Source organism: Indicator indicator, unplaced genomic scaffold, assembly GCF_027791375.1.
Source record: "Indicator indicator isolate 239-I01 unplaced genomic scaffold, UM_Iind_1.1 iindUn_scaffold_107, whole genome shotgun sequence".
Classification (NCBI taxonomy): Eukaryota; Metazoa; Chordata; class Aves; order Piciformes; family Indicatoridae; genus Indicator; species Indicator indicator.
Window position 1 is genome coordinate 1 of NW_026539220.1, and position 127,000 is coordinate 127,000.

At 51.0% G+C, this 127,000-nt stretch overlaps 2 protein-coding genes across 2 annotated transcripts; one reads left to right on the top strand and one right to left on the bottom strand.

Moving 5' to 3' along the window:
• Positions 1 to 14,882: 14,882 nt before the first annotated feature.
• Positions 14,883 to 63,646, top strand: LOC128980317 (rho guanine nucleotide exchange factor 10-like protein; the record flags this gene model as incomplete). The annotated part of the gene is made up of 31 exons (XM_054398780.1): positions 14,883 to 15,020; positions 15,134 to 15,292; positions 24,051 to 24,155; positions 24,415 to 24,583; positions 24,723 to 24,750; positions 25,326 to 25,411; positions 25,539 to 25,622; positions 26,834 to 27,009; positions 28,329 to 28,445; positions 30,063 to 30,171; positions 30,554 to 30,646; positions 31,131 to 31,145; positions 31,611 to 31,717; positions 32,379 to 32,456; positions 39,740 to 39,919; positions 42,990 to 43,106; positions 43,200 to 43,292; positions 44,125 to 44,298; positions 45,420 to 45,565; positions 45,897 to 45,911; positions 47,146 to 47,330; positions 48,274 to 48,389; positions 49,214 to 49,341; positions 49,947 to 50,047; positions 52,928 to 53,046; positions 53,994 to 54,080; positions 54,190 to 54,419; positions 54,519 to 54,673; positions 57,415 to 57,560; positions 60,696 to 60,870; positions 63,591 to 63,646. Coding segments are annotated over 31 exons (3,687 nt in total), but the record flags the coding sequence as incomplete, so codon positions are not given.
• Positions 63,647 to 65,712: 2,066 nt separating this feature from the next.
• On the bottom strand, positions 65,713 to 113,619 carry LOC128980318 (rho guanine nucleotide exchange factor 10-like protein; the record flags this gene model as incomplete). Its single annotated transcript, XM_054398781.1, has 31 exons — positions 65,713 to 65,723; positions 67,179 to 67,353; positions 70,956 to 71,101; positions 73,761 to 73,915; positions 74,015 to 74,244; positions 74,354 to 74,440; positions 75,388 to 75,506; positions 78,386 to 78,486; positions 79,092 to 79,219; positions 80,044 to 80,159; positions 81,103 to 81,287; positions 82,522 to 82,536; positions 82,868 to 83,013; positions 84,135 to 84,308; positions 85,141 to 85,233; positions 85,327 to 85,443; positions 88,514 to 88,693; positions 96,107 to 96,184; positions 96,846 to 96,952; positions 97,418 to 97,432; positions 97,917 to 98,009; positions 98,393 to 98,501; positions 100,119 to 100,235; positions 101,548 to 101,723; positions 102,935 to 103,018; positions 103,146 to 103,231; positions 103,807 to 103,834; positions 103,965 to 104,136; positions 104,396 to 104,500; positions 113,210 to 113,368; positions 113,482 to 113,619. Coding segments are annotated over 31 exons (3,645 nt in total), but the record flags the coding sequence as incomplete, so codon positions are not given.
• Between the last annotated feature and the right edge of the window lie 13,381 nt (positions 113,620 to 127,000).

Below are 127,000 nucleotides of genomic sequence, written 5' to 3' on the forward strand. Positions count from 1 at the left end.
CTAAATTCCCTTTTAAAATCCTTTTTTATTCCTTTTTAATTTCCTTTTTTCCTTATTATTTTTTAATTACTCCCTTTAAAAATGTTCTTTCTTTTTGTCCCCCACAATTTATTGCAAAGAATAAATCTTATTTTTAATTTCCTTTTTTTTTTTTTTTAAGAGCAAACATGCTAGTTGCAAAAATTTCTTTTTTTCTGTTATTATTTAGGTTTGGAATTTTTTTAGCCATGAAAAAAACAAATTCTCTTCTTTGCAAAGTATTTCCCCCCCATTTTTCACTAAAAGTATTTTTTCCAGTCAAAAATAATAATTTTAAAGTATTTTCTCTCAAATAAATACAGTCTTCCTTCATCACAAAGTATTTTTCCTCTTGAATAAATTCCCTTTTTTCCTTCATTGCAAAGTATGAAAAAAAAGACTTTTTTCCTTCATTAAAAATATTTCTTTCCCTCAAAAGAAACTCACATTTTTCCTTTACTGCAATGTTTTTCCCCCTTGAATAAATTCACATTTTGCCTTCATTAAGAGTATTTCCCTCTCAAATAAACTCACATTTTTCCTTCATTAAAACCATTTTCCCCCCTCAAATAAATTCACATTTTCCCACCATTAAATGTATTTTGCCCTCTACAAAGGTTCACAATTTTCCTTTGTTAAAACTATTTTGCCCCTAGAAATAAGTTTTATTCAAAATATTTCCTCCTTTTAAAGGAATTAACATTTTTTTCTTCATTTAAAGTATTTTCCCCTCTAACAAAATCCACTTTCCCCCTTCATTAAAAGCATTTTTTCTCTTCAAATCCTCATTTCCCTTCATTAAAAGCATGTTTCCCTCCAATCCTTATTTTCCCTTCACTAAAAGCATTTTTCCCCTCAAATCCTCACAAATCCTCATTTTCCCTTCACTAAAAGCATTTTTCCCCTCAAATCTCATTTTCCCTTCACTAAAAGCATTTCCCCCCCCTAAAATAAATCCATATTTTTGCTCCACTGAAAGCATTTTTTCCCCCTAGGAATAAATTAACTTCCAAAGTATTCCCCCCCCCCAAATAAATTTCAGACATTCACATTTTCCCTTCATTGCAAACTCTTTCTCCCTCAAATAATTTCACATTTTTTCCTTCTTTGCAAACTATTTTCCCCTCAAGAAATTTCATTTTTCTTTCTTTGCAAATTATTTCTCCCTCAAATAATTCCACATCTTTCCTTCATTGCAAACTATTTCCCCTCAAATAATTTCACGTTTTTCTTTCTTTGCAAACCTTTTCTCCCTCACATAAATTCAGATCTTTCCTTCATTGCAAAACCTTTCTCCCTCAAATAATTTCACGTTTTTCCCTTCATTGCAAACTCTTTCCCCCTTGGTTCCACGTTTTTCCTTCATTAAAGGGATTTTTCCCCCTCGAGATAGATTCACTTTTTTTTCTTTCATTACACAATACTTCACTCCTTCAAATAAATTCACTTTTCCTTTGCTAAAAGTTATTTTCCCCTCAAAAAACATCCTCATTTTTCCTTCATGAAAGTATTTCCTGGGCTGCAGCCAGAGCAGTGTGAGCAGCAGGGCAGGAGAGGGGATTCTGCCCCTGGGCTCTGCTCTGCTCAGACCTCACCTCCAATCCTGCCTCCAGCTCTGGTGTCCCCAGCACAGAAGGACACAGAGCTGTGGAGTGAGGCCAGAGGAGGCCACAAAGATGATCCCAGTGCTGGAGCAGCTCTGCTGTGAGCACAGGCTGAGGGAGCTGGGGGTGTGCAGCCTGCAGAGGAGAAGGCTCTGAGGGGGACCTTAGAGCTGCCTGCTAGGAGAATCATAGAATGGTCCAGGCTGGAAGGGACATGCAAAGCTCATCCAGTCCAACCTCCCCACACTCAGCAGGGACATCCCCAACTGGATCAGGTTGCCCAGGGCCTCCTTGAGCCTCACCTTGGATATCTCCAGGGAAGCAGCCCCAGCCACCTCCCTGGGCAACCTGTTGCAGTGTTCCAAGTACCTGAAGGGATCACAGTCTCACAGCATATCAGAGGTTGGAAGGGACCTCAAGAGATCATCAGGGCCAACCCCCCTGCCAGAGCAGGATCACTTGGGGTAGTGGATCACTTGGGGTAGTGGATCACTTGGGGTAGTGGATCACCTGGGGTAGTGGATCACTTGGGGTAGTGGATCACTAAGGGTTGGATCCTGCAGGAAGGCTGCAGAGGGACTTTCCCTGAGGGTGTCTGGAGACAGGACATATTTACAACTAAACTCCATCCCCTTGGGGTTTAATTGTAAATATAGGGCAAAATAAAAAAAAAAAATCATTCCATTATATCCCAGCAAGGATTTAAGTTGGGAACCCCTCTGGCTCCTTGCTGCATTCCTGCCCACCCTTCCACATTAAATCCTCCTTAAACCACCCTGGTGTGGTTTTATAAGGGATGGAGGAAGAGGAGGGTAGAAACCAGAATTAGCTTTTTATCTCCCAAGATTTTCCTCCAGCAATTGGAGAGGGACTTGCCCTGAGGGTGTCTAGAGACAGGGCAAGGGGGAATGGTTTGAAGCTGAGGGAGAGCAGGGTTAGAGTGGAGCTGAGGAAGAAGTTCTTCAGTGTGAGGCTGGTGAGACTCTGGCACAGGCTGCCCAGGGAGGCTGTGGCTGCCTCCTGCCTGGGGTGTTCAAGGCCAGGCTGGATGAGGCCTTGAGCAGCTGAGTCCGGCTGAGAGGTGTCCCTGCCCATGGCAGGGAGGTTGGAGTAGATGATCTCTGAGCTCCCTTTCAGCTAAGCCATTCTAGGGTTCTCTGCTTCACTGTGAAGTATTTTCCCCTCAGATTTATATTTTTCCCTCATTAAAAGTATTTCCCCTCCCCCAAGAAATAAATTCAGTTTTGTCCTCTCTTAAAACCATTTCCCCCTTTGAATAAATTCTCATTTTTTCTTTCATGAAAAGCCATTTTCCCTTTGAAATAAATCCACATCTTCCCTTCATTCCAAAGCATTTCCCCTCCCTCAAAAAAAATACATTTTTCCTTCAGTGAAATTATTTTTTCCTCTGGAATAATTTTTCCACATTTTTCCTTCCTTGCAAAGTGGTTCAACCCCCCCCCCCCCCCAAAAAAAAAAAAAAAAAGCCAACCAAACAATAACTCCAACCACTTGGCTGTGGCCTTTAGTGCAAAGAGTTTTCTTCCTCTAATAAATAACTGCCCCTGTTTGCTTCATTCCAAAGTGGCTTCACCAGCCCCCCCCAGACCAAACACTTCTGGACTCTTCACTCCAAGCAGGACATTGAGAGGCTGGAGCAGGGCCAGAGAAGGGCAGGGAAGCTGGAGAAGGGTCTGGAGAAGAGGACTGGGGGTGAGGAGCAGCTGAGGGAGCTGGGGGTGTTGAGCCTGGAGAAAAGGAGGTTGAGGGGAGACCTTCTGGCTCCCTACAACTCCCTGAAAGGAGGTTGGAGCCAGGTAGGGGCTGGTCTCTTCTCCAAGGAACAAGCAATGGGGCAAGAAGAAATGGCCTCAGGTGGCCCCAGGGCAGGTTTAGGTTGGACAATAGAAGAAACTTCTTCACTGAAAGGTTTCTCAAACGCTGGCACAAGCTGCCCAAGCAGGTGGTTGAATTCCCATCCCTGGAGGGATTTCAAAGCCACAGAGATGTGGTGCTGAGGGTCATGGTTTGGTGGTGCCCTGAGCAGTGCTGGGTTCAGGGTTGGACTCAATGATCTCAAAGGTCTTTTGCAACCAAAATGATTCCATGAGTCCGTGATTTTCTGTGCTTCTCTTCTTGAGAAGCCAGTTCACACTCCAGGGAGGACAAAAAAAAGATGTTTTGGGGGTTTTGAAAAGGTTTTTTATTTGGTTTTGGGTTTTTTTTGTGGGTTTTTTATTTGGTCCTTTGTTGTTGTTGTTTTTTTTTTTGCTTGTTTGTTTGTTTGTTGCAGATTTTTCTTTGTTGTTGGTTTTGGTTTGTTTTTTTTTTTTTTTTTTTGCTTGTTTGTTGCATATTTTTATTACCAGGAGAAGAACACATAAAAAATACTTTTTTTTTTTTTTTTTTTTTTTTTTTATTTGTAGGAGGTGGAAGAATCCTGAGCTGGCCCCAAACCACCTTTTAAGAGGTTCACTGGGATTGGGATGAGAATATTGCAGTTTGTGCTGCACGTGCAATAGAGGCTGCAGCTGGGGATGCAGTGCCAGGCTGGGCTGCAGTCACCATTTCTGCTGCATTTGTACATCTCCAAAGAGATCTTTCGGTTTCTGATGCATTTGTAGGCTGTGCTGCAACTCCAGTTGCTGATGCATTTGCAGCCTGGGGACCTGAGTGATGCTGCTGGGCCCCATGGAATCCCAGAATTATTTGGGTTGGAGCAGACCTTTAAGCTCATCCAGTCCAGCCAGGCTCTAACTCTGCCAAGGCTGGGGCTAAACCATGGCCCTCAGCACCACATCTGAAACCCCTCCAGGGATGGGCATTAAACCACCTCCCTAGGGAACCTTTCCAGTCATGAAGTTTCTTCTCATGTCCAACCTAAACCTTCACATCTCCCCAGTTTTGAAAGCCCTCCAGGGATGGGGACTCTATCACTGCCCTGGGGCAACCCTCTTCATGAAGAAATTGTTCCTCATGTCCAACCTAAACCTCCCTTTGGGCAACTTGAGGCTGTTTCCTCTTGTCCTATTGCTTGTTCCTTGGGAGATGAGACCAACCTCCACCTGGCTCCAACCTCCTTAAAGGGAGCTGTAGAGAGCCAGAAGGTCTCCCCTCAGCCTCCTCTTCTCCAGGCTCAATACCCCCAGGTCCTTCAGCTGCTCCTCCCCAGCCCTGTTCTCCAAACCCTTCCCCAGATCTCTTCTCCAGACCCTTCCCCAGATCTCTTCTCCAGACCCTTCCCCAGATCTCTTCTCCAGACCCTTCCCCAGATCTCTTCTCCAGACCCTTCCCCAGATCTCTTCTCCAGACCCTTCCCCAGTCCTCTTCTCCAGACCCTTCCCCAGATCTCTTCTCCAGGCCCTTCTCCAGATCTCTTCTCCAGACCCTTCCCCAGATCTCTTCTCCAGACCCTTCCCCAGTCCTCTTCTCCAGACCCTTCCCCAGATCTCTTCTCCAGACCCTTCCCCAGTCCTCTTCTCCAGACCCTTCCCCAGATCTCTTCTCCAGACCCTTCCCCAGATCTTTTCTCCAGACCCTTCTCCAGCTTCCCTGCCCTTCTCTGGACCTGCTCCAGCCTCTCAATGTCCTTCTTGAAGTGAGAAGCCCAAAACTGAACTCAGGATTTGAGATGTGGCCTCATCACTGCCCAGTCCAGGGGGGACAATCCCTGCCCTGCTCCTGCTGGCCACACTTTTGCTGATCCAGGCCAGGCTGCTGGTGATCTTCTTGGCCACCTGGGCACCCCCTGGCTCATCTTCAGCTGCTGTCTACCAACACCCTCAGGTCTTTTCTCTGCTGGGCACTTTCCAGCCACTCTGCCCCCAGCCTGGAGCCTTCCTGGGGTCGTTGTGACCCAAGAGCAGGACCCAGCCCTTGGCCTCGTTGAACCTCATCCCTCTGCCCTCAGCTGATGGTTCCAGCCTGCCCAGATCCCTTTACAGAGCTTCCACCCTTCCAGCACATCATCCTCCTGCCCAGCATGGTGTCATCTGCCAGCCCATTTCCAAAGCCACCCCAAACCCCCACCCCCAAACCCCAACCTGCTGTCATTTACTCCAAAGCCCCTTGGTGATGGTTTCAAAAGGCTAAAAAAAAACCAAACCCCAAACCCAAAAAAGGAATATTTTACTCACTGGATCAGCTGTGAAGCATCTCAGCACCACCACCTTTTGTCCTGATGATCTTTTTTCCTTTTTTTTTTTTTTTTTCCCTAATTCTGCAGAAAATGGTAAATGAAAGCCTCAATTCCAAGAGCAGGATGGAGAGGAACTTGGTTTCCTTAAGGGTTTTCCATGCTACTGACAGCAATGGGATGGAAGGAATCCACTGCCAGCACTGGAGTCCCTCTGCTGCTTCTCCCTCCAAATGTAGGGTTTTTTTTTTTCCTTCCCCCCTCAACCTCCCTCCCCCACCCCCCCCCAAAAAAAAAAGAAAGTCCCAGGCTGGATGGGAAGATTTTTGAGGCAGGTTGTGTCAGGCTGGGGGTTAAACTGGTTTGGCCTGGGATGTGGGAAACTGGTTTTGCCTGTTCCTTCCCAACCACAGTCTGGGATGGGGAGTGACTCACCTTGGGTAACCTTGGACTTGGCTTTGCTTTCCCCAGTCCTGGGGTTTGCATCCCTGGTGAGTGGGTTTTGGGGTATTCCAAGGGATGGGAATGTTTGGAGTATCCCTGGGGATGGGGATATCTGGGGTGTCTCTGGAGGTAGGGATATTTGGAGTATCCCTGGAGATGGGGATGTTTGGGGGGGGGTGTCCCTAGGGATGAGGATATTGAGGGTGTCCCTGGAGATAGGGATGTTTGGAGTATCCCTGAGGATGGGGATATTTGGGGTGTTTCTGGAGACAGGGATATTTAGGGGGGGTCCCTGGGAATGGGGATGTTTGGAGTATCCCTGAGGATGGGAATGTTTGGGGTGTCTCTGGAGACAGGGATATTTGAGGGGGGTCCCTGGGAATGGGGATGTTTGGGGTGTCTCTGGAGTCAGGGATATTTGGTGTATCCCTGGGGATGGGGATATTTGGAGTATCCCTGGGGATGCGGATGTGTGGAGTATCCCTGGGGATGGAGTTCTCTCTTCCCAGTGAGGGTGCTGAGACATTGGAACAGGCTGCCCGGGGATGTGATTGAGATCTGGAGACACTGAAGGTCAAACTTGATGTGGCCCTGGGCAGCCTGCTCTAGTTGGAGGTGGCCCTGCTGGCTGCAGGGGGGGGTTGGACAAGATGACCTTTGAGGGTTCCCTCCCAGCCTGCTGCATTCTCTGATTGCTGCTCTGGGGAGAGGGTGGCTTTGGGGGCAACATGGGCATGGGAACTGGTGGGATTTGCATCCTCTGCCTGCAGCCAGGGAGCTAAAGAACTGCCGGGGCATGCAGCAAGGGACAGGCTGCAGCCAACATGGGTCCCTTTCCAGGCTGCTTTGGCAGCCTGCCTGCACCACTGGAGCTTTTAAGTAAGTTGATGGTAACTCTGGGAGGTTATTTAGGGCCCAGGAGGAAGCACAGGTTGAATTTTCATGTAATCATAGAATGGTCTGGGTTGGAAGGGACTTCCACAGCTCATCCAGTCCAACCTCCTCTGCAGCCAGCAGAGACACAGAATCACAGAATCAGAGTCATAGAATCATAGAGTCATAGAATCATAGAGTCATAGAGTCATGGAATCATAGAATCATAGAATGATAGAATCATAGAATCATAGAATCATAGAGTCATAGAGTTATAGAATCATAGAATCATAGAATCAGAATCATAGAGTCATAGAATCATAGAGTCATAGAATCATAGAATCATAGAGTCATAGAATCATAGAGTCATAGAATCATAGAATCATAAATCATAGAATCATAGAGTCATAGAGTCATAGAATCATAGAATCATAGAGTCATAGAATCATAGAATCATAGAATCATAGAATCATAGAATCATAGAATCATAGAATCATAGAGTCATAGAGTATAGAATCATAGAATCATAGAATCATAGAATCATAGAGTCATAGAATCATAGAGTCATAGAATCATAGAGTCATAGAATCATAGAATCATAGAATCATAGAGTCATAGAATCATAGAATCATAGAATCATAGAATCATAGAATCATAGAATCATAGAATCATAGAGTCATAGAGTCATAGAATCATAGAATCATAGAATCATAGAATCATAGAGTCATAGAATCATAGAATCATAGAGTCATAGAATCATAGAATCATAGAATCATAGAATCATAGAGTCATAGAGTCATAGAATCATAGAATCATAGAATCATAGAGTCATAGAATCATAGAGTCATAGAATCATAGAATCATAGAGTCATAGAATCATAGAATCATAGAATCATAGAGTCATAGAATCATAGAATCATAGAATCATAGAATCATAGAGTCATAGAGTCATAGAATCATAGAGTCATAGAATCATAGAATCATAGAGTCATAGAATCATAGAGTCATAGAATCATAGAGTCATAGAGTCATAGAATCATAGAATCATAGAGTCATAGAATCATAGAGTCATAGAATCATAGAGTCATAGAGTCATAGAATCATAGAATCATAGAATCATAGAATCATAGAGTCATAGAGTCATAGAATCATAGAATCATAGAATCATAGAATCATAGAGTCATAGAATCATAGAGTCATAGAATCATAGAATCATAGAATCATAGAATCATAGAATCATAGAGTCATAGAATCATAGAGTCATAGAGTCATAGAATCATAGAATCATAGAGTCATAGAATCATAGAATCATAGAATCATAGAATCATAGAGTCATAGAATCATAGAATCATAGAGTCATAGAATCATAGAATCATAGAGTCATAGAATCATAGAGTCATAGAATCATAGAATCATAGAGTCATAGAATCATAGAATCATAGAATCATAGAATCATAGAATCATAGAATCATAGAATCATAGAGTCATAGAATCATAGAGTCATAGAATCATAGAATCATAGAATCATAGAATCATAGAATCATAGAGTCATAGAATCATAGAGTCATAGAATCATAGAATCATAGAGTCATAGAATCATAGAATCATAGAATCATAGAGTCATAGAATCATAGAGTCATAGAATCATAGAATCATAGAGTCATAGAATCATAGAGTCATAGAGTCATAGAATCATAGAATCATAGAGTCATAGAATCATAGAGTCATAGAATCATAGAGTCATAGAATCATAGAATCATAGAATCATAGAGTCATAGAATCATAGAATCATAGAGTCATAGATCATAGAGTCATAGAATCATAGAGTCATAGAATCATAGAGTCATAGAATCATAGAGTCATAGAGTCATAGAGTCATAGAATCATAGAATCATAGAGTCATAGAGTCATAGAGTCATAGAATCATAGAGTCATAGAGTCATAGAATCATAGAGTCATAGAATCATAGAGTCATAGAATCATAGAATCATAGAATCATAGATCATAGAATCATAGAGTCATAGAATCATAGAATCATAGAGTCATAGAATCATAGAATCATAGAGTCATAGAATCATAGAGTCATAGAATCATAGAATCATAGAATCATAGAGTCATAGAGTCATAGAATCATAGAATCATAGAATCATAGAGTCATAGAGTCATAGAGTCATAGAATCATAGAATCATAGAATCAGTCAGTGTTGGAAGGGACCACAAGGATCAGCCAGTTCCAACCCCCCTGCCATGGGCAGGGACACCTCACACTAGAGCAGGCTGCCCAGAGCCCTGTTGAGCCTCACCTTGAACATCTCCACAACAGAGCTCAGAGGGTTGGCATCAGTGGTACAGAGTCACCTTGGAGGCCTGTGGCCAGTGGTGTCCCCCAGGGATCAGTACTGGGTCCAGTTTTGTTCAGTATCTTTATCAATGACCTGGCTGAGGGCATTGAGAGGACCCTCAGCAAGTTCCTGAGGATACAAAACTGGTGGGGGTTGGCTGGCACCCCTCAGGCTGTGCAGCATCCAACGTGACGTGGACAGGCTGAGAGCTGGCTGCAGGCAAACCTCAGGAAGTTTAATAAGGACAAGTGCAGGGTCCTGCATCTGGGGAGGAATAACAACAGGCACCAGGACAGGTTAGAGGCTGCCCTGCTGGAAAGCAGCTCCACAGAGAAAGACCTTGGAGTGCTGGTGGGCAGCAAGTTCTGCATGGGACAGCAATGTGCCCTTGTGGCCAAGAGAGCCAATGGGATCCTGGGGAGCAGCAAGAAAGGTGTGCAGCAGGGCTGGGGAAGTTCTTCTACCTCTCTACTCTGCCCTGCTGAGACCACAGCTGCAATCCTGTGTCCAGTTCTGGGCTCCCCAGTTCAGGAGAGACAGAGACCTGCTGGAGAGAGTCCAAGGGAGAGCCAGGAGGATGATTTGGGGACTTGAGCATCTCCCCTGTGAAGAGAGACTGAGAGCCCTGGGGGTGTTTACTGTGGAGAAGAGAAGGCTGAGAGGGATCTGATCAATGTCTATCAATAGCTGAGGGGTGGGGGGCAAGGGGAGGGGGCCAGGCTCTTTTGGGTGGTTCACAGAGATAAGCCAAGGAACAATTGGTTCAAACTTGAACAGAGAAGATTTCACCTCAACATGAGGAGAAACTTCTTGATAGTGAGGGTGACAGAGCCCTGGAGCAGGCTGGCCAGGGGGGTTGTGGAGTCTCCTTCTCTGGAGCCTTTCCAACCCCACCTGGATGCATTCCTGTGCAGACTACCCTCAGTGATCCTGCTCTGGCAGGGGGCTTGGACCTGATGATCTCTGGAGGTCCCTTCCAACCTCTGATATCCTGTGAGACTGTGATCTCCAGGGATGGAGCCTCAACCACCTCCCTGGGCAACCTGTTGCAGTGTTCCACCACCCTCACAGCAAAGAACTTGCTCCTAACAGCCAATCTAAGTCTGCTCTTCTCTAGTTTGAAGCCATTGCCCCTGGTCTTAGCACCAGAGGAATTTAAGGTCTGGCTTGTCTCTGCCCAGTGCAGGCAGAAAGGGTTTTAGGAGGGTTTGCTTCTAAGAACTCTCTTTTGCTGCATGGCTGGGGGATGTGGAGGAAGCAAGTTAATAAAACAAAAGATGGATGGATGCCCTGCAGGCTTGCATGCAGGTTTGTGCACCTCCACATGAGCTGCAGAGCTGAGTCCATGCCTTGCAAGCTGGAATGCTCTCTTTTGGGTGGCTTCATGCCACCTCTGGGGAGCTTTCGGTTGGAAGACAAGCAAGCAAACCCAGCCCAGCTGCTCTCCTGCCCTCTTACACCATGCCCCATGAGGTCTGGCATCTTCATGTGGGGGTTCTAGCCATGCCAGGATGCCACAGGCAGCAGCTTGGGAGGAGATCTGCTGGAGAGCAGCCCTGTGGAGAGGGACCTGGGAGTGCTGGTGGACAAGAAGTTCTGCATGGGGCAGCAACGTGCCCTGGTGGCCAAGAAGGCCAATGGGACCCTGGGGGGCATTCAGAGGAGTGTGGCCAGCAGAGCCAGGGAGGTTCTCCTCCCCCTCTACTCTGCCCTGCTGAGACCTCACCTGGAATATTGCAGCCAGTTTTGTGCTCCCCAGTTTAGGAGGGACAGGGATCTGCTGGAGAGAGTCCAAGGGAGGGCTCCAAGGATGCTGAAGGGACTGGAGCACTGCCTGGGGAGGAGAGGCTGAGAGCCCTGGGGGTGCTTAGTCTGGAGAGTCTCAGAAGGCTGAGAGGGGATTTAATCAATGTTTATAAATATCTGAGGTCTGGGGGTCAGGAGGGAGGGGACTCTGCTCACTTGCTCCCTGTGGTAGGACAAGGAACTATAGAGGTAAGCTGCAGCAGAGGAGGTTCCACCTCAACATGAGGAGGAACTTCTTTACTCTAAGGGTGACAGAGCACTGGAGCAGGCTGCCCAGAGGGGTTGTGGAGTCTCCTTCTCTGGAGGCTTTCCAGCCCCATCTGGATGTGTTCCTGTGTGACCTGTGCTGGATTCTATGGTCCTGCTCTGGCAGGGGGGTTGGACTCGATGATCTCTTTGGGTCCCTTCCAACCCCTGACATCCTGTGTGTGAAACTGTGTGTGAACTTTTTGTGCCTTCCTGGAAGGTCTTTCCAAAAGAAGCCCTCAGGAGATGTTGGGACACATCTTGGAGATCTCCCAAAGCCTTCCCCGGGAGGATACCAGTAGAGGGCATCCCCAGACCAGCTGCCTCAACCCAGCTACAGGCAATCTCTATAAATATCTTGGTATTTCTTTTTCTCTCCCATGGAATGGTTCTATTTAAATCACCACCCTCCCTCCATGCCCATCACGCCTGCCCTGTGCCACCTACCAGCCCTCAGCACCCTTCAGCAGATACTCAAAACGCCAAATATGTAAAATTCCTTGAAAAAGTCCACCCAGACAAACCAGTTCACTGAGTTGTATTTGGCAAAGCTTGCTGGGGAGGGTGTCAGCCTGCACAGGGAGGGGTTTGGATTTTTTCAGCTAGGGCTGAGATTTGCATTCTAAACCCAGTGCAGGATGAGGCCACCTGGGCCCCATCAGCCTCAGCTGCTTATTTAAAGGCTGAGCATGGTGCTGAGCTCTTTCCTTGCCTCATTATCCTGTGGGTCCTTCCTTGGGGGTGTTCCAGGGCTGGATCCACTGGATTCCTTCCAGTGGCATTAAATCACTGGGGCCACAGGTGGGTGATCCCTACCCTGCACTGATCCATCTCCAGCCTTTGGTGGGTGAATAAAACTATGCTGGTTTTTTTTTTTTTTTTTTTTTTTTTTCAGGGGGAGGGAGAGGAGGGAGTGAATGGATGCAAACAGAAGGTGCATGGAATTCCCTGCAAGCAGGGAGCTGGCAAAGCATCCTGAACCCTTGCAGGTGTTTGCAGTCCTGCTGCAGTAATGCACCTTGCGAAGGGGGTAGGGAGGGTTGGGGAAGGCTTTTGCTTGCATCAGCCAGGCCCCCCTCTTGCCTTGCAGTGGAGATGATCAGCAGGCTGAGAGTGTATTTTTAATCTACTCCTTATTTTTAATTCCTTTATTTTGGGGTTGTTATTTCACCTCCCAGCACCCCAGGGTGACCCAACCCTACTGACGCCGGCACCCAGCCCTGGCTGAGTCAGTGCCGCCGGCTCGCTGGGCACCACGCTGATGCCAACCTTCCTGGAGCAAATCTCTCATTGTTTCTCTTCTTATTGAGTGCAGGGTGAGTTTTTTGAAGGGGGCTGGAAGCACCGTATGGGTGCTAGGGAGGTGAATGCATTGGGGGTGCATCACTGCATCCTTGCAAAGCAGGGGGGGGTTTGCAAACAGCTGCTGGGTGCACCCTGCAGGTGCGTTGCTGCTGGGGTGGTGCAAAGAGAAATGCAAGTGGCCTGCAAAAGGGGTGAGTGGGGGGATTTGGGTGATCTTTGCACTCCACTTTCTTTGCAGGGCTAATTTTTTTTTTTTGGGAGGGCGGGGGGAGCGTGTAATATCCCCCTCACTGTTTGGAGAGGGCTTCCAATCCTTGTTGTGAAGTTTCTGGGGACGGGGAGACGAAAAGTTGATTTGCTATTGAAATGTGACCTGAAAAACCAAGCCCCAAAATAACTGTGATCTCCATGATGAGATGCTGCAAAAGCATCATCATGGAAATGAAAATCTCTTTTAGTCCTAACTCAGGATCTGTTCAGGATCTTCCTCTTCCAAATATTGGGATAGTTGGGATAGTGTCCTCTCCTTCATGATGCTCAGGTCCTGTTGCCTCCTGCACCCTCTTGGCAGGGCTCAGCACCTCCATGGGCAGCAATACCTGGCATCACCCAGAGGAAAAGGAGCTGATATTTTTTTTTTGGCTGCCTCTGAGTCATTTGAAGGGCACTGGGATGTATTTTTTCTTTTGCTGGGCTTGTTCAGCTGGTTTGGAGCTGCAATAAACCCAGCAGCTGTTAAGTGTGTTTGCAGAGGGCTGTTTTGCAGCAGGGCAGGGCTGGGCTGGACTAGGGTGTGCCAGCAGGTAACACTCTGACAGCAGCTGAAAACTCCTTTTCCCACCAAGAAAACCTTTTCCAGCAAGAAAAAAAACCTTCTCAGTAAGAAAACCTCTTTCACCTCGGTTTTTTTTTTCCTCTCCAGCAAGAAAAAGTTTTTCCCAGTAAGAAAACCTCTTTTTTTTTACCATCAAGAAAAGGTCCTTTCCAGCAAGAAAAAGTCCTTCCCAATAAGAAAACCTTTTTTTTTTCATCAAGGAAAAAGTAATTCCCAGTAAGAAAACCTCTTTTTTTACCATCAAGAAGAGGTCCTTCTCAGCAAGGAAAAAGTCCTTCCTGATAAGAAAACCTTTTTCCAGCAAGGAAAAAATAATTCTCAGTAAGAAAACTTCCTTTTTTTCCAGCAAGAAAAAGTCCTTTCCAATAAGAGAACCTTTTTTTTTTTTTTCATCAAGGAAAAGTCCTTCACAGTAAGAAAACCTTTTTCCAGCAAGGAAAAAGTAATTCCCAGCGAGGTGTTTCCTAGCAAGAAAAGGTCCTTCCTAATAAGAAAACTTTTTTTTTTTTCAGCAAGTAAAAATCCTTCACAGTAAGAAAACATTTTTTTTTCAGCAAGGAAAAAGTAATTCCCAGGAAGAAAACCTTTTTCCTTCCCAGCAAGAAAAGATCCTTTCCAGGAAGAAAAATCACATCCCAAAGCTCGGATGCAATAGGTAAGAGAGATGTGGGATTTTGCACTTAAAGACATGCAGAAGGTCCTTGTGCTGCTCTAACTTATCCTTTTCTTTTTCAGTTGTAAAGTGTAATTTGGGTTTATTTTTTTTAGGGAAGTTCCTCATGAATGGGGATGTGGAGGTGTGGTTTTGGGGCTTGCTAGCCTTGAAAGCAGCGGTTTGGAGGGCAAAAAGCCCGGAGGGGAGAGGAAAAAATAAACGACTTCTTTGGATGGAAAAAATTGGAAGCTCCCTGGGTTGGTTTCTGTGCAGGCAGCGAGAGGGTTAATGAATCGCTCTGGCATGTGAAGGGTTAATAGGGAAGGAAAAGGGGGCCGGGGGGGGCAAATCCTGCTAGGGAGGCGGGGGGTGTGGGGTGGTTATTTATTAGGATTGGGAAGGCCAGGGGTGTAAATCAAAGCTGCGTGGGAAGAAGAGAAGGAGGAGGAGAAGGAGGAGCAGGAGCGGGGAGGGAGATGCTGCCCCAAATCCCAGCATCCCTCTCTGCAGCCGCTGGACCGCGGCTCCCGCTCGGCCGCCAGCCCTGGGCTGAGCGGCTGTGGGATGGGTGGGTAGAGGCCAGTTGGGTGCCCCCTTCCTCCTTCCCAACCCTGGGCAGCACCCCGTTGTGGTCAGTGGGAATTCGTTCCAATTGGGCTGTGGGGAGTTGGGTTCGTTCCCGATCATCGCCACCCCCGCCCGGGGGCCTTGCTCGGCCGATGCGGACACAAAGCCGGAGGAGACGCGGCCTGCCCAGGTCAGCCAGATCCTGCCTTCCCTTCCCCGAAATTCCCTGAATCCCTATAAATCCAGCTGGAGAAAAACAGTGGAAGAGGGTTTTTGGGTTTTTGTGGGGTTTTTTTTTGGTAGGTTTATGGTATGCTGGAGCAAAGGCGGGGGCGGAGGAGGAGGAGGAGGAGGTCACCCTTCGCCTCCCCGCTGCCTGCACAGCGCTTTGCGGCTTTTGTTAGCTGCCTGCGCCCAGCTATTAAAAACATCAAGAAAAGAGAATTAATTCGGAATAGTTCGGTTTAAAAAAAAAAAAAAAAAGGGCAAGTTTGAGGAGGGCAGAGCCAGAAATCGTTGCCCACCCTCATTCCTTTGCTGCTTCACCCCTGCTTTCTTGACAAACTCAAGAGGTGGTTGCAAACCTTTCGCTGGTTTTTTTTTTTTTTTTTTTTGTTTTTCCACCTGCTGGAAACGGAGAATTTTGGGAGGGGAGGGAGAAGGAGGGGAAAATCCAAACAAGTTCCTCCAGGAGAAATTGACAGCAAAGAAATGCGAATTGCCCTCCTTCTGTAAGTGATTTATTTGGTCGCCTCGGGGTGCGGGGCTGCCTTGCACGCTGCCAAGAGGCTTGAAGGGGCTGCGATGTTCTCCCCCTCCTTAATTCTTTCCCATTAATTACTTGTTTCCAATAGTAATTGATTATTAGCGTCAGTTTATTATTTCCTTAGTCGTAGGCTGGTAAGGCAAATTTGTTGTTAGCAGCAGTTTGTTATTTCTTGAGCAATAGTCTATTAAGACCAATTTATTATTAGCATCAGTTATTTATTTAGCAATAGTCTATTAAGACCAATTTATTATTAGCATCAGTTTGTTATTTCTTGAGCAATAATCTATTATGAAGACCAATTATTAGCATCAGGTCGTTATTTATTTAGCAATAGTCTATTAAGACCAATTTCTTACTAAGCTTTAGGACTGGTTTAATACCAAATCCACTTTATTCTTTATTTTTAGTGGTAGTTTGTTACCAAGACCATTAATTATTTATTTTTCTCCTCATAGTCTCTTATTAAGGCCAGTTCATTACTTAATTTTTCAGTAATAATCCCTTAATAACACCAATTTCTTATTGTGCTTCAATATCAAACCCACTTCAATGACAGCTGCTTATTAGCACCAATTGTTAATTTATTTCTTAATACTAAGGGCCAGTTTATTATTAATCTGTTAGAATACTTAAATATCAAACCCACTTTCTTAGTTATTTTTAATGGTGGTGGTGTATTATTCAGACCACTTTTTAAATTTATTTTTTTAGTAATAGTCTCTTAGGACCAGCTTAATCTTAATTTTTTTTTTTAGAGCTCTTAAATATCAAACCCATTTTCTTATTTGCTTTTAATGATTAAGACCATTTTCTTATTTGCTTTTAATGATTAAGACCATTTTCTTATTTGCTTTTAATGATTGTTTAAGACCAGTTTATTATTACTATTGTTGTTGTTTTCATTATTATTATAGTAAGACCAGCTTATTTATTTGTGCTAATACTTCATTATCAAACCCACTTTTTTAGTTGCTTTTGATGATAATTTTTTATATAAATAATTTAGCATTATTTATAATGATAGCTTATTATTTATTATTATTAGCCTCTTAAGACCAGCTTATTTATTTGTGCTGAGACTTGAATATCAAACACCCCTTTATTACTTTTAATAACAGCTTATCACCCCCAATTTTTAATTCATTTTAGGTACTAATTTAGTATTAAACCCCCTTGATTAAACCCAGATTATTTATTTTAGGTTCCTAGTTTAGCACTAAAACCTCTATTACTTTTTTTTGTTTGTTTTTAGTAATAGCCTATTATTAAACCCAGATTCTTAATTATTTGTTGACAATAATTTAGTCTCAAGCCCACTTTATTTTTCAACATAACTTTATTATTAAGCCCAGTTTATTAATTTTTAATAACAGTTTAGTGTTAGACCCACTTGATGATTTTTTTTATATCCAGTTTATTATTAAAAGCAGTTTATTATTTATTTTTTTCATAATAATTGAGCATTAGACCCACTTGATAATTTATTTTGCAAACTGTTTTTTACTCTTAAACCCTTTTGATTATTTACTTCTAATACTCATTTAGTATTAGGCCTACTTAATGAATGAATTTTTAATACCTTTATTATGAAGCCAACTTTAGTCGTTGTTTTTCAGAGTGATTTATTAAAGGTATTTAATTTGCTTTTAACACTAATTAAATATGTTTCATTTTAACCACAATGAAATCTATTTATTTAAAACAATAATGAAATCTATTTATTTAAAACAATAATGAAATCTATTTATTTAAAACAATAATGAAATATATTTATTTTTCATTACAGTCAAATCTACTTATTTTTAATAATAATTTATTAAATATATTTAATCTCTTTTTCATGCTACTTTATTCCCCCTACCTTTATTATGTAATTTTCTCCCATTTTAAGTGGGTTTTAGCCTGGTCCTTAATTATAAAGAGCAAATTTTTTTGCCCTGAAACAGCAGCAGAAAAAGTGAAATGCTATCATTTTGGGGTGAAGACCTCAATAATTTAGAGAGTTCCCAAACAAATGGTTGCAAAACAGGGAGAGAAATTAAGAATGAGTTCAAATCCATCACTTTCACCTCCCAGGAGCTGATTTTTGGGGTAGTTTGTTCAGCTAGAACAAAAACCACTTGCCAAAGGTGGGAGAAGTTTGACTTTGGAGTTTGCAATACAGCAATTTTGAATTTGGAGGTAGAAATGTTACTAAGGGCAAAAAAAAAAAACAAGGTTGAGCCAGCAGTGCCCAGGTGGGCAAGAAGGCAACCAGCAGCCTGGCTTGGATCAGCAGTGGTGTGGCCAGCAGGAGCAGGGCAGGGATTGTCCTGCTGGACTTGGTCACTGCTGAGGCCACACCTTGAGTCCTGGGTTCAGTTTTGGGCTCCTCACTCCAAGAAGGACATCAAGAGGCTGGAGCAGGGCCAGAGAAGGGCAGGGAAGCTGGGGAAGGGTCTGGAGAAGAAGGCTGGTGGTGAGGAGCAGCTGAGGCAGCTGGGGGTGTTGAGCCTGGAGGAAAGGAGGCTGAGGGGAGACCTTCAGGCTCTCTCCCAACTCCCTGAAAGGAGGCTGGAGTCAGATGGAGGTTGGTCTCTTCTCCCCAGCATCAGGAGATAGGATGACAGGAAATGGCCTCAAGTTGTCCCAGGGGAGGTTTAGGTTAGACCTTAGAAGACAATTCTTCATTGAAAGGGCTCTCAAAGACTGGAAGAGGCTGCCCGAGGAGCTAGGGTTGAATCCCCATCCCTGGAGGTGTTCAGAAGCCTTGCAGGTGTGGTTTTGAGGGCCACGGTTTAGCCCCAGGTGGGGGTTGGTCTCTTCTCCCAGGTAACAAGTGATGGGACAAGGGGAAATGGCTTTAAATTGCTCCAGGGGAGGTTAAAAGTTGGACATGAGAACAATTTCTTCCTGCAAGGACTCAGCATTCCTGGAGGCATTCAAGAAATGTGTGGCCATGGCACTTGGGGACATGGTGGTGTTGGGTTGGTTGTTGGACTGGATGGTCTTAGAGGACTTTTTCCATCCCAAATAATTCTATGATTCTGTGATCTTTTGGGGAGGGAGGGCAAGGTGATGGTGGAGGATCATCCAGGTGGTGAAATCAGCCTTGGAGCTGTGGTTGGGCTGTGGCACACTGGCTGGAGGAACTAATCAATTCTAGAATCCTAGAATGGCTCAGGTTGGAAGGGGACCTCAGAGATCATTTAGTCCAACCTCCCCTCCATGGGCAGGGACACTTCGCACCAGCCCAGGTTCCTCAAGTCCTCACCCACTCTGACCTTGAACACCTCCAGGGAGGATCCATCCACAACCTCCCTGGGCAGCCTATTCGATAGTCTCACCACCCTTGTCCCGAGAACTGGGGAGAGGCAAGAAGAGCTGGGATGGAATGGGGGCTGCCCCCAAAAGCAAGGGCAGCAAAGCATGGAGGGGGGGGGGGGCTTGGAGTGGTGCCATACCTTTAGTCCTGGGTTCAGTTTTGTGCCTCTCACTCCAAGAAGGACATTGAGAAGCTGGATCAGGTCCAGAGAACGGCAACCAAGCTGGGGAAGGGTCTGGAGAAGAGGTCTGGTGAGGAGCAGCTGAGGGACCTGGGGGTGTTGAGCCTGGAGGAAAGGAGGCTGAGGGGAAACCTTCTGGCTCTCTACCTGGGATAACCCAGGCTGGGGCTGTGTCACCTCAGTCCTCCAACCCCACCCCACTAGCCTGGAGAGAGGTCCAGAGGGAGGTTTGGTAGCAGGCATAGAATCACAGAATGGTTTAGATTGGAAAGGACCTTCAAGAGCATCCAGTTCCAACCACCCTGCCATGGGCAGGGACACCTCCCTCCAGCCCAGGGTGCTCAAGGCTTCATCCAACCTGGCACTGAACACCCCCAGGGAGGGGACATCCACAGCCTCCCTGGGCAGCCTGAGCCAGAGTCTCACCACCCTCATGCTGAAGAACTTCTCCCTCAGCTCCACTCTAACCCTGCTCTCCCTCAGCTTCAAACCATTCCCCCTTGCCCTGTCTCTAGACACCCTCAGGGCAAGTTCCTCTCCAACTGTTGGAGGAACTTGGGAGACAAAAAGCTAATCCTGGTTTCTACCTTCCTCTTCCTCCATCCCTTGTAAACCACCTTGGGGTTATTTATATAGGGAGGGCTTAACCTGGAAGGGTTGGGGGGTGGAAAATGCAGCAAGGAGCCAGAGGGGTTCCCAACCTAAATCCTTGCTGGGGTAGAATGGAATGATTTTTTTATTATTATTGTTATCTTTCTTTTGCCCTATATTTACAATTAAACCCCAAGGGGATGGGGTGGGGAGCAGTCTCTGAGTGGAGGGGGGTGGTGGAGGGGGTGGTTGGCAGCCAGCCCTGCCAGCTGGGACCTGTCACTCCAGCCTGGGAGCTAAAAATAGCCAAAAGAAGCCCAAATGGGTGTCCGAGCCTGCAGATGCTGCTGCTCTTCTGCCTTTATTTAGAGCCTGCTCAGTTTATTTTTTTTTCCCCCCCCTTCCCATCCAGGTCAGGAGGGGAAGATGAAGCTGAACCCTCACCCTGGGATGCTGCTTCTAGCTGGGAATCCTGTTGGATTTAAATCAAAATTTTTTTTTTTTTTGTTCCCATGGGTAATAGCATATTCCACATCCCTTTTTCTGCCATCCCAGTCTTGTTTGGGAGCATTTCCCTGTAGGGCAGCTTTTTCCCCTTCATCCCATGGGATGTGTTTTGCTACTGGGATGCTCCTACCTCTGCCAGCAGCTTTGCTTTGGGGGAAAAAAAAAACATACAAAATAAGCATTTTTTCTTTTCATTTAGCAAGGTTTGGGGAATCCCATGGATTTAAATCCATTTTTTTCCTCATGGATAATAAATATCATATCCCTACATCCTGCTTGGATTATCCTGCATTGCTACATCCTACTTGGATTATCCCACATCCATTTTTTTTTGCCATCCCAGTTTGCTTTGGGGGCATTTTCCTGTAGGGCAGCTTGTCCCCATCAGCCTTTTCCCCTTGATCCCATGGGATGTGTTTTGCTCCTGCTATGCTCTTACCCCTGCCAGCAGCATTGCTTTGGGGGAAAAAAAAATACAGAACCATTTTAATTGAGCAAGGTTTGGGGAATTGTATGGATTTAAATCCATTTTTTTCCTCATGGATAATAAATTTCATATCCCTACATCCTCCTTGGATTATCCTGCATTGCTACATCCTCCTTGGATTATCCTGCATTGTCACATCCTTCTTGGATTATCCCACATCCATTTTTTTTGCCATCCCAGTTTGCTTTGGGGACATTTCCCTTCAGGGCAGCTTGTCCCCATGAGCCTTTCCCCTTGATCCCATGGGATGTGTTTTGCTACTGGGATGCTCTTACTCCCCTGCCAGCAGCTTTGCTTTGGGGGGAAAAAAAAAAAACAAAACAAAACACAAAAATTAACCGTTTTGCTTTGAATTTAGTAAAGTTTGGGGTTGTTAGGTTTGTAATTCTCAGTGCCAGGTGTGTTCCTGACAGGGCAAGTGACCAACCCTGGGACAAATTGGGCTGATGAGGAGCTTATGCCAGCTGTCAAAATGGGAAGTGACCTTCTCCTGCCCTGCTCTGGGAGATAAAATCAGGGACCAGGCACTTCATCCTCCTCCTGCTTCCCTCTCCCACTCCAGAACCCATCAGCTTCCTGGAAGAGCAAAACAAACCAGAGAGCAAATTGCTTTCTGGATCAAACCATCAGCATCTCTTTGCTGGTTTTATTTTCCCTCCCTCCCACCTTGTTTTGATTTTCTTCTGTGAGTTGTTTTTTTTTTTTTTGTTTGTTTTTTTGAGCCATCACTGCAAAAAGATAGGATTTAATTTTATTTCCCTGTGCTCCCAAGCTCTGCATCAGGTTGGATTTACCAGGATTCTATTTATTGTGGTGGATTTATGGTGTGGTTGGCATCACATCCGTAAGGGAACAAACTTGGAGCTTGCAAAAAAAAAAAAAAAAAAAAAAAAAAAGGGGGAGAGAAGGGAATTGCCTGCCCTAATGGGAAGCAGATTGGGTGATACATGAGAACAGCTTTGGCTGTCAACCCCTTTCTGCTTCCAGGGCCAGGAAAAGAGTTCAAGGAGGAGGAAAAATAAGTCTCTGTGGATCCTCCTCCCAAATCAATCCCTATTAATGAGTTGTGGAGTCAGCTGGCTTTGTAACTTGCAAAAGTGGCTGGAAAAAGGATACTTGCTGCAGCAGCACAGGTCAAGGAGAGGAAGAAGAGGTTGATTCTTCTGGTTTTAGGGCTGGGGAAAGGTTGAGTGGAGTTTGGCTTGTGGGGGGGGTTTGGCAGTGGGATGGAGTTGGGGTCGCTGAGAGCTTTGCAGCCCAGTGGGGTTGCAGCACCTTGTGCCTGTGGTGTGGTTGCAGAGGGTCTGTTGCTTGTGTTCCAGGGGGGAAAGGCAACTTTGGGAGGTGAGCCCAGACTTCAGCTCCCTCCTGCTGTGCTCTGGACCTGTGTACATAGAACTGTATGGAAATGTGGTGCTGGAGCTGTGGAGAATGGAGGCAGCTCCAGTTGCAGGCTGGTCACAAGTGGTGTTCCCCAGGGCTCAGTGCTGGGGCCAGTCTTGGTTAATGCCTTTATCAGTCATCTGGATGAGGGGATCAAGGTACCCTCAGGCAGTCTGCCAGATGACACCAAGCTGGGAGGGACTCTTGATCTGCTGGAGGCTCTACAGAGGGACCTGGCCAGGCTGGATCCGTGGGCTGACGTCAGTGGAAGGAGGTTCAACAAGGGCAAGGTCCTGCACTTGGGTCACAACAACCCCATGAACACTTCAGGCTGGGGGATGAGTGGCTGGAAACTGCCTGGTGGAAAAGGCCCTGGGGGTGCTGGTCAACAGCTGGCTGAAGATGAGCCACCAGCAGCCTGGCCTGGATCAGCAATGGTGTGGCCAGAAGGAGCAGAGCAGGGATTGTGCCCTGTACTGGGCATTGGTGAGGTCACAGCATGAGTGCTGGGTTCAGTTTTGGACTCCTCATTCCAAGAAGGACATTGAGAGGCTGGAGCAGGTCCAGAGAAGGTCAAGGAAGCTGGGGAAGGGTCTGGAGAAGAGGGCTGGTGAGGAGCAGCTGAGGGACCCAGGGTTGTTGAGCCTGGATGCAAGGAGGCTGAGGGGAGACCTGGCTCTCTCCACCTCCCTGAAAGGAGGTTGGAGCCAGGTAGGGGTTGGTCCCTTCTCCCAAGGGGCAATTGATAGGATGAGTTGCCCCAAGGGAGGTTTAGGGTGCACATGAGAAGAAACTTTTTCACAGGAATGGTCTCTTCTCCTAAGAAAGAAGTTATGGGACAAGAGGAATTGCCTTCAAGTTGCCCCAGGGGAGGTTCAGGTTGAATATTAGGAACAATTTCCTTCCCTTTGAGAGTGATCAGGCACTGGAACAGGCTGCCCAGGGCAGTGGTGGAGTCCCCATCCTTGGAGGTGTTGAAGGAACGTGTGGCCATGGCACTTAGGGCCATGGTTTGGTGGTGACCTGGCAGGGTTGGGTTGATGGTTGGACTCCCTGATCTTGGAGGTCTCTTCCAACCTTGAGGATTCCATGAAACCTGTGCAGGGCTGCAGCCCCAAAGGGTTTTGGTACCAAAAGAGTAAAGGGGTCTTTTTTTTTTTTTTTTTGGGTGAAGGGATTATCCTGGGGCTGTGCATCCCCTAAACCCCCTGTCCCAGGAGAAATGGTGACTGGAGGTGGAGGTCCCAGCTCTCTGGAGCAGAGCATCCATCCTGCACCAGCTTCTGCTTCCAGCAGGCCCAAACCTGTCACTTTCAGCCCTGTTCTGCTCTTTGCAGCCTCTCAGGTGCTGTTTCTCTCTGCTGTATTGTCCCTGAGGAATGGGAATCCCTTGCTCTGTCCTTCCTCTTCCTCCTGATGACCTTTCAGGGTGCCCTGCTGGGGCATCTCTGGTTACCAGAGCGGATGAGCCATCGATCGCGAGGAGGACGCTTGGCGCTTCCCAACCCTCAGAGACCTTCAGGATGGATGCTTGGGGCTAGCTTTGCCTTGCACAGGATAAAATCCCAGTGCAGGAGCTGGCTTTGCCCTGCACAGGATAAAATCCCAGTGCAGGAGCTGGCTTTGCCCTGCACAGGATAAAATCCCAGTGCAGGAGCTGGCTTTGCCCTGCACAGGATAAAATCCCAGTGCAGGAGCTGGCTTTGCCCTGCACAGGATAAAATCCCAGTGCAGGAGCTGGCTTTGCCCTGCACAGGATAAAATCCCAGTGCAGCAGCTGGCTTTGCCCTGCACAGGATAAAAATCCCAGTGCAGGAGCTGGACTTGCTCTGCAAATTGGGACCTGGCAGCAGCTTTTCTGCTTCCTTGCAAGGTTTTGCAGCAGCTGGAGCTGGATCTATCACTCCTGGGCTCCCTACCACGTTTTCTCCTCTCCCAGGGGTGGATCTGAGGGGGGCTGATCTCCCCTCTCAACCCATTTCTCCTTCTTTCTCACAGGAAAGCCTCAGAGAAGGGCCCAGGTGGAGCATCTGGACCCCCTGCACCATGGCATCATCCGAGCTGCCCCCGCACCCTGCAGTAGGTACTGTCAGCCCGTCGGGGGTGGGGGGTAGATCATCTGGGGGGGGGGAATGGGCACACCCAGCCTTGAGCAGGATGTGGGGAGCACCCTACAAGCCCCCATCAGAGCTTCCAGGGGTCATGGAATCAGAAAGGGTTGTTGTATTTGTGTGGGTTTGGGGGGTGTGAAGGTTCTTCTGTCGCCCTCCACCGCCACCGTCTCCCCTGGGGTACAGCAGCACTTCGAGGAGGCCACCAAGTGCCAGACTTCCTCCTTGCAGGTGACCATCTTGTCCCAGAGCCCCCCAGCCCCCTGCCCCACGGGGTGGAGGATCTTGGTCAAGCCTTTGACTTTGAGGACAGTGAGGAAGAAGAGGAGGAGGAGGAGGAAGACTCAACGGCTGAGCTGGGCGGTGAAGCTGTCCTCCGGGCACCTCCTCGCAGGCGACGTGCTGCCAGCTCTGGCACTGGTGAGGAGCATGGGTTGGGGGGGCTCCAGTGTCCCCCATGTCCCCGCTGTGTCACTTTTGGGTGCCCAGGGTGGCCCTGCTGCAAGCCTGGGTGCCAACCCTGTTTCTCTTTGCTTTTTTTTTTTTTTTTCCTCCATAGATGGATTGGTGCCAGAGAGCCAGGAAGGGTACGTGGGGTTTGGGGGTGGATTTTGGGGGAGTTTTGAGTCCTTTGAAGCACAGCTTTGGGGTTTGTCCCCCACTGTTGGACATGTCACAGCCCGATGGCATGCCTCAGTCTCCCCAGTGTCTCCCCACAAAAGGGGCTGCAGGCAGGAGGGCTCTGGAATTTTGGGGTGCATGTCACAGCCCTGGGGGGTGGTCTTTGAGTACCATTAAGGGGTTTGAGATTAACTCTTGCAGCTCCCAAATGAGGAGATGAGGGAGAACCTCCTTTGTTTGGTGTTCAGAGGGGGCTGGTGGTTTCCCAAGCTGTGGAATTTGGGGGGAAAGATGCAAATCTGGGTGCAAGGGAGGGGTGGACCTCCTGGTGGACCCCTAAACCCCAGGAGCCTCCCATCTATGAAGATGTGGCCATGTGATGGTGGGGTGGGGACATGAATTTAAGCTTCATTCTGGGCTTATGAGCCTCTGCAATAGGAGTTGGGGGTGATGGGGAGGGGGGGGTTGGATGAGAGGCTTGGGTACACCTGATCCCAGGGGATTCACACTCTGGGGTGCTCCGTGACCCCATTCCTTGCAGGTTGCCAGCGGGGATGAGCAATGGAGAGGCTGGTGGAGACCCCCCCATCAATGCCCAGACCTGGAAGAGGAAAAGCATCAGCCAAGGTGGGTTAAAAATGCTGATAAACCAACCCTGCCATGGCTTGGAGGGTTTTCTCCAGCCTGGTTTGACCCTTAGGTGCTGACCTGAGTCCTTGGGGGCTTTGGTTTTTTTTTTTTTGTCCCCCCCAAGATGAACGCTTCCAGTTCCCACCAGTGGAGGATGATGTGATCTATGATGATGTCCCCTGTGAGACCCTTGATGCTGACCAGGATGGTAGGGACAAACCTTTCTCCCCACCCTGGCTCCTTGCTGGCCATGAGTTCCTTTTCCACCTGGGCAAACTGAGGCATGCTTTGGGAAGCAGTGAATCCTACAAGGGGATGTGGGCACGGATAATCCTGGGATAACCACTGGGGTTTGGGAGGGGTGAAGGCAGAGGTGTCCCCAGAGAGGCTGCAAGACCTTCTTGTGTTCCCCAGGGCTCAGTACTGGGACCAGTTCTGTTCATCAATGGTCTGAATGAGGGCATTGAGACACCCTCAGTCAATTTACACGTGACACCAAGTTGGGAGGGATCTTGATCTGAAGGAGAGTTGGAGGCTCTGCAGAGGGACCTGGCCAGGCTGGCTCCATGGGCTGAGGTTCAACAAGGCCAAGGGCTGGGTCTTGCACTTGGGTCACAACAACCCCAGCTGGAATACAGTGGCTGGGAATAGAGTGGCTGGAAAGTGCCCAGCAGAAAAGGACCTGGGGGTGCTGGTTGACAACAGCTGAAGATGAGCCAGGGAGTGCCAGGAGTGGCCAAGAAGGTCACCAGCCTCCTGGCCTGGTTGAGAAATAGCATGGCCAACAGAACCAGGGCAGGGATTGTCACCCTGCACTGGGCACTGCTGAGGCCACACCTTGAGTCCTGGGTTCAGTTCTGGGCTCCTCACTCCAAGAAGGACATTGAGAGGCTGGAGCAGGGCCAGAGAAGGGCAGGGAAGCTGGGGAAGGGTCTGGAGAACAGGGCTGGGGAGGAACACCTGAGGGAGCTGGGGGTGTTGAGCCTGGATGCAAGGAGGCTGAGGGGAGACCTTCTGGCTCTCTACAGCTCCCTGAAAGGAGGTTGGAGCCAGGTGGGGGTTGGTCTCCTCTCCCAAGGAAGAAGCAAAAGGACAAAGAGGAAACAGCCTCCAGTTGCCCTATGGGAGGTTTAGGTTAGACATGAGGAACAAACTCTTTGTGAAGAGGGTTGTCAAGGCCTGGCCCAGGCTGCCCAGGGCAGTGCTGCAGTCCCCATGCCTGGAGGGGTTTCAAAGCTGTGGAGCTGTGGTGCTGAGGGCCATGGTGGTGCCCTGGCAGCGCTGGCTTCAGCGTCGAACTCGATCACCTTAAAGCTCTTTCCCAACCAAACCGATTCTGCGCTTCTCAAACTGTGAGCACGTGGAGCATCTCTCAGGGCTCCTTCCTGGAGGTTTGAAGGAGCTGCTTTGCTTTTCCAGGCCTGGGGACCGAGCACAGCCTGATCTATGAGGAGGTGCAGCGCGGCGAGGGGCCGCGGCTGGCCGAGGACTTGGGCTGGAGCTCCAGCGAGTTCGAGAGCTACAGCGAGGACTCTGGCGAGGAGAGCAAGCCTGAGGCTGAGCCCACCAAGCACCGAGCATCCTTCCAGCCCAAGGTAGCACTCACAGTCCAGTTTTGAATTATTTTTATTATTGTCATTTTCCTTTTTTTTTTCTTTTCCCCCCCCCTCCTTTTTATTCCTTTTCTTTCCGCCCCTTCTGGGTTTTATTGCATGAAACTCCCACAGATGGTGATGAAGAAGATGCTGCAGTTCCTGGGGTCAACCTGAAATTTTAGGGGTTTCATTTAAAATGTGTTTTTTTTTTTTTTTCCTTCTTTTCCTATTTTTATTTGGTTTTTATTTAGGTTTTTATTTATTTGTTTATTTATTTATTAAAAATATTTGTTTTTTTTTTAATTTGTTTTTTATTTATTGATTTTTAAAAAATATTTATTTGTTTTTTGTTATTTTTTTAAATTTATTTGGTTTTTTAAATTTATTTGGTTTTTTTATTTATTTTTATTTATTTGGGTTTTTTGTTATTTTTTTTGTTTTTGTTTTTTTATTTGTGTTTTTTTATTTGTGTTTTGTTTTGTTTTTGTATTTTAATTTTTTTAATTTATTTGGGTTTTTAAAGTTATTTGGGGTTTTCATTTATTTGGGTTTTTTTATTTAATTTTTAAAATTTATTTGTGGTTTTTTTATTTCTTGGAGTGTTTTATTTCTCGGGGTTTTTATTTCTTGGGGGTTTTGTTTTTATTTTTTTATTTCTTTGGGGTTTCTTTTATTTCTTTGGGTTTTTTTTTGTGGGTTTTTTTGTTTGTTTGGCGTTTTTTTCTTTGGCTGTTTTTGTAATTTCTTTGGATTTTTTAAAAATTTCTTTTATTTCTTTGGCTTTTTTTGTAAATTTCTTTGGCTTTTTTTGTTTTTTTTTGTATTTTTTTTTTGTTTTTTTTGGTTTTTTTTTTTGTAAATTTCTTTGGCTTTTTTTTTTTGTTTTTTTGTTTTTTTTTTTGTTTTTTTTGGTTTTTTTTTTTGTAAATTTCTTTGGCTTTTTTGTTTTTGTAATTTCTTTGGTTTTTTGTTTTTGTAAATTTCTTTGGCTTTTTTATGGTGGTTTTTTGTAAATTTCTTTGGCTTTTTTATTTCTTTTTTTTTATGTTTTTATTTTCAATTATATTTTTGGTATTATCCCCCTTTCCTTTTGCATTCCTGCACTGCTGGAGCTTGGCTGTTGCCTTCCCCTCCGCTTGCTCCTTTCTCCCTGCTGGAGCTCGAAGTGGACTTTAGGGACGATGCTGCTTTGTACCGTGCTGCTCTGGGATGATTTCTCCTCCTCTTGTGTTTTTTTGGCTGCCTACCCGGATCTCTTCTCTGCCTTCTCTCGCCTCCTCTGCCTTCTCCTCCTCCTGCCTGGTTTGCTTTGGGCTCAGCTTTCTCCAGACCTGAATAGACTAAAGGAGAGATACGCCAGGACTAAGAGGGACATCCTGGCTTTAAGAGTTGGGGGGAGAGACATGCAGGAGCTGAAGCAGAAGTACGATTGGAAGGTACCGTCCCCCTCCTCCATCCCTTTGTCCCTTCATCCCCCTAAATTTTCCATGATGGTTGGAGGCTGGGGGGTTGGAATTCATCCAGGCTGACTTCATCCCACTTTTATCCCCCAGAAGAGATCGAAAAGTGGACTTAAGCACCACGAAGCTGCCTCTGGTGTCCATCTGTCTTGCAGCTCCCGTTTGCTTGCCCAAACCTTTTGCTTGTTGGGTGTTTTGTTTTCTTTTAAGGGGCGTTTGGATGAAGCCAAGGTTGCCCACGGGGGATAGATGGACCTGAGAAGGTTTTTTTGCCCCTGATACAGGGTGTGGAAATCAGGTGGGGAGGGAGATTCTTGGGAGGTATAGAAACAGCACAAAGCCTTTCCCAGCCTCAAACCCTCCAGGTTGGCCTATTCCTGGCCAGTTTGGGCTTGGGAAGGTGGACCCCAGTGTCAGCTTGGGCTATAAAAATGCTGTGATGTGAGGTGTGAAAGGCCACCACAGCCCCCTTTGCTCCCTCACACACAAACCCCCAGCTGTGAGGAGGGGATGGATGGATGTGCTTGTGCCTCCCTTCCTTCCTCCTTGCTTCTGCTGCTGCATGCTGCTGCTTTGCCTGTGCCTGCTTGCCTGTGGCTGTGTCCCTGTGGAGCCAGGAGAGATGCTGGAGCATCCTTCTTCCTCAGCCGTATGCCTCCTCTTCCTCCCCATTGGGCTGTGCAGGAAAGAAGGGGATGGTTCCTGCAGGAGATATCTCCAAGGGGGTGATACCTCTGCATCTGGAGCCAAAAGGAGGAATGATGCTCAGAGGGTCTCCCACAGGGTGGTACCACTCTAGCTGGACTCCAGATGGGGAGTGATGATTGGAGGGGACTATGCTCAGGGAAGATGTCCTCAAGAGCTGATGTATCCAGAACTAAAATGGGGAATGGTGTTTGAAGATGTCCCCAAGGGGTAGAAGAACTCTCTCTGAACCCAAAATGGGGAACAGTGCTTGGAGGGAACAGTGATCAGAGGAGATGTCCCCTAGGGTATGGCTACTACTGTATCTGGAGCCAGAAAGAGGGACAGTGCTTAGAGGAGATGTCCCCAGGGGGATGGTACCACTCCATCTGGAACCAAAATGGGGAATGTTTTTTGGAGGAGATGTTCTCAAGGGACCACTCTACCTGGATCCCAAATGGGAGATGATGCTCAGAGGAGACGTCCTCAAAGGGATGGCATTGCTGTATCTAGACCTAAAATGGGTGATGATGCTTGGAGGAGGTGTCCCCAAAGGGATGGTGCCTCTGCATCTGGATCTGAAATGGGGAATGATGCTCAGAGGGGATGTCCTCGTGGGGATGGTACCACTCTATCTGGATCCCCAAATGGGGAATGATGCTTAGAAGGGACAGTGCTCAGAGGAGATGGCCTCAAGGGGATGGCACTGGTGTATTCAGACTTAAAATGGGTGATGATGCTTGGAAGAGGTGTCCCCAAGGGGATGGTGCTCTGCATCTGGATCTGAATTGGTGGATGATGCTCAGAGGGGGATGCCCTCCTGGGGCGAACGAGATTGCTGTATCCAGACCCAAAATGGGGTCCTAGTGCTGCCTTGAGCCTCCTGGTCCCTCTCATCCCCTTGTCCAGATGACCCAACTGATGAAAGCAGCCAAAAGTGGCACCAAGGATGGTTTGGAGAAGACCAGGATCGCTGTGATGAGGAAAGTGACCTTCCTGCACCGGAAAGAGGCACCAGGTCAGTGAGGAAATCCTCTCCCTTTGCTTCTGAGAGCCAAAAAAAGGCCTTTTTTGAGGGTATTAAGGGAAAAACCAAATAATTCCATGTGAATCCTCATGGCTTTCAGCTTTTCCTTTGCTGATTTATGTTCTGTGGTTTAAGCTTTTGCTCGATTTATTTCTTCCACTCTTTGCATCCATGCGCAAGCTTGGTCGGTTCGGCTCGCTCCTTGCTCCAACCACCCATGGCCATTTGGGACCAGTGGACCCCCGCCATGCCCAGCACCCATGGGTGCCCCCCACTTGGACACAGAGCAGGATCTACCCTAAAATACTGATTTTTTTTTCTTTTTTTTTTGTGGGGGGGAGGTGTTTTTCTTAACCCTCCTGCTGTTGTGTAGGGGATGGGGAGCGGAGGAGGAGGGCGGCGGAGGTGGAAAAGCAACCTCCTGGCCGCCGGAGCTCGAGGGTCTCCCTGGAGCATCACAGGGGAGGTAGGATCCCAATAGGTGGCCTTGGACCTTGGGCCAAGGCTTCCTGGGGGATCCAATGTGTGTGTTCCAGCCTTGCTGCATGTACCCAGCGTGGCTTAACTTCCCTGAGGTGTTTTTTTTTTTTTTTTTGTTTGTTTGTTTGGGGGGGTGGTGGAGATTTGTCCCTGAGGTGTGGGAGGGAATCCCATCAGCCAGGCTGCTGCAGGAGCATCCCATCCCCTGGGCATGAAGATGAGGAGGAGGTCTTGGAGCTGGCAGCCAAGGGTGACGAATCCTCCCTGCCCAAAATTAGGGAAGGAAAAAGGTCACCCAGCCGCCAGCAGCCCTCCCCTGCAGCCTCAGCCAGCCCTCCCCCTGGGCAGCTATTAATAGGTGGTGGGGATGGGGCTGGGGTGGCCGTAGCAGGGCCTTGAGGCCATGTGGAAGAAGAGGCTGTCCAGCCATCAGGATGCCATCTTGGCTCGCTCCTACTCCTCCTCCTCAGCTGCTTCAGCCTCGGGTAAGGGGTCACCAGGCTGCCCAACCGATGCTTGCCTCTTGCCTTCTCCATTTTCTTCTTCCTGCTGCTTTTGGCTCCTTTTTTTCTCTCTCCCCCTCCCCCCCCCTCCATTTTCCCCTGCTCTTACCCACTCTTGGAGCAAGGAGGAAAGGGATTTTTACCCCACCCCCAGCCAAGGTGGGTTTTGTGTTCAGGGAGGCTTTTTATCTCCTCCCTGCAGGGAGCCTGCGGGGTCACTGCTGGCAGCCTGACTCATGCTGGTGTCCGGTGACAGTGGCTGGAGCCTGGGGAGGGACACACAATGCTGGGAGGACACTGGGATCCATCACTGCTCACAGCTCCAAACCTAAACCCATCCCCAGCCAAGCTGCTGATGGAGCCATGAGGGCTTCTTTAGACCCCCTCAAAAAACTCTAACATTGGGGTTTTTTGGCATTTGGTTGTGGCTTTTCTTCCCCCCTACAGGGGACTCGGAGGAGGAGGACACAGGTTTCCTGGAGGTCACAGTCTCTGACATGAAGCATCCCCCACCAGAGCTGGGCCCCATGCCTGAAGGGCTGAGCCCACAGCAGGTTGGCGTGGGGTGGGTTGTTGGGGGGCTTGGGGGTGGGGTTTTGGGTGGGTTGGGCACAGCTTCCCCTTTTGTGGTTGAGCAACCGGGGAAAGGGCGAGTCAGCAGAAAGCAATGCTGCTGTGTCAGCACTTCTGCAGGGTACTGAGCCCATGTTGCAACCCCCCCTCCCAGATTGTGTTATCTTGGGGACACACACACACCACAGTGACCTTCTTGTGGCCTTCCAGTATCTTAAGGGGGGGCTACAAGAAAGCTGGGGAGGGACTTTTTAGGGTATCAGGGAGTAATAGGACTGGGGGGAATGGGAAAAAAATAGAAATGGGTAGATTCAGATTGGATGTTAGGAGGTTTTTCACCTTGAGGGTGGTGAGAGACTGGCACAGGTTGCCCAGGGAGGTGGTGGAAGCCTCATCCCTGGAGGTTTTTGCAGCCAGGCTGGATGTGGCTGTGAGCAACCTGCTGTGGTGTGAGGTGTCCCTGCCCATGGCAGGGGGGTTGGGACTGGCTGAGCCTTGAGCTCCCTTCCAACCCTAACAATTCAATGGTTCTGTGGGTTGGGTTGAGGAGGGAGCTTCTTTACAGTGAGGGTGCTGGAGCCCTGGCAACAAATTCAATGGTTCCATGATGCTCTGACCCTGACTGTACCTTTGCCACTGCAGGTGGTCCGGCGCCACATCCTGGGCTCCATCGTGCAGAGCGAGCGGAGCTATGTGGACTCCTTGAAACGCATCCTGCAGGTGGGGGGAACCCCCCTTTTATTTGGGGGGGGTGTTTGGGAGGGGATGTGATGGTTTTAAAGACTGCCTTTTTAATTTTTCTTCACAAAGATTGAGCAGAGAAGGCGAAGGAATGTAAATAAGTCACTCTTGGGTGTAAGAAAAGCAAAATAATGATGATTCTAAACGCTTCCATTGGAGAGGGAGAAATGTTTAAGAATCTCTACTCAAAACAAGGTTGGGGAGTTTGGGCAGCCTGGTTCTCAGCTTGCTTGCTGGGCTTCTGTCTGTCTGCTGCTTCTTTTCTGGCTGAAGATAACACACTGACCTTGACAAGCTAAGCCTAACAGCCTCTCTGCTTCTTGACTCTCTGCCTTCTGCCAGGGGGGTCTGGGGGGATGCCTCCTGGTTTCAGGGGGGAAGCAAAGGGGGCTTGGTTGTGCTTTTCTGTTGGTTGTGCATATTTGTGAATGGTGTCTGTTTGGCTACAAGAAAGCTGGGGAGGGACTTTTTAGGATATCACATAGTGATAGGATTAAGGGGAATGGAATAAAGCTGGAAGTGGGGAGATTCAGGCTGGATGTGAGGAAGAAGTTCTTCCCCATGAGAGTGGTGAGAGCCTGGAATGGGTTGTGCAGGGAGGTGGTTGAGGCTCCATCCCTGGAGGTGTTTGCAGCCAGGCTGGATGAGGCTCTGGCCAGCCTGATCCAGTGTGAGGTGTCCCTGCCCATGGCAGGGGGGTTGGAACTGGCTGAGCCTTGAGGTCCCTTCCAACCCTGACTGATTCTAGGATTCTATATTCATTGCATTTCATCATAGATTGTAGATTTGCTTTCATTTGCTTCCAGACTGAGCTAGCCTGCTTATTGTTGGTGTGGGAGGGGGATTTCAGCCCTCACACTACTGCAATTCATTATTTTTGGTGCTAAAAACCACCTTTAAAACTATCACAGGGGGGTGTAGGGATGTGTAAAAGCTACACAGGGTGTAGGGAGGTGTAGGGATGTGTAAAACCTTCACAGGGTCTAGGGAGGTGTAGGAATGTGTAAAAGCTACACAGGGTGTAGGGAGGTGTTGGGATGTGTAAAACCTTCACAGGGTCTAGGGAGGTGTAGGGATGTGTAAAACCTTCACAGGGTGTAGGGGAGGTGTAGGGATGTGTAAAACCTGCACAGGGTGTAGGTGGTGTGTAGGGATGTGTAAAACCTACACAGGGTGTAGGGGGGGTGTAGGGATGTGTAAAACCTACACAGGGTGTAGGGAGGTGTAGGGATGTGTAAAACCTACACAGGGTGTAGGGAGGTGTAGGGATGTGTAAAACCTACACAGGGTGTAGGGGGGGTGTAGGGATGTGTAAAACCTACACAGGGTGTAGGGGGTGTGTAGGGATGTGTAAAACCTACACAGGCTGTAGGGAGGTGTAGGGATGTGTAAAACCTACACAGGCTGTAGGGGAGGTGTAGGGATGTGTAAAACCTACACAGGGTGTAGGGGAGGTGTAGGGATGTGTAAAAGCTACAAAGGGTGTAGGGGAGGTGTAGGGATGTGTAAAACCTGCACAGGGTGTAGGGATGTGTAAAACCTGCACAGGGTGTAGGGATGTGTAAAACCTGCACAGGGTGTAGGGGAGGTGTAGGGATGTGTAAAACCTGCACAGGGTGAGGGGGGTGTAGGGATGTGTAAAACCTACACAGGGTGGAGGGGGGTGTAGGGATGTGTAAAACCTACACAGGGTGGAGGGAGGTGTAGGGATGTGTAAAACCTACACAGGGTGGAGGGGAGGTGTAGGGATGTGTAAAACCTACACAGGGTGGAGGGGAGGTGTAGGGATGTGTAAAACCTACACAGGGTGGAGGGGAGGTGTAGGGATGTGTAAAACCTACACAGGGTGGAGGGAGGTGTAGGGATGTGTAAAACCTACACAGGGTGGAGGGAGGTGTAGGGATGTGTAAAACCTACACAGGGTGGAGGGAGGTGTAGGGATGTGTAAAACCTACACAGGGTGGAGGGAGGTGTAGGGATGTGTAAAACCTACACAGGGTGGAGGGAGGTGTAGGGATGTGTAAAACCTACACAGGGTGGAGGGGAGGTGTAGGGATGTGTAAAACCTACACAGGGTGGAGGGAGGTGTAGGGATGTGTAAAACCTACACAGGGTGGAGGGGAGGTGTAGGGATGTGTAAAACCTACACAGGGTGGAGGGGAGGTGTAGGGATGTGTAAAACCTACACAGGGTGGAGGGGAGGTGTAGGGATGTGTAAAACCTACACAGGGTGGAGGGGAGGTGTAGGGATGTGTAAAACCTACACAGGGTGGAGGGGAGGTGTAGGGATGTGTAAAACCTACACAGGGTGGAGGGGAGGTGTAGGGATGTGTAAAACCTACACAGGGTGGAGGGGAGGTGTAGGGATGTGTAAAACCTGCACAGGGTGGAGGGGAGGTGTAGGGATGTGTAAAACCTACACAGGGTGGAGGGGAGGTGTAGGGATGTGTAAAACCTACACAGGGTGGAGGGGAGGTGTAGGGATGTGTAAAACCTACACAGGGTGGAGGGGAGGTGTAGGGATGTGTAAAACCTACACAGGGTGGAGGGGAGGTGTAGGGATGTGTAAAACCTACACAGGGTGGAGGGGAGGTGTAGGGATGTGTAAAACCTGCACAGGGTGGAGGGGAGGTGTAGGGATGTGTAAAACCTACACAGGGTGGAGGGGAGGTGTAGGGATGTGTAAAACCTACACAGGGTGGAGGGGAGGTGTAGGGATGTGTAAAACCTACACAGGGTGGAGGGGAGGTGTAGGGATGTGTAAAACCTGCACAGGGTGAGGGGAGGTGTAGGGATGTGTAAAACCTACACAGGGTGGAGGGGAGGTGTAGGGATGTGTAAAACCTGCACAGGGTGAGGGAGGTGTAGGGATGTGTAAAACCTCACAGGGTGAGGGAGGTGTAGGGATGTGTAAAACCTGCACAGGGTGAGGGAGGTGTAGGGATGTGTAAAACCTGCACAGGTGGAGGGGAGGTGTAGGGATGTGTAAAACCTGCACAGGGTGGAGGGGAGGTGTAGGGATGTGTAAAACCTGCACAGGGTGGAGGGGAGGTGTAGGGATGTGTAAAACCTGCACAGGGTGGAGGGGAGGTGTAGGGATGTGTAAAACCTGCACAGGGTGGAGGGGAGGTGTAGGGATGTGTAAAACCTGCACAGGGTGGAGGGAGGTGTAGGGATGTGTAAAACCTGCACAGGGTGGAGGGGAGGTGTAGGGATGTGTAAAACCTGCACAGGGTGGAGGGGAGGTGTAGGGATGTGTAAAACCTGCACAGGGTGGAGGGGAGGTGTAGGGATGTGTAAAACCTGCACAGGGTGGAGGGGGGCGTAGGGATGTGTAAAACCTGCACAGGGTGGAGGGGAGGCGTAGGGATGTGTAAAACCTGCACAGGGTGTAGGGGAGGCGTAGGGATGTGTAAAACCTGCACAGGTGTAGGGGGGCGTAGGGATGTGTAAAACCTGCACAGGGTGGAGGGGAGGCGTAGGGATGTGTAAAACCTGCACAGGGTGTAGGGGAGGCGTAGGGATGTGTAAAACCTGCACAGGGTGGAGGGGGGCGTAGGGATGTGTAAAACCTGCACAGGGTGGAGGGGGGCGTAGGGATGTGTAAAACCTGCACAGGGTGTAGGGGAGGCGTAGGGATGTGTAAAACCTGCACAGGGTGGAGGGTAGGATGTGTAAACCTGCACAGGTGAGGGGGCGTAGGGATGTGTAAAACCTGCACAGGGTGTAGGGGGCGTAGGGATGTGTAAAACCTGCACAGGTGTAGGGGGCGTAGGGATGTGTAAAACCTGCACAGGTGTAGGGGGTGTAGGATGTGTAAAACCTGCACAGGGTGTAGGGGAGGCGTAGGGATGTGTAAAACCTGCACAGGGTGGTAGGGGAGGCGTAGGGATGTGTAAAACCTGCACAGGGTGTAGGGGGGCGTAGGGATGTGTAAAACCTGCACAGGGTGTAGGGGAGGCGTAGGGATGTGTAAAACCTGCACAGGGTGTAGGGAGGTGTAGGGATGTGTAAAACCTCACAGGTGAGGGGAGTGTAGGATGTGTAAAACCTGCACAGGGTGTAGGGGAGGCGTAGGGATGTGTAAAACCTGCACAGGGTGTAGGGGAGGCGTAGGGATGTGTAAAACCTGCACAGGTGTAGGGAGGTGTAGGATGTGTAAAACCTGCACAGGGTGTAGGGGAGGCGTAGGGATGTGTAAAACCTGCACAGGGTGTAGGGAGGCGTAGGGATGTGTAAAACCTGCACAGGTGTAGGGGGGTGTAGGGATGTGTAAAACCTGCACAGGGTGTAGGGGGCGTAGGGATGTGTAAAACCTGCACAGGGTGTAGGGGGCGTAGGGATGTGTAAAACCTGCACAGGGTGTAGGGGGGTGTAGGGATGTGTAAAACCTGCACAGGGTGTAGGGGAGGCGTAGGGATGTGTAAAACCTGCACAGGGTGTAGGGGGGCGTAGGGATGTGTAAAACCTGCACAGGGTGTAGGGGGTGTAGGGATGTGTAAAACCTGCACAGGGTGTAGGGGAGGCGTAGGGATGTGTAAAACCTGCACAGGGTGTAGGGGGGCGTAGGGATGTGTAAAACCTGCACAGGGTGTAGGGAGGCGTAGGGATGTGTAAAACCTGCACAGGTGTAGGGGGGTGTAGGGATGTGTAAAACCTGCACAGGGTGTAGGGGAGGCGTAGGGATGTGTAAAACCTGCACAGGGTGTAGGGGAGGTGTAGGGATGTGTAAAACCTGCACAGGGTGTAGGGGGGTGTAGGGATGTGTAAAACCTGCACAGGGTGTAGGGAGGCGTAGGGATGTGTAAAACCTGCACAGGGTGTAGGGGGGTGTAGGGATGTGTAAAACCTGCACAGGTGTAGGGGGTGTAGGGATGTGTAAAACCTGCACAGGGTGTAGGGGGGCGTAGGGATGTGTAAAACCTGCACAGGGTGTAGGGGAGGCGTAGGGATGTGTAAAACCTGCACAGGTGTAGGGGGGTGTAGGGATGTGTAAAACCTGCACAGGGTGTAGGGGAGGCGTAGGGATGTGTAAAACCTGCACAGGGTGTAGGGGGGCGTAGGGATGTGTAAAACCTGCACAGGGTGGAGGGGGGCGTAGGGATGTGTAAAACCTGCACAGGGTGTAGGGGGGTGTAGGGATGTGTAAAACCTGCACAGGGTGTAGGGGGCGTAGGGATGTGTAAAACCTGCACAGGGTGTAGGGGGGTAGGGATGTGTAAAACCTGCACAGGGTGTAGGGGGGTGTAGGGATGTGTAAAACCTGCACAGGGTGTAGGGGGCGTAGGGATGTGTAAAACCTGCACAGGGTGTAGGGGGGCGTAGGGATGTGTAAAACCTGCACAGGGTGTAGGGGGGCGTAGGGATGTGTAAAACCTGCACAGGGTGTAGGGGGGCTGTAGGGATGTGTAAAACCTGCACAGGGTGAGGGGGGTAGGGATGTGTAAAACTGCACAGGTGAGGGGGGCGTAGGGATGTGTAAAACCTGCACAGGGTGAGGGGAGGCGTAGGGATGTGTAAAACCTGCACAGGGTGTAGGGGGGCGTAGGGATGTGTAAAACCTGCACAGGGTGTAGGGGAGGCGTAGGGATGTGTAAAACCTGCACAGGGTGTAGGGGGGCGTAGGGATGTGTAAAACCTGCACAGGGTGTAGGGGAGGCGTAGGGATGTGTAAAACCTGCACAGGGTGGAGGGGGGTGTAGGGATGTGTAAAACTGCACAGGTGAGGGGGGTGTAGGGATGTGTAAAACCTGCACAGGGTGTAGGGGAGGCGTAGGGATGTGTAAAACCTGCACAGGGTGTAGGGGAGGCGTAGGGATGTGTAAAACTGCACAGGGTGAGGGGTAGGATGTGTAAAACCTGCACAGGGTGTAGGGGAGGCGTAGGGATGTGTAAAACCTGCACAGGGTGTAGGGGGGCGTAGGGATGTGTAAAACCTGCACAGGGTGTAGGGGAGGCGTAGGGATGTGTAAAACCTGCACAGGGTGTAGGGGGCGTAGGATGTGTAAAACCTGCACAGGGTGAGGGGGGCGTAGGGATGTGTAAAACCTGCACAGGGTGTAGGGGGGCGTAGGGATGTGTAAAACCTGCACAGGGTGTAGGGGGGCGTAGGGATGTGTAAAACCTGCACAGGGTGGAGGGGGGCGTAGGGATGTGTAAAACCTGCACAGGGTGTAGGGGGGGCGTAGGGATGTGTAAAACCTGCACAGGGTGTAGGGGGGCGTAGGGATGTGTAAAACCTGCACAGGGTGTAGGGGGGCGTAGGGATGTGTAAAACCTGCACAGGGTGTAGGGGGGGCGTAGGGATGTGTAAAACCTGCACAGGGTGTAGGGGGGGCGTAGGGATGTGTAAAACCTGCACAGGGTGTAGGGGGGGCGTAGGGATGTGTTAAACCTGCACAGGGTGTAGGGGGGCGTAGGGATGTGTAAAACCTGCACAGGGTGTAGGGAGGTGTAAAACCTGCACGGGTAGGGAGTGTAAACCTGCACAGGGTGAGGTGTAAACCTGCACAGGGTGTAGGGAGGTGTAAAACCTGCACAGGGTGTAGGGGGCGTAGGGATGTGTAAAACCTGCACAGGGTGTAGGGAGGCGTAGGGATGTGTAAAACCTGCACAGGGTGTAGGGGGGGTAGGGATGTGTTAAACCTGCACAGGGTGTAGGGAGGTGTAAACCTGCACAGGGGTAGGGAGGTGTAAACCTGCACAGGGTGTAGGGAGGCGTAGGGATGTGTAAAACCTGCACAGGGTGGAGGGGGCGTAGGGATGTGTAAAACCTGCACAGGGTGTAGGGGGGCGTAGGGATGTGTAAAACCTGCACAGGGTGGAGGGGGGGGCGTAGGGATGTGTAAAACCTGCACAGGGTGGAGGGGGTGTAGGGATGTGTAAAAGCTGCACAGGGTGGAGGGGGGGCGTAGGGATGTGTAAAAGCTGCACAGGGTGTAGGGGGGGGTAGGGATGTGTAAAAGCTGCACAGGGTGGAGGGGGGCTGTAGGGATGTGTAAAACCTGCACAGGGTGGAGGGGGGGCGTAGGGATGTGTAAAACCTGCACAGGGTGTAGGGGGGTAGGGAGTGTAAAACCTGCACAGGTGTAGCCGGTGTAGGGATGTGTAAAACCTGCACAGGGTGGAGGCGGGGTAGGGATGTGTAAAACCTGCACAGGGTGAGCGGGTAGGGATGTGTAAAACCTGCACAGGGTGGAGGGGGCGTAGGGATGAAGCAGGGACTGGGGAGGAGGGGAGGAGGCTGATGGCATCTCCCGCAGGATTACAGGAACCCCTTGATGGAGATGGAGCCGAAGGTGCTGAGTGCCCGGAAGTGCCAGGTGGTGTTCTTCCGGCTGAAGGAGATCCTGCAGTGCCACTCCATGTTCCAGATCGCCCTGGCCTCCCGCGTGGCCGAGTGGGACTCCACCGAGAAGATCGGAGACCTCTTCGTGGCCTCGGTGAGGAAGGCGAAAGGGTCAAGGCCAGAGGTCGTGGTCTGACCCCAAGCTGTCAATCCATGTGGGCTTGGGCTGGAGGGGAAGGGATGGTTGAGGTGGGTTGAGGCTCCTTCCCTGGGGGTTAGATTCAAGGTGAGGCTTCTTGGTGGGTTGAAAATTCTACCCTCAATGTGAAATCAATGAATCAATAAGGGTTGGGAAAGACCTCAAGGATCATCAGGTCCAACCTGTCACCCAAGACCTCATGGCTACTAAGCCATGGCACCAAGTGCCACGTCCAATCCCCCCTTAATTGAGGCTCCTTCCCTGGGGCTTATATTCAAGGTGAGGCTTTGTGGTGGGTTGAAAATTCTGCCCCCAAGGTGAAATCACAGAATTAGTCAATAAGGGTTGGAAAAGACCTCAAGGATCATCAAGTCCAACCTGTCCCCCAAGACCTCATGACTACTAAGCCATGGCACCAAGTGCCACGTCCAATCCCCTCTTGAACACCTCCAGGGATGGTGACTCCACCACCTCCCGGGCAGCACATTCCAATGGCCAACCACTGTCTCTGTGAAGAACTTTCTCCTCACCTCCAGCCTAAACCTCCCCTGGTACAGCTTGAGACTGTGTCCTCTTGTTCTGGTGCTGGCTGCCTGGGAGAAGAGCCCAACCCCCACCTGGCTACAACCTCCCTTCAGGTAGTTGTAGACAGCAATGAGGTCACCCCTGAGCCTCCTCTTCTCCAGGCTAGAGCCAGAGCAGCTCAGGTGGAAGCAAATGGAAGCTGAAGTTCCAAGCAAAACTGCAACCTACCATGGAATGCAATGAATAGGGCCCAGAGAGTGGTGGTGAATGGTGCCACATCCAGTTGGTTGCCAGTCACCAGTGGTGTCCCCCAGGGAGCAGTGCTGGGCCCCATCCTGATCAATATCTTTATTGATGAGCTGGATTGAGTCCAGCATCAGTAAGTTTGCAGGTGACACCAAGTTAGGAGCAGCTGTGGATCTGTTGGAGGGCAGGAGGGCCCTGCAGAGGAACCTGGCCAGGCTGGCTGGGTGGGCAGAGGCCAATGGGATGAGACTGAACAAGGCTGAGTGCAGGGCTCTACACTTTGACCACAACAACCCCAAGCAGTGCTACAGGCTGGGGACAGAGTGGCTGAGAGCAGCCAGGCAGAGAGGGACCTGGGGGTGCTGGGTGAGAGTAGCTGAACATGAACCAGCAGTGTGCCCAGGGGGCCAGGAGAGCCAATGGCATCCTGGCCTGGATCAGGAATGGTGTGGCCAGCAGGACAAGGGAGGTTATTCTGCCCTGTGCTCAGCACTGCTCAGGACACCCCTTGAGTGCTGTGTCCAGTTCTGGGCTCCTCAATTCAAGAGAGATGTTGAGGTGCTGGAAGGTGTCCAGAGAAGGGCAACAAGGCTGGGGAGGGGTCTGGAGCACAGCCCTGAGAGGAGAGGCTGAGGGAGCTGGGGGTGTTCAGCCTGGAGAAGAGGAGGCTCAGGGCAGACCTCATTGCTGTCTACAGCTCCCTGAGGGGAGGTTGTAGCCAGGTGGGGGTTGGGCTCTGCTCCCAGGCACCCAGCAGCAGAAGGAGGGGACACAGTCTCAAGCTGTGCCAGGGGAGGTCTAGGCTGATGTTAGGAGGAAGTTCTTCAGAGAGAGATTTGCCATTGGGATGTGCTGCCCAGGAGGTGGTGGAGTCATCATCCCTGGAGATGTTCAAGAGCAGCCTGGATGAGGCACTTAGTGCCATGGTCTGGTTGATTGGATAGGGCTGGGGGATAGGTTGGGCTGGATGGTCTTGGAGGTCTCTTCCAAACTGGTTGATTCTATGAATATGTACAAAATATGCAGGATTTACAATATTTACAGGCATTTACAATTAAGAAACAGCACAAGGATCCCCCCTGGCCAAAGATCAGCTTCTCCCCCTGCCTCCCCTGTGCCAAAGGGACAAGAGAAAGGAGCAGAGAAAGTTGCTGTTAGGCTTAGCCAAAACAATGCAGCCAAGGTCAAGCAGAAGCAAGTGAGTCTCTCCCAGAGTGAAGAAGTGAGAAGAGAGATTGTTTTGGGAAGTAAATCTTATGGTAGGTGTCTCTCCACTGGGATTGTTTAGAGTGATGTTTATTTTCCTATCTGCTCCCAGTAGTGATTTATTTGCATTTTACTGCTTTCTGCTCAAGATTTGTGAAATTTTTTTTTAAAGCATAGCCTAAAACTACCACAGGCTTGATGAGGCCCTGGGTAACCTGGTTAAGGATGTCCCTGCTGGCTGCAGGGAGGTTGGACTGGATGACCTCTGGAGGTCCCTTCTGGCCTGGACCATTTTGTGATGGATGAGAAGCTGGCCAGGAGCAGGCAGTGTGAGCTTGCAGCACAGAAGGCAAATCACATGCTGGGCTGCATCCAAAGCAGCATTGCCAGAGAGGTGATTCTGCCTCTCTGCTCTGCTGAGACCTCACCTGGTGTACTGTGTACAGGTCTGGAGCCCTCGATGTGGAAAGCCCATGGACCTGGTGGAGCAAGTCCAGAGGAGGCCTTAGAGCAGCCTTCCAGTACCTGAAGGAGAGCTACAGGGGAGGGACTTTGGACAGGGATTTGCAGTGACAGGATGAGAGGCAATGGCTTTGAGCTAGAAGAGGGGAGCTTGAGACTGCAGATGAGGAAGAAATTCTTTTGAGTGAGGGTGGGGAGACACTGGAACAGGTTAACAGGTTTCCCAGGGAGGCTATGGATGTCCCCTCCCTGGAGGTGTTCAGTGCCAGGTTGGATGAAGCCTTGAGCACCCTGGGCTGGTGGGAGGTGTCCCTGCCCATGGCTGGGGATTGGGACTGGATGCTCTTGAAGGTCCTTTCCAATCTAAACCATTCTGTGATTCTATGCCTGCTACCAAACCTCTCCTTGGACCTCTCTCCAGGCTAGTGGGGTGGGGTTGGAGGATTGAAATGACACAGCCCCAACCTGGGTTATCCCCAGCATTATCAGCACCACGCCAGAAATACCCAAGGACCCCCATTCTTTGCTGCCCTCCCCTTTTGGGGGGAGCCCCCATTCCATCACAGCTCTTCTTGCCTTTCCCCAGTTCTCCAAGTCGATGGTGCTGGATGTCTACAGTGACTACGTCAACAACTTCACCACTGCCATGTCCCTCATCAAGAAGGCTTGTCTTACCAAACCTGCCTTCCTTGACTTCCTCAAGGTCAGCAGGACCCAGATGTGGGAGCACAGTGCTGCTGGGTCACTACTATGGCTGCAAACTCCTCTTTTTGTTGCTTGCCTTTCCCCCCCACAGAAGAGGCAGATGGCTAGCGCCGACCGGGTCACGCTCTACGGGCTGATGGTGAAGCCTATCCAGAGGTTCCCTCAGTTCATCCTCCTCCTCCAGGTATGGGCAAAAGGATACCTGCCCCCACCTTGCTTTGCACCTGTACTCAGCACTGGTTAGGCCACACCTTGAGTACTGTGTCCAGTTCTGGGCCCCTCAGTTCAAGAAAGATGTTGAGTTGCTCAAACATGTCCAGAGAAGGGCAACAAAGCTGGGGAAGGGTCTGGAGCACAAGGCTGGAGGGGTCTGGAGCATAAGCCCTATGAGGAGAGGCTGAGGGAGCTGGGGGTGTTCAGCCTGGAGAAGAGGAGGCTCAGGGGAGAGCTCATTGTGCTCTACAACTACCTGAAGGGAGGCTGTAGCCAGCTGGGGGTTGGTCTCTTGTCCCAGGCACTCAGCCACAGAACAAGAGGACACAGTCTCAAGCTTTGCAGGGGGAAGTTTAGGCTTGAGTTTTGCAAGAATTTCTTCCCAGACAGATTGCTCTTGGGATGTGCTGCCCAGGGAGGTGCTGGGGTTGGTATCCCTGGAGGTGTTGAAGCAAAGCCTGGCTGAGGCACTTAGTGCCATGGTCTGGTTGATTGGATAGGGTTGGATGATCAGTTGGACTTGATGATCTTGGAGGTCTCTTCAAACCTGGTTGGTTCTGTGATTCTTGTATTTTGCAGCCTGGCTGCTGCAGGAAAGGGTTTAGCAAGGGACACCTTTCAGGGTTGGCAGCTTACCTGCAGTTTTGGGGGACCAACCCAAGGCTCACCTTCCAAGCTCTGCTTTTTCCGAGGTGCTGAAAGCGCTCCCGGTTCTAGCGTCCCTGACGAGGCTGATTTTTTTTTTTTTTTTTTTTTTTTTCTGAGGTGCCTTTTGTCCCCCCCCCCCCTTTCTCCTGTTTCAGGACATGCTGAAAAACACCCCCAAGGGCCATGCAGACCGCTTGTCCCTGCAGCTGGCCCTCACTGAGCTGGAGACCTTGGCAGAGAAGCTCAACGAGCAGAAGCGCTTGGCCGACCAAGTGGCTGAGATCCAGCAGCTCAGCAAGAGCATCAGTGACCGCAGCAGCCTCAACAAGGTGGGGGCCTTCAGCCTCACCTCCTCATCTTTGTGCTGGCTGGAGGGTTGGAGCTGGTTCTTGAGAGGTGCAGCTTCCACTTTCCTGTCCACGCTGGGGGTTTTGGGAAGCTTGGATCTCTGTTTTCTCTGAAAGGGTGCTGAGCAAAATCGGATCTTGTGGCTGCCACGAGGAAATTCCCCTCTGGGGAAGCCATGGAGAGGGTGCTTTGTCTCCTCTGCCTGGTTTTGCAACTGTTGGTGGAAGGGGAGAAAAAAACATCAACAAACCCCCTAAATGAAGCTCTTGCAACACATCCTGGGCTGGGGATGGCTGTGGTGGCAGAAACCACAGCAGGCCACCTGCCAGCTCTGACCTGGGGTGTGAGGATTTAGGGCCAGGGGATGAAGAAGGACTCAAAAAGGGCTGCAAAAGGGCCATGTTGGTCTGCCAGGTTGGCCATACAGTGTGCAAAGGGGTTTGCATTGTGCACTTCAAATCCTGGGTTCAGTTTTGGGCTCCTCACTCCAAGAAGGACATTTAAGGGCTGGAGTATGTCCAGAGAAGGACAACAAAGCTGGGGAAGGGTCTGGAGAAGAGGGCATGAGGAGGAGCAGATATGAGGGACCTGGGGGTGTTGAGGCTGGACAAAAGGAGGCTAAGGGGAGACCTTCTGACTCCCTGCAACAGAGGTTGGAGAGAGGTGGGGGTTGGTCTCTTCTGAGTGACAAGTGACAGGACAAGAGGAAACATCCTCCAGTTGCCCTATGGGAGGTTTAGGTTAGACATGAGGAACAACTTCTTCCCCTTGAGGGTTGTGAAGGCCTGGCCCAGGCTGCCCAGGGCAGTGGTGGAGTCCCCATGCCTGGAGGGGTTTCAAAGCCCTGGAGATGTGGTGCTGAGGGCCAGGGTTTGGTGGTGCCCTGGCAGTGCTGAGTTCAGGGTTGGACTTGGATGACCTTAAAGACCTCCGCGACTGTTCCCTGGCCATCTCCGCAGCACTTGGGGCTTTTCCTCCCAGCTGGAGGAAAAATCCTTCCATGGAAGGAAAAAAAAAAAAAAAAAATCAACCCAAGTTTTGGGACAGGAGGCTTACAGGAGCTTCCCAGCTGATGGCCCTGCCTGTTCCATGCCCTTTGCAGATGCTGAGCTCGGGGCAGAGGCAGCTCCTGCTCTGTGAGACGCTGACGGAGACTGTGTACGGCGACCGGGGGCAGCTCATCAAGTCCAAGGAGAGGAAGGTTTTCCTGCTCAATGACATGCTGGTCTGTGCCAACATCAACTTCAAGTACGTGCTGATGTCCCCAGACCCCCCCAGATCCCTTGGCCAAGTGGTGACATGGTGACCTTCTCCCTTCCCCACCTCTGATTTTGGGCTTTAGTGCTTTGCTAGCTCTCTACCTCCAGACCTTTTCAAACCACTTCACTTTGTGGTGGGAGGATGAATCCATTTGGGTTGGGGTTGCTTTGGCCCTCACTTCTTTGGCATGCTTCCATCCCATGGTGCTGGAGCTGGTGTGGAGGCCAGGAAGCTGTTGGGACCTCAGGGTTGATGCTCCAAAGGGGAAAAACTTACTTTGAATCTCCTGTAATTAATCACTTTTTCCCCCTTTTTGCAGGCCAGTGAACCCAGGGTAGGTGCCAAGTGTGGTCTGCTGTGGTTGGGTGCCCCATGTTTGGGGGTGCAGGCATGCCACCAGTGCATGGTGTGAGGCTTGCAGCTGGGGCTTGGCTTGCCACAGGCATTTGGCGAGGGGCTCGCAGGCTGAGCCGCGCTGCCCACTGGTGGATTTCTTATCTCTCTTGTCAATCCATGTCCATGTCCCAGTGGGCCAGGGACAAGCAGAGTCCCTCAGGGATCAGTCCTGGGACCAGTCTTGTTCAAATCTTTGTTGGTGCCATGGACAGTGGCATTGAGTGCACCCTCAGCAGGTTTGCTGATGACACCAAGCTGTGTGGTGCTGCTGACAGCTGGAGGGAAGGGATCCATCCAGAGGGACCTGGACAGGCTGGAGGGAAGGGATCCATCCAGAGGGACCTGGACAGGCTGCAGAGCTGGGCACAAGCCAACCTCAGGAGGTTCAACAAGACCAAGGGCAAGGTCCTGCAGCTGGGTGGAGGCAATCCCAAGCACAAATCCAGGCTGGGCAGGGACTGGCTGGAAAGCAGCCCTGAGGAGAGGGACTTAGGGGTGCTGGTGGAGGAGAAGCTCAACAGGAGCTGTCAGTGTGCACTTGCAGCCCAGAGAGCCAACCAGAGCCTGGGCTGCATCAGGAGAAGTGTGGCCAGCAGGTCAAGGGAGGTGATTCTCCCCCTCTGCTCCACTCTGGTGAGACCCCACCTGGAGTACTGCATCCAGTTCTGGAGCCTCTGTTCCAAGAGGGCTATGGAGATGCTGGAAGGTGTCCAGAAAAGGGCCACCAGGATGAGCAGAGAGGTGAAGCTGCTCTGCTATGAGGACAGACTGAAAGAGTTGGGGCTGTTCAGTCTGGAGAAGAGAAGGCTCTGGGGTGACCTTCTTGTGGCCTTCCAGGATGTGAAGGGGGCTCCAAGAAAGCTGGGGAGGGACTTTTTAGGATCTCAGGTAGTGACAGGACTGGGGGGCATGGAATAAAGGTGGAAGTGGGGAGATTCAGGCTGGACATGAGGAAGAAGTTCTTCCCCATGAGAGTGGTGAGAGCCTGGAATGGGTTGTGCAGGGAGGTGGTTGAGGCTCCATCCCTGGAGGTGTTTGCAGCCAGGCTGGATGAGGCTCTGGCCAGCCTGATCCAGTGTGAGGTGTCCCTGCCCATGGCAGGGGGGTTGGAACTGGCTGATCCTTGTGGTCCCTTCCAACCCTGACTGATTCTATGAATCCTCCCTTGGCAGAGGCCAGCTGGAAATTAGCAGCCTGGTGCCCCTGGGTCCCAAATACGTGGTGAAGTGGAGCACGGCCCTCCCACAGGTGCAGGTGGTGGAGGTGGGACAGGAGAGCGGTGCCTATGACAAGGACAACGTCGTCATCCACAACGCCGGCGCCAAGAAGCACGCTCCCAGCGGGCAGGCCTCACACAGTGAGCTCTCATCCCTTCACCTCCTGTGGGGCTGGGCTCTGACCTTCTGTTAGAGGGTAGGAAGGCTCTGCAGAGGAACCTTGCCAGGCTGGATAGGTGGGCAGAGTCCAACGGGATGGCATTCAACAAGTCCAAGTGCCGGGGTCTGCACTTCGGCCACAGCAACCCCAAGCAGTGCTACAGGCTGGGGACAGAGTGGCTGAGAGCAGCCAGGCAGAGAGGGACCTGGGGGTGCTGGGTGAGAGTAGCTGAACATGAACCAGCAGTGTGCCCAGGGGGCCAAGAAGGCCAATGGAATCCTGGCCTGGATCAGGAATAGTGTAGCCAGCAGGACAAGGGAGGTTATTCTGCCCTGTGCTCAGCACTGCTCAGGACACACCTTGAGTGCTGTGTCCAGTTCTGGGCTCCTCAATTTGAGAAGGACATTGAGATGCTTGAACATGTCCAGAGAAGGGCAACAAGGCTGGGGAGGGGTCTGGAGCCCAGCCCTGTGAGGAGAGGTTGAAGGAGCTGGGACTGTTTAGCCTGGAGAAGAGGAGGCTCAGGGCAGACCTCATTGCTGTCTACAACTACCTGAAGGGAGGTTGTAGCCAGGTGGGGGTTGGGCTCTGCTCCCAGGCACCCAGCAGCAGAACAAGAGGACACAGTCTCAAGCTGCACCAGGGGAGGTTTAGGCTTGAGGTGAGGTGAGGAGGAAGTTCTTCCCAGAAAGAGTAATTGGCCATGGAATGTGCTACCCAGGGAGGTGGTGGAGTCACCATCCCTGGAGGTGTTCAAAAAAGCTTGGATGTGGCACTTGGAGCCATGGTTTAGTTGTCAGGAGGGGTTAGGCATTAGGTGATAGGTTGGACTTGATGATCCCTGAGGTCTTTTCCAGCCTGGGTGATTCTGTGATTCTGTGTCATCCTCCATGCATCTCATTTCTCTTCTTTCTCCAACCAAGATAAGGTCTACCTGGGGCCACCACGGCTCTTCCAGGAGCTGCAGGACCTGCAGAAGGACCTAGCTGTGGTGGAGCAGATCACCCTTCTCATCAGCACCTTGCATGGCACCTACCAGGTATCTGTCTAGGTGGCAAAGCATGGGATGAGCAGAGGGCTGGAGCACCTCTCCTGTGAGGACAGACTGAGAGAGTTGGTTGGGGTTATTCAGTTTGGAGAAGAGAAGGCTCCAAGGAGACCTTCTTGTGGCCTTCCAGTTTCTGAAGGGAGCTACAAGAAAGCTGGGGAGGGACTTTTGAGGGTGTCAGGGAGTGACAGGACTGGGGGGGGATGGAGCATAACTAGAAATGGGGAGATTCAGATTGGATGTTAGGAAGAAATTCTTCCCCATGAGGGTGGTGAGAGACTGGCACAGGTTGCCCAGGGAGGTGGTGGAAGCCTCATCCCTGGAGGTTTTTTGCAGCCAGGCTGGATGTGGCTGTGAGCAACCTGCTGTGGTGTGAGGTGTCCCTGCCCATGGCAGGGGGTTGGAACTGGCTGAGCCTTTGAGGTCCCTTCCAACCCTAACAATTCCATGGTTCTGTGGGTTGGGTTGAGGAGGAGCTTCTTTACCGTGATGGTGCTGGAGCCCTGGAGTAGGCTGCCCAGAGAGGTTGTGGAGTCTCCTTCTCTGGAGCCTTTTAAAACCCACCTGGATGCATTCCTGTGTGGACTACCCTAGGTGATGCTGCTTTTGGCAGAGGGCTTGGACTGGATGATCTCTTGAGGTCCCTTCCAACCCCTAACATTCTGTGATTGGGTAGGACCAAGCTTTGCATCAAGTACCTGGTTCCTCATTAACCCTTCCTGGACACCTCATTCTCCTGAGCCTCACTGATGAAATCTGGGGGCAGTTCAGGCTTATGTCAGAGGTGCTTCCATGATTCATGACTTTTCCTCCAGAACCTGAACATGACAGTGGCCCAGGACTGGTGCTTAGCCCTGCAGAGGATGATGAAGGTGAAGGAGGAGGAGATCCACTCTGCCAACAAGTGCCGCCTCCGACTCCTGCTGCCTGGGAAACCAGATAAGTGAGTCTGCAGGGCACAGAGAGGTCCTTCCCACCCTGGGAAGGAGGAGGAGGAGGCTGAAGAGTACTGTGTGCAGGTCTGGAGCCCTCAATACAGCAAAAACATGGACCTGATGGAGAGGGTCCAGAGGAGGGCCACGAAAATGCTCAGGGGGTTGGAGCAGCTCTGCTGTGAGGACAGGCTGAGGGAGCTGGGGGTGTTCAGCCTGGAGAGGAGAAGGCTCCAAGGAGACCTAACAGCAGCCTGCCAGTACCTGAAGGAGGCTACAAGAAGGTTGGAGAGAGACTGTGTGCAAAGTCCTGCAGGGACAGGACCAGGAGCAATGGCTTCAAACTAGAGCAGAGCAGATTTAAATTGGATGCTAGGAACAAATTCTTCACTCTGAGGGTGGTGGAACACTGGAACAGGTTGCCCAGGGAGGTGCTTGAGGCTCCATCCTTGGAGATATTCAAGGTGATGCTCAACGAGGCCCTGGGCAACCTGATCCAGTTGGGGATGTCCCTGCTGACTGCAGGGAGGTCAGACTGGATGAGCTCTGAAGGTCCCTTCTGGCCTGGACCATTCTGTGGTTGTATGCTCAATGTGGTGATGCTTTCCCTGCCCAGGTCTGGCCGCCCCATCAGTGTCATGGTGGTCTTCATCACCCCAAACCCCCTGAGCAAGATCTCCTGGGTGAATCGCCTGCACTTGGCCAAGATAGGACTGAGTGAGTAGCCTCATGGCACCTTGCCTGCCATCAGCCTTGCTTTGAAAAGCCCAAGTGGGGAGCAGAAGGAGGGTTTGTTTCCTTTTGAGTTACCCTGCCGGGAAATGGGACAGGGGAGAAGATTGGGAGCAAGGGGATGGAGAACACTTTGGAGGGTTGCTGCTTGGGATGCTGGGGGTTCATCTGGATCCATGGGCTGGGGCCCACTGCAGGCTGTTCAAGTGCCAGGTCCTGCACTTCAGTCTCAACAAACCCATGCAGTGCTCCAGGCATGGGGAAGAGTGGCTGGAAAGTTGCTTGGCAGACAGGGATCTGGGGCTGCTGGATGACAGCAGCTGAATATGAGCCAGGGAGAGCCCAGGTGGCCAAGAAGGCCACCAGCATCCTGGTCTGGATCAGCAAGAGTGTGGCCAGCAGGAGCAGGGAATTGATTCTCCCTCTGTACTGGGCACTGGTGAGGCTACAGCTGAAGTACTCCTCACTCCAAGAAGGACATTGAGAGGCTGGAGCAGGTCTAGAGAAGGGCAGGGAAGCTGGGGAAAGGTCTGGAGAAGAGGGCTGGGGAGGAGCAGCTGAGGGAGCTGGGGGTGTTTAGTCTGGAGAAAAAGAGGCTGAGAGGAGACCTTCTGGCTCTCTGCAACTCCCTGAAAGGAGGTTGGAGCTAGGTGGAGGTTGGGCTCTTCCAAGGAACAAGTGACAGGACAAGAGGAAATGTCCTCAGGTTGCTCCAGGGGTGGTTTAGGTTGGACATGAGGAAAAATGCCTTCACTGAAAAGGTTCTCAGGCACTGGAACAGGCTGCACAGGGAGGTGGTGTAGACACCAGAGATGTTTGGATGAGGAGCTCAGGGCATGGCCTCACAGCTGTGTACAGGGAGATGCTAGGTTATGGCTGGACCCAATGATCTTAAGGTGATTCTCTGAGCTGGGAATCCTGGCTGCAAAAATCCTTTGTGTTTTACTGCTCCTGAGTGGCATCTCCTGGCTGGCACAGCATGGGGTTGGATTTCTGTTGGCTCTTGTGCAGGTGGTGTTGGGACTGACCTGTTTGCCATGAAACAGGATAAACAAGAAAGGGAGGAGCTCCCCTCTTGCCCTTCCCTCTTCCTCTTCCTATTGGACTCTACCAGCTACTGCAGCTAGAAAAAAAAACCAAATTTAATGGAACAAAGAAAAACCCCAAATGGTTTGAAATCCTGTTTGAGCCCTTGGATGCCCCCAGGCAGGAATAATTTTTGGATTCTCTTGTTTTTATCAGTTTATCTGGTTCTGAGTTGGTTTTCCTTCTAATCTGGGGTGCCTGGGGGATGATCCTGCATCCTTGAGTTGGAGGTGAGGAAAGATGGAAGCCTAATGTGAAGACACACACTTGGGTGGAATTTTTTTTTTCCCACTCTAGATATTTCTTGTGTCTTTGTTTGGGACCTTTTGTTTTTTGCTGTTCCTCAAGGAGATTGCTTGGCTGTGTGGCTCTGCTGAGCTGCAATAGCTTGAAGGACAGGGCTGAGATGTCTTAGAATCATTGAATTGTTTGGCTTGGAAAAGGCCTCCAAGATCATGGAGTCCAACCATCAACCCAACACCACCATGACCATCCAACCATGTCCCCAGGTGCCATGGCCACACATTTCTTGAGCACCTCCAGGGATGGGGACTCTACCATCTCCCTGGGCAGCCTGTTCCAATCCCTGACCACTCCTGCAGTGAAATTTTTTTCCTCCTTTTTTTTCTTATTTCCTGAAAAATATCTGACCTAACCCTCCCCTGGTATATAACATGAAGGAAGGATCCCTAAGTCCTTCTCCCCAGTACTGTTCCCTATCCATTCTCCACCCAGCCTGGATTTGTGCTTGGGATTGCCCCCATCCAGCATATCACTCCCCCAAAATACCAACATCTCCTCTGCAGAGGCAAAGCAGTGAGCAGGGCTGGGAGTTTTCTCCATCAGCAGCAAAAAGGCAGAGAAATATCAACAGCCAGGAGCCCTCTAAGATCAGATGCAGAGTTCTGGCATCTTCCAGCCACCAAATGTGAGGACATTTATAGAATGGAATCACAGAATTATTTCAGTTGGAAAAGGCCTCCAAGATCATCAGGTCCAACCATCAACCCAACACCACCATGTCCCCAAGTGCCATGGCCACACATTTCTTGAACACCTCCAGGGATGGGATCTCCACCACCTCCCTGGGCAGCCTGTTCCAGTGCCTGTATGGCATTGGCCTTCATGTTCTCTAGGTCTGCAGGTGAGGGTTGTTCAGGGTAGGAAATGAGAGCTGTGTGTCTCAAATTCCTAATCTTGGGGTGCCATTGGTGAGGGAAGTACTGAGAGTGCTGTGTCCAGTCCTGGGCTCCTCAATTCAAGAGAGATGTTGAGGTGCTGGAAGGTGTCCAGAGAAGGGCAACAAGGCTGGGGAGGGGTCTGGAGCACAGCCCTGAGAGGAGAGGCTGAGGGAGCTGGGGGTGTTCAGCCTGGAGAAGAGGAGGCTCAGGGCAGACCTCATTGCTGTCTACAGCTCCCTGAGGGGAGGTTGTAGCCAGGTGGGGGTTGGGCTCTGCTCCCAGGCACCCAGCAGCAGAAGGAGGGGACACAGCCTCAAGCTGTGCCAGGGGAGGTCTAGGCTGATGTTAGGAGGAAGTTCTTCAGAGAGAGATTTGCCATTGGGATGTGCTGCCCAGGGAGGTGGTGGAGTCACCATCCCTGGAGATGTTCAAGAGCAGCCTGGATGAGGCACTTAGTGCCATGGTCTGGTTGATTGGGTGGGGCTGGGGGATAGGTTGGGCTGGATGGTCTTGGAGGTCTCTTCCAACCTGGTTGATTCTATAATAAGGGATGCTGGGGGTTATCTTGATCATCCTCAATCCTCTCTGCTGTCTACAGGGGAGGAGAACCAGCCGGGCTGGCTCTGTCCTGACGAAGACAAGAAGAGCAAAGCTCCTTTCTGGTGCCCCATCCTCTCCTGCCACATGCCTGCCTTCTCCAAGGCCCTTGATCTTCAGGTAAAAGTGATAGCATCATCTCCAACCTTCTTCCCATCTCCATCCATCATTTTGGGGAATAAAAGCACAATTCATCTGGTCCTGCTCTTGGGTCACGACAACCCCATGAATGCTTCAGGCTGGGGGCAGAGTGGCTGGAAGCTGCCCAGGGGAAAAGGACCTTTGGGGGTGCTGGTTGCCAGCAGCTGAGCCAGGGGGTGCTCAGGTGGCCAAGAAGGTCACCAGCAGCATGGCTTGGATCAAGAACAGTGTGGTAGGCAGGACCAGGGCAGGGATTGTCACCCTGCACTGGGCACTGGTGAGGCCACACCTTGAGTCCTGGGTTCAGTTTTGGGCTCCTCACACCAAGAAGGACATTGAGAGGTTGGAGCAGGTCTGGGGAAGGGTCTGGAGAACAGGGCTGGGGGGAGGAGCAGCTGAGGGGACCTGGGATAGTTGAGCCTGGAGAACAGGAGGCTGAGGGGAAACCTTCTGGCTCTCTCCAATCCCTGAAAGGAGATTAGGGCCAGGTGGTGCTCAGCCTCTTCTCCCAAAGAACAAGTGATAGGATGAGAGGGAAACAGCCTCACACTGCCGCAGGGGAGGTTTAGGTTGGACATGAGGAATAATTTCTTCCCTTTGAAGGTTGTCCAGGGCAGTGCTGGAGCCCCCATCCCTGGAGAGGTTTCAGAGCTGTGGAGGATGTGGTGCTGAGGGCCATGGTTTAGTGGTGTCCTGCTAGTTGGGCTTGATGACCTTAAAGGTCTGTTCAGACCCAAACCATTCTGTGACTGGTCCCATGCTGGGTGGGGTTGATGAGGAGACTTAAGCTGGTTGCCGAGACAGAAACTGGGAACACAGTCAGGCTGTGGCTGGATCTTGGAACTTTGGGCTGTGTGCTGCTACCCTTCACCTGCTGGCTGTGTCTGGAGGTGACATGGAGCCCTCTGTGCCTGCTCTCTCCCCAGCTGGGCGCCGCAGTGCACAACCCTGTGCAGTCCTCCCTGCTGGGCTTCTCCGCCGTCAGCACCTCGCTGCCGCAGGGCTACCTCTGGGTGAGCGAAAGTGGGCAAAGCACCCCTCAGCTTTTGAGTCCTGCTGGCTCCAGACCTCCCCCTCTGCTGCTTCTGGCTGGAGTCAACACCCAACTTCTGCTCCTCTTAGGTTGGTGGGGGCCAGGAAGGCGCAGGGGGGCTGGTGGAGATCTTGTCTCTCTACCGCGCGGTTCCGCGCACAGTCAAGTCCTTCCCGGTGGCTTCCCCGGTGCTGTGCATGGAGTACATCCCTGAGGTGGGTGAGGAGGACCTGGCAGGCACCCAGGAGCCCAGACCCACCACTGACCAGCCCTCAGCATCCCCACATCCCACAGTCTGCTTGGGGTTACGGGATGGCAGGTGAGCCCCCACCTCCTGCAGCCGTCCTTCGGCTCACGCATGGAACCCTCGAGGACCAGCAATGATCTCCTGCCTCTCCCCTCCCTGTTCTCTCCTCAGCATCATGGTCTATGGTAGTGTGGACATGGGGGCTCAGTGCTTGCTGACCTGCAAGAGCCCAGGCATGCAGCCTGTCCTCTGCTTGAGGCACAGCCCTGAGTACCTCTTTGCGGGGCTGCAGGATGGGACCGTGGCTGCCTACCCCAGGAGCAACGGTGAGGACAATCCCCATGAAGGCTTTTGGGTGGGACACCCTAAAAACCATGGGGCAGGAGATGTGCTGGCTGCTGAAATGGTGATGGAGCTCCTGCAAACCATGGGGCAGGAGATGTGCTGGCTGCTGAAATGGTGATGGAGCTCCTGCAAACCATGGGGCAGGAGATGTGCTGGCTGCTGAAATGGTGATGGAGCTCCTGCAAACCATGGGGCAGGAGATGTGCTGGCTGCTGAAATGGTGATGGAGCTCCTGCAAACCATGGGGCAGGAGATGTGCTGGCTGCTGAAATGGTGATGGAGCTCCTGCAAACCATGGGGCAGGAGTTGTGCTGGCTGCTGAAATGGTGATAAATCTCCATTCCCCCCCTTTTTTTTTTTTGCCCCTCCTCCCCACTGTTTCTTCCTTTTTGCAGCCCAGGGTGGGAACATTTTGCATGATGAGGATGAGTGCAAGAGGGACTTGATTTGGGGGCAGATGGTTCTGGTGAGAGGTTGATAGCATAGCAAAGGGTTCCCCTTGTGGGGGGGGGGGGCTTTGTTTGGGGGCTGTGGAAAGGGGTCCAGAACTCAGGTGCACAAAGATTTGGAGCTTTTTGCTTCCAAAAATGAATCAGTTTTTGGTGCATTAAACCAAGCTGACCACCTCCAAACCTCAGCCATGCAGAAGCCTCCTTCTGCCTTAGATGAGAGCAACCTGATCTAAGTTGGAGATGTCCCTGCTCACTCTAGGGGGTTGGACAAGATGACCTTTGAGGGTTTTCTTCCAGCCTGGTGCATTCTCTAACTCATTCTCACTAAAAGCCACAGAGCTGTGGTGCTGAGGGGGTGGGGAACCATAGTTTAGCACCAGACCTGGCAGAATTAGGTCCTGGTTGGATTCAAGGACCTTAAAGATCTTCTCCAACCCAAATGATTCTGTGGTTCTAAGTTGCAGATGTCCCTGCTTACTACAAGATGATCTTTGAGAGTCCCTTCCTCACCTGGTGATTCCTTCTGTGATTCATTCTGAAAAGAGTCAGAGCTGTGGTGCTGAGGGGGTGGGGAACCATAGTTTAGCACCAGACCTGGCAGAATGAGGTCCTGGTTGGATTCAAGGACCTTAAAGATCATCTCCAACCCAAATGATTCTGTGCAGATGTCCCTGGTCACTACAAGATGATCTTTGAGAGTCCCTTCCTCACCTGCTGATGCCTTCTGTGATTCATTCTGAAAAGAGTCAGAGCTGTGGTGCTGAGGGCTCAGCACCAGTGAGGTCATTGTTGCACCCAGATCTTAAAGGTCTTCTCCAACCAAAACGATTCAGTGCTTCTTAGCTTGATTTTTGGGGATTCCTTTGCCTGCCTCCAACTCAGGCCAAGGCTTGAGGACCTTCCTCCTCAGGGAACTCCTCACCTTCATCACTAGAGGGTAGGAAAGAGCCTCAAATAATGGTTTGAATTGGCCTAGATTTGGACAAAACCCTTCCTCAGCTCTAAGCTAACCCTCAGTGAGCAGCACCCAGCTCAACCCCGAGCCAGTCAAGCCTCTTCAATGGCATTTTGAGGTTCTCCACATCCCCTCCCCCACCTTACAGCCCCCACCCCAGCTAATTAATGAAGCAGCTTTAATTCCATCTCGATTCCCAAAGGTTTTTTGGGGTTTATTTCGAATCTTAACCTCATCTTTTGGGTTAGGAAAAAGCCTTCCTAAAATTTTTCCCTTTCTTTTTCCCCTTTTTTGTCTTTTTCCCTTTTTTTTGTCTTTTTCCCTTTTTTTTGTCTTTTTCCTTTTTTTGTCTTTTTCCCCTTTTTTTGTCTTTTTCCCTTTTTTGTCTTTTTCCCTTTTTTTGTCTTTTTCCCTTTTTTTGTCTTTTTCCCTTTTTTTGTCTTTTTCCCTTTTTTTGTCTTTTTCCCTTTTTTGTCTTTTTCCCCTTTTTGTCTTTTCCCCTTTTTTGTCTTTTTCCCCTTTTTGTCTTTTTCCCTTTTTTTGTCTTTTTCCCCTTTTTTGTCTTTTTCCCTTTTTTTTTTCCCTTTTTTTTTTCTTTCCCCCCCCCTTTATTCCCCGCCCCTAATGAGGGAAAATGAGGATTTGCTGAAAAGCAGCTGGGTTGCAAACTACTGAGGATGGGAGCAGAGGTCTGAGAGAGCCCAAAGGGCTCTTTTGTTTTTTTTTTTTATCCTATGGATGTTAGGGTTTTAGATAAAATAAAAAGAATTGAGTTGGAAATAAGGAGGGGGAGGGGATAAAAAAAGAAAAAAGGAAAAAAGAGAGAAAGAAATTAACTATTGAAGCTGCTCAGCCCCTGCTGGTGAGGAATTCATCCCAATCTAGGTTGGATGCTCTTTCATAAAGCTGCTCCAAGATCAACCTTGGAGCAAAGAAATGGAAAGGGACAAGAATGAAAAGAAAGGACTTAATGTTAAAAATAAAAAATCAAAATGCTTGTTTTAATCAAAAGAAAAGAAATTCAAAGGGAATTTTGGGGGGCTTTTTCCCAGTGAGGGATGTGGGGGCAGGTGGTCCATTGTTTGCTGGTAAAAAGCTGAGGGGAAAGGAGCTTTGGGGAGGGGTGGGGACTGGAACTGGGGTCTCAGCTTCCTCCTCCATCCTTTTGGTTGTGGCATTAAGATGCTTGGAGGTGACACTGGGGGACATAAAAGGGTTGCAGCTGACCCCAGCAGCCCTTTTCCAGGGGTTTCAGCTGCATCTAAAGATGCTTTTTGGTTTTGCTGAGCATTTTCTTGTTGCCCCTCTGCTCCAGGGGGGTTGTGGGACCCAGCTGAGCAACCAACCTGCCTGACTGTGGGGCCTGGTCCAGTGCGAGCTCTCCTGACGCTGGATGAGACCCTCTGGGCCAGCTGTGCCAACCAGGTCACTGTCCTTGATGCCAGCAGCCTCCACACCCAGGTAGGGAGCATTGCCTTGCACCCCCTGCTGCTTCTGGGTCGGGGAGGGGAAGGATGTGTGGAGGCTTTGTGGGGGTAATGTTGGGTTTTAGCCCCCAAAGGATGTGGCTGTGGGTAGGGAAAGACCTGGAGGTGTTGGCCAGGTGATGGCTGAAGGTGTGAGCCAGGGTGTGCCAAGGTGGAAACAGAAGTCAGGTCTGTCCCCTCTGCTCCAGTGGTACTCAGTTCATCAGTGTTCAAGGCTTTAAGGGTATTGAGCTGTGGTTATGAGGGGGTTGGTGGACAGCAGCAAGATGAGCCAGGGGGTGCCCAGGTAGGCAAGAAGGGCACCAGCAGCCTGGCCTGGAGCAGCAATGGTGTGGGCAGCAGGGGCAGGGCAGGGATTGTGACCCTGGACTGGGTGCTATGAGTCCTGGGTTCAGTTTTGGGCTCCTCACTCCAAGAAGGACATTGAGAGGCTGGAGCAGGTCCAGAGAAGGGCAGGGAAGCTGGGGAAGGGTCTGGAGAAGAGGGCTGGTGGTGAGGAGCAGCTGAGGCAGCTGGGGGTGTTGAGCCTGGGGAAGAGGAGGCTGAGGGGAGACCTTCAGGCTCTCTCCCAACTCCCTGAAAGGAGGCTGGAGTCAGATGGAGGTTGGTCTCTGCTCCCCAGCATCAGGAGATAGGATGAGAGGAAATGGCCTCAAGTTGTCCCAGGGGAGGTTTAGGTTGGACCTTAGAAGACAATTCTTCATTGAAAGGGCTCTCAAAGACTGGAAGAGGCTGCCCGAGGAGCTAGGGTTGAATCCCCATCCCTGGAGGTGTTCAGAAGCCTTGCAGGTGTGGTTTTGAGGGCCATGGTTTAGCCCCAGACTCAGTAGGGTTAGAGAATGCTTCAGCTGGGTGATCTTACTGTGTCCAGTTCTGAGCCTCTATTACAAGAGGGCTATGGAGGTGCTGGAAGGTGTCCAGAGAAGGGCCACCAGGATGAGCAGAGGGCTGGAGCTGCTCTGCTCTGAGGACAGACTGAGAGAGTTGGGGCTGTTCAGTCTAGAGAAGAGAAGGCTCTGAGGTGACCTTCTTGTGGCCTTCCAGGATCTGAAGAGGGCTCCAAGAAAGCTGGGGAGGGACTTTTGAGGGTGTGAGGGAGTGACAGGACTGGGGGGGATGGAATAAAGGTGGAAGTGGGGAGATTCAGACGGGATGTGAGGAAGAAGTTCTTCCCCATGAGAGTGGTGAGAGCCTGGAATGGGTTTTCCAGGGAGGTGGTTGAGGCTCCATCCCTGGAGGTGTTTGCAGCCAGGCTGGATGAGGCTCTGGCCAGCCTGATGTAGTGTGAGGTGTCCCTGCCCATTGCAGGGGGTTGGAACTGGCTGATCCTTGTGGTCCCTTCCCACCCTGCCTGGTTCTATGATCTTAGAGATCTTTTCCAACCCAAACAATTCAACATCCCAACCTTTGCCCTGCTGCTTTCTGCTGCTTCTCTTCTCTTCAGGCTCCTCTCCCTCCTGATACCAAGCTGCAGGAGGGCACTGCTGAGCTGTCTGCTGTAGCTACCTAACCAGAGCATGCTGAATAGCTGCTTTTTTTTTTTTTTTCCTCTTAAAAAAGGCTAACACCCCCCCCTCCTTCTCCCCTTCTCCCACCTTTTAATTCCCACATTTAGTGATGCAACTTAGTTTGCATGTATTAGCTGTTGTAAATCCAGCCACACGGCGCTGCCAGCCATGAATAATGCAGCAGGGCTTGGAGTCCTTTCTTCCAGCTCCACTTTTATTTATGGCAGGAGCCAGGTGGGAATTCTTGCAGAAGAAAAGTGATGGGGAAGCAAAAAAAAAAAAAAAAAAAAAAAAGAAAAAAAAAAGAAAATGAGTCAAGCCATGGCAAGGCTTGCAAGAGGGGCTGGGTGGGTGGAGGATGGGGTGCAGGAAGGGCTGGATGCATGGAGGGTGGGGTGCAGGAGGAGATGGATGGAGGGTGGGGTGCAGGAGGGGATGAGTGGAGGGTGGGATGCAGGAGGGGCAGGGTGGATGGAGGGTGAGGTGCAGGAGGGGCTGGATGGATGGAGGGTGGGGTGCAGGAGGGGATGGGTGGAGGGTGGGGTGCAGGAGGAGATGGATGGATGGAGGGTGGGGTGCAGGAGGGGCTGGATGGATGGAGGGTGGGGTGCAGGAGGGGATGGGTGGAGGGTGGGGTGCAGGAGGAGATGGATGCATGGAGGGTGGGGTGCAGGAGGAGATGGATGGATGGAGGGTGGGGTGCAGGAGGGGCTGGATGGATGGAGGGTGGGGTGCAGGAGGGGATGGATGCATGGAGGGTGGGGTGCAGGAGGGGATGGATGCATGGAGGGTGGGGATGCAGGAGGGGCTGGATGGATGGAGGGTGGGATGCAGGAGGGGCTGGGTGGCTTGCAGACGGATGGGAGTCCTTTCTCCCAGCTCCACTTTTACTTATGACAGGAGCCAGGTGGGAATTCTTGCAGAAGAAGAGTGATGGGGAAGCAAAAAAACCAAAATTACCCAAACCATGCAAGGCTTGCAGGAGGGGTTAGATGGATGGTGGCTTGGGATGGGTTTTGCAGATGCATCAAGTCTGGGAAATGAGGCTTAAAGAAGGGCAGGAGGCAGATCTAGCCTGGAGATTAGTGACAGGATGAAGCACAAGGGCTTTGAGCTGGAAGAGGGCAGGTTGAGAGTGGAGATGAAGAAGAAATTCCTGAGAGTGAGGGTGGGGAACAGGTTGCCCAGGGAGGCTGTGGCTGCCTCCTTCCTGGAGGTGTTCAAGGCCAGGCTGGATGAGGCCTTGAGCAAGCTGGGCTGGGGGGAGGTGTCCCTGCCCATGGCAGGCAGGTTGGAACTGGCTGAGCTTTGAAGTCCCTTCCAACCCAAAGCATTCTATGCTTCTATGAATCTAGAAGAATAAAACCCTGGAGGGCTGGGAAAGGTTGTGTTGTAGTCCCAGAAGAACTCAGGACAGGTTTGGTGCTGGCTTGGCTTTCATGTCCTCTCCCTAAGACAGAGCTGGCTTGGAGAGGGCTGGGGTGGGGCCACCTCAAGGTCGCTCTGATCCACCTCCATCCTAAAGCAGCTCTTGGAGAGAGCAGTTTTAGGGAGGGACAAGCAACCCTTTGATTCCCTTCTTGGGCTTCTCCTTTTGGCAGCAAACCTTCGAGGCCCACCCAGACAGGGAGGCCAGTGTCACCCACATGATCAAGGCAGGCAGTGGGGTCTGGATGGCCTTCTCCTCGGGCTCCTCCATCCGCCTCTTCCACACCGAGACGCTGGAGCACCTGCAGGAGATCAACATTGCCACCAGGACCACCTTTGTCCTCCCAGGTGAGCTCCCCCACCTTCCCCTGCCTCTAAAGTGGGATGCAAAGGTTGGGGGGTGGGGGGGGAGTCGCCCCTCAGAACGTGGTTGGGTTGCTTTGTGGCCTTTGTGGGAGGAGCTGACCTGGTTAGTGGTGTGGAGCTTTGTGCTTGGACCTCTGGGGGGGTTCTTATTGACTTGCAGAGAGGGAGCTGGACTGGATGAGGCACTTAGTGCCATGGTCTAGTTGATTGCTTGGATGATTGCTTGGACTGGATGATCTTGGAGGTCTCTTCCAACCTGGTTGATTCTATGATTCTATGATCTTTGCCTCCATGCATCCCTTCTTTGCCTCCATGCATCTGCACCCATCTTTGCCCCCCCCTCTGTTGCACTTAGGAGTTTCCCCACACTCCATCCTTGCCCTTGTAGTCTCCATGAGTGCATCCATGTGTCCATCCATGTGTCCCATTTTCCCATCTCTGCTCCTGTGCTTCCACCTCCCTCCCTGCACCCCACTCCCTGCACCCCCCTCCCTGCACCCATCTTCATCCCCCCCATGCATGCATCACACCTTTGCACCTTGCATGCATCCTTGCAGCCAGGTGCATCCCCATGCCTGCATCTGTGCATCCCATCCTTGCACCTCTGCTCCCATCCTTGCACCCCATTTTCTTTGCACTTCTGTGCACCTCAGCAGGGTGGGGAGACACTGGCACAGGTTGCCCAGGGAGGTTGTGGCTGCCCCCTCCCTGGAGGTGTTCAAGGCCAGGTAGCAACCTGGTCTGGTGGGAGGTGTCCCTGCCCATGGCAGGGGGTTGGAACAGGATGATCTTTGAAGTCTCTTCCAGCCCCAAACATTCCATGGTTCTATGAATCTCTCAGAATAGAACCCTGGAGGGCTGGGAAAAGCTTCTCCCTTCCAACCTAAACCGTTCTGTGACTCTTCAATTCTCTTACTCCATGACTCCAGAATCCTAGAATGGCTCAGGGTGGAAGGGACCTCAGAGATCAATCCAGTTCCAACCCCCCCTGCCATGGGCAGGGCTGCCTCTCGACTTGGTTGCTCAAGGCCTCCTCCAACCTGCCCTTGAACACCTGCAGGGAGGGAGCATCCATAACCACTCTGGGCAGCCTGTGCCAGAGTCTCACCAGCCTCACACTGAAGAACTTCTTCCTCAGCTCCACTCTAACCCTGCTCTGCCTCACCTTCAAACCATTCCCCCTCTAAACACCCTCATGAAAAAGTCCCTCTGCAGCCTTCCTGTAGGATCCCTTCAGGCACTCCAAGGCAGCTCTGAGGTCCCCCTGGACTCTCCTCCAAGCTCAACACCCTCAGCTCCACCAACCTCACAGCAGAGGTTCGATCAGCCTAGAAAGGTTGAACCAGCTGATCCTTGAGCTCCCTTCCAAGCTGGCACTCCATGATTCTATGCTTCCTTCCCTCTGGGCCTGCTGGGTTGGCTCCCACCTTGTTACAGCTTCCAAGTGACATAATTGTGTAATTAGTCCCAGCCATGCTCCTCGTGTAAGTCACTTTAAGTCCTTTCTCTCTCTCTGGTTGTTTTTTTTTTTCCCCTTTTTCAGGGCATGTTAAATTATTTATCCCTTCCCTTTCCTCACTGGGTGAAGGGAGCTCTGGGTATTTAATGCATTTTTGAACTCCTGCTCCTTCATCCTTTTTAACTTGACAGGTCATTAATAAAGTCCTCCTGGAGAGTAACCCAAGCTGCATCTCCACAGATAGGATCTCGCTGCTGCCACGCAGCGCTGAAGTCCCAAGGATAAAATATTCATCTGCCATTAGGAGTCTCACTCTTCCTTGCCTGTTTTTTTTTTTTCTCTTCTTCTTCTTTTTTACCTACTCTTTTTATTTATTTATATTTGGAGCCTCTTCTCCCTTGGCAGAGATATTTGTGTGGAGGGTGCTGTGTGGCTTCGGAGGGCTTCCGGAGTTTGGATCTGAGCCTCTCCTCCCCAGGCAGTGCTCCAGTCCCTTCAGCATCCTTGTAGCCCTCCCTTGGGCTCTCTCCAGCAGATCCCTCTCCCTCTTGAACTGGGGAGCCCAGAACTGGCTGCAGTATTCCAGGTGTGCCTTCACCAGGGCAGAGTAGAGAGGGAGGAGAACCTCCCTGGCTCTGCTGGCCACACTCTGCTGAATGCCCCCCAGCCCCCCATTGGCCTTCTTGGCCACCAGGGCACATTGCTGCCTCATCCACCAGCACTCCCAGGTCCTTCTCCACAGGGCTGCTCTCCAGCAGATCACCTCCTAAGCCTTTTTTTTTTTTTTTCCCCTACCCTACTCTTTTTATTTATTTATATTTGGAGCCTTCTCCCTTGGCAGCAGAGATCTTTGTGTGGAGGGTGCTGCCTGGCTTCGGAGAGCTTCTGGAGTTTGGAACTTCTTGTGATGTGGTTATTGAGGAAGATGCTGCTGCTGCTCATGGAGAGAGTCACAGGGTGGGGAGGGGTTGGAAGGGACCTCTGGAGATCATTCAGTCCAACCCCCCCCCGCCCCTGCCAGAACAATCTCTCTCTTTGCCGCCGTCTCCAGGTGGGGTAGTGGGGTGTGTGTAGTCTATCATCGGTGACCCAGAATACTTTGGGGTTGGGTGGGGGGTTGGGGGTTAGGTATGGTTTGGTGGCCGGTTGGTTGGGGGTTTTGGTGTGTGTCACGTGTGGGTTGTTAGTGTTTGTGTGTGTGGTGTGGTTGTTGGGGAGCGGTGTGATATATCTGCCTTGTCAGCCTCCTCCAAGTGGGTGAGGTACAAGTACGTTGTTAGTGGTGCAATTGCCGTTTAACTACGGGGGGCAGTCGGTTCCAGTTTTTGGTGTTTGTTATAGGTGTTATTTGCACACCGTGCGTTCGGGGGTTTTGTTTTTTTAAAGGAAGTGTGGGGTTGTTTTTTTGTAAGGTGGAAGGGACACCCCCCACAAACAACAGGTCCGACAGGGTCAAGTCCGCCTAGTGTTTGGTGGTTTTTTTTGTTTGGTGTTGTTTTGTCGGTGGGGGGTGGTTGTGCGTTACACGGTTGTGCTGAATACTCAGTGGTGCCCCGGGGTTTGGAACGTAGGTTTAGTGTGGTTCTTCCAATAACGGGTTGTGCACGTAGGTTTTCGTTTCGTGGGCGTTAGGTATGTTTTTTTTGTTTCGGTTTTTTGGGTTATGTGTGTACCCCCAGTGTTGTGGGTCGTGTGGGTAGTCTGGCGGTGTTGTTGTGGTCCGTGTGTGTTGGGGTTGGTGTAGTTTGTTTTTTTGGTCTGTGTTTGTGGGGTGGTGTTTTATAAGTTTTTTTGTTGTTGGTGTGTTTTGTTTATTGTCGTTCCAGTTGTTTTGTTCCACCGTTTTGGTCGTTTGTTGTTGGTTCCCGTGTGTGGTTGTTTTTGGTGTTGTTTCGTTCAGTTTTTGTTTAGTCTGTTTTCAATGTTTACGTTTGTGTGTTTTGTTTTGTTGTATGTTTGGTTGTTTACGTGTTCGTTGCGGGGTTTGCCGTTTTTGTGTTTTAGTTTCCCCCCCCGTTTTTTCCGTTTTTTTACCCGTGTTTTTGTTCGTTGTTCGGCGGTTTTTCCCGTTTGTTACGTTAGCTTGTTGGTTTTTTTGTGTCCGTTTTTGTTGGGTTTGTTATGTTGTCGTTCCCCAGCGTTGTTCTCTGTTGTTTTCGTTTGTTGGTTTTGGTGGTGTTTGTAGGTTGTCGGCGTTGTTTTGTTGTTTGTTCTGTTTTGTTATGGTCTGTTTTGTTTGCCGTTTTGTTTTCCGTTGTTCCCGTTTGATTTCATCGTTTGCCGTTTGTTTGTATCCGTTTTTTGTTCTGTTTTGTTGATTGAGAGTGATTGTTCTGGCAGGGGCGGGGGGGGGTTGGACTGAATGATCTCCAGAGGTCCCTTCCAACCCCTCCCCACCCTGTGACTCTCTCCATGAGCAGCAGCAGCATCTTCCTCAATAACCACATCACAAGAAGTTCCAAACTCCAGAAGCTCTCCGAAGCCAGGCAGCACCCTCCACACAAAGATCTCTGCTGCCAAGGGAGAAGGCTCCAAATATAAATAAATAAAAAGAGTAGGGTAGGGGAAAAAAAAAAAAAAAGGCTTAGGAGGTGATCTGCTGGAGAGCAGCCCTGTGGAGAAGGACCTGGGAGTGCTGGTGGATGAGGCAGCAATGTGCCCTGGTGGCCAAGAAGGGCAATGGGGTCCTGGGGGGCATTCAGCAGAGTGTGGCCAGCAGATCCAGGGAGGTTCTCCTCCCTCTCTACTCTGCCCTGGTGAAGGCACACCTGGAATACTGCAGCCAGTTCTGGGCTCCCCAGTTCAAGAGGGAGAGGGATCTGCTGGAGAGAGCCCAAGGGAGGGCTACAAGGATGCTGAAGGGACTGGAGCACTGCCTGGGGAGGAGAGGCTCAGATCCAAACTCCGGAAGCCCTCCGAAGCCACACAGCACCCTCCACACAAATATCTCTGCCAAGGGAGAAGAGGCTCCAAATATAAATAAATAAAAAGAGTAGGTAAAAAAGAAGAAGAAGAGAAAAAAAAAAAACAGGCAAGGAAGAGTGAGACTCCTAATGGCAGATGAATATTTTATCCTTGGGACTTCAGCGCTGCGTGGCAGCAGCGAGATCCTATCTGTGGAGATGCAGCTTGGGTTACTCTCCAGGAGGACTTTATTAATGACCTGTCAAGTTAAAAAGGATGAAGGAGCAGGAGTTCAAAAATGCATTAAATACCCAGAGCTCCCTTCACCCAGTGAGGAAAGGGAAGGGATAAATAATTTAACATGCCCTGAAAAAGGGGAAAAAAAAAAACAACCAGAGAGAGAGAAAGGACTTAAAGTGACTTACACGAGGAGCATGGCTGGGACTAATTACACAATTATGTCACTTGGAAGCTGTAACAAGGTGGGAGCCAACCCAGCAGGCCCAGAGGGAAGGAAGCATAGAATCATGGAGTGCCAGCTTGGAAGGGAGCTCAAGGATCAGCTGGTTCAACCTTTCTAGGCTGATCGAACCTCTGCTGTGAGGTTGGTGGAGCTGAGGGTGTTGAGCTTGGAGGAGAGTCCAGGGGGACCTCAGAGCTGCCTTGGAGTGCCTGAAGGGATCCTACAGGAAGGCTGCAGAGGGACTTTTTCATGAGGGTGTTTAGAGGGGGAATGGTTTGAAGGTGAGGCAGAGCAGGGTTAGAGTGGAGCTGAGGAAGAAGTTCTTCAGTGTGAGGCTGGTGAGACTCTGGCACAGGCTGCCCAGAGTGGTTATGGATGCTCCCTCCCTGCAGGTGTTCAAGGGCAGGTTGGAGGAGGCCTTGAGCAACCAAGTCGAGAGGCAGCCCTGCCCATGGCAGGGGGGGTTGGAACTGGATTGATCTCTGAGGTCCCTTCCACCCTGAGCCATTCTAGGATTCTGGAGTCATGGAGTAAGAGAATTGAAGAGTCACAGAACGGTTTAGGTTGGAAGGGAGAAGCTTTTCCCAGCCCTCCAGGGTTCTATTCTGAGAGATTCATAGAACCATGGAATGTTTGGGGCTGGAAGAGACTTCAAAGATCATCCTGTTCCAACCCCCTGCCATGGGCAGGGACACCTCCCACCAGACCAGGTTGCTACCTGGCCTTGAACACCTCCAGGGAGGGGGCAGCCACAACCTCCCTGGGCAACCTGTGCCAGTGTCTCCCCACCCTGCTGAGGTGCACAGAAGTGCAAAGAAAATGGGGTGCAAGGATGGGAGCAGAGGTGCAAGGATGGGATGCACAGATGCAGGCATGGGGATGCACCTGGCTGCAAGGATGCATGCAAGGTGCAAAGGTGTGATGCATGCATGGGGGGGATGAAGATGGGTGCAGGGAGGGGGGTGCAGGGAGTGGGGTGCAGGGAGGGAGGTGGAAGCACAGGAGCAGAGATGGGAAAATGGGACACATGGATGGACACATGGATGCACTCATGGAGACTACAAGGGCAAGGATGGAGTGTGGGGAAACTCCTAAGTGCAACAGAGGGGGGGGCAAAGATGGGTGCAGATGCATGGAGGCAAAGAAGGGATGCATGGAGGCAAAGATCATAGAATCATAGAATCAACCAGGTTGGAAGAGACCTCCAAGATCATCCAGTCCAAGCAATCATCCAAGCAATCAACTAGACCATGGCACTAAGTGCCTCATCCAGTCCAGCTCCCTCTCTGCAAGTCAATAAGAACCCCCCCAGAGGTCCAAGCACAAAGCTCCACACCACTAACCAGGTCAGCTCCTCCCACAAAGGCCACAAAGCAACCCAACCACGTTCTGAGGGGCGACTCCCCCCCCACCCCCCAACCTTTGCATCCCACTTTAGAGGCAGGGGAAGGTGGGGGAGCTCACCTGGGAGGACAAAGGTGGTCCTGGTGGCAATGTTGATCTCCTGCAGGTGCTCCAGCGTCTCGGTGTGGAAGAGGCGGATGGAGGAGCCCGAGGAGAAGGCCATCCAGACCCCACTGCCTGCCTTGATCATGTGGGTGACACTGGCCTCCCTGTCTGGGTGGGCCTCGAAGGTTTGCTGCCAAAAGGAGAAGCCCAAGAAGGGAATCAAAGGGTTGCTTGTCCCTCCCTAAAACTGCTCTCTCCAAGAGCTGCTTTAGGATGGAGGTGGATCAGAGCGACCTTGAGGTGGCCCCACCCCAGCCCTCTCCAAGCCAGCTCTGTCTTAGGGAGAGGACATGAAAGCCAAGCCAGCACCAAACCTGTCCTGAGTTCTTCTGGGACTACAACACAACCTTTCCCAGCCCTCCAGGGTTTTATTCTTCTAGATTCATAGAAGCATAGAATGCTTTGGGTTGGAAGGGACTTCAAAGCTCAGCCAGTTCCAACCTGCCTGCCATGGGCAGGGACACCTCCCCCCAGCCCAGCTTGCTCAAGGCCTCATCCAGCCTGGCCTTGAACACCTCCAGGAAGGAGGCAGCCACAGCCTCCCTGGGCAACCTGTTCCCCACCCTCACTCTCAGGAATTTCTTCTTCATCTCCACTCTCAACCTGCCCTCTTCCAGCTCAAAGCCCTTGTGCTTCATCCTGTCACTAATCTCCAGGCTAGATCTGCCTCCTGCCCTTCTTTAAGCCTCATTTCCCAGACTTGATGCATCTGCAAAACCCATCCCAAGCCACCATCCATCTAACCCCTCCTGCAAGCCTTGCATGGTTTGGGTAATTTTGGTTTTTTGCTTCCCCATCACTCTTCTTCTGCAAGAATTCCCACCTGGCTCCTGTCATAAGTAAAAGTGGAGCTGGAGAAAGGACTCCCATCCGTCTGCAAGCCACCCAGCCCCTCCTGCATCCCACCCTCCATCCATCCAGCCCCTCCTGCACCCCACCCTCCATGCATCCATCTCCTCCTGCACCCCACCCTCCATGCATCCATCCCCTCCTGCACCCCACCCTCCATCCATCCATCCCCTCCTGCACCCCACCCTCCATCCATCCATCTCCTCCTGCACCCCACCCTCCATCCATCCAGCCCCTCCTGCACCCCACCCTCCATCCATCCAGCCCCTCCTGCACCCCCACCCTCCATCCAGCCCCTCCTGCACCCCACCCTCCATCCATCCAGCCCCTCCTGCACCCCACCCTCCATCCATCCAGCCCCTCCTGCACCCCACCCTCCATCCATCCAGCCCCTCCTGCACCCCACCCTCCATCCATCCAGCCCCTCCTGCACCCCACCCTCCATCCAGCCCCTCCTGCACCCCACCCTCCATCCAGCCCCTCCTGCACCCCACCCTCCATCCATCCATCCCCTCCTGCACCCCACCCTCCACCCATCCCCTCCTGCACCCCACCCTCCATCCACCCAGCCCCTCCTGCACCCCACCCTCCATGCATCCATCCCCTCCTGCATCCCACCCTCCATCCAGCCCCTCCTGCACCCCCCTCCATCCATCCAGCCCCTCCACCTCCCCCCACCCCCTCCATCCATCCCCCTCCTGCACCCCACCCCCTCCACTCCCATCCACCCTCCCCTCCTGCACCCCACCCTCCATCCATCCAGCCCCTCCTGCACCCCACCCTCCACCCATCCCCTCCTGCACCCCACCCTCCACCCATCCCCTCCTGCACCCCACCCTCCATCCATCCAGCCCCTCCTGCACCTCACCCTCCATCCACCCTGCCTCTCCTGCATCCCACCCTCCACTCATCCCCTCCTGCACCCCACCCTCCATCCATCTCCTCCTGCACCCCACCCTCCATGCATCCAGCCCTTCCTGCACCCCATCCTCCACCCACCCAGCCCCTCTTGCAAGCCTTGCCATGGCTTGACTCATTTTCTTTTTTTTTTCTTTTTTTTTTTTTTTTTTTTTTTTTGCTTCCCCATCACTTTTCTTCTGCAAGAATTCCCACCTGGCTCCTGCCATAAATAAAAGTGGAGCTGGAAGAAAGGACTCCAAGCCCTGCTGCATTATTCATGGCTGGCAGCGCCGTGTGGCTGGATTTACAACAGCTAATACATGCAAACTAAGTTGCATCACTAAATGTGGGAATTAAAAGGTGGGAGAAGGGGAGAAGGAGGGGGGGGGTGTTAGCCTTTTTTAAGAGGAAAAAAAAAAAAAAAAGCAGCTATTCAGCATGCTCTGGTTAGGTAGCTACAGCAGACAGCTCAGCAGTGCCCTCCTGCAGCTTGGTATCAGGAGGGAGAGGAGCCTGAAGAGAAGAGAAGCAGCAGAAAGCAGCAGGGCAAAGGTTGGGATGTTGAATTGTTTGGGTTGGAAAAGATCTCTAAGATCATAGAACCAGGCAGGGTGGGAAGGGACCACAAGGATCAGCCAGTTCCAACCCCCTGCAATGGGCAGGGACACCTCACACTACAGCAGGCTGGCCAGAGCCTCATCCAGCCTGGCTGCAAACACCTCCAGGGATGGAGCCTCAACCACCTCCCTGGAAAACCCATTCCAGGCTCTCACCACTCTCATGGGGAAGAACTTCTTCCTCATGTCCAGCCTGAATCTCCCCACTTCCACCTTTATTCCATCCCCCCCAGTCCTGTCACTCCCTCACACCCTCAAAAGTCCCTCCCCAGCTTTCTTGGAGCCCTCTTCAGATCCTGGAAGGCCACAAGAAGGTCACCTCAGAGCCTTCTCTTCTCTAGACTGAACAGCCCCAACTCTCTCAGTCTGTCCTCAGAGCAGAGCAGCTCCAGCCCTCTGCTCATCCTGGTGGCCCTTCTCTGGACACCTTCCAGCACCTCCATAGCCCTCTTGTAATAGAGGCTCAGAACTGGACACAGTAAGATCACCCAGCTGAAGCATTCTCTAACCCTACTGAGTCTGGGGCTAAACCATGGCCCTCAAAACCACACCTGCAAGGCTTCTGAACACCTCCAGGGATGGGGATTCAACCCTAGCTCCTCGGGCAGCCTCTTCCAGTCTTTGAGAGCCCTTTCAATGAAGAATTGTCTTCTAAGGTCCAACCTAAACCTCCCCTGGGACAACTTGAGGCCATTTCCTCTCATCCTATCTCCTGATGCTGGGGAGCAGAGACCAACCTCCATCTGACTCCAGCCTCCTTTCAGGGAGTTGGGAGAGAGCCTGAAGGTCTCCCCTCAGCCTCCTCTTCCCCAGGCTCAACACCCCCAGCTGCCTCAGCTGCTCCTCACCACCAGCCCTCTTCTCCAGACCCTTCCCCAGCTTCCCTGCCCTTCTCTGGACCTGCTCCAGCCTCTCAATGTCCTTCTTGGAGTGAGGAGCCCAAAACTGAACCCAGGACTCATAGCACCCAGTCCAGGGTCACAATCCCTGCCCTGCCCCTGCTGCCCACACCATTGCTGCTCCAGGCCAGGCTGCTGGTGCCCTTCTTGCCTACCTGGGCACCCCCTGGCTCATCTTGCTGCTGTCCACCAACCCCCTCATAACCACAGCTCAATACCCTTAAAGCCTTGAACACTGATGAACTGAGTACCACTGGAGCAGAGGGGACAGACCTGACTTCTGTTTCCACCTTGGCACACCCTGGCTCACACCTTCAGCCATCACCTGGCCAACACCTCCAGGTCTTTCCCTACCCACAGCCACATCCTTTGGGGGCTAAAACCCAACATTACCCCCACAAAGCCTCCACACATCCCTCCCCCCCCCGACCCAGAAGCAGCAGGGGGTGCAAGGCAATGCTCCCTACCTGGGTGTGGAGGCTGCTGGCATCAAGGACAGTGACCTGGTTGGCACAGCTGGCCCAGAGGGTCTCATCCAGCGTCAGGAGAGCTCGCACTGGACCAGGCCCCACAGTCAGGCAGGTTGGTTGCTCAGCTGGGTCCCACAACCCCCCTGGAGCAGAGGGGCAACAAGAAAATGCTCAGCAAAACCAAAAAGCATCTTTAGATGCAGCTGAAACCCCTGGAAAAGGGCTGCTGGGGTCAGCTGCAACCCTTTTATGTCCCCCAGTGTCACCTCCAAGCATCTTAATGCCACAACCAAAAGGATGGAGGAGGAAGCTGAGACCCCAGTTCCAGTCCCCACCCCTCCCCAAAGCTCCTTTCCCCTCAGCTTTTTACCAGCAAACAATGGACCACCTGCCCCCACATCCCTCACTGGGAAAAAGCCCCCCAAAATTCCCTTTGAATTTCTTTTCTTTTGATTAAAACAAGCATTTTGATTTTTTATTTTTAACATTAAGTCCTTTCTTTTCATTCTTGTCCCTTTCCATTTCTTTGCTCCAAGGTTGATCTTGGAGCAGCTTTATGAAAGAGCATCCAACCTAGATTGGGATGAATTCCTCACCAGCAGGGGCTGAGCAGCTTCAATAGTTAATTTCTTTCTCTCTTTTTTCCTTTTTTCTTTTTTTATCCCCTCCCCCTCCTTATTTCCAACTCAATTCTTTTTATTTTATCTAAAACCCTAACATCCATAGGATAAAAAAAAAAAACAAAAGAGCCCTTTGGGCTCTCTCAGACCTCTGCTCCCATCCTCAGTAGTTTGCAACCCAGCTGCTTTTCAGCAAATCCTCATTTTCCCTCATTAGGGGCGGGGAATAAAGGGGGGGGGAAAGAAAAAAAAAAAGGGAAAAAAAAAAGGGAAATAGTCAAATAAGGGGAAAATGACAAAAAAAGGGAAAAAGACAAAAAGGGGAAAAAGACAAAAAAGGGGAAAAGACAAAAAGGGGAAAAAGAAAAAAAAAGGGAAAAAGACAAAAAAAGGGAAAAAAGACAAAAAAAGGGAAAAAGACAAAAAAGGGAAAAAAGACAAAAAAAGGGGAAAAAGACAAAAAAAGGAAAAAAGACAAAAAAAAAGGGAAAAAAGACAAAAAAAAAAGGGAAAAAGACAAAAAAGGGGAAAAAGAAAGGGAAAAATTTTAGGAAGGCTTTTTCCTAACCCAAAAGATGAGGTTAAGATTCGAAATAAACCCCAAAAAACCTTTGGGAATCGAGATGGAATTAAAGCTGCTTCATTAATTAGCTGGGGTGGGGGCTGTAAGGTGGGGGAGGGGATGTGGAGAACCTCAAAATGCCATTGAAGAGGCTTGACTGGCTCGGGGTTGAGCTGGGTGCTGCTCACTGAGGGTTAGCTTAGAGCTGAGGAAGGGTTTTGTCCAAATCTAGGCCAATTCAAACCATTATTTGAGGCTCTTTCCTACCCTCTAGTGATGAAGGTGAGGAGTTCCCTGAGGAGGAAGGTCCTCAAGCCTTGGCCTGAGTTGGAGGCAGGCAAAGGAATCCCCAAAAATCAAGCTAAGAAGCACTGAATCGTTTTGGTTGGAGAAGACCTTTAAGATCTGGGTGCAACAATGACCTCACTGGTGCTGAGCCCTCAGCACCACAGCTCTGACTCTTTTCAGAATGAATCACAGAAGGCATCAGCAGGTGAGGAAGGGACTCTCAAAGATCATCTTGTAGTGACCAGGGACATCTGCACAGAATCATTTGGGTTGGAGATGATCTTTAAGGTCCTTGAATCCAACCAGGACCTCATTCTGCCAGGTCTGGTGCTAAACTATGGTTCCCCACCCCCTCAGCACCACAGCTCTGACTCTTTTCAGAATGAATCACAGAAGGAATCACCAGGTGAGGAAGGGACTCTCAAAGATCATCTTGTAGTAAGCAGGGACATCTGCAACTTAGAACCACAGAATCATTTGGGTTGGAGAAGATCTTTAAGGTCCTTGAATCCAACCAGGACCTAATTCTGCCAGGTCTGGTGCTAAACTATGGTTCCCCACCCCCTCAGCACCACAGCTCTGTGGCTTTTAGTGAGAATGAGTTAGAGAATGCACCAGGCTGGAAGAAACCCTCAAAGGTCATCTTGTCCAACCCCCTAGAGTGAGCAGGGACATCTCCAACTTAGATCAGGTTGCTCTCATCTAAGGCAGAAGGAGGCTTCTGCATGGCTGAGGTTTGGAGGTGGTCAGCTTGGTTTAATGCACCAAAAACTGATTCATTTTTGGAAGCAAAAAGCTCCAAATCTTTGTGCACCTGAGTTCTGGACCCCTTTCCACAGCCCCCAAACAAAGCCCCCCCCCCCCACAAGGGGAACCCTTTGCTATGCTATCAACCTCTCACCAGAACCATCTGCCCCCAAATCAAGTCCCTCTTGCACTCATCCTCATCATGCAAAATGTTCCCACCCTGGGCTGCAAAAAGGAAGAAACAGTGGGGAGGAGGGGCAAAAAAAAAAAGGGGGGGAATGGAGATTTATCACCATTTCAGCAGCCAGCACAACTCCTGCCCCATGGTTTGCAGGAGCTCCATCACCATTTCAGCAGCCAGCACATCTCCTGCCCCATGGTTTGCAGGAGCTCCATCACCATTTCAGCAGCCAGCACATCTCCTGCCCCATGGTTTGCAGGAGCTCCATCACCATTTCAGCAGCCAGCACATCTCCTGCCCCATGGTTTGCAGGAGCTCCATCACCATTTCAGCAGCCAGCACATCTCCTGCCCCATGGTTTTTAGGGTGTCCCACCCAAAAGCCTTCATGGGGATTGTCCTCACCGTTGCTCCTGGGGTAGGCAGCCACGGTCCCATCCTGCAGCCCCGCAAAGAGGTACTCAGGGCTGTGCCTCAAGCAGAGGACAGGCTGCATGCCTGGGCTCTTGCAGGTCAGCAAGCACTGAGCCCCCATGTCCACACTACCATAGACCATGATGCTGAGGAGAGAACAGGGAGGGGAGAGGCAGGAGATCATTGCTGGTCCTCGAGGGTTCCATGCGTGAGCCGAAGGACGGCTGCAGGAGGTGGGGGCTCACCTGCCATCCCGTAACCCCAAGCAGACTGTGGGATGTGGGGATGCTGAGGGCTGGTCAGTGGTGGGTCTGGGCTCCTGGGTGCCTGCCAGGTCCTCCTCACCCACCTCAGGGATGTACTCCATGCACAGCACCGGGGAAGCCACCGGGAAGGACTTGACTGTGCGCGGAACCGCGCGGTAGAGAGACAAGATCTCCACCAGCCCCCCTGCGCCTTCCTGGCCCCCACCAACCTAAGAGGAGCAGAAGTTGGGTGTTGACTCCAGCCAGAAGCAGCAGAGGGGGAGGTCTGGAGCCAGCAGGACTCAAAAGCTGAGGGGTGCTTTGCCCACTTTCGCTCACCCAGAGGTAGCCCTGCGGCAGCGAGGTGCTGACGGCGGAGAAGCCCAGCAGGGAGGACTGCACAGGGTTGTGCACTGCGGCGCCCAGCTGGGGAGAGAGCAGGCACAGAGGGCTCCATGTCACCTCCAGACACAGCCAGCAGGTGAAGGGTAGCAGCACACAGCCCAAAGTTCCAAGATCCAGCCACAGCCTGACTGTGTTCCCAGTTTCTGTCTCGGCAACCAGCTTAAGTCTCCTCATCAACCCCACCCAGCATGGGACCAGTCACAGAATGGTTTGGGTCTGAACAGACCTTTAAGGTCATCAAGCCCAACTAGCAGGACACCACTAAACCATGGCCCTCAGCACCACATCCTCCACAGCTCTGAAACCTCTCCAGGGATGGGGGCTCCAGCACTGCCCTGGACAACCTTCAAAGGGAAGAAATTATTCCTCATGTCCAACCTAAACCTCCCCTGCGGCAGTGTGAGGCTGTTTCCCTCTCATCCTATCACTTGTTCTTTGGGAGAAGAGGCTGAGCACCACCTGGCCCTAATCTCCTTTCAGGGATTGGAGAGAGCCAGAAGGTTTCCCCTCAGCCTCCTGTTCTCCAGGCTCAACTATCCCAGGTCCCCTCAGCTGCTCCTCCCCCCAGCCCTGTTCTCCAGACCCTTCCCCAGACCTGCTCCAACCTCTCAATGTCCTTCTTGGTGTGAGGAGCCCAAAACTGAACCCAGGACTCAAGGTGTGGCCTCACCAGTGCCCAGTGCAGGGTGACAATCCCTGCCCTGGTCCTGCCTACCACACTGTTCTTGATCCAAGCCATGCTGCTGGTGACCTTCTTGGCCACCTGAGCACCCCCTGGCTCAGCTGCTGGCAACCAGCACCCCCAAAGGTCCTTTTCCCCTGGGCAGCTTCCAGCCACTCTGCCCCCAGCCTGAAGCATTCATGGGGTTGTCGTGACCCAAGAGCAGGACCAGATGAATTGTGCTTTTATTCCCCAAAATGATGGATGGAGATGGGAAGAAGGTTGGAGATGATGCTATCACTTTTACCTGAAGATCAAGGGCCTTGGAGAAGGCAGGCATGTGGCAGGAGAGGATGGGGCACCAGAAAGGAGCTTTGCTCTTCTTGTCTTCGTCAGGACAGAGCCAGCCCGGCTGGTTCTCCTCCCCTGTAGACAGCAGAGAGGATTGAGGATGATCAAGATAACCCCCAGCATCCCTTATTATAGAATCAACCAGGTTGGAAGAGACCTCCAAGACCATCCAGCCCAACCTATCCCCCAGCCCCATCCAATCAACCAGACCATGGCACTAAGTGCCTCATCCAGGCTGCTCTTGAACATCTCCAGGGATGGTGACTCCACCACCTCCCTGGGCAGCACATCCCATGGCAAATCTCTCTCTGAAGAACTTCCTCCTAACATCAGCCTAGACCTCCCCTGGCACAGCTTGAGGCTGTGTCCCCTCCTTCTGCTGCTGGGTGCCTGGGAGCAGAGCCCAACCCCCACCTGGCTACAACCTCCCCTCAGGGAGCTGTAGACAGCAATGAGGTCTGCCCTGAGCCTCCTCTTCTCCAGGCTGAACACCCCCAGCTCCCTCAGCCTCTCCTCTCAGGGCTGTGCTCCAGACCCCTCCCCAGCCTTGTTGCCCTTCTCTGGACACCTTCCAGCACCTCAACATCTCTCTTGAATTGAGGAGCCCAGGACTGGACACAGCACTCTCAGTACTTCCCTCACCAATGGCACCCCAAGATTAGGAATTTGAGACACACAGCTCTCATTTCCTACCCTGAACAACCCTCACCTGCAGACCTAGAGAACATGAAGGCCAATGCCATACAGGCACTGGAACAGGCTGCCCAGGGAGGTGGTGGAGATCCCATCCCTGGAGGTGTTCAAGAAATGTGTGGCCATGGCACTTGGGGACATGGTGGTGTTGGGTTGATGGTTGGACCTGATGATCTTGGAGGCCTTTTCCAACTGAAATAATTCTGTGATTCCATTCTATAAATGTCCTCACATTTGGTGGCTGGAAGATGCCAGAACTCTGCATCTGATCTTAGAGGGCTCCTGGCTGTTGATATTTCTCTGCCTTTTTGCTGCTGATGGAGAAAACTCCCAGCCCTGCTCACTGCTTTGCCTCTGCAGAGGAGATGTTGGTATTTTGGGGGAGTGATATGCTGGATGGGGGCAATCCCAAGCACAAATCCAGGCTGGGTGGAGAATGGATAGGGAACAGTACTGGGGAGAAGGACTTAGGGATCCTTCCTTCATGTTATATACCAGGGGAGGGTTAGGTCAGATATTTTTCAGGAAATAAGAAAAAAAAGGAGGAAAAAAATTTCACTGCAGGAGTGGTCAGGGATTGGAACAGGCTGCCCAGGGAGATGGTAGAGTCCCCATCCCTGGAGGTGCTCAAGAAATGTGTGGCCATGGCACCTGGGGACATGGTTGGATGGTCATGGTGGTGTTGGGTTGATGGTTGGACTCCATGATCTTGGAGGCCTTTTCCAAGCCAAACAATTCAATGATTCTAAGACATCTCAGCCCTGTCCTTCAAGCTATTGCAGCTCAGCAGAGCCACACAGCCAAGCAATCTCCTTGAGGAACAGCAAAAAACAAAAGGTCCCAAACAAAGACACAAGAAATATCTAGAGTGGGAAAAAAAAAATTCCACCCAAGTGTGTGTCTTCACATTAGGCTTCCATCTTTCCTCACCTCCAACTCAAGGATGCAGGATCATCCCCCAGGCACCCCAGATTAGAAGGAAAACCAACTCAGAACCAGATAAACTGATAAAAACAAGAGAATCCAAAAATTATTCCTGCCTGGGGGCATCCAAGGGCTCAAACAGGATTTCAAACCATTTGGGGTTTTTCTTTGTTCCATTAAATTTGGTTTTTTTTTCTAGCTGCAGTAGCTGGTAGAGTCCAATAGGAAGAGGAAGAGGGAAGGGCAAGAGGGGAGCTCCTCCCTTTCTTGTTTATCCTGTTTCATGGCAAACAGGTCAGTCCCAACACCACCTGCACAAGAGCCAACAGAAATCCAACCCCATGCTGTGCCAGCCAGGAGATGCCACTCAGGAGCAGTAAAACACAAAGGATTTTTGCAGCCAGGATTCCCAGCTCAGAGAATCACCTTAAGATCATTGGGTCCAGCCATAACCTAGCATCTCCCTGTACACAGCTGTGAGGCCATGCCCTGAGCTCCTCATCCAAACATCTCTGGTGTCTACACCACCTCCCTGTGCAGCCTGTTCCAGTGCCTGAGAACCTTTTCAGTGAAGGCATTTTTCCTCATGTCCAACCTAAACCACCCCTGGAGCAACCTGAGGACATTTCCTCTTGTCCTGTCACTTGTTCCTTGGAAGAGCCCAACCTCCACCTAGCTCCAACCTCCTTTCAGGGAGTTGCAGAGAGCCAGAAGGTCTCCTCTCAGCCTCTTTTTCTCCAGACTAAACACCCCCAGCTCCCTCAGCTGCTCCTCCCCAGCCCTCTTCTCCAGACCTTTCCCCAGCTTCCCTGCCCTTCTCTAGACCTGCTCCAGCCTCTCAATGTCCTTCTTGGAGTGAGGAGTACTTCAGCTGTAGCCTCACCAGTGCCCAGTACAGAGGGAGAATCAATTCCCTGCTCCTGCTGGCCACACTCTTGCTGATCCAGACCAGGATGCTGGTGGCCTTCTTGGCCACCTGGGCTCTCCCTGGCTCATATTCAGCTGCTGTCATCCAGCAGCCCCAGATCCCTGTCTGCCAAGCAACTTTCCAGCCACTCTTCCCCATGCCTGGAGCACTGCATGGGTTTGTTGAGACTGAAGTGCAGGACCTGGCACTTGAACAGCCTGCAGTGGGCCCCAGCCCATGGATCCAGATGAACCCCCAGCATCCCAAGCAGCAACCCTCCAAAGTGTTCTCCATCCCCTTGCTCCCAATCTTCTCCCCTGTCCCATTTCCCGGCAGGGTAACTCAAAAGGAAACAAACCCTCCTTCTGCTCCCCACTTGGGCTTTTCAAAGCAAGGCTGATGGCAGGCAAGGTGCCATGAGGCTACTCACTCAGTCCTATCTTGGCCAAGTGCAGGCGATTCACCCAGGAGATCTTGCTCAGGGGGTTTGGGGTGATGAAGACCACCATGACACTGATGGGGCGGCCAGACCTGGGCAGGGAAAGCATCACCACATTGAGCATACAACCACAGAATGGTCCAGGCCAGAAGGGACCTTCAGAGCTCATCCAGTCTGACCTCCCTGCAGTCAGCAGGGACATCCCCAACTGGATCAGGTTGCCCAGGGCCTCGTTGAGCATCACCTTGAATATCTCCAAGGATGGAGCCTCAAGCACCTCCCTGGGCAACCTGTTCCAGTGTTCCACCACCCTCAGAGTGAAGAATTTGTTCCTAGCATCCAATTTAAATCTGCTCTGCTCTAGTTTGAAGCCATTGCTCCTGGTCCTGTCCCTGCAGGACTTTGCACACAGTCTCTCTCCAACCTTCTTGTAGCCTCCTTCAGGTACTGGCAGGCTGCTGTTAGTTCTGCTTGGAGCCTTCTCCTCTCCAGGCTGAACACCCCCAGCTCCCTCAGCCTGTCCTCACAGCAGAGCTGCTCCAACCCCCTGAGCATTTTCGTGGCCCTCCTCTGGACCCTCTCCATCAGGTCCATGTTTTTGCTGTATTGAGGGCTCCAGACCTGCACACAGTACTCTTCAGCCTCCTCCTCCTCCTTCCCAGGGTGGGAAGGACCTCTCTGTGCCCTGCAGACTCACTTATCTGGTTTCCCAGGCAGCAGGAGTCGGAGGCGGCACTTGTTGGCAGAGTGGATCTCCTCCTCCTTCACCTTCATCATCCTCTGCAGGGCTAAGCACCAGTCCTGGGCCACTGTCATGTTCAGGTTCTGGAGGAAAAGTCATGAATCATGGAAGCACCTCTGACATAAGCCTGAACTGCCCCCAGATTTCATCAGTGAGGCTCAGGAGAATGAGGTGTCCAGGAAGGGTTAATGAGGAACCAGGTACTTGATGCAAAGCTTGGTCCTACCCAATCACAGAATGTTAGGGGTTGGAAGGGACCTCAAGAGATCATCCAGTCCAAGCCCTCTGCCAAAAGCAGCATCACCTAGGGTAGTCCACACAGGAATGCATCCAGGTGGGTTTTAAAAGGCTCCAGAGAAGGAGACTCCACAACCTCTCTGGGCAGCCTACTCCAGGGCTCCAGCACCATCACGGTAAAGAAGCTCCTCCTCAACCCAACCCACAGAACCATGGAATTGTTAGGGTTGGAAGGGACCTCAAAGGCTCAGCCAGTTCCAACCCCCTGCCATGGGCAGGGACACCTCACACCACAGCAGGTTGCTCACAGCCACATCCAGCCTGGCTGCAAAAACTCTCCAGGGATGAGGCTTCCACCACCTCCCTGGGCAACCTGTGCCAGTCTCTCACCACCCTCATGGGGAAGAATTTCTTCCTAACATCCAATCTGAATCTCCCCATTTCTAGTTATGCTCCATCCCCCCCCAGTCCTGTCACTCCCTGACACCCTCAAAAGTCCCTCCCCAGCTTTCTTGTAGCTCCCTTCAGAAACTGGAAGGCCACAAGAAGGTCTCCTTGGAGCCTTCTCTTCTCCAAACTGAATAACCCCAACCAACTCTCTCAGTCTGTCCTCACAGGAGAGGTGCTCCAGCCCTCTGCTCATCCCATGCTTTGCCACCTAGACAGATACCTGGTAGGTGCCATGCAAGGTGCTGATGAGAAGGGTGATCTGCTCCACCACAGCTAGGTCCTTCTGCAGGTCCTGCAGCTCCTGGAAGAGCCGTGGTGGCCCCAGGTAGACCTTATCTTGGTTGGAGAAAGAAGAGAAATGAGATGCATGGAGGATGACACAGAATCACAGAATCACCCAGGCTGGAAAAGACCTCAGGGATCATCAAGTCCAACCTATCACCTAATGCCTAACCCCTCCTGACAACTAAACCATGGCTCCAAGTGCCACATCCAAGTTTTTTTGAACACCTCCAGGGATGGTGACTCCACCACCTCCCTGGGCAGCACATTCCATGGCCAATTACTCTTTCTGGGAAGAACTTCCTCCTCACCTCACCTCAAGCCTAAACCTCCCCTGGTGCAGCTTGAGACTGTGTCCTCTTGTTCTGCTGCTGGTTGCCTGGGAGCAGAGCCCAACCCCCACCTGGCTACAACCTCCCTTCAGGTAGTTGTAGACAGCAATGAGGTCTCCCCTGAGCCTCCTCTTCTCCAGGCTGAACACCCCCAGCTCCTTCAACCTCTCCTCACAGGGCTGGGCTCCAGACCTCTCCCCAGCCTTGTTGCCCTTCTCTGGACATGTTCAAGCATCTCAATGTCCTTCTCAAATTGAGGAGCCCAGAACTGGACACAGCACTCAAGGTGTGTCCTGAGCAGTGCTGAGCACAGGGCAGAATAACCTCCCTTGTCCTGCTGGCTACACTATTCCTGATCCAGGCCAGGATTCCATTGGCCTTCTTGGCCCCCTGGGCACACTGCTGGTTCATGTTCAGCTACTCTCACCCAGCACCCCCAGGTCCCTCTCTGCCTGGCTGCTCTCAGCCACTCTGTCCCCAGCCTGTAGCACTGCTTGGGGTTGCTGTGGCCGAAGTGCAGACCCCGGCACTTGGACTTGTTGAATGCCATCCCGTTGGACTCTGCCCACCTATCCAGCCTGGCAAGGTTCCTCTGCAGAGCCTTCCTACCCTCTAACAGAAGGTCAGAGCCCAGCCCCACAGGAGGTGAAGGGATGAGAGCTCACTGTGTGAGGCCTGCCCGCTGGGAGCGTGCTTCTTGGCGCCGGCGTTGTGGATGACGACGTTGTCCTTGTCATAGGCACCGCTCTCCTGTCCCACCTCCACCACCTGCACCTGTGGGAGGGCCGTGCTCCACTTCACCACGTATTTGGGACCCAGGGGCACCAGGCTGCTAATTTCCAGCTGGCCTCTGCCAAGGGAGGATTCATAGAATCAGTCAGGGTTGGAAGGGACCACAAGGATCAGCCAGTTCCAACCCCCCTGCCATGGGCAGGGACACCTCACACTGGATCAGGCTGGCCAGAGCCTCATCCAGCCTGGCTGCAAACACCTCCAGGGATGGAGCCTCAACCACCTCCCTGCACAACCCATTCCAGGCTCTCACCACTCTCATGGGGAAGAACTTCTTCCTCATGTCCAGCCTGAATCTCCCCACTTCCACCTTTATTCCATGCCCCCCAGTCCTGTCACTACCTGAGATCCTAAAAAGTCCCTCCCCAGCTTTCTTGGAGCCCCCTTCACATCCTGGAAGGCCACAAGAAGGTCACCTCAGAGCCTTCTCTTCTCCAGACTGAACAGCCCCAACTCTTTCAGTCTGTCCTCATAGCAGAGCAGCTTCACCTCTCTGCTCATCCTGGTGGCCCTTTTCTGGACACCTTCCAGCATCTCCATAGCCCTCTTGGAACAGAGGCTCCAGAACTGGATGCAGTACTCCAGGTGGGGTCTCACCAGAGTGGAGCAGAGGGGGAGAATCACCTCCCTTGACCTGCTGGCCACACTTCTCCTGATGCAGCCCAGGCTCTGCTTGGCTCTCTGGGCTGCAAGTGCACACTGACAGCTCCTGTTGAGCTTCTCATCCACCAGCACCCCTAAGTCCCTCTCCTCAGGGCTGCTTTCCAGCCAGTCCCTGCCCAGCCTGGATTTGTGCTTGGCATTGCCTCCACCCAGCTGCAGGACCTTGCCCTTGGTCTTGTTGAACCTCCTGAGGTTGGCTTGTGCCCAGCTCTCCAGCCTGTCCAGGTCCCTCTGGATGCATCCCTTCCCTCCAGCCTGTCCAGGTCCCTCTGGATGGATCCCTTCCCTCCAGCTGTCAGCAGCACCACACAGCTTGGTGTCATCAGCAAACCTGCTGAGGGTGCACTCAATGCCACTGTCCATGGCACCAACAAAGATTTGAACAAGACTGGTCCCAGGACTGATCCCTGAGGGACTCTGCTTGTCCCTGGCCCACTGGGACATGGACATGGATTGACAAGAGAGATAAGAAATCCACCAGTGGGCAGCGCGGCTCAGCCTGCGAGCCCCTCGCCAAATGCCTGTGGCAAGCCAAGCCCCAGCTGCAAGCCTCACACCATGCACTGGTGGCATGCCTGCACCCCCAAACATGGGGCACCCAACCACAGCAGACCACACTTGGCACCTACCCTGGGTTCACTGGCCTGCAAAAAGGGGGAAAAAGTGATTAATTACAGGAGATTCAAAGTAAGTTTTTCCCCTTTGGAGCATCAACCCTGAGGTCCCAACAGCTTCCTGGCCTCCACACCAGCTCCAGCACCATGGGATGGAAGCATGCCAAAGAAGTGAGGGCCAAAGCAACCCCAACCCAAATGGATTCATCCTCCCACCACAAAGTGAAGTGGTTTGAAAAGGTCTGGAGGTAGAGAGCTAGCAAAGCACTAAAGCCCAAAATCAGAGGTGGGGAAGGGAGAAGGTCACCATGTCACCACTTGGCCAAGGGATCTGGGGGGGTCTGGGGACATCAGCACGTACTTGAAGTTGATGTTGGCACAGACCAGCATGTCATTGAGCAGGAAAACCTTCCTCTCCTTGGACTTGATGAGCTGCCCCCGGTCGCCGTACACAGTCTCCGTCAGCGTCTCACAGAGCAGGAGCTGCCTCTGCCCCGAGCTCAGCATCTGCAAAGGGCATGGAACAGGCAGGGCCATCAGCTGGGAAGCTCCTGTAAGCCTCCTGTCCCAAAACTTGGGTTGATTTTTTTTTTTTTTTTTTCCTTCCATGGAAGGATTTTTCCTCCAGCTGGGAGGAAAAGCCCCAAGTGCTGCGGAGATGGCCAGGGAACAGTCGCGGAGGTCTTTAAGGTCATCCAAGTCCAACCCTGAACTCAGCACTGCCAGGGCACCACCAAACCCTGGCCCTCAGCACCACATCTCCAGGGCTTTGAAACCCCTCCAGGCATGGGGACTCCACCACTGCCCTGGGCAGCCTGGGCCAGGCCTTCACAACCCTCAAGGGGAAGAAGTTGTTCCTCATGTCTAACCTAAACCTCCCATAGGGCAACTGGAGGATGTTTCCTCTTGTCCTGTCACTTGTCACTCAGAAGAGACCAACCCCCACCTCTCTCCAACCTCTGTTGCAGGGAGTCAGAAGGTCTCCCCTTAGCCTCCTTTTGTCCAGCCTCAACACCCCCAGGTCCCTCATATCTGCTCCTCCTCATGCCCTCTTCTCCAGACCCTTCCCCAGCTTTGTTGTCCTTCTCTGGACATACTCCAGCCCTTAAATGTCCTTCTTGGAGTGAGGAGCCCAAAACTGAACCCAGGATTTGAAGTGCACAATGCAAACCCCTTTGCACACTGTATGGCCAACCTGGCAGACCAACATGGCCCTTTTGCAGCCCTTTTTGAGTCCTTCTTCATCCCCTGGCCCTAAATCCTCACACCCCAGGTCAGAGCTGGCAGGTGGCCTGCTGTGGTTTCTGCCACCACAGCCATCCCCAGCCCAGGATGTGTTGCAAGAGCTTCATTTAGGGGGTTTGTTGATGTTTTTTTCTCCCCTTCCACCAACAGTTGCAAAACCAGGCAGAGGAGACAAAGCACCCTCTCCATGGCTTCCCCAGAGGGGAATTTCCTCGTGGCAGCCACAAGATCCGATTTTGCTCAGCACCCTTTCAGAGAAAACAGAGATCCAAGCTTCCCAAAACCCCCAGCGTGGACAGGAAAGTGGAAGCTGCACCTCTCAAGAACCAGCTCCAACCCTCCAGCCAGCACAAAGATGAGGAGGTGAGGCTGAAGGCCCCCACCTTGTTGAGGCTGCTGCGGTCACTGATGCTCTTGCTGAGCTGCTGGATCTCAGCCACTTGGTCGGCCAAGCGCTTCTGCTCGTTGAGCTTCTCTGCCAAGGTCTCCAGCTCAGTGAGGGCCAGCTGCAGGGACAAGCGGTCTGCATGGCCCTTGGGGGTGTTTTTCAGCATGTCCTGAAACAGGAGAAAGGGGGGGGGGGGACAAAAGGCACCTCAGAAAAAAAAAAAAAAAAAAAAAAAAATCAGCCTCGTCAGGGACGCTAGAACCGGGAGCGCTTTCAGCACCTCGGAAAAAGCAGAGCTTGGAAGGTGAGCCTTGGGTTGGTCCCCCAAAACTGCAGGTAAGCTGCCAACCCTGAAAGGTGTCCCTTGCTAAACCCTTTCCTGCAGCAGCCAGGCTGCAAAATATAAGAATCACAGAACCAACCAGGTTTGAAGAGACCTCCAAGATCATCAAGTCCAACTGATCATCCAACCCTATCCAATCAACCAGACCATGGCACTAAGTGCCTCAGCCAGGCTTTGCTTCAACACCTCCAGGGATACCAACCCCAGCACCTCCCTGGGCAGCACATCCCAAGAGCAATCTGTCTGGGAAGAAATTCTTGCAAAACTCAAGCCTAAACTTCCCCCTGCAAAGCTTGAGACTGTGTCCTCTTGTTCTGTGGCTGAGTGCCTGGGACAAGAGACCAACCCCCAGCTGGCTACAGCCTCCCTTCAGGTAGTTGTAGAGCACAATGAGCTCTCCCCTGAGCCTCCTCTTCTCCAGGCTGAACACCCCCAGCTCCCTCAGCCTCTCCTCATAGGGCTTATGCTCCAGACCCCTCCAGCCTTGTGCTCCAGACCCTTCCCCAGCTTTGTTGCCCTTCTCTGGACATGTTTGAGCAACTCAACATCTTTCTTGAACTGAGGGGCCCAGAACTGGACACAGTACTCAAGGTGTGGCCTAACCAGTGCTGAGTACAGGTGCAAAGCAAGGTGGGGGCAGGTATCCTTTTGCCCATACCTGGAGGAGGAGGATGAACTGAGGGAACCTCTGGATAGGCTTCACCATCAGCCCGTAGAGCGTGACCCGGTCGGCGCTAGCCATCTGCCTCTTCTGTGGGGGGGAAAGGCAAGCAACAAAAAGAGGAGTTTGCAGCCATAGTAGTGACCCAGCAGCACTGTGCTCCCACATCTGGGTCCTGCTGACCTTGAGGAAGTCAAGGAAGGCAGGTTTGGTAAGACAAGCCTTCTTGATGAGGGACATGGCAGTGGTGAAGTTGTTGACGTAGTCACTGTAGACATCCAGCACCATCGACTTGGAGAACTGGGGAAAGGCAAGAAGAGCTGTGATGGAATGGGGGCTCCCCCCAAAAGGGGAGGGCAGCAAAGAATGGGGGTCCTTGGGTATTTCTGGCGTGGTGCTGATAATGCTGGGGATAACCCAGGTTGGGGCTGTGTCATTTCAATCCTCCAACCCCACCCCACTAGCCTGGAGAGAGGTCCAAGGAGAGGTTTGGTAGCAGGCATAGAATCACAGAATGGTTTAGATTGGAAAGGACCTTCAAGAGCATCCAGTCCCAATCCCCAGCCATGGGCAGGGACACCTCCCACCAGCCCAGGGTGCTCAAGGCTTCATCCAACCTGGCACTGAACACCTCCAGGGAGGGGACATCCATAGCCTCCCTGGGAAACCTGTTAACCTGTTCCAGTGTCTCCCCACCCTCACTCAAAAGAATTTCTTCCTCATCTGCAGTCTCAAGCTCCCCTCTTCTAGCTCAAAGCCATTGCCTCTCATCCTGTCACTGCAAATCCCTGTCCAAAGTCCCTCCCCTGTAGCTCTCCTTCAGGTACTGGAAGGCTGCTCTAAGGCCTCCTCTGGACTTGCTCCACCAGGTCCATGGGCTTTCCACATCGAGGGCTCCAGACCTGTACACAGTACACCAGGTGAGGTCTCAGCAGAGCAGAGAGGCAGAATCACCTCTCTGGCAATGCTGCTTTGGATGCAGCCCAGCATGTGATTTGCCTTCTGTGCTGCAAGCTCACACTGCCTGCTCCTGGCCAGCTTCTCATCCATCACAAAATGGTCCAGGCCAGAAGGGACCTCCAGAGGTCATCCAGTCCAACCTCCCTGCAGCCAGCAGGGACATCCTTAACCAGGTTACCCAGGGCCTCATCAAGCCTGTGGTAGTTTTAGGCTATGCTTTAAAAAAAAATTTCACAAATCTTGAGCAGAAAGCAGTAAAATGCAAATAAATCACTACTGGGAGCAGATAGGAAAATAAACATCACTCTAAACAATCCCAGTGGAGAGACACCTACCATAAGATTTACTTCCCAAAACAATCTCTCTTCTCACTTCTTCACTCTGGGAGAGACTCACTTGCTTCTGCTTGACCTTGGCTGCATTGTTTTGGCTAAGCCTAACAGCAACTTTCTCTGCTCCTTTCTCTTGTCCCTTTGGCACAGGGGAGGCAGGGGGAGAAGCTGATCTTTGGCCAGGGGGGATCCTTGTGCTGTTTCTTAATTGTAAATGCCTGTAAATATTGTAAATCCTGCATATTTTGTACATATTCATAGAATCAACCAGTTTGGAAGAGACCTCCAAGACCATCCAGCCCAACCTATCCCCCAGCCCTATCCAATCAACCAGACCATGGCACTAAGTGCCTCATCCAGGCTGCTCTTGAACATCTCCAGGGATGATGACTCCACCACCTCCTGGGCAGCACATCCCAATGGCAAATCTCTCTCTGAAGAACTTCCTCCTAACATCAGCCTAGACCTCCCCTGGCACAGCTTGAGACTGTGTCCCCTCCTTCTGCTGCTGGGTGCCTGGGAGCAGAGCCCAACCCCCACCTGGCTACAACCTCCCCTCAGGGAGCTGTAGACAGCAATGAGGTCTCCCCTGAGCCTCCTCTTCTCCAGGCTGAACACCCCCAGCTCCCTCAGCCTCTCCTCTCAGGGCTGTGCTCCAGACCCCTCCCCAGCCTTGTTGCCCTTCTCTGGACACCTTCCAGCACCTCAACATCTCTCTTGAATTGAGGAGCCCAGAACTGGACACAGCACTCAAGGGGTGTCCTGAGCAGTGCTGAGCACAGGGCAGAATAACCTCCCTTGTCCTGCTGGCCACACCATTCCTGATCCAGGCCAGGATGCCATTGGCTCTCCTGGCCCCCTGGGCACACTGCTGGTTCATGTTCAGCTACTCTCACCCAGCACCCCCAGGTCCCTCTCTGCCTGGCTGCTCTCAGCCACTCTGTCCCCAGCCTGTAGCACTGCTTGGGGTTGTTGTGGTCAAAGTGTAGAGCCCTGCACTCAGCCTTGTTCAGTCTCATCCCATTGGCCTCTGCCCACCCAGCCAGCCTGGCCAGGTTCCTCTGCAGGGCCCTCCTGCCCTCCAACAGATCCACAGCTGCTCCTAACTTGGTGTCACCTGCAAACTTACTGATGCTGGACTCAATCCAGCTCATCAATAAAGATATTGATCAGGATGGGGCCCAGCACTGCTCCCTGGGGGACACCACTGGTGACTGGCAACCAACTGGATGTGGCACCATTCACCACCACTCTCTGGGCCCTATTCATTGCATTCCATGGTAGGTTGCAGTTTTGCTTGGAACTTCAGCTTCCATTTGCTTCCACCTGAGCTGCTCTGGCTCTAGCCTGGAGAAGAGGAGGCTCAGGGGTGACCTCATTGCTGTCTACAACTACCTGAAGGGAGGTTGTAGCCAGGTGGGGGTTGGGCTCTTCTCCCAGGCAGCCAGCACCAGAACAAGAGGACACAGTCTCAAGCTGTACCAGGGGAGGTTTAGGCTGGAGGTGAGGAGAAAGTTCTTCACAGAGACAGTGGTTGGCCATTGGAATGTGCTGCCCGGGAGGTGGTGGAGTCACCATCCCTGGAGGTGTTCAAGAGGGGATTGGACGTGGCACTTGGTGCCATGGCTTAGTAGTCATGAGGTCTTGGGGGACAGGTTGGACTTGATGATCCTTGAGGTCTTTTCCAACCCTTATTGACTAATTCTGTGATTTCACCTTGGGGGCAGAATTTTCAACCCACCACAAAGCCTCACCTTGAATATAAGCCCCAGGGAAGGAGCCTCAATTAAGGGGGGATTGGACGTGGCACTTGGTGCCATGGCTTAGTAGCCATGAGGTCTTGGGTGACAGGTTGGACCTGATGATCCTTGAGGTCTTTCCCAACCCTTATTGATTCATTGATTTCACATTGAGGGTAGAATTTTCAACCCACCAAGAAGCCTCACCTTGAATCTAACCCCCAGGGAAGGAGCCTCAACCCACCTCAACCATCCCTTCCCCTCCAGCCCAAGCCCACATGGATTGACAGCTTGGGGTCAGACCACGACCTCTGGCCTTGACCCTTTCGCCTTCCTCACCGAGGCCACGAAGAGGTCTCCGATCTTCTCGGTGGAGTCCCACTCGGCCACGCGGGAGGCCAGGGCGATCTGGAACATGGAGTGGCACTGCAGGATCTCCTTCAGCCGGAAGAACACCACCTGGCACTTCCGGGCACTCAGCACCTTCGGCTCCATCTCCATCAAGGGGTTCCTGTAATCCTGCGGGAGATGCCATCAGCCTCCTCCCCTCCTCCCCAGTCCCTGCTTCATCCCTACGCCCCCCTACACCCTCTGCAGGTTTTACACATCCCTACACCTGGCTACACCCTGTGTAGGTTTTACACATCCCTACACCTGGCTACACCCTGTGCAGGTTTTACACATCCCTACACCTGGCTACACCCTGTGCAGGTTTTACACCTCCCTACACCTCCCTACACCCTGTGCAGGTTTTACACCTCCCTACACCCCCCCTACACCCTGTGCAGGTTTTACACATCCCTACACCCCCCCTCCACCCTGTGCAGCTTTTACACATCCCTACACCCCCCCTCCACCCTGTGCAGCTTTTACACATCCCTACCCCCCCCTCCACCCTGTGCAGCTTTTACACATCCCTACACCCCCTCCACCCTGTGCAGGTTTTACACATCCCTACCCCCCTCACCCTGTGTAGGTTTTACACCTCCTACCCTGTGCAGGTTTTACACATCCCTACACCCCCCTCCACCCTGTGCAGGTTTTACACATCCCTACGCCTCCCTCCACCCTGTGCAGGTTTTACACATCCCTACGCCCCCCTCACCCTGTGCAGGTTTACACCTACACCCTATGCGTTACCCTCCCTACACCCTGTGTAGGTTTTACACATCCCTACACCTCCCTACACCCTGTGTAGGTTTTACACCTCCCTACGCCTCCCTACACCCTGTGTAGGTTTTACACCTCCCTACGCCTCCCTACACCCTGTGTAGGTTTTACACCTCCCTACACCCTGTGCAGGTTTTACACCTCCCTACACCCTGTGCAGGTTTTACACCTCCCTACACCCTGTGCAGGTTTTACACCTCCCTACACCCTGTGCAGGTTTTACACATCCCTACGCCTCCCCTACACCCTGTGCAGGTTTTACACATCCCTACGCCTCCCCTACACCCTGTGCAGGTTTTACACATCCCTACGCCCCCCTACACCCTGTGCAGGTTTTACACATCCCTACGCCCCCCCTCCACCCTGTGCAGGTTTAACACATCCCTACGCCCCCCCTCCACCCTGTGCAGGTTTAACACATCCCTACGCCCCCCCTCCACCCTGTGCAGGTTTAACACATCCCTACGCCCCCCTCCACCCTGTGCAGGTTTTACACATCCCTACGCCCCCCTCCACCCTGTGCAGGTTTTACACATCCCTACGCCCCCCCTCCACCCTGTGCAGGTTTTACACATCCCTACGCCTCCCCTACACCCTGTGCAGGTTTTACACATCCCTACGCCTCCCCTACACCCTGTGCAGGTTTTACACATCCCTACGCCTCCCCTACACCCTGTGCAGGTTTTACACATCCCTACGCCTCCCCTACACCCTGTGCAGGTTTTACACATCCCTACGCCTCCCCTACACCCTGTGCAGGTTTTACACATCCCTACGCCTCCCCTACACCCTGTGCAGGTTTTACACATCCCTACGCCCCCCTACACCCTGTGCAGGTTTTACACATCCCTACGCCTCCCCTACACCCTGTGCAGTTTTACACATCCCTACGCCCCCCTCCACCCTGTGCAGGTTTTACACATCCCTACGCCCCCCTACACCCTGTGCAGGTTTTACACATCCCTACGCCTCCCCTCCACCCTGTGCAGGTTTTACACATCCCTACACCTCCCCTCCACCCTGTGCAGCTTTTACACATCCCTACGCCCCCCTACACCCTGTGCAGGTTTTACACATCCCTACGCCTCCCCTACACCCTGTGCAGGTTTTACACATCCCTACGCCCCCCTCCACCCTGTGCAGGTTTTACACATCCCTACGCCTCCCCTACACCCTGTGCAGGTTTTACACATCCCTACGCCCCCCTCCACCCTGTGCAGCTTTTACACATCCCTACCCCCCCCTCACCCTGTGCAGGTTTTACACATCCCTACGCCCCCCTACACCCTGTGCAGGTTTTACACATCCCTACGCCCCCCTCCACCCTGTGCAGGTTTTACACATCCCTACGCCCCCCTCACCCTGTGCAGCTTTTACACATCCCTACGCCCCCCTCCACCCTGTGCAGTTTTACACATCCCTACGCCCCCCTCACCCTGTGCAGGTTTTACACATCCCTACGCCCCCCTCCACCCTGTGCAGCTTTTACACATCCCTACACCCCCCTCCACCCTGTGCAGGTTTTACACATCCCTACGCCTCCCCTACACCCTGTGCAGCTTTTACACATCCCTACGCCCCCCTACACCCTGTGAAGGTTTTACACATCCCTACACCCTTTGTAGCTTTTACACATCCCTACAGCCCCCCTCCACCCTGTGCAGGTTTTACACATCCCTACACCCCCCCTCCACCCTGTGCAGCTTTTACACATCCCTACACCCCCCTACACCCTGTGCAGGTTTTACACATCCCTACGCCCCCCTCCACCCTGTGCAGGTTTTACACATCCCTACACCCCCCTCCACCCTGTGCAGTTTTACACATCCCTACACCTCCCCTCCACCCTGTGCAGTTTTACACATCCCTACGCCCCCCTACACCCTGTGCAGGTTTTACACATCCCTACACCTCCCCTACACCCTGTGCAGTTTTACACATCCCTACACCCCCCTACACCCTGTGCAGGTTTTACACATCCCTACACCCCCCTACACCCTGTGCAGGTTTTACACATCCCTACCCTCCCCTACACCCTGTGCAGGTTTTACACATCCCTACACCCCCCTACACCCTGTGCAGGTTTTACACATCCCTACGCCTCCCCTACACCCTGTGCAGGTTTTACACATCCCTACACCCCCCTACACCCTGTGCAGGTTTTACACATCCCTACACCTCCCCTACACCCTGTGCAGGTTTTACACATCCCTACACCCCCCTACACCCTGTGCAGGTTTTACACATCCCTACACCCCCCTACACCCTGTGCAGGTTTTACACATCCCTACACCTCCCCTACACCCTGTGCAGGTTTTACACATCCCTACACCTCCCCTACACCCTGTGCAGGTTTTACACATCCCTACACCCCCCTACACCCTGTGCAGGTTTTACACATCCCTACACCCCCCTACACCCTGTGCAGGTTTTACACATCCCTACACCTCCCCTACACCCTGTGCAGGTTTTACACATCCCTACACCCCCCTACACCCTGTGCAGTTTTACACATCCCTACACCTCCCTACACCCTGTGCAGGTTTTACACATCCCTACACCTCCCCTACACCCTGTGCAGGTTTTACACATCCCTACACCTCCCCTACACCCTGTGCAGGTTTTACACATCCCTACACCCCCTACACCCTGTGCAGTTTTACACATCCTACACCCCCTCACCTGTGCAGTTTTACACATCCCTACCCCCCCTACACCCTGTGCAGGTTTTACACATCCCTACACCCCCTCCACCCTGTGCAGGTTTTACACATCCCTACACCTCCCCTACACCCTGTGCAGGTTTTACACATCCCTACACCCCCTACACCCTGTGCAGGTTTTACACATCCCTACGCCCCCCTACACCCTGTGCAGGTTTTACACATCCCTACGCCCCCCTACACCCTGTGCAGGTTTTACACATCCCTACGCCTCCCCTACACCCTGTGCAGTTTTACACATCCCTACGCCCCCCTACACCCTGTGCAGGTTTTACACATCCCTACACCCCCCTACACCCTGTGCAGGTTTTACACATCCCTACGCCCCCCTACACCCTGTGCAGGTTTTACACATCCCTACGCCTCCCCTACACCCTGTGCAGGTTTTACACATCCCTACGCCCCCCTACACCCTGTGCAGGTTTTACACATCCCTACGCCTCCCCTACACCCTGTGCAGGTTTTACACATCCCTACGCCTCCCCTACACCCTGTGCAGGTTTTACACATCCCTACGCCTCCCCTACACCCTGTGCAGGTTTTACACATCCCTACACCTCCCCTACACCCTGTGCAGGTTTTACACATCCCTACACCTCCCTACACCCTGTGCAGGTTTTACACATCCCTACAGCCCCCCTACACCCTGTGCAGGTTTTACACATCCCTACACCCTGTGCAGGTTTTACACATCCCTACACCTCCCCTCCACCCTGTGCAGGTTTTACACATCCCTACACCTCCCCTACACCCTGTGCAGGTTTTACACATCCCTACACCTCCCCTCCACCCTGTGCAGGTTTTACACATCCCTACACCTCCCCTCCACCCTGTGCAGGTTTTACACATCCCTACACCTCCCCTACACCCTGTGCAGGTTTTACACATCCCTACACCTCCCCTACACCTGTGCAGGTTTTACACATCCCTACACCTCCCCTCCACCCTGTGCAGGTTTTACACATCCCTACACCTCCCCTCCACCCTGTGCAGGTTTTACACATCCCTACGCCTCCCCTCCACCCTGTGCAGGTTTTACACATCCCTACGCCTCCCCTCCACCCTGTGCAGGTTTTACACATCCCTACACCTCCCCTACACCCTGTGCAGGTTTTACACATCCCTACACCTCCCTACACCCTGTGTAGGTTTTACACATCCCTACACCTCCCCTACACCCTGTGTAGGTTTTACACATCCCTACACCTCCCCTCCACCCTGTGTAGGTTTTACACATCCCTACACCTCCCCTCCACCCTGTGTAGGTTTTACACATCCCTACACCTCCCCTCCACCCTGTGTAGGTTTTACACATCCCTACACCTCCCCTCCACCCTGTGTAGGTTTTACACATCCCTACACCTCCCCTCCACCCTGTGTAGGTTTTACACATCCCTACACCTCCCCTCCACCCTGTGTAGGTTTTACACATCCCTACACCTCCCCTCCACCCTGTGTAGGTTTTACACATCCCTACACCTCCCCTCCACCCTGTGTAGGTTTTACACATCCCTACACCTCCCCTCCACCCTGTGTAGGTTTTACACATCCCTACACCTCCCCTCCACCCTGTGTAGGTTTTACACATCCCTACACCTCCCCTCCACCCTGTGTAGGTTTTACACATCCCTACACCTCCCCTCCACCCTGTGTAGGTTTTACACATCCCTACACCTCCCCTCCACCCTGTGTAGGTTTTACACATCCCTACACCTCCCCTCCACCCTGTGTAGGTTTTACACATCCCTACACCTCCCCTCCACCCTGTGTAGGTTTTACACATCCCTACACCTCCCTCCACCCTGTGTAGGTTTTACACATCCCTACACCTCCCCTCCACCCTGTGTAGGTTTTACACATCCCTACACCTCCCTCCACCCTGTGTAGGTTTTACACATCCCTACACCTCCCTCCACCCTGTGTAGGTTTTACACATCCCTACACCTCCCCTCCACCCTGTGTAGGTTTTACACATCCCTACACCTCCCCTCCACCCTGTGTAGGTTTTACACATCCCTACACCTCCCCTCCACCCTGTGTAGGTTTTACACATCCCTACACCTCCCCTCCACCCTGTGTAGGTTTTACACATCCCTACACCTCCCCTCCACCCTGTGTAGGTTTTACACATCCCTACACCTCCCCTCCACCCTGTGTAGGTTTTACACATCCCTACACCTCCCCTCCACCCTGTGTAGGTTTTACACATCCCTACACCTCCCCTCCACCCTGTGTAGGTTTTACACATCCCTACACCTCCCCTCCACCCTGTGTAGGTTTTACACATCCCTACACCTCCCCTCCACCCTGTGTAGGTTTTACACATCCTACACCTCCCTCCACCCTGTGTAGGTTTTACACATCCCTACACCTCCCCTCCACCCTGTGTAGTTTTACACATCCCTACACCTCCCTCCACCCTGTGTAGGTTTTACACATCCCTACACCTCCCCTCCACCCTGTGCAGCTTTTACACATCCCTACACCTCCCCTCCACCCTGTGTAGGTTTTACACATCCCTACACCTCCCCTACACCCTGTGTAGGTTTTACACATCCCTACACCTCCCCTACACCCTGTGTAGGTTTTACACATCCCTACACCTCCCCTACACCCTGTGTAGGTTTTACACATCCCTACACCTCCCCTACACCCTGTGTAGGTTTTACACATCCCTACACCTCCCCTACACCCTGTGTAGGTTTTACACATCCCTACACCTCCCCTACACCCTGTGTAGGTTTTACACATCCCTACACCTCCCCTACACCCTGTGTAGGTTTTACACATCCCTACACCTCCCTACACCCTGTGTAGGTTTTACACATCCCTACACCTCCCCTACACCCTGTGCAGGTTTTACACATCCCTACACCTCCCTACACCCTGTGAAGGTTTTACACATCCCTACACCCCCCCTACACCCTGTGCAGGTTTTACACATCCCTACACCTCCCTAGACCCTGTGTAGGTTTTACACATCCCTACACCTCCCTACACCCTCTGTAGGTTTTACACATCCCTACACCTCCCTAGACCCTGTGAGGTTTTACACATCCCTACACCTCCCTACACCCTGTGTAGCTTTTACACATCCCTACACCCCCTGTGATAGTTTTAAAGGTGGTTTTTAGCACCAAAAATAATGAATTGCAGTAGTGTGAGGGCTGAAATCCCCCTCCCACACCAACAATAACCAGGCTAGCTCAGTCTGGAAGCAAATGAAAGCAAATCTACAATCTATGATGAAATGCAATGAATATAGAATCCTAGAATCAGGCAGGGTTGGAAGGGACCTCAAGGCTCAGCCAGTTCCAACCCCCCTGCCATGGGCAGGGACACCTCACACTGGATCAGGCTGGCCAGAGCCTCATCCAGCCTGGCTGCAAACACCTCCAGGGATGGAGCCTCAACCACCTCCCTGCACAACCCATTCCAGGCTCTCACCACTCTCATGGGGAAGAACTTCCTCACGTCCCGCCTGAATCTCCCCACTTCCAGCTTTATTCCATTCCCCTTAATCCTATCACTATGTGATATCCTAAAAAGTCCCTCCCCAGCTTTCTTGTAGCCAACAGACACCATTCACAAATATGTCACAACCAACAGAAAAGCACAACCAAGCCCCCTTTGCTTCCCCCCTGAAACCAGGAGGCATCCCCCCAGACCCCCCTGGCAGAAGGCAGAGAGTCAAGAAGCAGAGAGGCTGTTAGGCTTAGCTTGTCAAGGTCAGTGTGTTATCTTCAGCCAGAAAAGAAGCAGCAGACAGACAGAAGCCCAGCAAGCAAGCTGAGAACCAGGCTGCCCAAACTCCCCAACCTTGTTTTGAGTAGAGATTCTTAAACATTTCTCCCTCTCCAATGGAACTGTTTAGAATCATCATTATTTTGCTTTTCTTACACCCTAGAGTGACTTATTTACATTCCTTCGCCTTCTCTGCTCAATCTTTGTGAAGAAAAATTAAAAAGGCAGTCTTTAAAACCATCACACCCCCTCCCAAACACCCCCCCCCCCAAAATAAAAGGGGGGTTCCCCCCACCTGCAGGATGCGTTTCAAGGAGTCCACATAGCTCCGCTCGCTCTGCACGATGGAGCCCAGGATGTGGCGCCGGACCACCTGCAGTGGCAAAGGTACAGTCAGGGTCAGAGCATCATGGAACCATTGAATTTGTTGCCAGGGCTCCAGCACCCTCACTGTAAAGAAGCTCCCTCCTCAACCCAACCCACAGAACCATTGAATTGTTAGGGTTGGAAGGGAGCTCAAGGCTCAGCCAGTCCCAACCCCCCTGCCATGGGCAGGGACACCTCACACCACAGCAGGTTGCTCACAGCCACATCCAGCCTGGCTGCAAAAACCTCCAGGGATGAGGCTTCCACCACCTCCCTGGGCAACCTGTGCCAGTCTCTCACCACCCTCAAGGTGAAAAACCTCCTAACATCCAATCTGAATCTACCCATTTCTATTTTTTTCCCATTCCCCCCAGTCCTATTACTCCCTGATACCCTAAAAAGTCCCTCCCCAGCTTTCTTGTAGCCCCCCCTTAAGATACTGGAAGGCCACAAGAAGGTCACTGTGGTGTGTGTGTGTCCCCAAGATAACACAATCTGGGAGGGGGGGTTGCAACATGGGCTCAGTACCCTGCAGAAGTGCTGACACAGCAGCATTGCTTTCTGCTGACTCGCCCTTTCCCCGGTTGCTCAACCACAAAAGGGGAAGCTGTGCCCAACCCACCCAAAACCCCACCCCCAAGCCCCCCAACAACCCACCCCACGCCAACCTGCTGTGGGCTCAGCCCTTCAGGCATGGGGCCCAGCTCTGGTGGGGGATGCTTCATGTCAGAGACTGTGACCTCCAGGAAACCTGTGTCCTCCTCCTCCGAGTCCCCTGTAGGGGGGAAGAAAAGCCACAACCAAATGCCAAAAAACCCCAATGTTAGAGTTTTTTGAGGGGGTCTAAAGAAGCCCTCATGGCTCCATCAGCAGCTTGGCTGGGGATGGGTTTAGGTTTGGAGCTGTGAGCAGTGATGGATCCCAGTGTCCTCCCAGCATTGTGTGTCCCTCCCCAGGCTCCAGCCACTGTCACCGGACACCAGCATGAGTCAGGCTGCCAGCAGTGACCCCGCAGGCTCCCTGCAGGGAGGAGATAAAAAGCCTCCCTGAACACAAAACCCACCTTGGCTGGGGGTGGGGTAAAAATCCCTTTCCTCCTTGCTCCAAGAGTGGGTAAGAGCAGGGGAAAATGGAGGGGGGGGGAGGGGGAGAGAGAAAAAAAGGAGCCAAAAGCAGCAGGAAGAAGAAAATGGAGAAGGCAAGAGGCAAGCATCGGTTGGGCAGCCTGGTGACCCCTTACCCGAGGCTGAAGCAGCTGAGGAGGAGGAGTAGGAGCGAGCCAAGATGGCATCCTGATGGCTGGACAGCCTCTTCTTCCACATGGCCTCAAGGCCCTGCTACGGCCACCCCAGCCCCATCCCCACCACCTATTAATAGCTGCCCAGGGGGAGGGCTGGCTGAGGCTGCAGGGGAGGGCTGCTGGCGGCTGGGTGACCTTTTTCCTTCCCTAATTTTGGGCAGGGAGGATTCGTCACCCTTGGCTGCCAGCTCCAAGACCTCCTCCTCATCTTCATGCCCAGGGGATGGGATGCTCCTGCAGCAGCCTGGCTGATGGGATTCCCTCCCACACCTCAGGGACAAATCTCCACCACCCCCCCAAACAAACAAACAAAAAAAAAAAAAAAAACACCTCAGGGAAGTTAAGCCACGCTGGGTACATGCAGCAAGGCTGGAACACACACATTGGATCCCCCAGGAAGCCTTGGCCCAAGGTCCAAGGCCACCTATTGGGATCCTACCTCCCCTGTGATGCTCCAGGGAGACCCTCGAGCTCCGGCGGCCAGGAGGTTGCTTTTCCACCTCCGCCGCCCTCCTCCTCCGCTCCCCATCCCCTACACAACAGCAGGAGGGTTAAGAAAAACACCTCCCCCCCACAAAAAAAAAAAGAAAAAAAAATCAGTATTTTAGGGTAGATCCTGCTCTGTGTCCAAGTGGGGGGCACCCATGGGTGCTGGGCATGGCGGGGGTCCACTGGTCCCAAATGGCCATGGGTGGTTGGAGCAAGGAGCGAGCCGAACCGACCAAGCTTGCGCATGGATGCAAAGAGTGGAAGAAATAAATCGAGCAAAAGCTTAAACCACAGAACATAAATCAGCAAAGGAAAAGCTGAAAGCCATGAGGATTCACATGGAATTATTTGGTTTTTCCCTTAATACCCTCAAAAAAGGCCTTTTTTTGGCTCTCAGAAGCAAAGGGAGAGGATTTCCTCACTGACCTGGTGCCTCTTTCCGGTGCAGGAAGGTCACTTTCCTCATCACAGCGATCCTGGTCTTCTCCAAACCATCCTTGGTGCCACTTTTGGCTGCTTTCATCAGTTGGGTCATCTGGACAAGGGGATGAGAGGGACCAGGAGGCTCAAGGCAGCACTAGGACCCCATTTTGGGTCTGGATACAGCAATCTCGTTCGCCCCAGGAGGGCATCCCCCTCTGAGCATCATCCACCAATTCAGATCCAGATGCAGAGCACCATCCCCTTGGGGACACCTCTTCCAAGCATCATCACCCATTTTAAGTCTGAATACACCAGTGCCATCCCCTTGAGGCCATCTCCTCTGAGCACTGTCCCTTCTAAGCATCATTCCCCATTTGGGGATCCAGATAGAGTGGTACCATCCCCACGAGGACATCCCCTCTGAGCATCATTCCCCATTTCAGATCCAGATGCAGAGGCACCATCCCTTTGGGGACACCTCCTCCAAGCATCATCACCCATTTTAGGTCTAGATACAGCAATGCCATCCCTTTGAGGACGTCTCCTCTGAGCATCATCTCCCATTTGGGATCCAGGTAGAGTGGTCCCTTGAGAACATCTCCTCCAAAAAACATTCCCCATTTTGGTTCCAGATGGAGTGGTACCATCCCCCTGGGGACATCTCCTCTAAGCACTGTCCCTCTTTCTGGCTCCAGATACAGTAGTAGCCATACCCTAGGGGACATCTCCTCTGATCACTGTTCCCTCCAAGCACTGTTCCCCATTTTGGGTTCAGAGAGAGTTCTTCTACCCCTTGGGGACATCTTCAAACACCATTCCCCATTTTAGTTCTGGATACATCAGCTCTTGAGGACATCTTCCCTGAGCATAGTCCCCTCCAATCATCACTCCCCATCTGGAGTCCAGCTAGAGTGGTACCACCCTGTGGGAGACCCTCTGAGCATCATTCCTCCTTTTGGCTCCAGATGCAGAGGTATCACCCCCTTGGAGATATCTCCTGCAGGAACCATCCCCTTCTTTCCTGCACAGCCCAATGGGGAGGAAGAGGAGGCATACGGCTGAGGAAGAAGGATGCTCCAGCATCTCTCCTGGCTCCACAGGGACACAGCCACAGGCAAGCAGGCACAGGCAAAGCAGCAGCATGCAGCAGCAGAAGCAAGGAGGAAGGAAGGGAGGCACAAGCACATCCATCCATCCCCTCCTCACAGCTGGGGGTTTGTGTGTGAGGGAGCAAAGGGGGCTGTGGTGGCCTTTCACACCTCACATCACAGCATTTTTATAGCCCAAGCTGACACTGGGGTCCACCTTCCCAAGCCCAAACTGGCCAGGAATAGGCCAACCTGGAGGGTTTGAGGCTGGGAAAGGCTTTGTGCTGTTTCTATACCTCCCAAGAATCTCCCTCCCCACCTGATTTCCACACCCTGTATCAGGGGCAAAAAAACCTTCTCAGGTCCATCTATCCCCCGTGGGCAACCTTGGCTTCATCCAAACGCCCCTTAAAAGAAAACAAAACACCCAACAAGCAAAAGGTTTGGGCAAGCAAACGGGAGCTGCAAGACAGATGGACACCAGAGGCAGCTTCGTGGTGCTTAAGTCCACTTTTCGATCTCTTCTGGGGGATAAAAGTGGGATGAAGTCAGCCTGGATGAATTCCAACCCCCCAGCCTCCAACCATCATGGAAAATTTAGGGGGATGAAGGGACAAAGGGATGGAGGAGGGGGACGGTACCTTCCAATCGTACTTCTGCTTCAGCTCCTGCATGTCTCTCCCCCCAACTCTTAAAGCCAGGATGTCCCTCTTAGTCCTGGCGTATCTCTCCTTTAGTCTATTCAGGTCTGGAGAAAGCTGAGCCCAAAGCAAACCAGGCAGGAGGAGGAGAAGGCAGAGGAGGCGAGAGAAGGCAGAGAAGAGATCCGGGTAGGCAGCCAAAAAAACACAAGAGGAGGAGAAATCATCCCAGAGCAGCACGGTACAAAGCAGCATCGTCCCTAAAGTCCACTTCGAGCTCCAGCAGGGAGAAAGGAGCAAGCGGAGGGGAAGGCAACAGCCAAGCTCCAGCAGTGCAGGAATGCAAAAGGAAAGGGGGATAATACCAAAAATATAATTGAAAATAAAAACATAAAAAAACGAAATAAAAAAGCCAAAGAAATTTACAAAAACAAAAAAGCCAAAGAAATTTACAAAAACAAAAAAGCCAAAGAAATTTACAAAAACAAAAAAGCCAAAGAAATTTACAAAAACAAAAAAGCCAAAGAAATTTACAAAAACAAAAAAGCCAAAGAAATTTACAAAAACAAAAAGCCAAAGAATTTACAAAACAAAAAGCCAAAGAAATTTACAAAAAAAAAAGCCAAAGAAATTTACAAAAAAAGCCAAAGAAATAAAAGAAATTTTTAAAAAATCCAAAGAAATTACAAAAACAGCCAAAGAAAAAAAGGCCAAAGAAACAAAAAAACCCACAAAAAAAAACCCAAAGAAATAAAAGAAACCCCAAAGAAATAAAAAAATAAAAACAAAACCCCCAAGAAATAAAAACCCCAAGAAATAAAACACTCCAAGAAATAAAAAAAACACAAATAAATTTTAAAAATTAAATCAAAAACCCAAATAAATGAAAACCCCAAATAACTTTAAAAACCCAAATAAATTAAAAAAAATTAAAATACCAAAAACACAAATAACCAAAAACACAAATAACCAAAAACACAAATAACCAAAAACACAAATAACCAAAAACAAATAAATAAAAAACCCAAATAAATAAAAATAAATAAAAAAACCAAATAAATTTAAAAACCCAAATAAATTTAAAAAAAATAACAAAAAACAAATAAATATTTTTTTAAAATCAATAAATAAAAAACAAATTTAAAAAAACCCAAATATTTTTAATAAATAAATAAACAAATAAATAAAAACCTAAATAAAAACCAAATAAAAATAGGAAAAGAAGGAAAAAAAAAAAAAAACACATTTTAAATGAAACCCCTAAAATTTCAGGTTGACCCCAGGAACTGCAGCATCTTCTTCATCACCATCTGTGGGAGTTTCATGCAATAAAACCCAGAAGGGGCGGAAAGAAAAGGAATAAAAAGGAGGGGGGGGAAAGGAAAATGACAATAATAAAAATAATTCAAAACTGGACTGTGAGTGCTACCTTGGGCTGGAAGGATGCTCGGTGCTTGGTGGGCTCAGCCTCAGGCTTGCTCTCCTCGCCCGAGTCCTCGCTGTAGCTCTCGAACTCGCTGGAGCTCCAGCCCAAGTCCTCGGCCAGCCGCGGCCCCTCGCCGCGCTGCACCTCCTCATAGATCAGGCTGTGCTCGGTCCCCAGGCCTGGAAAAGCAAAGCAGCTCCTTCAAACCTCCAGGAAGGAGCCCTGAGAGATGCTCCACGTGCTCACAGTTTGAGAAGCGCAGAATCGGTTTGGTTGGGAAAGAGCTTTAAGGTGATCGAGTTCGACGCTGAAGCCAGCGCTGCCGGGGCACCACCATGGCCCTCAGCACCACAGCTCCACAGCTTTGAAACCCCTCCAGGCATGGGGACTCCACCACTGCCCTGGGCAGCCTGGGCCAGGCCTTGACAACCCTCTTCACAAAGAGTTTGTTCCTCATGTCTAACCTAAACCTCCCATAGGGCAACTGGAGGCTGTTTCCTCTTGTCCTTTTGCTTCTTCCTTGGGAGAGGAGACCAACCCCCACCTGGCTCCAACCTCCTTTCAGGGAGTTGTAGAGAGTCAGAAGGTTTCCCCTCAGCCTCCTTTTCTCCAGGCTCAACACCCCCAGCTCCCTCAGCTGCTCCTCCCCAGCCCTGTTCTCCAGACCCTTCCCCAGCTTCCCTGCTCTTCTCTGGCCCTGCTCCAGCCTCTCAATGTCCTTCTTGGAGTGAGGAGCCCAGAACTGAACCCAGGACTCAAGGTGTGGCCTCACCAGTGCCCAGTGCAGGGTGACAATCCCTGCCCTGGTTCTGTTGGCCATGCTATTTCTCACCCAGGCCAGGCTGCTGGTGACCTTCTTGGCCACCTGGGCACTCCCTGGCTCATCTTCAGCTGTTGTCAACCAGCACCCCCAGGTCCTTTTCTGCCGGGCACTTTCCAGCCACTGTATTCCCAGCCACTCTATTCCCAGCCTGGGGTTGTTGTGACCCAAGTGCAAGACCCAGCCCTTGGCCTTGTTGAACCTCAGCCCATGGAGCCAGCCTGGCCAGGTCCCTCTGCAGAGCCTCCAACTCTCCTTCAGATCAAGATCCCTCCCAACTTGGTGTCACGTGTAAATTGACTGAGGGTGTCTCAATGCCCTCATTCAGACCATTGATGAACAGAACTGGTCCCAGTACTGAGCCCTGGGGAACACAAGAAGGTCTTGCAGCCTCTCTGGGGACACCTCTGCCTTCACCCCTCCCAAACCCCAGTGGTTATCCCAGGATTATCCGTGCCCACATCCCCTTGTAGGATTCACTGCTTCCCAAAGCATGCCTCAGTTTGCCCAGGTGGAAAAGGAACTCATGGCCAGCAAGGAGCCAGGGTGGGGAGAAAGGTTTGTCCCTACCATCCTGGTCAGCATCAAGGGTCTCACAGGGGACATCATCATAGATCACATCATCCTCCACTGGTGGGAACTGGAAGCGTTCATCTTGGGGGGGACAAAAAAAAAAAAACCAAAGCCCCCAAGGACTCAGGTCAGCACCTAAGGGTCAAACCAGGCTGGAGAAAACCCTCCAAGCCATGGCAGGGTTGGTTTATCAGCATTTTTAACCCACCTTGGCTGATGCTTTTCCTCTTCCAGGTCTGGGCATTGATGGGGGGGTCTCCACCAGCCTCTCCATTGCTCATCCCCGCTGGCAACCTGCAAGGAATGGGGTCACGGAGCACCCCAGAGTGTGAATCCCCTGGGATCAGGTGTACCCAAGCCTCTCATCCAACCCCCCCCTCCCCATCACCCCCAACTCCTATTGCAGAGGCTCATAAGCCCAGAATGAAGCTTAAATTCATGTCCCCACCCCACCATCACATGGCCACATCTTCATAGATGGGAGGCTCCTGGGGTTTAGGGGTCCACCAGGAGGTCCACCCCTCCCTTGCACCCAGATTTGCATCTTTCCCCCCAAATTCCACAGCTTGGGAAACCACCAGCCCCCTCTGAACACCAAACAAAGGAGGTTCTCCCTCATCTCCTCATTTGGGAGCTGCAAGAGTTAATCTCAAACCCCTTAATGGTACTCAAAGACCGCCCCCCAGGGCTGTGACATGCACCCCAAAATTCCAGAGCCCTCCTGCCTGCAGCCCCTTTTGTGGGGAGACACTGGGGAGACTGAGGCATGCCATCAGGCTGTGACATGTCCAACAGTGGGGGACAAACCCCAAAGCTGTGCTTCAAAGGACTCAAAACTCCCCCAAAATCCACCCCCAAACCCCACGTACCCTTCCTGGCTCTCTGGCACCAATCCATCTATGGAGGAAAAAAAAAAAAAAAAGCAAAGATTGGCACCCAGGCTTGCAGCAGGGCCACCCTGGGCACCCAAAAGTGACACAGCGGGGACATGGGGGACACTGGAGCCCCCCCAACCCATGCTCCTCACCAGTGCCAGAGCTGGCAGCACGTCGCCTGCGAGGAGGTGCCCGGAGGACAGCTTCACCGCCCAGCTCAGCCGTTGAGTCTTCCTCCTCCTCCTCCTCCTCTTCTTCCTCACTGTCCTCAAAGTCAAAGGCTTGACCAAGATCCTCCACCCCGTGGGGCAGGGGGCTGGGGGGCTCTGGGACAAGATGGTCACCTGCAAGGAGGAAGTCTGGCACTTGGTGGCCTCCTCGAAGTGCTGCTGTACCCCAGGGGAGACGGTGGCGGTGGAGGGCGACAGAAGAACCTTCACACCCCCCAAACCCACACAAATACAACAACCCTTTCTGATTCCATGACCCCTGGAAGCTCTGATGGGGGCTTGTAGGGTGCTCCCCACATCCTGCTCAAGGCTGGGTGTGCCCATTCCCCCCCCCCAGATGATCTACCCCCCACCCCCGACGGGCTGACAGTACCTACTGCAGGGTGCGGGGGCAGCTCGGATGATGCCATGGTGCAGGGGGTCCAGATGCTCCACCTGGGCCCTTCTCTGAGGCTTTCCTGTGAGAAAGAAGGAGAAATGGGTTGAGAGGGGAGATCAGCCCCCCTCAGATCCACCCCTGGGAGAGGAGAAAACGTGGTAGGGAGCCCAGGAGTGATAGATCCAGCTCCAGCTGCTGCAAAACCTTGCAAGGAAGCAGAAAAGCTGCTGCCAGGTCCCAATTTGCAGAGCAAGTCCAGCTCCTGCACTGGGATTTTATCCTGTGCAGGGCAAAGCCAGCTGCTGCACTGGGATTTTATCCTGTGCAGGGCAAAGCCAGCTCCTGCACTGGGATTTTATCCTGTGCAGGGCAAAGCCAGCTCCTGCACTGGGATTTTATCCTGTGCAGGGCAAAGCCAGCTCCTGCACTGGGATTTTATCCTGTGCAGGGCAAAGCCAGCTCCTGCACTGGGATTTTATCCTGTGCAAGGCAAAGCTAGCCCCAAGCATCCATCCTGAAGGTCTCTGAGGGTTGGGAAGCGCCAAGCGTCCTCCTCGCGATCGATGGCTCATCCGCTCTGGTAACCAGAGATGCCCCAGCAGGGCACCCTGAAAGGTCATCAGGAGGAAGAGGAAGGACAGAGCAAGGGATTCCCATTCCTCAGGGACAATACAGCAGAGAGAAACAGCACCTGAGAGGCTGCAAAGAGCAGAACAGGGCTGAAAGTGACAGGTTTGGGCCTGCTGGAAGCAGAAGCTGGTGCAGGATGGATGCTCTGCTCCAGAGAGCTGGGACCTCCACCTCCAGTCACCATTTCTCCTGGGACAGGGGGTTTAGGGGATGCACAGCCCCAGGATAATCCCTTCACCCAAAAAAAAAAAAAAAAAGACCCCTTTACTCTTTTGGTACCAAAACCCTTTGGGGCTGCAGCCCTGCACAGGTTTCATGGAATCCTCAAGGTTGGAAGAGACCTCCAAGATCAGGGAGTCCAACCATCAACCCAACCCTGCCAGGTCACCACCAAACCATGGCCCTAAGTGCCATGGCCACACGTTCCTTCAACACCTCCAAGGATGGGGACTCCACCACTGCCCTGGGCAGCCTGTTCCAGTGCCTGATCACTCTCAAAGGGAAGGAAATTGTTCCTAATATTCAACCTGAACCTCCCCTGGGGCAACTTGAAGGCAATTCCTCTTGTCCCATAACTTCTTTCTTAGGAGAAGAGACCATTCCTGTGAAAAAGTTTCTTCTCATGTGCACCCTAAACCTCCCTTGGGGCAACTCATCCTATCAATTGCCCCTTGGGAGAAGGGACCAACCCCTACCTGGCTCCAACCTCCTTTCAGGGAGGTGGAGAGAGCCAGGTCTCCCCTCAGCCTCCTTGCATCCAGGCTCAACAACCCTGGGTCCCTCAGCTGCTCCTCACCAGCCCTCTTCTCCAGACCCTTCCCCAGCTTCCTTGACCTTCTCTGGACCTGCTCCAGCCTCTCAATGTCCTTCTTGGAATGAGGAGTCCAAAACTGAACCCAGCACTCAAGCTGTGGCCTCACCAATGCCCAGTACAGGGCACAATCCCTGCTCTGCTCCTTCTGGCCACACCATTGCTGATCCAGGCCAGGCTGCTGGTGGCTCATCTTCAGCCAGCTGTTGACCAGCACCCCCAGGGCCTTTTCCACCAGGCAGTTTCCAGCCACTCATCCCCCAGCCTGAAGTGTTCATGGGGTTGTTGTGACCCAAGTGCAGGACCTTGCCCTTGTTGAACCTCCTTCCACTGACGTCAGCCCACGGATCCAGCCTGGCCAGGTCCCTCTGTAGAGCCTCCAGCAGATCAAGAGTCCCTCCCAGCTTGGTGTCATCTGGCAGACTGCCTGAGGGTACCTTGATCCCCTCATCCAGATGACTGATAAAGGCATTAACCAAGACTGGCCCCAGCACTGAGCCCTGGGGAACACCACTTGTGACCAGCCTGCAACTGGAGCTGCCTCCATTCTCCACAGCTCCAGCACCACATTTCCATACAGTTCTATGTACACAGGTCCAGAGCACAGCAGGAGGGAGCTGAAGTCTGGGCTCACCTCCCAAAGTTGCCTTTCCCCCCTGGAACACAAGCAACAGACCCTCTGCAACCACACCACAGGCACAAGGTGCTGCAACCCCACTGGGCTGCAAAGCTCTCAGCGACCCCAACTCCATCCCACTGCCAAACCCCCCCCACAAGCCAAACTCCACTCAACCTTTCCCCAGCCCTAAAACCAGAAGAATCAACCTCTTCTTCCTCTCCTTGACCTGTGCTGCTGCAGCAAGTATCCTTTTTCCAGCCACTTTTGCAAGTTACAAAGCCAGCTGACTCCACAACTCATTAATAGGGATTGATTTGGGAGGAGGATCCACAGAGACTTATTTTTCCTCCTCCTTGAACTCTTTTCCTGGCCCTGGAAGCAGAAAGGGGTTGACAGCCAAAGCTGTTCTCATGTATCACCCAATCTGCTTCCCATTAGGGCAGGCAATTCCCTTCTCTCCCTCTTTTTTTTTTTTTTTTTTTTTTTTTTTTGCAAGCTCCAATTTTGTTCCCTTACGGATGTGATGCCAACCACACCATAAATCCACCACAATAAATAAAATCCTGGTAAATCCAACCTGATGCAGAGCTTGGGAGCACAGGGAAATAAAATTAAATCCTATCTTTTTGCAGTGATGGCTCAAAAAAAAAAAAAAAAAAAAAAAACAAAACCTCACAAAAGAAAATCAAAACAAGGTGGGAGGGAGGGAAAATAAAACCAGCAAAGAGATGCTGATGGTTTGATCCAGAAAGCAATTTGCTCTCTGGTTTGTTTTGCTCTTCCAGGAAGCTGATGGGTTCTGGAGTGGGAGAGGGAAGCAGGAGGAGGATGAAGTGCCTGGTCCCTGATTTTATCTCCCAGAGCAGGGCAGGAGAAGGTCACTTCCCATTTTGACAGCTGGCATAAGCTCCTCATCAGCCCAATTTGTCCCAGGGTTGGTCACTTGCCCTGTCAGGAACACACCTGGCACTGAGAATTACAAACCTAACAACCCCAAACTTTACTAAATTCAAAGCAAAACGGTTAATTTTTGTGTTTTGTTTTGTTTTTTTTTTTTCCCCCCAAAGCAAAGCTGCTGGCAGGGGAGTAAGAGCATCCCAGTAGCAAAACACATCCCATGGGATCAAGGGGAAAGGCTCATGGGGACAAGCTGCCCTGAAGGGAAATGTCCCCAAAGCAAACTGGGATGGCAAAAAAAATGGATGTGGGATAATCCAAGAAGGATGTGACAATGCAGGATAATCCAAGGAGGATGTAGCAATGCAGGATAATCCAAGGAGGATGTAGGGATATGAAATTTATTATCCATGAGGAAAAAAATGGATTTAAATCCATACAATTCCCCAAACCTTGCTCAATTAAAATGGTTCTGTATTTTTTTTTCCCCCAAAGCAATGCTGCTGGCAGGGGTAAGAGCATAGCAGGAGCAAAACACATCCCATGGGATCAAGGGGAAAAGGCTGATGGGGACAAGCTGCCCTACAGGAAAATGCCCCCAAACCAAACTGGGATGGCAAAAAAAATGGATGTGGGATAATCCAAGTAGGATGTAGCAATGCAGGATAATCCAAGCAGGATGTAGGGATATGATATTTATTATCCATGAGGAAAAAAATGGATTTAAATCCATGGGATTCCCCAAACCTTGCTAAATGAAAAGAAAAAATGCTTATTTTGTATGTTTTTTTTTTCCCCCAAAGCAAAGCTGCTGGCAGAGGTAGGAGCATCCCAGTAGCAAAACACATCCCATGGGATGAAGGGGAAAAAGCTGCCCTACAGGGAAATGCTCCCAAACAAGACTGGGATGGCAGAAAAAGGGATGTGGAATATGCTATTACCCATGGGAACAAAAAAAAAAAAAATTTTGATTTAAATCCAACAGGATTCCCAGCTAGAAGCAGCATCCCAGGGTGAGGGTTCAGCTTCATCTTCCCCTCCTGACCTGGATGGGAAGGGGGGGGAAAAAAAAATAAACTGAGCAGGCTCTAAATAAAGGCAGAAGAGCAGCAGCATCTGCAGGCTCGGACACCCATTTGGGCTTCTTTTGGCTATTTTTAGCTCCCAGGCTGGAGTGACAGGTCCCAGCTGGCAGGGCTGGCTGCCAACCACCCCCTCCACCACCCCCCTCCACTCAGAGACTGCTCCCCACCCCATCCCCTTGGGGTTTAATTGTAAATATAGGGCAAAAGAAAGATAATAAAAAAATCATTCCATTCTACCCCAGCAAGGATTTAGGTTGGGAACCCCTCTGGCTCCTTGCTGCATTTTCCACCCCCCAACCCTTCCAGGTTAAGCCCTCCCTATATAAATAACCCCAAGGTGGTTTACAAGGGATGGAGGAAGAGGAAGGTAGAAACCAGGATTAGCTTTTTGTCTCCCAAGTTCCTCCAACAGTTGGAGAGGAACTTGCCCTGAGGGTGTCTAGAGACAGGGCAAGGGGGAATGGTTTGAAGCTGAGGGAGAGCAGGGTTAGAGTGGAGCTGAGGGAGAAGTTCTTCAGCATGAGGGTGGTGAGACTCTGGCTCAGGCTGCCCAGGGAGGCTGTGGATGTCCCCTCCCTGGGGGTGTTCAGTGCCAGGTTGGATGAAGCCTTGAGCACCCTGGGCTGGAGGGAGGTGTCCCTGCCCATGGCAGGGTGGTTGGAACTGGATGCTCTTGAAGGTCCTTTCCAATCTAAACCATTCTGTGATTCTATGCCTGCTACCAAACCTCCCTCTGGACCTCTCTCCAGGCTAGTGGGGTGGGGTTGGAGGACTGAGGTGACACAGCCCCAGCCTGGGTTATCCCAGGTAGAGAGCCAGAAGGTTTCCCCTCAGCCTCCTTTCCTCCAGGCTCAACACCCCCAGGTCCCTCAGCTGCTCCTCACCAGACCTCTTCTCCAGACCCTTCCCCAGCTTGGTTGCCGTTCTCTGGACCTGATCCAGCTTCTCAATGTCCTTCTTGGAGTGAGAGGCACAAAACTGAACCCAGGACTAAAGGTATGGCACCACTCCAAGCCCCCCCCCCCCTCCATGCTTTGCTGCCCTTGCTTTTGGGGGCAGCCCCCATTCCATCCCAGCTCTTCTTGCCTCTCCCCAGTTCTCGGGACAAGGGTGGTGAGACTATCGAATAGGCTGCCCAGGGAGGTTGTGGATGGATCCTCCCTGGAGGTGTTCAAGGTCAGAGTGGGTGAGGACTTGAGGAACCTGGGCTGGTGCGAAGTGTCCCTGCCCATGGAGGGGAGGTTGGACTAAATGATCTCTGAGGTCCCCTTCCAACCTGAGCCATTCTAGGATTCTAGAATTGATTAGTTCCTCCAGCCAGTGTGCCACAGCCCAACCACAGCTCCAAGGCTGATTTCACCACCTGGATGATCCTCCACCATCACCTTGCCCTCCCTCCCCAAAAGATCACAGAATCATAGAATTATTTGGGATGGAAAAAGTCCTCTAAGACCATCCAGTCCAACAACCAACCCAACACCACCATGTCCCCAAGTGCCATGGCCACACATTTCTTGAATGCCTCCAGGAATGCTGAGTCCTTGCAGGAAGAAATTGTTCTCATGTCCAACTTTTAACCTCCCCTGGAGCAATTTAAAGCCATTTCCCCTTGTCCCATCACTTGTTACCTGGGAGAAGAGACCAACCCCCACCTGGGGCTAAACCGTGGCCCTCAAAACCACACCTGCAAGGCTTCTGAACACCTCCAGGGATGGGGATTCAACCCTAGCTCCTCGGGCAGCCTCTTCCAGTCTTTGAGAGCCCTTTCAATGAAGAATTGTCTTCTAAGGTCTAACCTAAACCTCCCCTGGGACAACTTGAGGCCATTTCCTGTCATCCTATCTCCTGATGCTGGGGAGAAGAGACCAACCTCCATCTGACTCCAGCCTCCTTTCAGGGAGTTGGGAGAGAGCCTGAAGGTCTCCCCTCAGCCTCCTTTCCTCCAGGCTCAACACCCCCAGCTGCCTCAGCTGCTCCTCACCACCAGCCTTCTTCTCCAGACCCTTCCCCAGCTTCCCTGCCCTTCTCTGGCCCTGCTCCAGCCTCTTGATGTCCTTCTTGGAGTGAGGAGCCCAGAACTGAACCCAGGACTCAAGGTGTGGCCTCAGCAGTGACCAAGTCCAGCAGGACAATCCCTGCCCTGCTCCTGCTGGCCACACCACTGCTGATCCAAGCCAGGCTGCTGGTGACCTTCTTGCCCACCTGGGCACTGCTGGCTCAACCTTCTTTTTTTTTTTTTGCCCTTAGTAACATTTCTACCTCCAAATTCAAAATTGCTGTATTGCAAACTCCAAAGTCAAACTTCTCCCACCTTTGGCAAGTGGTTTTTGTTCTAGCTGAACAAACTACCCCAAAAATCAGCTCCTGGGAGGTGAAAGTGATGGATTTGAACTCATTCTTAATTTCTCTCCCTGTTTTGCAACCATTTGTTTGGGAACTCTCTAAATTATTGAGGTCTTCACCCCAAAATGATAGCATTTCACTTTTTCTGCTGCTGTTTCAGGGCAAAAAATTTGCTCTTTATAATTAAGGACCAGGCTAAAACCCACTTAAAATGGGAGAAAATTACATAATAAAGGTAGGGGGAATAAAGTAGCATGAAAAAGAGATTAAATATATTTAATAAATTATTATTAAAAATAAGTAGATTTGACTGTAATGAAAAATAAATATATTTCATTATTGTTTTAAATAAATAGATTTCATTATTGTTTTAAATAAATAGATTTCATTATTGTTTTAAATAAATAGATTTCATTGTGGTTAAAATGAAACATATTTAATTAGTGTTAAAAGCAAATTAAATACCTTTAATAAATCACTCTGAAAAACAACGACTAAAGTTGGCTTCATAATAAAGGTATTAAAAATTCATTCATTAAGTAGGCCTAATACTAAATGAGTATTAGAAGTAAATAATCAAAAGGGTTTAAGAGTAAAAAACAGTTTGCAAAATAAATTATCAAGTGGGTCTAATGCTCAATTATTATGAAAAAAATAAATAATAAACTGCTTTTAATAATAAACTGGATATAAAAAAAATCATCAAGTGGGTCTAACACTAAACTGTTATTAAAAATTAATAAACTGGGCTTAATAATAAAGTTATGTTGAAAAATAAAGTGGGCTTGAGACTAAATTATTGTCAACAAATAATTAAGAATCTGGGTTTAATAATAGGCTATTACTAAAAACAAACCAAAAAAAGTAATAGAGGTTTTAGTGCTAAACTAGGAACCTAAAATAAATAATCTGGGTTTAATCAAGGGGGTTTAATACTAAATTAGTACCTAAAATGAATTAAAAATTGGGGGTGATAAGCTGTTATTAAAAGTAATAAAGGGGTGTTTGATATTCAAGTCTCAGCACAAATAAATAAGCTGGTCTTAAGAGGCTAATAATAATAAATAATAAGCTATCATTATAAATAATGCTAAATTATTTATATAAAAAATTATCATCAAAAGCAACTAAAAAAGTGGGTTTGATAATGAAGTATTAGCACAAATAAATAAGCTGGTCTTACTATAATAATAATGAAAACAACAACAATAGTAATAATAAACTGGTCTTAAACAATCATTAAAAGCAAATAAGAAAATGGTCTTAATCATTAAAAGCAAATAAGAAAATGGTCTTAATCATTAAAAGCAAATAAGAAAATGGGTTTGATATTTAAGAGCTCTAAAAAAAAAAATTAAGATTAAGCTGGTCCTAAGAGACTATTACTAAAAAAATAAATTTAAAAAGTGGTCTGAATAATACACCACCACCATTAAAAATAACTAAGAAAGTGGGTTTGATATTTAAGTATTCTAACAGATTAATAATAAACTGGCCCTTAGTATTAAGAAATAAATTAACAATTGGTGCTAATAAGCAGCTGTCATTGAAGTGGGTTTGATATTGAAGCACAATAAGAAATTGGTGTTATTAAGGGATTATTACTGAAAAATTAAGTAATGAACTGGCCTTAATAAGAGACTATGAGGAGAAAAATAAATAATTAATGGTCTTGGTAACAAACTACCACTAAAAATAAAGAATAAAGTGGATTTGGTATTAAACCAGTCCTAAAGCTTAGTAAGAAATTGGTCTTAATAGACTATTGCTAAATAAATAACGACCTGATGCTAATAATTGGTCTTCATAATAGATTATTGCTCAAGAAATAACAAACTGATGCTAATAATAAATTGGTCTTAATAGACTATTGCTAAATAAATAACTGATGCTAATAATAAATTGGTCTTAATAGACTATTGCTCAAGAAATAACAAACTGCTGCTAACAACAAATTTGCCTTACCAGCCTACGACTAAGGAAATAATAAACTGACGCTAATAATCAATTACTATTGGAAACAAGTAATTAATGGGAAAGAATTAAGGAGGGGGAGAACATCGCAGCCCCTTCAAGCCTCTTGGCAGCGTGCAAGGCAGCCCCGCACCCCGAGGCGACCAAATAAATCACTTACAGAAGGAGGGCAATTCGCATTTCTTTGCTGTCAATTTCTCCTGGAGGAACTTGTTTGGATTTTCCCCTCCTTCTCCCTCCCCTCCCAAAATTCTCCGTTTCCAGCAGGTGGAAAAACAAAAAAAAAAAAAAAAAAAAACCAGCGAAAGGTTTGCAACCACCCCTTGAGTTTGTCAAGAAAGCAGGGGTGAAGCAGCAAAGGAATGAGGGTGGGCAACGATTTCTGGCTCTGCCCTCCTCAAACTTGCCCTTTTTTTTTTTTTTTTTAACCGAACTATTCCGAATTAATTCTCTTTTCTTGATGTTTTTAATAGCTGGGCGCAGGCAGCTAACAAAAGCCGCAAAGCGCTGTGCAGGCAGCGGGGAGGCGAAGGGTGACCTCCTCCTCCTCCTCCTCCGCCCCCGCCTTTGCTCCAGCATACCATAAACCTACCAAAAAAAAACCCCACAAAAACCCAAAAACCCTCTTCCACTGTTTTTCTCCAGCTGGATTTATAGGGATTCAGGGAATTTCGGGGAAGGGAAGGCAGGATCTGGCTGACCTGGGCAGGCCGCGTCTCCTCCGGCTTTGTGTCCGCATCGGCCGAGCAAGGCCCCCGGGCGGGGGTGGCGATGATCGGGAACGAACCCAACTCCCCACAGCCCAATTGGAACGAATTCCCACTGACCACAACGGGGTGCTGCCCAGGGTTGGGAAGGAGGAAGGGGGCACCCAACTGGCCTCTACCCACCCATCCCACAGCCGCTCAGCCCAGGGCTGGCGGCCGAGCGGGAGCCGCGGTCCAGCGGCTGCAGAGAGGGATGCTGGGATTTGGGGCAGCATCTCCCTCCCCGCTCCTGCTCCTCCTTCTCCTCCTCCTTCTCTTCTTCCCACGCAGCTTTGATTTACACCCCTGGCCTTCCCAATCCTAATAAATAACCACCCCACACCCCCCGCCTCCCTAGCAGGATTTGCCCCCCCCGGCCCCCTTTTCCTTCCCTATTAACCCTTCACATGCCAGAGCGATTCATTAACCCTCTCGCTGCCTGCACAGAAACCAACCCAGGGAGCTTCCAATTTTTTCCATCCAAAGAAGTCGTTTATTTTTTCCTCTCCCCTCCGGGCTTTTTGCCCTCCAAACCGCTGCTTTCAAGGCTAGCAAGCCCCAAAACCACACCTCCACATCCCCATTCATGAGGAACTTCCCTAAAAAAAATAAACCCAAATTACACTTTACAACTGAAAAAGAAAAGGATAAGTTAGAGCAGCACAAGGACCTTCTGCATGTCTTTAAGTGCAAAATCCCACATCTCTCTTACCTATTGCATCCGAGCTTTGGGATGTGATTTTTCTTCCTGGAAAGGATCTTTTCTTGCTGGGAAGGAAAAAGGTTTTCTTCCTGGGAATTACTTTTTCCTTGCTGAAAAAAAAATGTTTTCTTACTGTGAAGGATTTTTACTTGCTGAAAAAAAAAAAAGTTTTCTTATTAGGAAGGACCTTTTCTTGCTAGGAAACACCTCGCTGGGAATTACTTTTTCCTTGCTGGAAAAAGGTTTTCTTACTGTGAAGGACTTTTCCTTTATGAAAAAAAAAAAAAGGTTCTCTTATTGGAAAGGACTTTTTCTTGCTGGAAAAAAAGGAAGTTTTCTTACTGAGAATTATTTTTTCCTTGCTGGAAAAAGGTTTTCTTATCAGGAAGGACTTTTTCCTTGCTGAGAAGGACCTCTTCTTGATGGTAAAAAAAGAGGTTTTCTTACTGGGAATTACTTTTTCCTTGATGAAAAAAAAAAGGTTTTCTTATTGGGAAGGACTTTTTCTTGCTGGAAAGGACCTTTTCTTGATGGTAAAAAAAAAGAGGTTTTCTTACTGGGAAAAACTTTTTCTTGCTGGAGAGGAAAAAAAAAACCGAGGTGAAAGAGGTTTTCTTACTGAGAAGGTTTTTTTTCTTGCTGGAAAAGGTTTTCTTGGTGGGAAAAGGAGTTTTCAGCTGCTGTCAGAGTGTTACCTGCTGGCACACCCTAGTCCAGCCCAGCCCTGCCCTGCTGCAAAACAGCCCTCTGCAAACACACTTAACAGCTGCTGGGTTTATTGCAGCTCCAAACCAGCTGAACAAGCCCAGCAAAAGAAAAAATACATCCCAGTGCCCTTCAAATGACTCAGAGGCAGCCAAAAAAAAAATATCAGCTCCTTTTCCTCTGGGTGATGCCAGGTATTGCTGCCCATGGAGGTGCTGAGCCCTGCCAAGAGGGTGCAGGAGGCAACAGGACCTGAGCATCATGAAGGAGAGGACACTATCCCAACTATCCCAATATTTGGAAGAGGAAGATCCTGAACAGATCCTGAGTTAGGACTAAAAGAGATTTTCATTTCCATGATGATGCTTTTGCAGCATCTCATCATGGAGATCACAGTTATTTTGGGGCTTGGTTTTTCAGGTCACATTTCAATAGCAAATCAACTTTTCGTCTCCCCGTCCCCAGAAACTTCACAACAAGGATTGGAAGCCCTCTCCAAACAGTGAGGGGGATATTACACGCTCCCCCCGCCCTCCCAAAAAAAAAAAATTAGCCCTGCAAAGAAAGTGGAGTGCAAAGATCACCCAAATCCCCCCACTCACCCCTTTTGCAGGCCACTTGCATTTCTCTTTGCACCACCCCAGCAGCAACGCACCTGCAGGGTGCACCCAGCAGCTGTTTGCAAACCCCCCCCTGCTTTGCAAGGATGCAGTGATGCACCCCCAATGCATTCACCTCCCTAGCACCCATACGGTGCTTCCAGCCCCCTTCAAAAAACTCACCCTGCACTCAATAAGAAGAGAAACAATGAGAGATTTGCTCCAGGAAGGTTGGCATCAGCGTGGTGCCCAGCGAGCCGGCGGCACTGACTCAGCCAGGGCTGGGTGCCGGCGTCAGTAGGGTTGGGTCACCCTGGGGTGCTGGGAGGTGAAATAACAACCCCAAAATAAAGGAATTAAAAATAAGGAGTAGATTAAAAATACACTCTCAGCCTGCTGATCATCTCCACTGCAAGGCAAGAGGGGGGCCTGGCTGATGCAAGCAAAAGCCTTCCCCAACCCTCCCTACCCCCTTCGCAAGGTGCATTACTGCAGCAGGACTGCAAACACCTGCAAGGGTTCAGGATGCTTTGCCAGCTCCCTGCTTGCAGGGAATTCCATGCACCTTCTGTTTGCATCCATTCACTCCCTCCTCTCCCTCCCCCTGAAAAAAAAAAAAAAAAAAAAAAAAAACCAGCATAGTTTTATTCACCCACCAAAGGCTGGAGATGGATCAGTGCAGGGTAGGGATCACCCACCTGTGGCCCCAGTGATTTAATGCCACTGGAAGGAATCCAGTGGATCCAGCCCTGGAACACCCCCAAGGAAGGACCCACAGGATAATGAGGCAAGGAAAGAGCTCAGCACCATGCTCAGCCTTTAAATAAGCAGCTGAGGCTGATGGGGCCCAGGTGGCCTCATCCTGCACTGGGTTTAGAATGCAAATCTCAGCCCTAGCTGAAAAAATCCAAACCCCTCCCTGTGCAGGCTGACACCCTCCCCAGCAAGCTTTGCCAAATACAACTCAGTGAACTGGTTTGTCTGGGTGGACTTTTTCAAGGAATTTTACATATTTGGCGTTTTGAGTATCTGCTGAAGGGTGCTGAGGGCTGGTAGGTGGCACAGGGCAGGCGTGATGGGCATGGAGGGAGGGTGGTGATTTAAATAGAACCATTCCATGGGAGAGAAAAAGAAATACCAAGATATTTATAGAGATTGCCTGTAGCTGGGTTGAGGCAGCTGGTCTGGGGATGCCCTCTACTGGTATCCTCCCGGGGAAGGCTTTGGGAGATCTCCAAGATGTGTCCCAACATCTCCTGAGGGCTTCTTTTGGAAAGACCTTCCAGGAAGGCACAAAAAGTTCACACACAGTTTCACACACAGGATGTCAGGGGTTGGAAGGGACCCAAAGAGATCATCGAGTCCAACCCCCCTGCCAGAGCAGGACCATAGAATCCAGCACAGGTCACACAGGAACACATCCAGATGGGGCTGGAAAGCCTCCAGAGAAGGAGACTCCACAACCCCTCTGGGCAGCCTGCTCCAGTGCTCTGTCACCCTTAGAGTAAAGAAGTTCCTCCTCATGTTGAGGTGGAACCTCCTCTGCTGCAGCTTACCTCTATAGTTCCTTGTCCTACCACAGGGAGCAAGTGAGCAGAGTCCCCTCCCTCCTGACCCCCAGACCTCAGATATTTATAAACATTGATTAAATCCCCTCTCAGCCTTCTGAGACTCTCCAGACTAAGCACCCCCAGGGCTCTCAGCCTCTCCTCCCCAGGCAGTGCTCCAGTCCCTTCAGCATCCTTGGAGCCCTCCCTTGGACTCTCTCCAGCAGATCCCTGTCCCTCCTAAACTGGGGAGCACAAAACTGGCTGCAATATTCCAGGTGAGGTCTCAGCAGGGCAGAGTAGAGGGGGAGGAGAACCTCCCTGGCTCTGCTGGCCACACTCCTCTGAATGCCCCCCAGGGTCCCATTGGCCTTCTTGGCCACCAGGGCACGTTGCTGCCCCATGCAGAACTTCTTGTCCACCAGCACTCCCAGGTCCCTCTCCACAGGGCTGCTCTCCAGCAGATCTCCTCCCAAGCTGCTGCCTGTGGCATCCTGGCATGGCTAGAACCCCCACATGAAGATGCCAGACCTCATGGGGCATGGTGTAAGAGGGCAGGAGAGCAGCTGGGCTGGGTTTGCTTGCTTGTCTTCCAACCGAAAGCTCCCCAGAGGTGGCATGAAGCCACCCAAAAGAGAGCATTCCAGCTTGCAAGGCATGGACTCAGCTCTGCAGCTCATGTGGAGGTGCACAAACCTGCATGCAAGCCTGCAGGGCATCCATCCATCTTTTGTTTTATTAACTTGCTTCCTCCACATCCCCCAGCCATGCAGCAAAAGAGAGTTCTTAGAAGCAAACCCTCCTAAAACCCTTTCTGCCTGCACTGGGCAGAGACAAGCCAGACCTTAAATTCCTCTGGTGCTAAGACCAGGGGCAATGGCTTCAAACTAGAGAAGAGCAGACTTAGATTGGCTGTTAGGAGCAAGTTCTTTGCTGTGAGGGTGGTGGAACACTGCAACAGGTTGCCCAGGGAGGTGGTTGAGGCTCCATCCCTGGAGATCACAGTCTCACAGGATATCAGAGGTTGGAAGGGACCTCCAGAGATCATCAGGTCCAAGCCCCCTGCCAGAGCAGGATCACTGAGGGTAGTCTGCACAGGAATGCATCCAGGTGGGGTTGGAAAGGCTCCAGAGAAGGAGACTCCACAACCCCCCTGGCCAGCCTGCTCCAGGGCTCTGTCACCCTCACTATCAAGAAGTTTCTCCTCATGTTGAGGTGAAATCTTCTCTGTTCAAGTTTGAACCAATTGTTCCTTGGCTTATCTCTGTGAACCACCCAAAAGAGCCTGGCCCCCTCCCCTTGCCCCCCACCCCTCAGCTATTGATAGACATTGATCAGATCCCTCTCAGCCTTCTCTTCTCCACAGTAAACACCCCCAGGGCTCTCAGTCTCTCTTCACAGGGGAGATGCTCAAGTCCCCAAATCATCCTCCTGGCTCTCCCTTGGACTCTCTCCAGCAGGTCTCTGTCTCTCCTGAACTGGGGAGCCCAGAACTGGACACAGGATTGCAGCTGTGGTCTCAGCAGGGCAGAGTAGAGAGGTAGAAGAACTTCCCCAGCCCTGCTGCACACCTTTCTTGCTGCTCCCCAGGATCCCATTGGCTCTCTTGGCCACAAGGGCACATTGCTGTCCCATGCAGAACTTGCTGCCCACCAGCACTCCAAGGTCTTTCTCTGTGGAGCTGCTTTCCAGCAGGGCAGCCTCTAACCTGTCCTGGTGCCTGTTGTTATTCCTCCCCAGATGCAGGACCCTGCACTTGTCCTTATTAAACTTCCTGAGGTTTGCCTGCAGCCAGCTCTCAGCCTGTCCACGTCACGTTGGATGCTGCACAGCCTGAGGGGTGCCAGCCAACCCCCACCAGTTTTGTATCCTCAGGAACTTGCTGAGGGTCCTCTCAATGCCCTCAGCCAGGTCATTGATAAAGATACTGAACAAAACTGGACCCAGTACTGATCCCTGGGGGACACCACTGGCCACAGGCCTCCAAGGTGACTCTGTACCACTGATGCCAACCCTCTGAGCTCTGTTGTGGAGATGTTCAAGGTGAGGCTCAACAGGGCTCTGGGCAGCCTGATCTAGTGTGAGGTGTCCCTGCCCATGGCAGGGGGGTTGGAACTGGCTGATCCTTGTGGTCCCTTCCAACACTGACTGATTCTATGATTCTATGATTCTATGATCTCTATGACTCTATGACTCTATGATTCTATGATTCTATGATTCTATGACTCTATGACTCTATGATTCTATGATTCTATGATTCTATGACTCTATGATTCTATGACTCTATGATTCTATGATTCTATGACTCTATGATTCTATGATTCTATGACTCTATGACTCTATGATTCTATGATTCTATGATTCTATGATTCTATGACTCTATGATTCTATGACTCTATGATTCTATGACTCTATGACTCTATGATTCTATGACTCTATGACTCTATGACTCTATGATTCTATGATTCTATGACTCTATGATTCTATGATTCTATGATTCTATGACTCTATGATTCTATGATTCTATGATTCTATGACTCTATGATTCTATGACTCTATGATTCTATGATTCTATGACTCTATGATTCTATGATTCTATGACTCTATGACTCTATGATTCTATGACTCTATGATTCTATGACTCTATGATTCTATGATTCTATGACTCTATGACTCTATGATTCTATGATTCTATGATTCTATGACTCTATGATTCTATGATTCTATGACTCTATGATTCTATGATTCTATGACTCTATGACTCTATGATTCTATGATTCTATGACTCTATGATTCTATGACTCTATGATTCTATGATTCTATGATTCTATGATTCTATGATTCTATGACTCTATGATTCTATGACTCTATGATTCTATGATTCTATGACTCTATGACTCTATGACTCTATGATTCTATGATTCTATGACTCTATGATTCTATGATTCTATGACTCTATGACTCTATGATTCTATGATTCTATGATTCTATGACTCTATGATTCTATGATTCTATGACTCTATGACTCTATGATTCTATGATTCTATGATTCTATGACTCTATGATTCTATGATTCTATGACTCTATGACTCTATGATTCTATGACTCTATGATTCTATGATTCTATGATTCTATGATTCTATGACTCTATGACTCTATGATTCTATGACTCTATGATTCTATGACTCTATGATTCTATGATTCTATGACTCTATGACTCTATGATTCTATGATTCTATGATTCTATGATTCTATGACTCTATGACTCTATGATTCTATGATTCTATGATTCTATGACTCTATGATTCTATGATTCTATGACTCTATGACTCTATGATTCTATGACTCTATGATTCTATGACTCTATGATTCTATGATTCTATGATTCTATGACTCTATGATTCTATGACTCTATGACTCTATGATTCTATGATTCTATGATTCTATGATTCTATGATTCTATGATTCTATGATTCTATGACTCTATGATTCTATGATTCTATGACTCTATGATTCTATGACTCTATGATTCTATGATTCTATGATTCTATGACTCTATGACTCTATGATTCTATGATTCTATGATTCTATGATTCTATGACTCTATGATTCTATGATTCTATGACTCTATGATTCTATGATTCTATGATTCTATGATTCTATGACTCTATGACTCTATGATTCTATGATTCTATGATTCTATGATTCTATGATTCTATGACTCTATGATTCTATGACTCTATGATTCTATGATTCTATGATTCTATGACTCTATGATTCTATGACTCTATGATTCTATGACTCTATGATTCTATGATTCTATGATTCTATGATTCTATGACTCTATGACTCTATGATTCTATGATTCTATGATTCTATGATTCTATGATTCTATGATTCTATGATTCTATGACTCTATGATTCTATGATTCTATGACTCTATGACTCTATGATTCTATGATTCTATGATTCTATGATTCTATGACTCTATGATTCTATGACTCTATGATTCTATGATTCTATGACTCTATGATTCTATGACTCTATGATTCTGATTCTATGATTCTATGACTCTATGATTCTATGACTCTATGACTCTATGATTCTATGACTCTATGATTCTATGACTCTATGATTCTATGATTCTATGATTCTATGATTCTATGACTCTATGATTCTATGACTCTATGATTCTGTGATTCTGTGTCTCTGCTGGCTGCAGAGGAGGTTGGACTGGATGAGCTGTGGAAGTCCCTTCCAACCCAGACCATTCTATGATTACATGAAAATTCAACCTGTGCTTCCTCCTGGGCCCTAAATAACCTCCCAGAGTTACCATCAACTTACTTAAAAGCTCCAGTGGTGCAGGCAGGCTGCCAAAGCAGCCTGGAAAGGGACCCATGTTGGCTGCAGCCTGTCCCTTGCTGCATGCCCCGGCAGTTCTTTAGCTCCCTGGCTGCAGGCAGAGGATGCAAATCCCACCAGTTCCCATGCCCATGTTGCCCCCAAAGCCACCCTCTCCCCAGAGCAGCAATCAGAGAATGCAGCAGGCTGGGAGGGAACCCTCAAAGGTCATCTTGTCCAACCCCCCCCTGCAGCCAGCAGGGCCACCTCCAACTAGAGCAGGCTGCCCAGGGCCACATCAAGTTTGACCTTCAGTGTCTCCAGATCTCAATCACATCCCCGGGCAGCCTGTTCCAATGTCTCAGCACCCTCACTGGGAAGAGAGAACTCCATCCCCAGGGATACTCCACACATCCGCATCCCCAGGGATACTCCAAATATCCCCATCCCCAGGGATACACCAAATATCCCTGACTCCAGAGACACCCCAAACATCCCCATTCCCAGGGACCCCCCTCAAATATCCCTGTCTCCAGAGACACCCCAAACATTCCCATCCTCAGGGATACTCCAAACATCCCCATTCCCAGGGACCCCCCCTAAATATCCCTGTCTCCAGAAACACCCCAAATATCCCCATCCTCAGGGATACTCCAAACATCCCTATCTCCAGGGACACCCTCAATATCCTCATCCCTAGGGACACCCCCCCCCAAACATCCCCATCTCCAGGGATACTCCAAATATCCCTACCTCCAGAGACACCCCAGATATCCCCATCCCCAGGGATACTCCAAACATTCCCATCCCTTGGAATACCCCAAAACCCACTCACCAGGGATGCAAACCCCAGGACTGGGGAAAGCAAAGCCAAGTCCAAGGTTACCCAAGGTGAGTCACTCCCCATCCCAGACTGTGGTTGGGAAGGAACAGGCAAAACCAGTTTCCCACATCCCAGGCCAAACCAGTTTAACCCCCAGCCTGACACAACCTGCCTCAAAAATCTTCCCATCCAGCCTGGGACTTTCTTTTTTTTTTGGGGGGGGGTGGGGGAGGGAGGTTGAGGGGGGAAGGAAAAAAAAAAACCCTACATTTGGAGGGAGAAGCAGCAGAGGGACTCCAGTGCTGGCAGTGGATTCCTTCCATCCCATTGCTGTCAGTAGCATGGAAAACCCTTAAGGAAACCAAGTTCCTCTCCATCCTGCTCTTGGAATTGAGGCTTTCATTTACCATTTTCTGCAGAATTAGGGAAAAAAAAAAAAAAAAAGGAAAAAAGATCATCAGGACAAAAGGTGGTGGTGCTGAGATGCTTCACAGCTGATCCAGTGAGTAAAATATTCCTTTTTTGGGTTTGGGGTTTGGTTTTTTTTTAGCCTTTTGAAACCATCACCAAGGGGCTTTGGAGTAAATGACAGCAGGTTGGGGTTTGGGGGTGGGGGTTTGGGGTGGCTTTGGAAATGGGCTGGCAGATGACACCATGCTGGGCAGGAGGATGATGTGCTGGAAGGGTGGAAGCTCTGTAAAGGGATCTGGGCAGGCTGGAACCATCAGCTGAGGGCAGAGGGATGAGGTTCAACGAGGCCAAGGGCTGGGTCCTGCTCTTGGGTCACAACGACCCCAGGAAGGCTCCAGGCTGGGGGCAGAGTGGCTGGAAAGTGCCCAGCAGAGAAAAGACCTGAGGGTGTTGGTAGACAGCAGCTGAAGATGAGCCAGGGGGTGCCCAGGTGGCCAAGAAGATCACCAGCAGCCTGGCCTGGATCAGCAAAAGTGTGGCCAGCAGGAGCAGGGCAGGGATTGTCCCCCCTGGACTGGGCAGTGATGAGGCCACATCTCAAATCCTGGGTTCAGTTTTGGGCTTCTCACTTCAAGAAGGACATTGAGAGGCTGGAGCAGGTCCAGAGAAGGGCAGGGAAGCTGGAGAAGGGTCTGGAGAAGAGATCTGGGGAAGGGTCTGGAGAAGAGATCTGGGGAAGGGTCTGGAGAAGAGATCTGGGGAAGGGTCTGGAGAAGAGATCTGGGGAAGGGTCTGGAGAAGAGGACTGGGAAAGGGTCTGGAGAAGAGATCTGGGAAAGGGTCTGGAGAAGAGATCTGGGAAGGGTCTGGAGAAGAGATCTGGGGAAGGGTCTGGAGAAGAGACTGGGGAAGGGTCTGGAGAAGAGATCTGGGGAAGGGTCTGGAGAAGAGATCTGGGGAAGGGCCTGGAGAAGAGATCTGGGGAAGGGTCTGGAGAAGAGATCTGGGGAAGGGTCTGGAGAAGAGATCTGGGGAAGGGTTTGGAGAACAGGGCTGGGGAGGAGCAGCTGAAGGACCTGGGGGTATTGAGCCTGGAGAAGAGGAGGCTGAGGGGAGACCTTCTGGCTCTCTACAGCTCCCTTTAAGGAGGTTGGAGCCAGGTGGAGGTTGGTCTCATCTCCCAAGGAACAAGCAATAGGACAAGAGGAAACAGCCTCAAGTTGCCCAAAGGGAGGTTTAGGTTGGACATGAGGAACAATTTCTTCATGAAGAGGGTTGCCCCAGGGCAGTGATAGAGTCCCCATCCCTGGAGGGCTTTCAAAACTGGGGAGATGTGAAGGTTTAGGTTGGACATGAGAAGAAACTTCATGACTGGAAAGGTTCCCTAGGGAGGTGGTTTAATGCCCATCCCTGGAGGGGTTTCAGATGTGGTGCTGAGGGCCATGGTTTAGCCCCAGCCTTGGCAGAGTTAGAGCCTGGCTGGACTGGATGAGCTTAAAGGTCTGCTCCAACCCAAATAATTCTGGGATTCCATGGGGCCCAGCAGCATCACTCAGGTCCCCAGGCTGCAAATGCATCAGCAACTGGAGTTGCAGCACAGCCTACAAATGCATCAGAAACCGAAAGATCTCTTTGGAGATGTACAAATGCAGCAGAAATGGTGACTGCAGCCCAGCCTGGCACTGCATCCCCAGCTGCAGCCTCTATTGCACGTGCAGCACAAACTGCAATATTCTCATCCCAATCCCAGTGAACCTCTTAAAAGGTGGTTTGGGGCCAGCTCAGGATTCTTCCACCTCCTACAAATAAAAAAAAAAAAAAAAAAAAAAAAAAAGTCTTTTTTCTGTGGTCTTCTCCTGGTAAGAAAAATCTGCAACAAACAAGCAAAAAAAAAAAAAAAAAAAACCAAAACCAACAACAAAGAAAAATCTGCAACAAACAAACAAACAAGCAAAAAAAAAACCAACAACAAAGGACCAAATAAAAAACCCACAAAAAAAACCCAAAACCAAATAAAAAACCTTTTCAAAACCCCCAAAACATCTTTTTTTTGTCCTCCCTGGAGTGTGAACTGGCTTCTCAAGAAGAGAAGCACAGAAAATCACGGACTCATGGAATCATTTTGGTTGCAAAAGACCTTTGAGATCATTGAGTCCAACCCTGAACCCAGCACTGCTCAGGGCACCACCAAACCATGACCCTCAGCACCACATCTCTGTGGCTTTGAAATCCCTCCAGGGATGGGAATTCAACCACCTGCTTGGGCAGCTTGTGCCAGCGTTTGAGAAACCTTTCAGTGAAGAAGTTTCTTCTATTGTCCAACCTAAACCTGCCCTGGGGCCACCTGAGGCCATTTCTTCTTGCCCCATTGCTTGTTCCTTGGAGAAGAGACCAGCCCCTACCTGGCTCCAACCTCCTTTCAGGGAGTTGTAGGGAGCCAGAAGGTCTCCCCTCAACCTCCTTTTCTCCAGGCTCAACACCCCCAGCTCCCTCAGCTGCTCCTCACCCCCAGTCCTCTTCTCCAGACCCTTCTCCAGCTTCCCTGCCCTTCTCTGGCCCTGCTCCAGCCTCTCAATGTCCTGCTTGGAGTGAAGAGTCCAGAAGTGTTTGGTCTGGGGGGGGCTGGTGAAGCCACTTTGGAATGAAGCAAACAGGGGCAGTTATTTATTAGAGGAAGAAAACTCTTTGCACTAAAGGCCACAGCCAAGTGGTTGGAGTTATTGTTTGGTTGGCTTTTTTTTTTTTTTTTTGGGGGGGGGGGGGGGGTTGAACCACTTTGCAAGGAAGGAAAAATGTGGAAAAATTATTCCAGAGGAAAAAATAATTTCACTGAAGGAAAAATGTATTTTTTTTGAGGGAGGGGAAATGCTTTGGAATGAAGGGAAGATGTGGATTTATTTCAAAGGGAAAATGGCTTTTCATGAAAGAAAAAATGAGAATTTATTCAAAGGGGGAAATGGTTTTAAGAGAGGACAAAACTGAATTTATTTCTTGGGGGAGGGGGAAATACTTTTAATGAGGGAAAAATATAAATCTGAGGGGAAAATACTTCACAGTGAAGCAGAGAACCCTAGAATGGCTTAGCTGAAAGGGAGCTCAGAGATCATCTACTCCAACCTCCCTGCCATGGGCAGGGACACCTCTCAGCCGGACTCAGCTGCTCAAGGCCTCATCCAGCCTGGCCTTGAACACCCCCAGGCAGGAGGCAGCCACAGCCTCCCTGGGCAGCCTGTGCCAGAGTCTCACCAGCCTCACACTGAAGAACTTCTTCCTCAGCTCCACTCTAACCCTGCTCTCCCTCAGCTTCAAACCATTCCCCCTTGCCCTGTCTCTAGACACCCTCAGGGCAAGTCCCTCTCCAATTGCTGGAGGAAAATCTTGGGAGATAAAAAGCTAATTCTGGTTTCTACCCTCCTCTTCCTCCATCCCTTATAAAACCACACCAGGGTGGTTTAAGGAGGATTTAATGTGGAAGGGTGGGCAGGAATGCAGCAAGGAGCCAGAGGGGTTCCCAACTTAAATCCTTGCTGGGATATAATGGAATGATTTTTTTTTTTTATTTTGCCCTATATTTACAATTAAACCCCAAGGGGATGGAGTTTAGTTGTAAATATGTCCTGTCTCCAGACACCCTCAGGGAAAGTCCCTCTGCAGCCTTCCTGCAGGATCCAACCCTTAGTGATCCACTACCCCAAGTGATCCACTACCCCAGGTGATCCACTACCCCAAGTGATCCACTACCCCAAGTGATCCACTACCCCAAGTGATCCTGCTCTGGCAGGGGGGTTGGCCCTGATGATCTCTTGAGGTCCCTTCCAACCTCTGATATGCTGTGAGACTGTGATCCCTTCAGGTACTTGGAACACTGCAACAGGTTGCCCAGGGAGGTGGCTGGGGCTGCTTCCCTGGAGATATCCAAGGTGAGGCTCAAGGAGGCCCTGGGCAACCTGATCCAGTTGGGGATGTCCCTGCTGAGTGTGGGGAGGTTGGACTGGATGAGCTTTGCATGTCCCTTCCAGCCTGGACCATTCTATGATTCTCCTAGCAGGCAGCTCTAAGGTCCCCCTCGAGCCTTCTCCTCTGCAGGCTGCACACCCCCAGCTCCCTCAGCCTGTGCTCACAGCAGAGCTGCTCCAGCACTGGGATCATCTTTGTGGCCTCCTCTGGCCTCACTCCACAGCTCTGTGTCCTTCTGTGCTGGGGACACCAGAGCTGGAGGCAGGATTGGAGGTGAGGTCTGAGCAGAGCAGAGCCCAGGGGCAGAATCCCCTCTGCTGCCCTCTGCCCACACTGCTCTGGCTGCAGCCCAGGAAATACTTTCATGAAGGAAAAATGAGGATGT